Source organism: Amphiura filiformis, chromosome 1, assembly GCF_039555335.1.
Source record: "Amphiura filiformis chromosome 1, Afil_fr2py, whole genome shotgun sequence".
Lineage (NCBI taxonomy): Eukaryota > Metazoa > Echinodermata > Ophiuroidea > Amphilepidida > Amphiuridae > Amphiura > Amphiura filiformis.
Window position 1 is genome coordinate 45348150 of NC_092628.1, and position 144179 is coordinate 45492328.

Here is a 144179-nt window from a genome sequence, read left to right on the forward strand (position 1 = left end):
TCAGCATTTTGAGTAAAGAATAATAAAATTTAAATATGATAGAAATCATACATTATGGCTTTAATATTTTCCACTTTTACAGTAAGAGCAAAATGTGACACGGTCTGGTCCATGGAGGTTGGAGGTATTTTTGAAAATTGAGTTATTATTATTATTACCTTATGCAAACATTAGGCTATCAAAATGAAAACACCAAAGGCCTACCATACTTGGTTCTAAAATGTCTATTTTCTTATGTATTTTATTGTTTTTTACTCCATATTTTTGCCATAATCTCAATTTCAAATTTACCACCTTTGGCCTCCATGGCCCAGATCATGTCACAAATACTAAAACCAGGTTATGTAGACAGGAGCAATGAAAAACTTCATTATAAGTATGTTGACTTTTCTTTTAAAATTTAATATTAATAATAATAATAATAATAATAATAATAAATGAGTATTTACATCTTGTACAATAGACATAATATAAATATAATTTTTACTATTTACATAATACATCTTGATATGGACGGACATTTCACATTTTGTTATGATAAGTAGCGTTTCCAATTTGTTTGGTATTTCACATAAAACTACACGTAGTTAACAACTTTAAATCACTATAAATACATAAATGTACTTTTTATAGTAAAACCTAAAGAATGGAGTGTTCAATTGTCTTGATTAACTACATCCTTTCATGAGAATTTATATGAGGAATAAGATTGTTCTCTATTCTAATAAGATCAAGTGTACATGCATATTCATAAATAATAAAATATCCATGAAGAAGACATGAACTATGTTGATAATTTGTTACTTTTTCACATTTCTTACCATTTTCGTGTTTTTTGCACACTTACATAATTGAATACCTGAGTGGAAGAAGGGCCCAACTCCAATCTTTTACAAAAATGAGTTAGACCCAGCATTTTATTGCCAGCAGACTGTTCTTCCTTGTGTGTGAAAGATGAGCCAAAATTCACTCTCTAAATAGTCTTCCACGTAAACCTAATCATGGTTTTCATGGAAGAAAGGCCCAACTCCATGGAGTTGGGCCCTTCTTCCACAAATATTGGATTAAAGAGGAATTTTGTTCATTCATGACATCTGCTTTTCACTATGATAAACGTTCTTGTTAACATATTACATACTTCTACTTGTCTTGTACAATTAATGGATAATTACCTAATTTCTGTAGCTATTTATAACACATCTGCTTACGGAACTGGCACTTGCAAGTATATTAGTGGAAGAAGGGCCCAACTCCAACCGTTGCCATGGAAACATTATATATAATTTCGAATGTATGTAATATTGTATGTTCATGTATTAAAGGTCCCCTGAAGATGAAAACATTCTGTCTATAAAACTTTTCCAAATATTAAGTTTTTTTCTTAATATCTCAAAAACAGTTTTGATGGAGTTGGGCCCTTCTTCCACTCAGGTATTCAATTTCATTAGCTGGTATCGCCCCCGGTATCGCCTTGAAAAGGTCAGATTATGGCACAAGACTTGCTCTCTCTTCTATAGATATTGCAGACCATTTATGTTGAAACAATTGAATATTCAGTAAAGAAGCCTCCACCCCATATCAAAGTGCTTCTCATTAATACCACCAATCCCAGGTGTTATTTCTATTTTCCATTATTATGTGAGCATGTACTCCCAATTCCAGAACAATTAATACAGCACTATTTTGGATTAAACAAATATTATCCTGTTTTGCCAAATGAAACATAGCTAAGGTAATGAAAAGCACATTGGAATACTGGGTCAATTTTTGGAAATAAGGGCCAAAAACATGCATTTTTATGGTGTTTTATGTATGCTATAACAACCAGCCCGAAGACTAATTTTTAGTTTATGCATTCCCATAATTGAAAAACACATTTTCGAATCTCTTTTATAATCAATTATCAAAATTAAAATAGGATATTATATTATATTAAAATTATGAGCAAACTCTAAGGCTATACTCAAGATTTTGAGTACTTAGATTTGGAACAAGTCTTTGATTTTTGGTGACTGCAATTGTAAGAAAACACGTTTTTGGCCCATTTCCCCTCAAATTGCAAAATAAATCAACATTCAACATTGGCTAAAAAAGAACAAAATATCCTGAAGGAAATATTTTATTTTTGAAAACCAATGCAAGGAGTAATCCTAACATGTGTGTATGCTTTAAAGCTTAATAATATAAAGATTCAAAACCTGCACAATTTCAAACTTATTTTGTCAACTTGATGCACATTTTGTAAGAGCAGGTCACAACAGGAGGATGTGAGTTCATAAGGGCAATGTCAGGGACTAAAGGTCACAGTCGATGCGAAAACATGATAATAATGAATGGTTGCTATGTCAGTTCTTACATAAATATGGTATACCACTATCATTTATCTTAGTACAATATTTACTTTCATTTTTTGTCCACAATTTACTTAATTGTGTTTCAGTTGAGAGTCATTTGTTTAACACAAGAAGATACTTGACTTGAATCAGAAATCATTGCATTGTTATTTCTCATATCAATCTCTACCATTATCAACTACCGTAAAACCTCGTCTACAAGTATATAGTTTTTTTGATGAAAGCTCAATTAATACGAGACATCGGAAAATATTGCAATACAATAGAATGGTCTTACAATAGTATTTGTTTGTATTGGTAATTAAGTTGCTCAAACTCCATAATAGTATAATTTTGTTGATGAATGACATCTTGATTAATTTAGCTTTCATCAAAAGCACTCTATATGCTTGTAGACGAGTATCTACGGTATTCAAAACAATTCAAATATAAGCTATGATTAATTCCACACAGTTTTAACTGTGTGGAAAGTCGTCTGTTCCACTATTCCTTATCAGCTTGCCTGAGCTTGTGCTGCTGGTGTGTCATCCACTGGGTCTGCCCCTGAAATAATAATAATAAAAATTAAACACAAAAATAAACATTATACACTTACAGAATGTTAGCTTGGAATATCATTGAGATATTTCCAGACACCAGGGCCCAAATTCACAGATGCGTATTATGTATGTCAGAAGTCTTTAGATTCATTGAAAGATCCCTTTACAACGTGGGTTTGTTGCTTTTTGCTAAATACACTAAGTTGCAGGTTTGCATTAGCCTAAACATTCAACAAGACAGCTTCCCCATGTGTAATCACCGGCAACCATGGGCAATGACACACACTTTGCATAATACTATCCTATTACGGGCATACAGGTTTAAGATTGATTTGTCTTATCACAATAAAATTATTGGAACCATCATCCTCAACTGCAGATTATTGATTATGAAATATAATGTGCTTTTATACTATTTGTAATCTATCGATACATCTAGTAAGCCCAGACGACCTTGGTTCATGTGTCTCCAATACAACACATTGTTTTCCTATGTGCATGTCTCCAATTGATGGTGTTTACACCCCCCCCCACCTACACACACCCTCCCGCCCACACACCCCTACATAAATGTTTCTGTCACCAATCGGGACTCTGTCACAAACAAGGACTTTTTTCTCCAAATTTTGTCCACCTGACTAGGAACAATTTTCAATTTACTCAAACATATATCAAACCAGGAACTTCTTTTTTTGGGGGGGGGGGGCAGAAAACCAAGTAGTATCACATCTTCAAAGCATGTATAGTACAAATTAAGTTTGTATTTTAAAGCTTGATTACTATTCTTTACAGCCACATTAATTTATCAAATAAATAAATAAATTTATTTATTTATTCTTTCTTTATTGAGGGTTATACTGCTTCAGTGACAGGCACTGCTTTTCAAGCAGGCCCTCATTGTATGTACATGTTAAAGCAACAAAATATATTACGATACACAATATTTACAAAATATCATACAGTATTTACAATGTATTTACGATATATTACAAATAAGTATAATGGTATCATCAACTACATGTCCAAGATAATTATGTAGTAAGAGGAGAAATAGGGCCTTGTTGAATGGAACAGTCCATTTTTCCCTTCATGAAAATATTCTTACCATTGTAATCGATATACAAATAATGCATACAGCCAGAATGCTCTGAAGTACAAAGTGCCGACTTTGAAGGCACGCGTACCTGCAGCAGAGACGCAGCACTGCGCACTGTTTTCCCGCTGTATACGTGCGAGTTGTCACTTTGTACTTCAGAGTTGACAAACTGTAGTAAGAGGAGAAATATTCTTACCATTGTACTCATAAACATTCAATATTTGTATACTATCACATGGTGAAATAGATGATGTCATTTGTGATTGACCAATGAAGTGGCATGAATTTGCTCATGAATATTTATAAGTCGTAATAACAGTAATACTCACATCTTAGCTCACTCTCTGCTGTATCAGCAAATGATTCTTTCTCTGCCTCCTCATCCCCCTCCTCTACCAGTTCTTCATCTTCTTTCTTCTCAAACATCTTGCTCCTCACTCTCGATATAGCCTCTGCACGTGACTCCTGAGTGTTCAGCATTGTTCTTGATTCTAAGTAATCTTGAAGGATGGTAGGGGGACGGAGACTGCTGGCGGTGGTACTTGGTCTGCTGGAAGTGCCTGGTTCTGTGTAGGAGAATGAATACATCAAATTGATTTGAGCAGGACAAAACACAATGAATTTACTAACATTGATTCTCATAATATGTGATGTGGCTTACCAAACGAGACACTTTTGGGCAGGCTATCAATTTTGAGTATTTTTTTTTTTTTTTGTATTTCATGCCTGAAATCGGGCTTTTATTTAAATCATTTCATGCGTTGCAAATAAAAACAGTACAATAATAATCATAATACAAGCACAAAAAAAATATACAATAAGAATATACAATATATACAGACAAGTTTCTGAGGAGAAATATAGTACAATACAATATAATACAATACAGTATTCACCACCGGGCCGAGACGAGCAAATAAATGGGGTCATGAAATTAATATGAATTCCAGTACACCTTTATTGATTTAAGGTGGCACCACACCCCCTGACAAACCTGTGACCATCCTTGCATTCCTCTCAACAAATTTGGAGAAAAACGCAAAAATAAGCACAAAATCGGCCAGGGGTGCAGCACCACCTTAACAGTATACATAAAATACAATAAAATACAATAAAGGCTACTATTAAGATATTTTGAGTATTTTACATATCTTAAATATAGAGATATTTTACTCCACAACGCTGTTTTCCCCAATGAAATCGGACATTCCCAAGCGAAGATATTGAGTTCGTACGTTATGGTATTATAAAATTGGAAATTGAGATATCAGCCTTTAAAAATATTATTGACAATGTTGAGAGTACGAATTGTTTTAAGAAATGTTTCCAAAAATACAAGATGCCAGTTATATTCCGGTCTGAAACTATCAGACAATATTTTAAACATCATTAACATCACAAATTTGCAACAAACCTAAATTATGAAAATATCCCCCCTGGGCAGTTTTTTTTTGCTATTACTCCATTTACGATCCTGCCCAAAAGTGTCTCATTTCAATATATACCATCTCACATATATATATATATATTTTCTATAGGTTCTTGTCTTCAATTTGTTATGCACACACAAAGACATTTATTTGTAATAATAACTTTTTTGATGAGGATTATTGAAAAAATCTCCTGATGATAGATGGAGCAAAATGAGACATGAGATAGAGCAAAGGAAGGAGAGATTGAGAGAGAAATGAAAGAGAGATGAGACATAACAGAACAGCTAAGTAGAATGGGAAGCCCACTTAAACTAGAGAAAGCAACTTCAGAAATTTCTTCATCCTGCTTTAATTTCATCTGTGCTGTGATCAAACAAAATGAATATATTTCTGTGTAGAGAGAGAGAGAACAATTATAATTACAATTGGGCTGTTCCATTTAAAATCCATACACATCTATGAAAGATGTGACCTTAATCTCTCACACAGGGGGTATAGATTTTAAATAGAGCCAGCCAGCCAGCCATGTAACTATATTTGAAATTCACACTCCCTGTGTGGAAGATTAAGATCATGCCTTCCATAGGGGTGTATGGACTTCAACTGGAATAGCCCATTATGATCTACCATCTGAGCTATCCAGCCCTATGATGGGCACCAATCCCACATGTGTACATCATATCAAAATGATGCACTTGTCAGCTGCTACATGTGTCACTTTTTACATAATAGCTAGGAATAAATACCAGACTCATCTCAAGTGGAGGTCACTTAAAACAGGGAAGTCCCGCTGGCACTATGGTTAAGGAATGTTCTCTGTTTTCTTAAACCATGTGACTTGGGGATGATTTGAAGTGACCTCTACTTAAGATTGGTCTGATATTTATTACTAGCTATTATGTACACATGTAGCAGCCAACAAGTGCATTATTGTACACATATGCCAATATCTTTGTTCAGGTGCAGGTCAGAGCCTTGATATCGTATAGCTGGGGATCACACCCACATTACAATACAAGCCGGAAAACAACAGTAGGAAAACTGAACATTTCTTTTGCCTAACATCTAATTCAATCTGCTTGATAACATGCTACATTCTTCCAATTCTCTCACCATGTTTTCTATGTGCCACATTTTCTAAGAATGCTGTCAGTAACACCAACTCCTCGCTCAATTTCTCTGTGATATCAGACACCTTGGCTTCCCTTTCCTCTGTTCTTGTCATGATTTCAGTGATGTCTTCAAGGACCAGACGATCTCTGTCTGCATTGGTGTCTTGCATTTTACGGTCTTCTACCCAGCCAGATTTCAGTTGACCTGTCATGATATAACATCAAATCCATAACAACAATTATCAGTTTCATTTTATACACTTAAGTTAGCTAATTCAATAAGGAACTTACTTTGGTACTTGAATAAGGAGCAATATGTGCAAATTGAAACTTGTGGAGTTTTTCTTTAACATAAAATCATGTGGAGAATTTTCTTTATGATACATTTTGCCCCAGACCTGGAAAATATTCAAATAGGTAAATCAGCAAATAGATTTTAAATCAAGAAGTTATCATATTTACCTCTCTGAGCCAGTAATTCATTCTTCAGTGCTTCCTGTAGCCTGGCGTTCAATATCTTCTGTGCTTTCAATGCTTCAGTTTCTTCATTCATTCTATCTATGCTCTGAAATACATTCACAAATTTATAAAATGTTAGAACTCTGTTTCTTTTCTGTGTTATGGGTAATTTTCAACATTCTTTCCAATACAAACATTTAGTATTACTAATCAGCAGTCACATATTAGATAATTTTTTAAATAAAACTAACTTCCAATATCTGTTTCCTTTCAGTCTCTACTCCTCTTTTTGTCTGCATCTCCTCTCTAAAAATTCCAGTCTGTTTAGAATTATGTTCTTTGTCATCCTGCTATTTTGTCAACTTCATGAAGCCGGGCCTACACAATACCTTACAATGTCAAAGCATAGAAATAAATAGAGTAGTATGAGAGATAGGTCACTTACCAATTTGAATTTCTCATTTTCTTCAATGACAGACCTGAGTTTTCTACCAGCATGATATATTTTCTCTTCAATCTCAGTCAGTTCTTTGGTTTGTTCTCTCATCTTACCCAAAGCTTTCTTTCTCTTACTTCTCAACTCTTGTTGCATTAACACCTGTTTGTGGCAAATAAATGGATTTCCAGTTAATATACAGTATAATATTATTGCTGGTATATTTAATTCTCAGAAACAGGTGTACGACACTGTACGTGCATAGCATTGTGTCAATGTGTGTACATACTACGCTGAAGAGCCAACTTAGCAACTGGCTGCTTAGTAGCAAGATTGTGTAGCGTGATTTGTTTTTTGTTTTTTTTACTTGTGCGTAGTTAACAATGTCGTAAGCTTGTGGGGTGCATTTGTTGTTTTCAAATGTACATGTTGCGTCTGAGAATCAAATATAGGTACAGTTCAAGGGTTAGGTTATGCAGGGTGAACTCTCTTGATAGTTTTTCAAAATGTTATTGATGACCAAGCTGGGAGGTACATTTTGCAGACATGTAAGTGGACTGAAGTGACTTTGCTGGAAAAAGTGGGTCATCATTAGAAACATCTCAAAGGCATTATTATCATTCAAACTTACCACTGTATCTTTTGCACTGGGAGTCTCTGCATATAAACATTACTTGCTGTTCAAGTGAGTGAGTTTGCTGCTTTCATTTTGGGATGTGTATCACTATTACACATTACTAACAAGTATTTTCAGATAAAGAAATGTGTTACAGTTCAAATTGCGCAACATTAATTTTTGCCCTCTTCTCAGTTTAGGCAAAATTATAAACGCGCAAAAATGTTTCTTTTGAGGAAAAAATCTATATGAAGAACAAGAAAATAGCAAAAAAATTGTTGCAATGAAAAACTCACTGTATTATTAAAAAAATCCTTGTACACCAGCTTGGTCACTCAACAAATTTGAGATTTACAGAATGAAAATGAATATGTTACACATCTTCACAGCACTACAACTTGTACAATATAAAACAAGACATATTAGGTCAGAAAAATCAACATCATACAGGAGTTAGCATTAGTAGTTAGTTTATACACACAAAAACTAATGTTACAGCTATTAATGTTACATTAACTGTGATGGGAGAGAGAACTAGCTAATTTGAAAGAGTCATACGACCAGTGCTGGTTACATGGAAGTGCAGATGGTGATAGATAAGAAATAAAACAATTTGAAGACTGCATTAAAAACGTTAGTTTGCGTCTTATTTCACCTGTTTATCAAACTCAGAAACGATTTGTTTATGATTTGTCATGACGATAGAAATTTTGAAACGCAGCGGTAAAACAGCGTTCCCTTTAGTTAACCCTCAAACATACAGACTATATCCAAAGTGAGGTCTTAGTAATGGAAAACTTTTTTCCCTGCTGGCACAATGTCAATGCCTAGAAAAGTTGCTTCTTGCTTTGTAAAAGTACATAATTTGTCCTCATTTTCTGCAATTAATTTTCTCTGATGAATGCATGAGATGAATTAATATTCCTTTTAGATGTTACTAACCAATCACATGCTGTGGGAAGTTAATTGTTAGATGAAAACTAGTATTTTTAATTCAGTCTCAAATGTACACATTTGTTCTAAAACTATTGCTTTGGACCACTGGACCATTTGATCACCAGCAATTTGGCATAGAGTAACACAGCAAATGCAGTTTAAAGTATGAGCGAGCGTAACAAGACTAATTACTGTAAGCACAATATGTCCACAGCAAGAACTTTTTGTGATTTGGAGAGAACCTTTGTCTTTGCAGCATGAAATTTTCATGAAATTGACTCATTTATTTAATTGGAAAAAAACATCTATGAGCATAAACAGTTTATGAATCCCTGTCATTTGCAATATTTTTTTTGTGACATAATACAAGTCACTGAGAAAAGCTGTACATTATCGTAACACTTGTGCTTTATTATGTAAGTTATGAAGTCAAAAGTAAAGGTGTGGTAAAAGACTAGAACTTCCCCCAGCTGTAACATATGTCAAAATAGGCATGTCAGAACAAGACAAGACACTGCATGAGGGAGGGGTATTGGTATATGGGTGTTTTACTATAAAGCATATGATAGCAGGATGGGATTATGAGTAGTACATATCTGGCTTTGATTTTCAACACTGCATTCCGACAATTACGTAATCTGTGTAATCTGACAATATTAATCATAGAACGTCTAAACTTGACACACACAAATAAGCTCACTGCAAGCTTGTATATACACATTCACAAATAAGCTGGCACAAGCTTGTAAGCATCCAGTTATTTATAACAAGTATATTGGGAAGTTGCAATAAGCTCACGAAGAGCTTGCAACAAGCTAACAAATTAAATATATGCTTCTTGTTGTCATATAGGGATGTGATTGTGCAAAAAGAAAACTGTATAAACCTGATGCGATACTGGACTAGGGCTAGGTGTAGGAGAGGGTGCCAAAGCTGTTCCTTGGGCAACTATTCCTTTGTTGGTTTTTGGCTTCTTGTTGACTTTCTGTTCTCCATATTAAGTCATGATGAAGTTAAAGAAAGCATGCATAAAGAGTGAGATAAGAACATGGAATTCAATTGATAAAAGTCTTAAAGTGTACAAAGAATGGAAATGCATTTTAGCTTGTACAGTACACTTTTAGTTTATTTCTGGTATGAAACTATGATCCCACATTTAAAAGAGCATTTCAAGATTGTTTTGTCATATGCAGAAGCTACAATTCTAGTGACTGCTTTATAATTATACAACCATGTTAGTTGACAGCGTTTCCTGTATGCATTGCAAGTTTGCTGGTAGCATGCAGAACACTACGTGCATCAACTTAAATTAAGAAGAAAAAAATGCCCAAAAATCTTGAAATGCTCCTTTGAGATATCAATGAAGATGAAATGAAATCTATTGGTATTGTGGCTACATGAATATAATATGTATGTTTAATACTCCCCATATGTATACTACATCTTAAGTCCTAAATCCCATCATAAGTTTCCATCAAATCCATCATAACTCTTCCAGTAAAGTAAAAAAAGTAAAGGGGACAAACCTGTGTTAACAGGTCAGAGTGCCCATTATTTTTTCGAAGTGACTTGGGCCAGACTCCTCCATATAATGTTGCAGCAGGTGATCACTAAGCCTCCTCCACCTTCCTGACATTAAATAATGCCAGTATCCATTTGTACACCAGGGTGGGGAGAGTCAATAGGGGTGAAGAGCCTTGCCTAAGTACACAACATGTCGACAACATGGGGATTTGAACCCACACCCTTGTGCTACCACGCAAGTTGAAGTCTTAGACCGCTGTGCCAAAATGCCACCAATAGGATCATTATGTTAGAGTTACAATGGATTTGGACGACTTATGATAATTTGATGGACTTACGATGCGTTGTAACCTTTAGTGAAGTCCACCCCATGAATGTAATAGATTCTACTGACTAAAGATATATATATGGCTCTATGCATGCATGTTTGATATTGATCATACTCCCCATATAAGTAGACAATGTAGACGATGACTCTGATATAGTAGCTAGTCTACTGGGAGGTAATTCTGTGCTCTTAACTGCAAATACTCTGCTTCTATGCTGCTTGATTCAATGAGTCATTCATATTGCAATATGGTTAATGTAAGCATGCAGAAAAAGATATTATTATATAATATGAAGCTTTTAGCCAAATTTTTAATACTACACAGTAATATCATGCAAGATATTCTGATACTGAACGGGTGAGCACATTTGCACTGGCACGCGCAACTCAAAGCATTTCTCGGTATACATGTGCTTTGGAGAAACCAAAGCAGGCGTAATTGATTGAGTTATGCAGTTTGTTTTTTTGTACCGCTGGCAAACATGATGAAAATGATTGCACCAAACGACTGGTTATTTCCAACATGTTTATTTTGATATGCCGGCACTCAAAAAGCATAGAAAAGGTTTCATATTATATAATAATAATAATAATATTGGATGGCTTATTTTTATGTTTCTCATATCACACTCAAAGCCATCCAATATCATATAAATAACAACTAATAAAGCAAAGCAACAGTTTTATGCATTGTCATAGCAAATAAACTGGTTTGAAATTAATTAGTCATTAGTTTTTCAAAATAATCAAAATAAAAACTGTAGTCAATGTGATGAACAGGTATTTAAAATAGCAGCTTGCAATGTAGTAGCATTTACAAAGCATCTATTGAATCCATCAACTGTAACTGGAAAACCCCTATTTTTAATATCTTTAAGTTCTATGATACCAAGAGTAGTTAACAAAGCTTAGCCATGCATTATGTACATTGCCAACTAAATTTAGTGAATCACTGATGCTCAATATGGCCAAGAAGATGTTGGTCGATCTGATATTTTTTTTCTTTTTACATTTTTTGTTGTTGAAAACATCATAGCTAAAACATGTATTTTTGGCTTAGCTTACAAAGTTTTGAAACAGATTAGAAATGACACAAATTTGTTTAGAAAAATTTTAGGATGTCAAAAATTCTGAAAGAATAAGAAAGAAAAAAACAATTTCTGGAATTTCCAAAATTAAGTATTCTTCAGTACAGTAAAAAACTTAAGCATTAGCATAGGGTTTGGTCCGACGAGGACAAGCAAACAGTATGTGACACATGTCTTGTAAGCTAAACAAGTTGTTTGTTGCATAACACATTGTTTCTGTTTAAGTTGAAATTGGACTAACAGTTCCTTAGATACAAATATCTTAATGTTGCATACAATAAGGCTAAAAAAATTGTTATGTCACATTGTTTGTTTCAGCTGAAACGGTAAATTCATTTTTTTTTTAGATAGTTTTTTGCCGAAAAGTTACTTGATTCGAAACTTGAATTGTTTAGGTATAAAACAATTGATATTTGTACTTCAATTGTGTAAATCAACCACAATTTTATTCTGTGTACTTTTGAACACTTGAAAATGACATCTTAATTCAAAATTTAGTTTAAAAAAACCTCATTCCGCATTCGTTTTTGAAACGGCCATGGGCTTTGAGACATAACAATTTTTTTTAGCCTAATGAAAAATAAAAGAAGTTTAACACTTCTTTCAACTGAGTAGGGTTTAAGTTTTCCCTAGTGAATTCCTTGCAACGGTATCTCAAAGTCGTTTTAAGGGATAAATGACTCATCTTGCCTGACTGTGTCACATAATATGTTTAGTGGAGTTAGGAAATACATTGTAACTGCTTCTTTGTAACCTTTCTAAAATTAGGTGTAACATCATTCTCAACACACCCTCTATGCATCAAATAATCGGGTTTTTTTTTGCAAATTGCAACACTATTATATGGATACTATAGATGGTTAACATGATACTAAAATCAGGTATAACAACATGCTCAGCATACCTTCCTGTACATACCTTTTTGCTACTTGCATTACTATAGATACCACTCACATAAAGCACGATAAAGTAGTTTACCTCTATCTAATAACATTTTGAATCCTACAGGCACTTGTTCTTTGACTTGTTGTTATTGCATGCAAAGTGAATACTTCTTCATACTAAACCAATAATCATTCATATACATGTCTAAGATGTACTGTTTATGCAAAATTTGATACTTTTGTTAAGTTGAACATCAACTTTATTTTATATAGCTATAAAAACATGCTACAGGCAAAAATAGTTAATCAAAATTACAATGTTAATTTGTGTCTTTGTAGATTTGTGAAGCAAAAATGTTTGAATAACTTCTAAAATTTAACTCATAAACTATGCAACTGGACTCATGTTTTTGAGAGGCTACGGTATTGAATAAATTAATCTACAAGCCTACAAATGCATCTATATAAAAGTTCTTTTCTCTGCATACTTACAGTTGGATTAGTGAGTTTGACAATTTCCTTCTTTGTTATCTGACTCTGATCTATGAGACTTGACTTCTGATTTTTCAACTCTGAAGAAAGAACAAAATGACACAAGATGTGTAAAATATGTGTACATCCAAATCAAAACGATGCACTTGTTGGCTGCCACATGTTTCTCTTTTTACATAGAAATAAATACTAGTACCAGACTCATCTCAAGTGGAGGTCACTTAAGATCATCCCTAAGTCACAAGGTTTAGGAATACAGAGAACATTCTTAAACCATGTGAATTGGGAATGATTTGAAGTGACCTCCACTTGCGATGAGTCTGGTATTTATTACTAGCTATTTTGTAAAAAGAGACGCATGTAGCAGCCGACAAGTGCATCACATATGTGTACATTTTCATCCAGGCTTGCAATGCACCATAATATATATGTAAAAATGCAGTGTGAATTTCAAATGGAATGAACACATTAGGCACCTCCATTTGAAAATGTACCCTCCCTCTGTGGAAGATTCAGGTTGGGTCTTTCCCAGTAGGTGTATGAAATTCAAATGTAGCTGCCTAGTGTGTTCATTCCATTTGAAATTCATACTCCCCTTGTGGAAGATATTTTCCAACTCCACACGGGTAGTGTGTGTTTTAAATGGAACAGCCCAGAACTAGCAGATACTGTCTTTTACTCGAAACAGCAGACTGATTCCAAAACATTCAAGATATTTGCCTCTTAATAAAAAAAATTTAAAAAATCTGCTATTTTGTTCATTTGTAGATACTAAATTTCATCGCTGTTCTGTCAAAACCTCCTAACTCTAATAGCTGCTCGATGTTAAATATATATTGTACACATTTAACACCTAGCAGCTATTAGAGTTAGGAGGTTAATTATTATACACATTTAACACCTAGCAGCTATTGGAGTTTGATTCAAAGTGACCTGTTTTCTACCCACTAAACAAGATACACATAAACCAGATAAATAGATAATAAATTCCATTTTTATGAGAATTCAAAGCGCTGTAATTTCGCTGCCACTGGTAAATCATCAGAATCAGATTGCATCAACTAGGCCAGTTGAAAATTGAACATCCCCTCAAAAATGATACATGACCGGGGGAGTTAATTAGAGAAAATACGGTCTATATAATTGTAAAGAACGGAAAAGATATATTCCTATATAATAAAACTTACTGACAATCTCTTTCTTAGTTCTCTCATATTCTTCCATTCTTTGTATGTAGAGTTTCTCCAGAGCTTCAAAATCTGGAGTCTTCCCCTCGATCTCTTTCATCTTCACTTCAACAGTCTTCTCTAGCGTTACAATATTATCCTGAAAGTAAATTAAAATCATCAAGATAATATTATGTTCGGTTTATAATATCAATACACAAAATAGGTAAAAACATGTTCAGTCTCGACTATTTGAGCTCACAAACTTCAGAATTCTGTGAGTATAATGTAGTACGGACTATATGCACTCAAAAAGTTTTAATTAACTTAGTGTGACGAACGTTCTCGTTCACGCCACTCGAGCATGACAACATGCCCCACAGAGAGTTTATGAGGATGCAGCTGGTGTGTGGGATTACGCACATCTATATAAATAAAAGGAAGTCGCTAAATCTTGTTCGCGAATAGACTCAGAGATGATTTCACTTTCAGCTCTGATTTATTCGTACATTGATCGGGTACATATTGCCATTAAACCATCTGACGCTCATTTTTGCAAAACTATTCAATCACTATGGAAATAACAAAAAAATTGGTCGGTTGCTAGGCCGTTGAGGTCAATAACCTTACGCTTCAGGTCATGACCAAAAAGCGCGTCAAATGCATCGCCACATTAGTGGCGTAGTCACGCACCCTGACACGTATAGACTACCCCGTAGTCCACTTGCCCATTGTGCATACTCTGGATATTGTATTTAAGCTTAAAACTCTGATTTAATTAATGTGTGCACAATTGATAGATTTTCACATCTGATCAGTCACCCTACTCCCTCTGTTTGTTAGCTTCCCAAGTGGACTACTGACATTGCCTTTATGTTAAGATTTTTAACACGGGACTCTATGGAGAGTTAGGCCAATTTCTGGCCTAACTAAAATTATGGCGATGATGTAATGCATCTTTAAATGGATCTGCCTTGCCATTGGTCACCCCTACCTCGCTATGGTTTAAATCGCCTGGGCCCGCGCCAATACCATTAACTACACCGTAAACAACTGTCTGTGGTATTAGCGGCGCTTTTGTGTTGACGCGAAAGTTAATCTCTCATCAAACATCAGCGCCAGCATTTGTGGTTAATGGACTGATAAACAAGTATGCTTGACAGTGTGTTTTAGAGAGCAAAGTCCAGGGGTAAAGTTCTGCTTACAATTCAAAGTTCATAGTCGAAATTTCGGGTTCGCTATCAATAAACTGGTAGATTCCAAAATCAGAATTGTTCAGTATTAAAGTGAGCCGTTATAATTATGCAAGATAATGTTGCATTCAATTACTTTTATTGTCACTAATCGCCTGATATTTTTAACTCTTTATGACCATTTTACTATTGAATACTTTAATTTTAATAAACATCAGTATAATTTTGAGTTCAACGAAATGGGTTCATCATGACTAATAATAACATATTTTTAATAAAATTCGACTATGGCATAGTCTATGACACATACTGCGTCTGGGTTTATAGGTCTCGCGCCGCAGATAGGTCGCGCGCCGCAGAGGGTTGTCTGATGGTCTGAGGAGGGGGGTGGTGTCCACTCAGAATTGAACACATGATCAAAATAAAGGCCTAGGCCTAATTGAAGCCATTTCGGGACCATTTTTGTTTTGTCATTGCTTTAAAGTGTACAGGTGTCCAAAACAGAAGCCAAAACGGACACTTCTTTATACGCAGGGGGTATCAAGGGGGGGCTGAGTATTTTGAAAAAAATCAAAATAAAGGCTCAATTAAAGCACCATTTTGACACTAATGTTGTTATCATCGTTTAAAACGTAAGTGTACAGCTGCTGTCCGAAGCAGAAGCAAAAACGGACACTTCTTAATACCCAGGGGATGTGGCCCCTGAGTAGGCCCTATTTGAAAAAAAATTCAAAATAAAGACCGAATTGAAGCTATTTCACACCACTTTGACACTATAATAGTTGTTATCGGATGTCCAAAACAAGCTTCTTATCAATACGCGGAGGGAGGGTGTCTGATGGATGGTGCGCCGGGGAGGGGGTGCACTCGAATATGAAAGTAACGTACCTGTCCCTACCCGAGTATGACACTAGGGTCTATCGAAGGCGATTATGCTAAAAAAGGGGATCATTTAGTGGGGGCCTCCAAGAAAATGTGTGAGAACGCTAAAATTCAGTGCCATTAACCGTAAAATATAACTTTCTGGGCAACGTTTTGTGAAAAATTGCCTTTTTGAAACTTAAATTTGTTCACAATGCGCTCGAAGCCCAAAATATTTGCAGATTTGGTGTAAATTACTAATAAAAAAGGGGGTCATTGGGTGTAAAAAAAAAAAAAAAGGGGTCATTGGGTGACAGATTTGCAAAATAAATCTGAGGGATTGAGTGAGTATATACAACATTATCACAGATCTGGATATTCACTTTTAAAAGTTTAGCTTCTTACATGACAGGAGTGATGATTATCAACATCTGATTATTACTGGATGAATAATCTACACCAAGACAGCATGATTATCATCACCGTTTACTCCCGTTTACTAAACACTCCCGTTTACTACCGCCCCCGTTTACTCAACTAGCCTAAGTCATTTTTTGTAAATTTGAGAACAAAGAACAAAATGTGGTTAAAGCATGCATCAGTTGCATAATCACCCTAATTATTTTGGATTATTCCCTTTCATTTGTATCATTATCATCTGTTCTTGTGCAAAGATTGGTGAATAAATATGTTTAAATGCATGTTTGAACCATATTTTGTACTTTGTTCTCAAAATTACAAAAAAGACTAGGCAATTAGCATAGCAGGCTGACGATATTCTTTTCCTTTAATTCAATTACAAACTACAGTATTTGGTATGATATTCTTAAATTTGACTTATCATTCATGTATAATTTAAGTCATATATATTTCAGGAAACAAAAGGTGTAATCTGACATTGACCCCGTTTACACAGAGCCTGAAGTCGACTTTGAACTCGACTTCATTTGTGTGTAAACAGGGTTTTCGTAATTTGAACTCGACTTCAGAAGTCGACTTCAAATGATGACCCGGAGCAAACTTCAAACTTGACTTTTGCAGTGCAAACGAACACATAAGTATAGAAGTCGACTTCATAATGGTTATTTGAAGCATGAGCAAGTGATGGCATAAAAGTCTAATTCACAATTTGTTTTGAAGTCGACTACTGTGCATTAACACCCAGTTACAAAATAATTTATGTTAATCCTTAGTCGCAATCTGAATTTGATGTCGCAATTGAAGTCAACTTCTCTCTGTGTAAATGGGGTCATTGTTTCTAATCGGTCACTTATCACAATAATAGAGCAACATATTCGCTATAGAAGTGACGTAATTAATCGGATTAACTACCATAGCAATAGATGAATACAATTTTGATTATATCGCCCTGTACTGCAACATTCACTCTGTACCTATGCTTTGAACCATAAATGTCAAAGAACAGGGATAAAGACATGTATCGTAATTCTATAGAATATGCATATTATGCTGATCACTCGCACCTGTTAGAGCACAATCTGCTTGTAGTGCAGGGTGATCTATTATAACATTGTATTCATCTATTGCTATGGTAGTTAATCCGATTATTACGTCACTTCTATGGCGAATAGTACACAAGCTTACCTGTAATGTATTTATCCTTGTTTCCAGACCAGTTTTCATTTCATCAAATTTGAATTGAGCTTCTTTCTGCTCTTGTCGTAAAGCTTTGATTTTGGCATCATCTGAACGGATGTCAATCTTAAGCTTGCCTCCCTGCAATATGAGATGCATTGTTATATCATGAATAGTTTGCTGGAGAGTTGCTTTGTAATTTGGTTTTGCATGCCATTGTTTCAAGATATGTTAAAACACAGAGTAGCTAAAATTGTTACGTTTTTGGGGGGCTTATAAACGCTGTTTGATATGAGTCCATCAGCTTGTTTTAACAGAAAATTTATAACTGTTTTATCCATCATCATTTGTAAGGTAGGAAGATTCTCAAGGCACAGCAATGTACATTTAAACAAATTAAAGTGAATATAACATGTTTTGACATTCACTTTTAAAAAATACAGTTATACTTCAAGAACAAGCACTGAGGCCATGATTTGTCAACCTAATGCATATGAAGCCTAAGCTTGAGCATGGCATGCTGTATTGATCTTAAGCTACTCAATGTTGCTTTCCTTGGGCATGTGCTATGTGCCGGTATTATGCAGAGGAATCATGGCTCAGTCCTGCCTGTCCTGTGTCCAGACTTTCAATAAAAACCTCTTAGCAAATTGGTTGTTTAAAAGATTACAAGTCCCTCACCTCTTTTGTCAAATCAATCTGATCTTGTTTAGCTTGATCAATTCTCCTGTTCAGTTCATTCATATATCTACTGAAAGACATCTTGAAACTATCAATTTCTCTTGTCAGTGCATCACGCTTTTCTTGCAGCTCTGTCCGCTCTTTCCTTTCTTTTGTGAGAGCGTCTCGGAAGTCGGTTATTGATTTTTCTAGAAGTTGAACTGTGATCCTGCAGGTAATTAAGAGAATAAAGGTAAAAATGTTGTTTATTTATTGCTCATATGATGATATGATGCATTAACATGGTTATTACTATCTAATCTGTCTTGGCTGATTCCATGTCTCTCAGTTCCTTGTTCCTACTGTTCCGCTTTTCTCTCCTCTCACCCTTTCTCGTCTTTCCCTTTTTCTAACAATGTCCTCTAACATACTTTTTGGCATCAGTATTGTCCCTAGAACTCTAGCGTTAACATTAACACATTTTCAATAGATTGGTTTGGTTAGAAGTGGCCAGTGCTTCGCCTGCTAATTCTGCCCAGGTCCAGGAAAGGCACCCACCCTTTCTGAAGTTTGAGATGATATACACTTACCATGAAGTGTCCATAGTCACAAAATAATGATACCCCAAATCAGTTATCTATACTCAGTTTTGCTAGTACAGTTTTTAAATATTTTCTTTATTCCTCACCAAGCCTATACTTTATGAAAAACATCTTACCTAGATTCATTATTCTATCTTCATGTTGAATATCAGATTTTGTTATTTATTAAGTGGCTTTTATATTTGCAATTTGCACTATTTACTAGCACATTTGTACCTTTTTCAAAAAATTCCAAAATCTAAATATTTTATGAATCGTAAGGTAATTCTTGTTCAGCAAACCACTAATTGTCCTTGCAAATTATCAATCATCAATATTAACAACATCCATCATCACTTACAGGTGATTTTCCTCCAGTTGCTTCATCCTATACTCCATCTCATCATTCTCCTGCTTCATGCGAGCTGTGTCTCCAGCTTTTTTGGAGAGTTCACGCTTTTTGTCTTGAAGGCTGTTCACAAAGACAGAAAACAAAAACAAAAAGACAGATCAATTTTGTTTCAGCATATACATGTACAAAACTCCAGGACAAAACTAGTTGTATTCTCATGACAATATAGACAACTTACTGCTCTACAGTTACAGTACCATTAAAATTGCAGTCATTCCTAATGTTCACCTTGCATTTTATAAAAAAAAACATTGTCCAATATTTTTACGTTCTATTTTCTATCTTACGTTAAGGAGTACCATTAAAACAATACGTATCCAAATGTTGAGTTGTAGTGCTCCAGTGCTTTTGATATGAGAAGCAAAAACGTGTATACCCATGCCCCATAGGATAATACACTTCCGGTATGGTTACTACAATTCACCAAAATCTCTGCCTTGATAAATTAAAATGGGGAATGATGCTATCAATCAGGTTACACCTATTTAATAATCAGTTCTGTTCTGTTATTGAAGTTGTTGCTGCTAATTCTAAAAAGTTTATTGTGTTTGAATAAATATGTGCCCATAAAATGCATTATTAGAAGCATATGAAAAATTTGTACTGAAAATGTCACCTCTATAGTTTTAAATGGTATTTGTTTACATCAATTATACTTTGTCAACGACTACTGTCTTTGTCATGTTTTTTTTTTTTTTTTTTTGGTTTTCAAATTGTACTTGTTCACATCACTTACACTTTGTCCACTTCGCTGACCTTTTGGGCATCTTCTTCTCTTATGGTCATAGCTTCATCACACTCTGAAAATATAAATCAAATTACTAGGTTGTTCAACTGACAATTCAAATGCAACACATCTTGGAATGGTCAATGGATTTTTTTCCATTTTTTAAAATATTTATTGTTATGTGGGTATATGGATAACACATGTTTCAGTATTTTTTTTTCTATATTCTCTCACCTCGCTTGCTTCTGGTCCATGTATCAATAAGCTTATCATATTCTGTAGTTGCATTAATGATTTGAGTTTCAAGCTACAAAGAACAAAACAAGAAAGATAAAAATTACAAAATGATTATCTAATTGACTAGTGAGTTTTACTTAAAAAGTTTTATTTAAAAAGTGAAGATGACGTAATAAAAGTTTAAAATAACTGCCTAAGTTACTCAATACTGCTGGAGTACAATTACTGCTTCACTCAATACTGTGAGAAAATGCTGAAGCTGTATGTAATATGCAAAACAGTTAATAGAGAGTATAGACTCCAAATAGCCATATGCATAATGGTAAATCAGTCCCACTATATGCCACAGTTTGTCTGTCAGAGGCATGGCCAAAGATTTTTGTGGTACACTATTATGCCATCCATGTGAGCGATACACAAACATCTGTATTTTCTAATCTAACCTCTCAGGTAATCACTCTGTAACACATAATATTGAACATCCAATTATGTGCTCCATTAAATTACCACACAGTCTATCATTACAAAAATAGTCATTCAATACTAGTGTCTGACCGATGAGGTCATTATCTGAATGAGGTCATTATCTCAATTCCCTTTTTGATCGGCCGATCTGATCACCGATCACCGATACCCCAACAGTAAACAATGGCTGAATGGACCGTGAGTAAATGTCACCCGTAGGCCTACGTTGAAGGGTATTTGTACCGTTGTACGCAATGATTTGTGTATGCACTGAGCATAAAAAACACTCCCGTATTAAAGTATTTAATTCGGCCATGATTCAGCTGATGATTATGTTAAGTTCAATTTACATTCCCCCCCCCCCTAATGTTCGAGTTCGTCAATTTAATATTGTGTGTATAATTTGCCCGGATAAATTGTGTTTACGTTCAAGCAAAATCGGCACGCTGCACGTAGCTCTCTCCGATTTGTGACAAGCACAAAAATGTTGACTCGCTATGTAAATTTAATATCGACCCCAGCATGCTCAGGACATACGTAATCATTATTATTATCATGTTGACGTCGCGTCAGTGAGAAAAGTTTTAAATAAAGAGAAATTTTAATAAAAACATTTGCTTACCTTGCTTCTCTTGTCTTGTCCGTTATTTTTTTAGTACATTGTAAAATACTTGTTAAGTTGTCAGCTTTTAATTAACATTTCAAACATTAATTCATTATTATTTTGAACTCACGTAAAGGCCGAAGTTTACTGAAAACAGACAAAAAATATTTTTACAGGTCCCCTCGAACACGAGTAGTGGTACGAGTGCCATACGACAGCTGATTTTAACCACTTCAGCTCCATCAACATTATAATAATTTATGCATATGACGTACTAGGGAATACCTAGGAATTCCCTTCGTGATTGGTTGGTTGTGCAAAGCTGTTTACAGAATTCACGTGTTGGGAGATTAAGAGATGAAATCGTCCTTAACAGGATAAGCGCGAAAGTGCGTGATTCCAATATGACGGTCGGCTCATTTGTTTGACCGTTTGTTCCCATTGGGGTTGATCGATCAAAAATCATCGGGGATCAGCGACAAGTTTTGCTTAGTTGTATCATGATCTTAGCCTGCCTAATTTTACACATGGTTGCACAATTTCGCGGCATTGTAAATTTGTAATAATTTGTTATCCTCAAATATTAAAAACCTCTGCATGAGTAAACATTCATTCATACAAATAGCCCGGAGCACATGCAGAGATTCCCACGTGCGTAAATAGCCTTGTGTCAAGTTTATAAAGTAAAATTGACAACAATGCAAACATTAATGTATGACATAGATAGCCAAAATGGACTTGTACACAGTCTAGTAAAAACACACGCTCATAAAACGTGCTCTTGGATTGGTCGAAGAACATCCAGTTAAGCTTAACAAACCAATCACAAGTATCGTTTTATGTTGACTTTGGATGGACCTGCATGACATCGTACATGCTCAGTCAAACAAAACCAACAAACACGCTGCGCGCGCTGGCTGATACACATGATACATGCAGGGAATAATTTACTGATTATCTCAGCTGAGCTGCATGCCTGAATCACGGTATGATTATAGGTTTCATAGCCTACAAAGCTTGTTCTTTCGCTAAATATCGCTTGATTTAACTAATTATCAAAATTTGAAGAAATTTACCAATAAATGTATACTTGTTTGTCTTGTTAGGCTTCAACAATGATACTGGGTGATCGGTGCATTAACATTGGCGGATGAAGGAAAGATCGGCCGATGCCGATCACCACCGATAAGCTAAAAATCGGGCCGATTCGGAAGCTGCTGATCTGATCGGTCAGTCTCTATTCAATACAAGGGTTTGGACAGTGGCGGCACCAGGAATTTTTTTCAGGGGGGCATTAGCGGGGCAAAGTGAATCGTAATTTTGGGTTTTTTCTGGGGGTGAAACAGGGGGGCAAGAGTTCTGACTCTGCCCCCCCCCATGGCGCCGCCACTGGATTGGAAAGTAATTACGTACATCCTTAAGGTTGGTCTCCATAGCCACCTGCTTCTCGTTATTTCTTTTTTCCATATTGAGAAGATTTTGACCTAAATCAAAGCTGCAAATCAAGTGAAAGGAAAACAAAAAGAAAACATCAATGCAAATGATTTGTGATTAAAAACATAAATACTGTGTATCCTCAAATAGCCCCCCCCCCCCCGGCGTTGCATTTTCCAAAAGGGGGCCATTTGAGAGGTCATTTTTAGAATGATAATTCCTGTTAAAATCAGAAGGTAAGCTTAAAACTCATGCTGAAATGACGAACTATGAACTTAGGAACGATGACTTCCAATTCACTTTCAGGTTTACGATCAGACTTTCGCCAACTACCGATGCCATTAGCCATCGTGTGTGCAGTTTGGTAAGCTTACTATTATTATTATTCAAGGTTTATTACAACAATGCATATGGCAGCCAAAAGGCTGAATTACATACATGCTACAAAGAAATTGGCAACAACAAAACACAAAATATATCTTATGTTTCTTACTACACAAGATAGCATGGAAATATCAGCATTTTTGAAACATAATTTGAAACTGAATAGTCGGTGAATGGTGAATTTTTCACTGGCTGTCATTTATGTATGTGAAGACTTAAAAGTGTTAAAACCATTTCTCCGAAATAATTACCCACATAGTTTAACTTTCTTTCTCTATCTAAAATGTGATTTCTGAATGATTCTGACACCTTTTTCTATGCTTCTTGGTCTTGGAAGAGAAGATGATAGATGGCAGGTGTTGAAAGGAAGGCATATGATAGATAATAACATTACTGCTCAGTGCTCATTAGCTCAGATGGTAGAGCATTGGTCCAGTGATCTGAAGGTCCCATGCTCAAATCATGAATGGTCCGTCATTTTTTTTACTGGCTGTCATTTATGTGGAGGTTAAAAACCTAATCTCTATATCATAACACGGTAACTGTTAAAAAGAAACCTGAATCTAAATTCTCATCGTAGCCCTTCCTTCCTACAAACCTCATCCCTAAAACATGTTCATGTGAAACTTTTAAATTGAATCATCTGTTACGCCCATACATGAGTGGACATCCTTGTAACTCAAACAAATTACATGATCAGACACATTGCCTATCTTATACTCACCCCTTGTCTTTCAGAATCTTATTTTCTTTCAGTTCATTATCAAGTTGAGCTTGGAATGTTTCTTCTTGTGAATCATATCTGGCTTTGCTGGTCTCATATCTTCTTATACTCTATGAAAGAAACAAGTACACAAACAATCACCAAGAAATAAAACTACATAGCAGCAGCACAACATTTTGACAAGGCACACTAACTCGGACACTGATAGGGCTTTTTGGTGCTGGGAAAGGAAAAAAGGAAGTTCTGAAGGAAGGAATGAACAAAGAAGTTGTTTGTTTACTTCAGGATTCAAACCCCAGACCTCTTGAGCGCCAAGCGCACTATAGGCGACCAGCAGCCACAGGTGTTTCGCTGGCCTGGCCAACAAAACTGTGCGTATATACATGTATGACTTAAGGTGATTGCATCATCACATCATGTGCAATGCTTAATAATTAGCTTTGTAAGATTTTGTAAGATTTATTTACATTAGGGTTAACATTAAGCCGAGTACTTAAAGTTGTTTTACAATATCACCCATAGCTACCACGGAACAAATAGCATGGTTATCAACCAAACTGCTAACAATATTGCATTTCATTCGAAATTTGGATTCATGAGTCAGTGATAGTTTATCACTATATTGGTGCATTGGTGATGTCATTGCCTTGAGAAAGACAAATGGATTAGTATGATATCACCATTTTGTTCTAAAAATCAAGAGTTTTATATATTTTTCCTTGATATCAGAGTAACAAAATCCACTTGCTACTAACTTGGGAGCCCAAAAAAGTGGAAGTGATGAATAGTGATGAAGGGCATTTTCACTAAGCGTGCCACTAAAGTGATCATCATCATCTGTATCTCATTTTAGATTAGTTGGGCTCATTCAGCTATAAATCAGCAGAACTAAACATTAAGTTGTCTTTCTCAGTTTTTTGACAATGACAAACTTCTTACACAAATAAAGTGTACCAACCTTTCTGATTTCTGACAGTTCATGTTCACTATGCACAAGCTGCTCATGTAGCTTATCCAGTTCTTTCTTCTTTGAGATATTGGCTTCTTTTTGTTTCTTGGTCCTCTTGGTAGTATCATGCTGTAAGGGATGATGGGATAAAATAAGTTATTCAAATAACATGAAGTTTTGCATTAGAATTTACCCGGGGCACTATAGTGTCAAGAGGGGGGGTATCAGGCGTCCGAGGACTCTCAAAAGCACCCTAAACAAGTATTTCCGAGACTGAAATTTTCCCCCCCTAAACAAGTATAAGTTGCACAATTTGCTACCCTAAACAAGTAGTTGTCTTTTCCCCCAACCCTAAACAAGTAATTGATGCAATTATTACCCCTAAACAAGTAAACACACAGAACCCAGGCAGCGAGTGGCATGATAGGGCTAGCAATTTGTGGCAAGCCGTCTGAATTTTGAACCATACAAGTTTACATGGTGCTAAAGCTTACCTCAAAGTTCATGCAGTATGTCCAATATTTTCAAGATTTTTGGGCCAATAATTTCCCCTTTTTGGATCACAGGTCCAACCTTTTTTATTGAAATATTGTAGAATTTATTCTTTGGGATTGGGATGTACCCATTTCTCCACATATCCAAGAGAATTTTGAACTGCAAGTCCAACGCAAATTACGACCATGGCGATTGCAAACCACACATTGAAGTTGGAAGAAGATGGCAAACACGTGGGCAAACACGGCCAGTTTAGCTTGGTTTATTTCCTAATTTTGTCTCGATTTAAAACATCCTAGAGCATTAATTATCATACTGGATTTAGTGGTAAACCCAACCAAAATCCTGAAACTCATTGATTTATATTTTAAGAAAGCCAAAATAGTTCCAAATTATTCAATCATTGTGTTTGTAAATACACCGGTAAAATTTCACACATGTCAAAAAGTTCATTGACACAGCTTGTTTACAAACTTAGAAGTTCGTGGTTGCTTTGTTGCTCCTTTAGACCATGTTCCGATCAACCAAATTTTCTGGGCTGGAAGCCACCAAGACTATGAATATTAATGAGTTTAAAGAGGTTCGGCCAATCGGAAATCCTCTTATATTTTTCCTCATAATTTATAAATTTAAATTAAATTATTTAAAAGAAAAAGCATGCTGATTGGTTGTATATTCTGAACAAGTTGTGACCTCGTCCGGGGACCTCGTGTTTAGTATGCTAGCTGGGCCAGTATAGGGATCTGCATTTCTGACAGCTAAAAGATGGCTTTTAACTGCTTTTGGGGTGTAGGAAGAAGACACTTTCCTTTCACTTTTCATGAATGAAGGAGAAAGCACAAAATCCCAAACTTGGCAAAACTACCCTAAGTACGTAAGAGCTCCAAAAACATACCCTTTTACACCAATTTTACATGAATTTGATACCCTATTCACGTTACGCATGCGTAACGTACCCTAGTCTGAAAAAATACCCTTTTTACGTGAATTTACGGACGCGCCTGATAGCCCCTTCACCATTACAGTGCCCCGAATTTACATGCTTTAAGGTGTATTTTTGTTTCAAAATGCTTTCACTTTTAATGATCAGTTATTCCAAACTGTCAAGTTGATATATTTTCAGTGCAATTTGCAATTGAATCATGCCTATAAAACAAAATGCTGGTACATAAGTCCTTAATGAGCAAGTCTGAAACACTTATTAATTAACAATTGATGGGTTAGGAGAGCCGGATATACTGTAATGAAAGGTATTTTGCAGACAATGTTTCAAGTAGTTTCTACTACTCACCACTGCTTGTTTAAGTCGCTTCTTCTCTTGTCTAGCATCAGCTCTCTCTTGTATCATGTCTTCTTTCAAAATCAAAACTTGCGTTTCCAGATCTACTATCTAAATGGACAAAAAGAAACATATCATACCTATTATTGTACATGTAACTTATCAGTCAATGTAATGGGTGTCAAGAGATTCCCACATTCTGTCTAGACCAGTGTAACAATTACTGACTCAAACTGCCCAGGCCTAGTACCTAGTCAAGGAGTTTTTCCTTGTACAAGCCATTATATAATTAATATTTTTTAAGCTGAATCAGGCAAATTACTAGTCTGATCCCATAAAGACTCATCTGTGTTTCTGCATGGAGACGTAATCAGTTTATAAACAAATCCATCAAGTTTTCACCAATATTGCTCCATAACAGACGAGAAATTTACCACATTTTTCACACTGTTTAAGACATAGACCTGGCTCATGTCCCTCCAACCCTAATGCCCCACAAATTGCATGTTTGAGTGAAAACCTCAGCTATATTGATATTTGACTGCCTTGGATTACCTTTTGATTTGTATCTCTCAGTGTGTCTCTTGTTTCATTCAAGGTGATCTGTTTGCTGTAAAATGAAAGAAAACATCAATCTGATGTTAAGATTATTGAATTTATACCTGCAGTTAGATAATTCAGGGATGTAAGTGGCTTTTTGGCAACATGTCTGAAATTGGTCAACACATAATATCAAATTAAAAACCAAATTACAGGAAACTGCTTGAAATATTTTCTTTTAAACAGATTCATCAAGATCAGTCACAGTTCCTTCAATTTAGAGCTGTTGAGAGAAAGGTTCTTTTTCAGATCCAAAAACCTGATATTCACCCAGAAATATTTCAATTCTCATCAGGAATCTTGATCACTCTGGTCTGGTCTGGTGTTTCTAGACCAGACCAGAGTGAACAAGATTCCTGACAGGAATTGAACTATTTCTGAGTGAGTATCAGGTTTTTGGATCTGAAAAAGAACCTTTCTCAATTGAATGCTTAAAACATTGTCATGCCTGAAATCTTGCAATCACAGTGAAACTTATATCCCTGGAACATGAAGTAAAATACCAAGTACAATATAATAAGGCCACTATGTTCAAAAATCTAACAGCTCTCAACTTGGAAATAGTGAACATCAGGTTACAAAAAGCATTTAAACACCCTAAAAACATTGCAATAATCAATATGTAAATAAGCCGATACTGTTGGGAGCATTTCTTATAATCAGGGAACAATTCAATTATCTATTACATACAGAAAAAATAAAATAACAGCTATTAAATCACAAGAAACATTGGCTACCACATCTAACATCATATTTTGCAGCATTTGGATTGGAAACTATTACATGTAATCTGCTAGAGGATTACTTGGGGGGATATGTAAGCAGGGAAGCATTGTCACAAGCTAGGGAATAAACAATATGTAGTAGACCTTACAGCCTTGTCTCCTTCTTGAAATTAATCCTTAGAATAGGATTGCTATAATAGGCATCAGTATCACTATGATGTCAATGGAAGAAAAACATTACATACATTCAGTAGTCAAAGTGAAAACAATGATCAAAACTGATTTACTTGCTAATGGTAGACATTGGGATCTGATCATCTCAAACACACCTTCCCCACTCAAAAAAAAATGAAACATTTGACATGCCTACAACTTTGAACAGATCCAGAGTATTAAGGATATCTATCTATTACTAGGGTGGCCACAATGTTAGCTATTGTGTGTACCCTGCCTACATACACAAATGTATGGTGGAAATTGTAACAGATTCTGCAGCAGTTGGGAAAACTTTTGGGCATTTTGAATTCCATATAATTTGTCTCCTAGTAACTTCTGTGCAAACCCGACTACCTTATTAGATAGAAAATTTTCTGCTCGTAATGAAGGTGAATATAGCATTTTTGTACGGTCACGCATAAAAAAGTTACGCACAAAATAAATTTTTGTCATCAAATAAACCTATTTTCCCAAAGATGTACAATTATGCTATATTCAGTTTTACAATCTAGACCCTCAGAGCAAAATCCTGTGCAAAAATCAGACAATTTGGTTGTGTAGTTTAGGAAATACAGGCCTTTGAAGGTCATAATTGGCACATAATAGCGCCCTCAATGGTGAAAATCACACAAATTTACCTTAAAAGTCCTGGCAAAAGAGTTATTTTGTGATTTCAGCCATTTTAAAAATGTTGTAAAGAAGCAAATATAGCAATTATGACCCTGGATTTTTTATATTTGCATAAATGAACATTAAATAAACAAAAACAATACATCTCATGCCTTCTTTGGCTTTATTCCCACAATTATCGCTTCATGAATATGCAAATTTATGACAAAATCAGGATTTTCTTAAAAATGGGGTAAAAATTGCCAATTTTGTGAATCTTTAAAAGGCTGTATCTTCGCAACGGATTGGCCGATTGAGTTGATTCAAAAGGTTTTTTAAATCATTTTGCAGAAGGAACAATGCTGACAGAAAGTTTCTGCAATCTTATTGGTTCTTAGCCTTGTTATATGTGAAGATATAACACAGTGTGTGCGTTGATGTGTATGCGCTATATGAACCAATCAGAGGAGCATAGCAACAACAGAACTGATCAATTCTAAGCACTTGTAAAATGTAGGATTTAATTTGACTAAAAATTTTATATACTTATGATTAATATTTTTATTTGAATTGAAGTGTTTAAGAATGAGAATAAAGGCATTGTAAAGTCCAATTCTAAGCACTTGTAAAATGTAGGATTTAATTTGACTAAAATTTTATATACTTATGATTAATATTTTTATTTGAATTGAAGTGTTTAAGAATGAGAATAAAGGCATTGTAAAGTCCCTGTTTTATTCTTGAGTACAAAACTTATAATTGTAATGCATGGCAAGTCTTTGTGAAACTGATGGCCTCTGGCCTAAATGTCACTTTTCTATGATAACAATGAAGTTAGAATATATTAGAAATATCTTTTACTGTCAGAGTGATAGAAACAATGCATTCACTCATCTTACCTTGCTTTATCTGCCATTCTCTGGTTGAGTTGTGATATCACCTCTTCATGTTGTGCTCTTACCATGTCCCTCTCTGGGCTGTAATTTAAATGGGTAAAATGTAGGTGAAATGTAATATTATAGAATATATCATTTCTGATGTTTCAGCAAAAACATAATCTATATGTGACACGATCTGGTCCATGGGGCCAAAGGAGGCATTTTTGAAAATTGAGTTACTGTATTTATTACATTATACATAAAATAGACTTTCATTTACTGAAAACACCAAAACACTTGGCTGTAAAGTAATGACGTTTTTTGATATTTATTTTCTTATGTATTTTATTGTTTTGTATGCCATATTTTTACCTTTATCTCACTTTTCAAATTTGCACTTTTGGTCCCCATGGACCAGATCGTGTCACATATAATCTTCACTCATCAGTTTCCTGATCATTGTATTTCATTGATCTAGTATTTCAGCAACTCCCTTGGCAATAATATTCCATTGAAATTGTGGATGCAAACTTCAGGGTGACCTCAAAGTAATTTGAAATGCTAATACCGGTAAATACCTAACCTGTCTTAAAGGAAATCTGTACCATAAACTAATCAATGGCTATATAGTTGCAGTAATAATAAAAACGACAAATAGTAAAAGTCCCAAGCTTATATACGTACAAATAAAGGAGAAATTCTTAATTCCTTACGACGATCAACGGTCATTTTGCAATTCATGGCGGCGGCCATATTGATACCCGATGTATTTTTTTATTACGCTGTAACGGTACCCGATATTGAAACCAGCGAAATCCGTGCCACCAGCACTTTCAAGCTCGTGAACTTTGGTGACACGGGTTTAATACTACCAAAGTTCAGATTCAACATTCGCTCAAAAAAAAAACGCGACAATTTTTACCCATAAAACTACAGAAGAACATAAAAAAATGTATTTTAAGTAATATTTATGATCAACAATGTCTTTTGAGAACGAAAAGTAAAAATAGCACTAAAAACCAAATTTCGCTGTGGGGTCGCGAATGCCATAGCAACATACGCTTTCGCCGTGGGTCTGTGTGAAAGGTTACGCTACTGCTTGTGGCAGAAGCAGCTATCATGGCGGCTTCCATGAATCGCAGTAACGAAGGATTAAAAGTGCTTTTTCTTTGTTAGGAATATTCCAAAATTCATATAGACCGTCTGGTATGTTTAATTTAGGGTATATAACTATATTAGCCATTGATTAGTTTATGGTACAGATTTCCTTTAAGAGCACACCTCCAAATTACTCTGTGCCCGATGTAATGTGAATGAATTCCGTTAAAAACAAAATCTTTTTAAGGTATCTTGGGCCTTTCTGTGGATTTGTAATCAAAAAGAGAAGCATGTTATAGCTTAAGACCTATACATGAACTTCAATTGAAAAAAAGTTGCATAAAAAGAAAAAAAAAAAAAGTTGCAGATCTCACACCACCAAATCAGAGTCCCATAGAGATATGTGCTAAATTTGCCTTAAGAAAATTCATATTTTCTTCACAGGATCGACTCAGTTTTAAGCGACAGCTATGATGGTTGAAATCAGCCCTTGCCTGATCCCTCTGGCTGGAAAAAAAATATAGGTTGACCGTCATTATTTTTTACGACTGGCCCTCGAAGTCTACGATGTCCGGGAATTGCCTATTTTACAGGCAAAACTATGCCAGTGTTTCTGTAAAGAAAAGGCTGCTTTTAAAAAATCATTAAAAGTTATTTGATCTCTCCCATCTGTGGTACACTTGCAGGAATTAATATTACTAATCATGACCAATCCAAATTTGGCTAAAATTATGCAAATTTCTGCTCATTTTAATGCTTAAATTGAGAATGCATGGGTTTTTCTGAGAAGTGAAATTAAGGGCGCACAACCATATAATTCTATTTGGTGGTGTGAAATCTGAATAGCACAAACATAGCACCCAAATTGAAGCAGAGAGTTCGCTATCCTATTTTGAGCTGCTACTAATGGAATGTCTCTCATGCCTCAATATTTGTGTTTCAAAGATTATTCAATTGAGCTACAGGGTGTCCCAAAAAAAAGAGGCCCCACATTGCGCCCTCTTTTTCTCCTATTTCTGAAACGTTGATCAAATATATTTTGGTATGTAAAGAAACCCTAAATCGTTAGCTTTAATAAACCAAAACAATTCTTTCAATTGGCTTACAATTTTTGAAGATATGCCCTCTTTAAGAAATGTACCCGTTTTTCACTCTGTCCACGGATGAGGTTTGGCTACATCAAAGATTTAAACGAAACACACGCTTAAATGACATGGATAGATAATAGCATTAGTCTTGGGAAAGCATTCACTATAAGCGAGGATCACCAGCTATAGCTTCAAACATCTTCGCAACCCAGACATTGCTGCATTCGCAAGTATCCGGTAGCACAAGGCCATAAGGATGGTATGCATAGCGCAATTAATGCAATGAGAACTAGGGCTGAAACCTGGATGCAACCAGGTAGAGGGCAGAGCAGCACAGTAAACTCACTTCAAAAGAACCAAAGACAAACTAAACAGCCCTTTTCAGGGCTACCTTTTATTCCAAAAAGAGAAATGACTTCTGTTGTCAATAAAAAGAAAGCAAGAAACGAGAAAAACAAGTAATTGCAAGTATAGCAAAAGAAGTCCCATCCCACATCAATTTAAGCCCAAATTAATGACACTTAACAAAATCCATAACCCATAAGCCCACCGGTAAAGCCCATTCCCTTAAATAAAGTTGTTATTTTATAAAGTTATCATCAAGGAATGTTTTATATTCATGCATGGTATATGCACTTTTCAATATTTGAAGTAGCCAAACCTCCTCCATGGACAGAGTGAAAAACGGATACATTTCTTTAAAAGGACATATCTTCAAAAGTTATGAGCCGATTGAAATAATTGTTTTGGTTTATTAAAGCTAACAATTGAAGGTTTCTTTACATACCAAAATAAATTTGATCAACTTTTCAGAAATAGGAGAAAAAGAGGGCGCAATGTGGGGCCTCTTTTTTTTGGGACACCCTGTATTTCCAATTTAAATCCAAAGTACCCTTGTGGAAGATTTTGGGAGAATCTTCCACAGGGGAAAATATGAATTTCAAAAGGAACGAACACATTAGGTTGCTCCATTTGAATTTCATTCACCCTCTGAGACATATTCAATCTGAATCTTTATTAGAGGGAGAGTGGGTGTCAAATATAGAGTTTGCTAGTGTGCTAATTCGATATGAGTTTTAAACTCCTCCCGATATGAAAGATATTTCCAAAATTTTCCACATAGTATTGTAGATTTGAAATGGAACAGCCCATTTTTTTACAAGTTGCAGTGACATGACACATGCCCATCCAGACTTACTGTAATACAGCATTTTCTTTGATAAGGCTTTCCTTTCTAGCTTCAACTGATTCTATTTCTTCATTCAGTTCCTTCAAGTTTCCCTGCAAAATTAAGAAATACAACCACCATTGATTAGATTCATATGTAAATTATTTTTGTTGGTTTTACCGAATTGACAAAAAAAAATCTAAAATTTGCTATGGGTTGAAGAAACAAATGGCACTAACACTGCACAATTTTGTCCTTCAATTTGAACCAGGTCTATCTAGCACAGGCTCTGTGCTGGGACTCTAATACATGTATTATGATCAAAGAACAGCCTCGAATTAAGGATCTGAAGGGGCACGGCAACATTTTTAGGGCAAGTTGAAAATTGCCTTGGATTTTCACTGAAAAGGCAAGGCAGCACGGCAGTTTGTAATATTTCAAGAGGGCATCATGGCAACTGTTGAAAATTTTTAAATTTATGTTTTCTTCACTTTTGAGAAATTGCCTTGGTGCCCTTCTTAAAGGGCAGCATGGCAATTTTGGTGCCCTTCTTAAAGGGCACCAAGGCAATTTCTCAAAAGTGAAGAAAACACACACAAACATAGATAGATGATTTTATAATGAAGGGGCAGGGCTGGGGCACAGACGGCAACTTCATTAGAGGGCACAGCAAGTGACTGCCTTGGGTAAAGGACATATTTTGAGGGCATTACGGCAGTGGGGATGGGCACCCACGGCAAAATGCCAAGAATCTGCTTGCTTCACTCGCTATTCGAGAGGCGTCCAAAGTCATATCATGTCATTTATGTATTCTATAAGATTTCAGTTTTACAAAGCATACAATTGTAAAAAAATTGTTTTCATGTATTTGAAGTTGCTTACATTATTGTGTCTTATTTTGGCAATTAAATCCACATGTGTCATCATTATCATTACTGTTGTCATCATTTTCTTCATGAACATCATTGTTATTTTATCATTTATCTTCATGATTCTATAAATTTCAAAGTAATCCAGAAGTGTATTTTAATGCTAATTAATTCAAGGAAGTAATCTAATCCTCTCCCACTTTATGGACTGATGGTTGATATTATCAAGGCTCTCACCTAATGGGTAATTATGTACTTGGGTACCCGATTGAATTTTGGGGCAGATATCTGGGTACCCGAAAAATATTTGCAAAAATTGAAAAAAGTTATAGACTCTAAAATTACTTGTTATTCAACGTATTTAAGGTTGGAAACCAGAGAAATGCTGCTACTAAAAAAATGCATTGAATTAGTATGCTAGCTGTTCAATAGAAGCAAAAGTAATTAAAATGTACAACTTTATCCAGCTTTGAAAAAAACTTTTTTTGTAGTAGCAGCATTTCTCTGGTTTCCAACCTTGAAAAACAAGTACTTAAGGGCTGGGGTATGAACGTTTGGACAGTATTTATTGTGGGACATTAGAGCACATCAGACATATCGAATTGCATTCTGAATACGAAGAATGTCATTCTGATATCAAATAATTTTGATTTTTGAAATTAGCAATTTAATACACATTTTATGGCAAATCATTAAAAATTGATATTTTTGATATTTAACAGTACTTGAAGTAAACTTTATAAATCTGATGATTTATACTTAAAGTGTATGTAGGTGGGATGAAAAGCCGACGATCAATTGAAAATTTTGACCTTTAAAGATTGAAGATATGGATTTTTTCCCAAAACACCAAAAAAATTTGGTCTTTTTGGGAAAAAAATCCATATCTTCAATATGAAAGGTCAAAATTTTCAATTGACCGTCGGCTTTTCCTCCCTGCTACATACACTTTAAGAATATGTCATTAGATTTATATAATTTACTTCGAGGACTGTTATATATCAAAATTTGAAAAATATCAAATTTTTATAATTTGTCATAAAATTTGTATTATATTGTGATTTTCAAAAATGAAAATTATTTGATATCAGAAAGACATGCTTCAGATTCAAAATGCAATTCGATAGGTCTGAGGTGCTCTCATGTCCCACAAAAAATACTGTCGAAACGCAATAAACGCTCATTTTAGATCCCTTAAAGGTCTATAACTTTTGGAATTGGTGAGAGCCTTAGATGTTTACATACATTAAGATTCTTCAGCTCTTCCGTATTGGAATGCCTAGCCGACTCCACAGCTGCAGCAATCTCTTTCTGAATCCTGGCTGGAAGGAAATGTAGCCTGTGTCTCAGAACGCTGGCATTGATGGTCTCTGTCTCCAATAGGGTATGGACTCGCACTCTCTCATCATCCTGAAATGGGAGGAGGGAAGCAAGCAAAATTGAAATGGGAGGAAAAAAGAAACAAGCAAAATCACTATGTATGAATTTTAAGGTTGGATGGAGTGTATTTTTAAATGCAAACAAAAGTTAGTAGCACATAACCACTTACATGCAATTATTTATCATTCTTATTCAATGGGTGCGTCTTGTAAAGAATTCACGTAATTTGATTGGTTTTCTGGTGTATAATATCTCACAATAGTTGATAGTGATATTAGTCAGGCGCGCCGCCATGCAACGGCGGCACGCTTGTTGCTCCTCAATGATCGCGCGATAATGCGTTCGCGTAATACACGTGTGAGAACCAAGAACGCGATTCGGCAGCTTAGATGTTCGTGATGGTTTTGTTCATTTAAAACAACAGGGATGTCCTCACAAAAGTAACTTTATTTTTTTCTGAAAAAAGGCAGTTTTTCTCGCAAAAATTACATTAAAACTGAATAAGAATGAGAATAAAAGATAGGATTTTGTCTTTTGCCTATCCAATATTGTGTCGTAGTCGCCGGCATCCACTATTCAAAATATTGGCCAGCCCATCCATTATGACACGATATTGGATAAACAAAAGACAAAATCCTATCATTTATTCTCTAATTCATTAGTTAAAAAAAATAACATGATTCAGTTTCATTTGATTTATCAATTTTGGATGATGTTGTGATACAGGCTTTAATACAATATTATGTTGTCCCACAATACCACCTAGGATCTGTATTGCTGTTCAAGCTGGGAATTTGGGAATTAATTGGAAATGTGAAGTATCATATAGCCTACTAGTCTAGGGATCATTTTTCCTCTCCTGGTTACATCATCAACAACAATAATAATTGTCCATTGCAAATTTGACTGGACAAATTTAGCTTTATAGCTATGTGTACACTGCACTGTACAGCCCCAAACTGTTGGCAGATATGTTGACTTCTGAGGTAAAAATCATATCATTATTCACATGAAACAGTGCAATTTAACAGCACAAAAGCCGCAATGTATAAGATTTCTGTCTAACTAATACTGTACTACGTGTAACTTCACCTACCAGTTCTTTTATGGCATCTGCCACATCATCCACCATCTCTAAATCAGGTTCCTTGAATGTAAACTCGGATGTCATCATTCTATCCTCTATAATTTAAATAGAAGAACATGGTCACTTAAAATAAACATTTTTGAATTTGCTAATAAAAAGTGCATTCATTATTGTTCAATGGGTACTTTATTAAAATTCTGATTGGCGAATATGCATCAAAGAGAAGAGAAGTGATCGGTGCAGAGCGGCGTTGATCCAACATGTCCAAGCCGGCGTATCATGTCATCACCCATTTATTATTAACCAATGTTAACAGGGCACACACAATTCTGAGCAAGCAGGGCATGCCTTTCTTCCCTGGAATTAATTGTAGAGTATTTATACGCTAATGTCATGCTCCTGATCATTTATACATCTTGATATTGAAGAGGGAGTTTTCGACTTCTACAATTAAATGCATGGTCGGTTCTAGTACAAGGAACTTATACGATGTCCTCATTCACAAACTGATACTATCTGTCCATCGTATTGCCGTACGGCAGTGTGGTGAAGGAATATTACACAGTCAAGAATAGGCTCCATCATTTTTTTGTTCTGATCCCTCCTTGACCTAGTCTCCCAAAACATCAACACATCAAAAGCGTTGCACATTTACTTACTTAAGACTGTCCTTTTTCATATAAATCAGACAAAGTAGGGCCAGGCTACCTAGAAATGGTCAAATTTTGGCAAGAAATATCTCTGTGTAATCCTATGTAAATCCCATATCACATCGTTATCGGCGATCGTGATTTTTTTTTCCTGAAGTTTGGCTGGTACCCATGCACATTACGTGACACAGCTAAAATAATCGACCGGAAATCGGGGATCAAAAAACGTCAACAAATTTCAAAACACAGAAAGCAGTAAACTTAATGGCGAGCGGTCCGAATTTTGAGCCATACAACTCAAGTTTACGTAGTGAACTAGGTCGGTTCCGAGACAAAACACCAAACGCTGTCGTCAACGACTTATGCGTCGTCCAAATTCTACAACACACAAACAAAGAGTCTGACAACTGTCATGGTGATGACGACAACATTTAGTGTTTTACCGTTGCAGAACCATTCCGTGTGTGTGCTTCGCGGAGAGCAGACGTGTCATCTAGTTGCTGCTCAAAATTGGCTTGAATCCACCATCTTATTCAGCCATCCGCTTTCCATTTGTCATCCATGTGGTAAAATAACATCCTTACCACACAGTAGTGTGCTTTTGTGATATAAAATTTCATCTGGGTCAGGTATTTTCCATCATTTTGTAACTTGTTATTGTTTTGATACCAATCCAAGATGGCGTCTCCATTTATCATCATGCAGTGCTAACGCAATAGCGTAACGCCGGGTGTGGTGGCAAGTAGGGCTGGGATGTGTGATGGTGACCTTATTTTTATCATCCTTGATGCATCATGAAGGTCTTCATTTTTCATATATCTCTGTTGGTGATCTTTATATTCATGTGTAAAAGAGAATCAAGCTACATAAGCTTAAAACCCAGTATAAATTCTGTAAACATACATGTTGATGTTGTGTCAAATACTCATACTAGTACAGTGCATTATGTTTCTGATGAGTATTCACTGAGTCATAGTAATATATCAATATGCTCTTACATGTATTACTGTTGTTATGATTGTTATAGATGTCTTTCACCATTCAATATATGCATGAACATGTCAATATTTCTGATACATTTGCAAACATGACATTTGTTTTCAAGTTCTACTTATATCCTGCTGACATCAAATTGTTACTTGGTAAGATAAGGTCGAAGTCAGACCATATTAGTCTCCGCATAAGTTGGTTCTCACCTATTGCATGATCCTTGTCATGCAAGCTGGCGATATAGAGACTAATCCCGGTCCCGATTTCCCGTGCCAAATTTGCAATGAAGAATGTGACTGGTCATGCTATGCTGTTGGATGTGACATGTGTGATGCATGGTTTCACGCCAAGTGCCTAAATATGAGTACTCGGACATATGCAGCTCTGGAGGACAGTGATGTCTCCTGGATATGTACGTGCAGCTTGCCTAACTTTGCAAGTTCATTGTTTACCTCTTGGTCGACTGTAACAGAAAATAGTTACAGAGTGCTATCTTCGCTAAGTAGTGAGGATGACATTAAATCCCCCTTAGCTGCATCGTCACCTATTCATATTCCAACTAGGCATACGCAAGACACAGGTTTTCATAAACGTACAAGATGGTCTGACAAGCCTACTACCACTGGTAGTGGCTGTCCCTCCCCTAAGAACAAACCAGTCAAAGTCATGGTCATAAACTTCCAGAGCGTTTGTAACGAAGTTGCCGAGCTGGCATTCTGTCTGGACGTAAATAGCCCTGATATTTTAATCGAACAGAGTCTTGGCTGTCGGATGACATAAGTAGTAGTGAAATTTTTCCATCAAATTATTCCGTCATTCGAAAAGATAGGCCCCTTGATGACCATGGTAAGCGTTACGGTGGAGTCTTTATCTGTATGAAAAATGACATCATCATGTCACATCGTGCAGACTTGGACAGTGAGTGCGAAATATTATGGGCACAATTAGAGCTTGTCGGCTCTAAAAAAATCCTTTTAGGTGCCTTCTATAGACCCCCCCAATCGGGAAGTGATATACTAGAACAGCTACAGGTGTCACTTTCCAAATTAGAGAATAACAAAGACCACAATATATGGTTGGCTGGCGATTTCAACCTCTCTCACATTGATTGGGAGGAACAGTCAACCACCCAGGGTTGTCCAAAACCTGGCTTATGTAGGCAATTATTGGAACTAACCAATGATTTTGGCCTAGACCAGGTAGTCCGTGAACCAACTCGTGGTCAAAATATTTTGGATCTATTTTTTGTGTCAAATACTAGCCTGGTCGAAAATGTGAGGGTTATTCCTGGGATGAGTGACCACAATGGAATTCCATTGGTTACAATAAATACCCGCCCAAAAGTTAACAAATCTAAACCCAGGAAGGTATTTTCATACCACAAAGCAGATTGGTCAGCCGTAAGGTCAGATCTCGCTGAGATTAGTAGTGATTTTCTAGATCTCTGTTCAGAGATGGTCACAATTGATGAGATGTGGGATGATTTCTGTACCAGGGTCAAGGGTACTATGGAACGGAACATCCCTTCAAAGATAGTAAGCCCTCACAAGAAACCTCCGTGGTTCAGTCGAAATGTCACACGGTTGTATAGGAAAAAAAAGAAAGCCTTTAGCAAGGCAAAGCACTCAAACAGTACTGATGACTGGGAGATCTTTCGATCACTTCGTAAACAGCTTAATAGAGAGTCTCGCCGAAATTACCGTCAATATGTTAGAGACACATGTATGGTATCAATGAAGAAGTTTTACCCCTTCATTAAGAGTCTTAAGCGTGACTCTTTCGGCATTCCATCACTTAAAATCGATGGGAGACTAGTTTCTGAAAATATTAAGAAGGCTGACATCCTGAACCATCAATTTGAGTCGGTGTTCTGTAAGGAGAGACTTGATAATCTTCCACACATACCAGGTTCAAAATTTCCATGCATGCCAAACATACATATATTATTATCCATCAATGGTATTGAAGAGCTAACTGACAGACCTTGACCCGAACAAAGCAACTGGACCTGACGGCGTGCCCGCACGCATCCTAAAGATGGGGGCAAAGGAGATTGCGCCAGCCCTGGCGACCATCTTTAGGAAATCACTCGAGACTGGCAAATTGCCTGAAGATTGGAAGAATGCGAATGTAACTCCAATCTTCAAAAAAAGGAGATCGCACACAGCCTTGCAACTATAGACCGGTTTCCCTTACTTCTATATGTTGCAAGGTGATGGAACATGTCATTCATTCGAATGTCATGAAACATCTCGACAAGTATGGCATATTGACCGACCACCAACATGGCTTTCGCCGAAATCGATCGTGTGAATCTCAATTAATACTGACAACAAACGACTTCGCCAAATCCCTCGACAAGGGGCGACAGACAGACGTCATCATAATGGATTTCAGCAAAGCCTTTGATGTAGTACCACATCAGAGACTCTTGCTGAAACTTGCCCATTATGGTGTGGATGGACCGACGCTAACACCAGGGGTAGCGCTAGGTTGCTTTTTGGGGTCCCGGACCCACCAAAATAGAGTTCGGACCCCTGTTTTAAATTTCCTGCAGAAGTTCGGGGTCCTTGCAGACCCCAGTTTTTCAATCTAGCGCTATTGCCGACATACTATTTATGCTGCATTTGTGCAACTCGGACTCACCAAACTCTACTCCGGACCCCCTACTTTTTAATTTTCTGCAAGTTCGGGGGTCCCTGCGTACACTGGAGTGGTTAGTTCTAGCGCTACCCCTGGCTAACACAGGGGTGGAATTTCGTAAAGTGCCACAGGAGTCCAAGTGGATTCTCGCAAGAGAGTTTTGCGAGAGTCCATGGATTCCCGTAAATGGATTCTCGTTGTACAATCTTGCGGGAGTCCAAAAGGTATTATATGTAGGCCTACGTAAAATGCATTCAAACAAACAAAAAAACAAACTAACAAAGTTAAGTTTTTAATATGTGTCATCATACTGACATACTCTCACTTCCATATATATGTCATTGCATCTTTGGCGACTTTTCCTTTATATTTTGCAGGCTTGAGTTTTAAGGCGTGTTGAACTTAAACATACAATGTAAGTTCGCTGAGCCGACCATTTCCAGGGAGAGTCCACATGGACTCTCGCAATAGGACTTTACGGGAGTCTCTACGAGAGTCGACTCTCGGACTCCGGCCGAAATTCCACCCCTGTAACATGGATTTCTAACTTCCTAATGCAAAGAAAGCAAAAGGTTGTTATAGGAGGTGATGCATCGGACTGGGTACATGTCAAATCAGGCAGGGCACTGTACTCGGTCCTTTGCTTTTCTTATTATATATCAATGACCTCCCCGACCAAATCACCTCCACTGTCCGACTTTTTGCTGATGATTGTGTTCTTTACAGAACAATCAGCAATGACGCCGACGCCGACAAACTCCAAAAGGACCTTGACAGACTCTGTAGCTGGGAACATACATGGTGCATGAATTTCAACATAGCCAAATGTTTTGTCCTAAAGGTTACAAACGCCAAAGAACCAAAACAACATACATATTCACTAAATGGTTCCGTTCTCAGTCAAACAAATTCACACACATATCTTGGTGTAGACATCTCAAACAACATGAAATGGAAAAATCATATCAATCAAGTAGCTGCAAAAGCTAACAGATCACTGGGTTTTATAAAACGAAATCTACGGGGATGCACTGAAGATATCAAGAACATGGCTTATAAATCATTGGTACGACCTTCCAAATATACCAACTTGAAGCTGTTCAGCGCAGGGCTGCCCGCTTTGTTAAAAACATCTATGACAGGCGTAGCAGTGTCACTGACATGATGACGGATCTGGAGTGGCCACTTCTATCTACCAGACGGAAAATCTCGCGTCTCAGCGCGCCAGTTCCAGAAAGCCTACGAAGGTCACCTAGTAGCCATCCCGGTCCAAACCCTACTGCACCCGGTAACACGCTCCACCAGGAATAATCACAGCAAAGCCTTCATACCACCACAACCATCAAAGGACACCTACAAATTCTCATTTCTACCAAGGGCTGTCACCGAATGGAACTCACTGCCAGAATCATCAATAACAATAACTGACCCCATAGCCTTCAAAGCACACCTTCAAGAAATCTACAAATAGTGGGAAAAAAAAAGCACACACACCGAAATCCGGTTTATTTTCCCCACCTGGGGTGTTTAACCGTACTGAACTTGAACTTGAACTTGAACTTGAACCATCCGTCGTGGATATCAAAATTTCCCAGTGTTTGAGAGAGTACAAAACAAACAAAATCATGAAATTTATAAAATCAAGAATTATAAATAAAATGGTAAGCTTACTCAGTTCCAGCAAATGTTGAATGGCGGCGTTCACGCCTGGCATTTCTGTTGCAGCTGGCATGATGCCCTGATAGTCTGAAGACAACACAGACACTTGAATAACACGTGAAATATTCTGGAAACAAGTCAATTTCGTGAATATTACGAATGGTGAACGCATGAACGTGAAGATATCCAATCACCAAGAACGCCAAATGGTTGGTAACTAAAAAGAGGGCGCTATTTTATCAGCGTTTTAAAAAATATTTCTAAATAATATCAAAATTTGGTTCATCTTTTTATGAAGTATTTTACTTTTAAAGTATTTTAAGGTGTCCAAATATTTATAAAATAACAAAAGCAAATATTCTTATCGCAATTTTCCTTATTTTAAAGAAAATAAGTGGTACAGGGAAATTCCCGTATCTGACAGAGTTTCTAGGCTGAAGTCACCTTTTTAATAAATGTCAAAGGTCAAGTTACGGGAAGTTTTGATGTTGCATTTTACAGATTTGTATCAATAGTAAATTAATGTTTTTAATTGCACGAGATGTCGAAATGACTTTAAAAATAGTTTGATGTATACTTGTAATGAAAGTCTACTTGTAAAACAAGTGAGAAACAATATAAATGGCGGGAAGGTGATATTTAAGGACCGGTATTGTGCCGGTCCGGATAACGAAACTCTCGTCACTGAATTGTCAATACAGCCAACAAATGATTCGGTTTTGGGATCCATAACATTGATCATGTTGATCATTGTGATGGCCTTGATTGCTTTGCCATGCTTTTACTCCATATGGATTATTCAGGTAATTATGCTATCAATAAAAACACCTGATTATCATTTCTCTTGGACTGGTCTTTGGCCATGCGTTTTGAGTTGGGCCGGTAATGCGTTACATGTTTTCGCGAGATGAAAATTGCATGTTTTTCGTTTAGATATGAATATCTTTCACATAGTATACCCAACATATATAAAAGTATACATTTTCTGGCTGCAAATGAACCAAGGAATCCATAAATGCACTTTAAAATGACATAGGGTGTAACACTAAGGAGTTATGAAACTGAAAATACCAAATATTTTAGGGAAATAATGTAAAATTTGACAAATTAAAAAAAAAAGGTTAGCTTCACCCCACATATTTAAAAGTTCCATATTTGAATTCCTCTCAGTCAGAGCTTTAAATACATATATAACATCATAGGGTTCAATAAAATTAAAATGACTTTACGCCAGCCTCTTTCAAGGCATATTTTCCCATTGACTTCAATGTGTAACCCGAACGGAAAATAAAATATGCAAAATTGCTTCTCAAAGCAAATTAAATTACCTGGAATATGATTGTATGGTGTTATAGTATGCAGTTTAAAGTGAATTGTAAAAATGTGAAAAAAGAAATGGACCTCTTGCATCATATGACCCCTGGGGTCACTTTTATTAAATTTGCTCCTCCTGATCCTCCTCCTCCTGATCCTCCTCCACCCCAAACATTACACTAATCAGATACAAATTATTCAAATGTCAATAACTTCTTACAACTTTTTTAAGGTTTACTGTATTGGTCTCATCACAAGCTTTAATTTGACACCAAATTTAACTACATAGGCTGCATATTAACTGAGAAAATTAAAAGATGAACCCTAAAATGTCGCGCGCATGTAACATCTCCACCTATTTACTGGCCCAACTCAAAACGCATGGCCCTTTACTTGTGTCCATTTTTTTCAAGGACTCTTTCAAAAAAGATTCTGACTGACTCTGTTGTCTAAACTCAGTTGAAGACTTGCTGAAGTCGGACTCAGACAGTTGGCAGTGGTAATTGGATGTAACACTTTTTGGCTTCTACCTTTAAAAGCATGTAAGCTACATTGATACCGATGCCACCAATAGAACGGGAAGATTTGCCCCTTCATTTTGCATACCACTTTGTCCAATTTTTTTCTCATTTCTTCACAAAATGCAAAAAAAATAATGCAATGGGTGTTAGACATATATACCTTAGATGCCACACCTTCACCTTCTTCTGAGATGATAATAGTGTGGCAGGGTTTGGGGGGCTTTTTTGCCCATTAAAAACCCAATTTGCTTAGTTCCTGCTTAAAGCAGAGGAGTGTGGGCGATTGAATAGCACTTTCAGGCAATTTGTTCCAATTTTCCACCACTCTTTGACTGTAAAAATACTTCCTTGTATCTAGTCTTGATCTTGATTTGGCCAGTTTTTGGGAGTGTCCTCTGGTGCCCTGGTAGTCCGCTTTCTGGAAAAGGTTATCTGGATTGATCCTGTCGATTTGATTCATGATTCTGTATGTTTGGATGATGTCCCCTCTTTCCCTTCTCTTCTCCATTGTGGTGAGGTTGAGTCTCTTTAGTCGTTCTTCGTATGTAAGATGCTGGATACTCGGGATGAGTTTGGTTGCTCTTGCCTGCACCTTTTCGATGACCTTCTTGTCCTTTTCCATGTGCGGGCTCCATGCTTGCATAGCATAGTCCAGGTGTGGTCTAACCAGAGACTTGAAGAGCTTCAATATGATGTCACGGCTTCTGAAGGCGAAGTTTCTCTTAATGAGGCCTAATGCTCTGTTCCCTTTCTTGGCTGCAGTAGCACATTGCGAGGATACCTTCAGTGTGTTGCTAATCAGCACTCCCAAATCCTTTTCTTCTTTTGTTTCTTTCAATTCTGTTTCTCCCATGTGATATGTGTGGTGCTGGTTCTGATGCCCAAAGTGCATAACGGCACATTTGTCTGCGTTGTACCTCATTTGCCATCTTTCTGCCCAGGCTTGCAGGTGGTTTATGTTGTCTTGCATATTCTCTATGTCGTCATCTGTTGCCACTGGATTTGCTAACTTTGTATCATCTGCAAACTTGCTCACTGTAGCTGATGTACTAATATTGCTCTCCATGTCATTCATATATCAGGAAGCAGAGGGGTCCTAATACTGATCCTTGAACCACCGAACTTGTCACCTCTTTCCATTCCGACTCTGCTCCTTGCGTAACTACTTTCTGCTTCCGATCTGTCAACCATGCCTCAATCCAATACAACAGCTTGCCTTCAATGCCATGAGCTTTAATCTTTTCTACTAGTCTTCTATGTGGTACTGTGTCAAAAGCCTTGGCCAGGTCTAGATACCCACTACCCCTTAAACTAACCTACATGTATTTAAGAAATAAAGGGTAATGCATTATCCTTTACGCAAATAATGTGTCGAGGCAGTAAAAGCGTAAATGGGTGAGGCGCAGCCGAACCCATTATTTTAACGCTTTTTACTGCCGAGGACACATTATTTATGCGTAAAGGATAATGCTGCACCTTTATTTCTATTCTATTACCACAAAATAGTGCGATTTAAGGAGTAAATATAACATTTTTTGCCCAAATATTTCAAGTTGTTTACCTCAATGTGGAGCGCCTACGCGTAGCCAAAGCGTAAGTGATAAAGTTCGTTGCCTGGGCACTTTATTGCTAATTAATGGTCTTTCACGTGACACGTTTCAACTAATCACAGTGCGCGATTTTGAATAATGGGTCGTGGGGGTAATAGAATTCAATATATAATGTGCTTAGTTAGGGTATGTGTAAATTAGTTAGGGTATGTGTAGCAGTGGTGTAGAGGATTTTAAGTTGGGAGAGTGGGGTGGGGGGGGGAGGAGATTCTGTTTTTGTTTATTTTGAATAATGGGTCGGGGAGTAATAGAATTCAATGTGCTTAGTTAGGGTATGTGTAAATTAGTTAGGGTATGTGTAGCAGTGGTGTACTGTAGAGGATTTTAAGTTGGGAGAGGGGGGGGGAGGAGATTCTGTTTTTGTTTATTTCTTCACTGACACAAACCTCTTACTAGTATTTTCAGTCTGGTTATTGTTTTCTCATCTCTTCCATTTGTTTTCCTTTCAGAATCAAATGTTTACCTACATTGGTTTCATTTTGGTAATGCTGAGCTGCCTCATATATCTGCACTTCTTCAACATCAAGAAAGGTACAGTATGTGATTGTTAACTAAAAATAGTTAACTGAATAGACTACGATCTTTAAAGAATACCTTACTTTATACCACCAGTGTCTAGAAATTGAGGTTTACCTGTTTAGAGCTGCAGTTCTGAAAAGGCAGTCTTCAAATTATTTTTTTTTACCTTGGGTGCACTTTTGGGCCCCATTTTGTAAGTTGCGTTGCAATTTCTTCAGACGTAGAGCAATTTGAAGTGCAGTCTCAGACAATCAACACAAAGTCAGTACAATGTGTACAGTCACAATTTTGCACCACACTTAATAAGGTTGTATCGCAGCAGGTGAATTTTGGGGTGCAAATTGCACTGCGATAGGGCTTATTTCGAACGCTGAGTTCAGGAGATTACTAGGAGTTAATCAGGGAGTCAAAAAATAAATTCTGTTATGTGTGGCTATGACGACCTTTTTGGAAGTTGAGCACTACGGTACTTTTGAGTTGAATTAACTGTAACATCAGCTACTGTACACATCTATACATCATTAATTTTGCCTCGGGATCTCATGAGCAAAGTCCATGTCCATAATACATGTATGCATAATATTATTATATTGTTTCATGTAAATACATATGTATTTCATTTCAGAAATTTTGACCATAATCAGATGTACGGGAGTCCAACTAACAACCATCTATGCAACAGGTCGTAAACAAATTCAATTTGTTGATGTTCATAATATTGAGAATATAGTCATCAATGAAGCTGTTAGCATGGTAAGGCATGAGCTGTGGTACACATGTATGCATGAGGTCTTTGATTCAACTGATTTAATTGGTCTTCCACATGAAGTTTATAATGATTGATGTGATATAAAAGAAAAATATTGTAAACTTGTTTTGTGTGGTTTATTTACACATTTGTAAAGACTAGTAAAACAGGTGATAAATTCTCCTGATTAATTTCTGGACTCAAAAAACACCTTAATTTACTGTTGAAAAGGTGAAGGAAGGTAGCTGGAATTCATTAAAAAACATGGTTTGTCTTTTCCTCGATATACTTTTCATATTGGTGTCAGCTCGCTATGTGAAGGTTTCACTATGTTAAAGGTTAAAGGTTTTGCTCTGTGGGAAATAAGGTCCGATATATGTTGAATATATATATATGAAATAAGATTCGCTATGTCAAGTATGAAATAACATTAGCTAGGGTTACATGTAGTTGTAGGACTAGTGTTAGGGTTGGTGTAATTGTTAGGGTTTGTTTTTATATAGTGAATCTTATTTCATATTCAACATACCGTAGCCAATTTAACCTTCTTACCTTTGATATAGTGAACCTTTTTAAGTATGTTAAGTGGGCTATAATAACAATATTAGGATCTGTAAATGCCACTGGATTAATATTATAACTCAGTGTAATCTGGTTTACTTTTTTCTCTCCGCAGCACAAGATAATTTACTATCTTGCCATTATTTTGCGTAGACACCCCAAAACTGAACAAGACCACATAATTATTCCCGTCTTTCTGGTAAGTAAGATCTGAAGAATTAAATGGCCTTAACTTGCTTAGATTGGGACTAGAGCAGGTCTCACCTCAAGTTGAGAGTAACGCCATGTTAGATTTGACAGGGGCAGGTCTGAATTGTGTGGACTAATCCCGCATGGCATATACACACATGTAGAAGGGTGATTTGTCAGAAGATGCAACCGCATAAACGCACTGATTAGAATCTGCCACTGCAAAATCCAACATAGTGCAACTTTAGATGAGACACACTATAGTAGGCCTAGATATAAAAAAATATTAAAAGAAAATAAGTAAATTTGACCAAATATTTCCTGTGCACAAAACAGTTTTTATATTTTGTGTGTGGGGGGGGGCTCAGATCCTGTCACTCAATACCGTGCATGTATGCTAAAGGAGTGTATGCACATCAAGTAAGGCTAACATTTTGTCTCATAGAACAAGAATCGATGGTAATTTTGTATTCAGTTATAAATGCTGCTATTGCTCAAAGTGTGCACAGCAAGGGTGATAAAATTAGAATATATTACATGCAATATATTGCTTTATACCGTGAGCAATCCCTTTCCATCACCTTTCGATAGAGATTTAGCCAAAAATTATTATTAGAGTTATTATTACGAAATAGTACTTACGAGTATGAAATGTAATTCATGAATTTTATCATCAGTTGGTAAAAATGTTGCACAAATATCTTTGCAGCCATTAACTTTACAGCTTGGTCAGGCCGGATTTACCATTGGGCCAGATGGGCCTGGACCCAGGGCCCCCCAATTTGCCCTGTGCTTCTTCCTTTTTAGCCTGAAAAACACCATGTTTTGGACCAAATTAGGGTAAAATTGCAAAATTTTGCACACTTCACACACATTGGTTTGTTATTAGCAAAATTCACCTTCATTTTGGGCTAAAATAGTTTCAAATTGTCCTTGTAAAATCTATGATTGTGCCCCTCAAATTGTAATGCTCCCGCCGCAACTGTCAATCTTATACCTAAACCAAACAACTTGGCCACTTTAGTACACATGTATGCCTTCCTCACGGCTGGCCCAGGGCCCCTTAAAAGGTCATTTTAAAAATGCAATACTAGAGTAGAGATACAAAGTTTAGTGGGAAGCAGGTGCATTTGACTGCATTGATGAGGCATATCCCGGTCCCCGCACTCCGTGCATCCATGGGTATTCATGCTCGTCGAAAATTTCGCGAAATAGGGGGTGTTTTCAGATGAAGAAATGCGATTCATGAAACACACAAAAAGGGTGTTTTTTCAAACCATGTGTTCGCGAAATTGAAAAAAAAGGTATTTTCATGGAGCAGCCTCGTGTTTCTGTCAGAAAAGGGTATGTTAGAAATATCGTTCGCGTTTTAGCGAAAATAGGGTATTGTCGAAGGGCAAATAATTGCGAAATCGCTAAAAAGGGGTGTTTTTCCCTAAAAACTTCGCGAAATGAGATGCAAAAGGGGGTGTTTTTAAAGTTCACCGACAAGCATGAATACCCGTGGATGCACGGAGTGCGGGGACCGGGAGGCATATATCCTGTTGTATCATTGATCATATATACTTGTGTGTAATTCACTGCTTGTTTTAATATGGATGTAACATTAACTTACCTGTCCATTGTTACTTCCCAGCATTCCATGCCAAGATTGGACACACTGACTGACATTTACCAAACCATCCATGAATGCCTATGGAAGGAACCTGCTACCATCAATGATACAAGAACTTGATTCCAATGTTACCAGGGGCATAAAAATTTGTTTTGTTTCCCTCACACTAAAATCCTGGCTAGGCCACTGAATGTTACCTTCTCCTACTTCACAGCATTCCATGCCAAGATTGGACACACTGACTGACATTTACCAAACCATCCATGAATGCCTATGGAAGGAACCTGCTACCATCAATGATACAAGAACTTGATTCCAATGTTACCAGGGGCATAAAAATTTGTTTTGTTTCCCTCACACTAAAATCCTGGCTAGGCCACTGAATGTTACCTTCTCCTACTTCACAGCATTCCATGCCAAGATTGGACACACTGACTGACATTTACCAAACCATCCATAAATGCCTATGGAAGGAACCTGCTACCATCAATGATACAAGAACTTGATTCCAATGTTACCAGGGAATAGCCAGGGGGTAGCTAGGGGAACTTTCCCCCACAGAAATGTCTCGGGGATAAAATGGGGACGGCAAAGAGAAGAGTGTCCGTAAAATTACTACAAATGGGATAAAAAATTGACAAATGGGTGGGGGGATTCGGCTCTTCCCCCTCACACTAAAATCCTAGCTAGGCCACTGAATGTCGTCACCTACTTCACAGCATTCCATACCAGGATTAGACACACTGACTGACATCTACCAAACCATCCATGAATGGCTGTGGAAGGAACCTGCTACCATGATACAAGAACTTGATATCAAAGCCAGCCCATAGTTTGGACAAGGAATCGATGACAAGTGGTCCTTCTACAAACTGAACATTTGATTTTTGTGATAACTTTTGAAGTATAATTGAAGAATTTTGATTTTTTTTTCAAGAATTTTTCAATTTTGAATTCATGACAAATGCCATTTTAGTAGTATCCACTTCAAATGCACTATGAAATCAGCAATAATTATTTTTTTGATATCAAATACTGCAAATATTTAATATTCAAAGGTTTCATAGAGAAGAGCATTATTATCCTATTTTTTGAGGTGCTAAGGGTATCCATTACCATGATTAGCAAAATTGACAGGTTCCCAAAATTAAAAACTGGTTTGAAGCCGTGTAACAGTAAAAGTTACTGTCAGCACAGAGGTGACTTTAAGTTGCTAAAAATTTGTTAAAAATCACACCAAAGTATTCCTCACTCATCTTTGACCTTTTTGCTTGTAACTCAAGAACAGCATGTTGCAGGTAGGTCAAACTATACTTTTTCTGAATCCTTGAGATGAGAGGAATACTGTGGTGTGGATTTTAACCAGATTTGAGCAAGTTTGTAATTCGACCCCTGTGTTAACCTTTACTTGACCCTTACTTTGCTTCAAACCATTAATTTTGGGAAACTGTCAAATCTGTTAATAGACACCCTTAGTAACAGAGGTGTCTTTAAAAGAGGGGTGCAAACTAGGCCTAAAGATGTGTTTGAAAAATTCATGTATGCTTGATAGAAAGCTTTTGTGCGATTTTGGCCCGATAATATGTGTACATCCATATCAAAACGATGCACTTGTCGGCTGCTACTTGTGTCTCATTTTACATAATAGCTAGGAGTACATACTCATCTCAAGTGGAGGTCACCTCAAATCGTACCGAAGTCACTTGATTTAGGAATACAGAGAACATATTCTTAAACCATGTGATCTGGGGATGATTTGAAGTGACGTCCACTTGAGATGAGTCTGGTATTTATTCCTAGTTATTATGTGAAATGAGACACATGTAGCAGCCGACAAGTGCATCGTTTTGTTATGGATGTACACATATGGTCCTGCACCATATGGTACAGGAGCATGTTTGATGACTTATAATATTTTCAATTTAAGTACCGGTACATGCTCCAGCTCCAGAAGCATTTTTAACTACTTACAAATACTAGTACTTTCAATTTAAGTACATGCTCCAGGAGCATGTTTAAATTAGGAACATGCTTCAGGAGCATGTTTGTCATACATTCTCCTGGAGCATTCTAAGTCAAACATGCTCCTGGAGCATATAATTAAATTGAAAAAATTTATAAGTCAAACATGCTCCTGTATATGGTCCAGGACCATATGGTCCTGGACCATATTATCGGGCCAAAATCACACAAAAGCTGATAGAAATGCCAGTTTCAAAAGTCAAAACTGACAACAGCTAAAATGATTTGAGGCTAAAGAGTTGTAAACAAATAACATTCACCAAAAATAACATATCACTATTTGACCGAAACTATCTTATGCATGTATGTACTTGCTTGTAATTATTGTCTGTAACCCTCATACTTCAAGTTGCAAAATATAGATATACAGATTATAATGCTGAAGCTTTTTTTTTTTTATATATATATAATAAACGTAACAAACAAAATATAATTTTTTAGTGAGTCATCTGATGTCTGAACTTTGCAATAAGGTTCATGGGATGTGAAAATTGGTTTAACCATATTACATGGTATGATATATTGCCATTGATCTGTCTGTTACCAGTGCTCTCCTCAATTTAAAGGTCTCCTCTATGATTCAAATGCTTTTATTTTACCCCAGTGCCTATTCGTTTTTGTGTAAATGTGCACTGATTTAACTTGCAAGAGTAAAACATTGTTGGCATGTACAGTAAATCATTCCTGGAACATTGTGGTCCTGGGTTAAAACATGGTTTAAATGCCTAATGGCAAACTCATGGGTGCGTCACTGTTCCTTCTCTTCCTCAAAACCAGTCATGCATGATAAGCCCTGGACCCAGGGGGTGGGAATGAGATTAATGTTCTGAAAGGCCAACAAAATTGGAAGTCTTGTTTCCTGTAACAGTCTTCAAAAGTTTATTATGTTCCTCATTATTTTCTAAATACTGTCTCTTACAAAGCCTGTTGATGCAAAAGCTCAAGATTATCAAGTATTTCTACTGACTTTTCTCATAAATTTATGATTTTCTTAGCTTTTTTAAAATTAAAATTTGTCCTAAATATATTACCAACAAACTGACAAAATGATTACATGTAAAATTAAAGTTGGTTTGAATAACGTGAAAATTGTGACATGCAAACAATTTGATCTCTACCTTTACCTGTATGTGATGCCAAGAGGGCCTGTAGGTTTGAACTTATGAGGTACTCCATGTGAATGACCTGGGAGTATTAAGCAGCCTCACCTTACTGCATGCAGTGAGAAATAGACAACATTTGGGCATATGCTGGGGGCCTTCCTCGCCATCCATAAATCAAAACTAACTGACCAATTTTAGTAATTCTTACTTGGTCATGAATATATGCATGGATGATAATTTGTTCAATTACCATCTCTACACATATGACTTCTTGACCCTGATTTCCATTGTAAATGATCAAAAGATACCAAAAAAACTGCTTTTTTTGTTGACAAAAAGGGTTTTATTTTTATGTGTGGATTTAACCCTCTGCTCTGTTGCCCCAAGAAATACAACTCCCACACTGCCCCTACATACATGCCACTTTTAGAAAGGACCCACACATTTTAATCCAACCCCAAACCATCAGCAACTTCATACTATGTTTTGACCAAAGAGTCCAAAATGTGCCCGCGAAATCGAAAATGTCCTTTTTGAAAAGGTGGAAAGCAGGGATTTACTCATGTTAAAAATAATTACCCTGGATACATGCTCTTAAAAAGGTTAAAGATCAACTAGTAACCATGGCAACTAAGTTTAACTTAAAATGCTTGAGGGTAAAACATGGGGTTGAGATTCTAACTTCAAGGTCATTTAAAGGGTAAGGTGGGAAATCTTTTTAAGATGCTTTTGTTGATTCTGTGTTGGGTTACAATGCACTGCCACACAGTTCCACTGTGGACTGGAAGTGACTTTAATAAAAGGTAGGACTCCTTTCCTCAATAGCTCTCAATAGACCAAGCATAGAACTGTTAACCTTATCAAAACAATTTTCAAAACTGTATTCATTACCAATTTGAGAGCAAATAAAGTCTGCTTGATCCCCCCCCCCCAGGATTTTTATACAGGCTGTATCAAAATTATTGTTCTCTGACTGTTTTAAATTTTTGTGATACCGATATATTTTTTGGCAATTTTGTTAAATAATCAAATTGTTAAGAATGTCACCATGATTTATCAGGAAAATGTGTCAAAAAAGAGTTTCTTTTTCCATCAATGATCAAGAATCATATTTTGTTTTAAACATTTTCAGCTATAGGCCTTTCACAATTGATTCTTATTTCCTGTTTCATGGTTGAAAACAAGGGATGAGGTGACTTTTAATTATTAATTATCTATTATTTTCTTTGTTTTAAAACAAGTGGTCGCAACCTACATCAACCAGTTTTGACAAGGAACATGCATTTAATTATTTTACAACTATGTTTGTATAAATGGTACAGTTAAGTTATGTTCTTTGTTTATACATCATTATAGTTGATATGATCTAAGTCAGGAAGTAGCAAATGGGTGTCATTAAAAGTTATTTTAAAAGAGAAAATCCAAAATATAAATAAAATAATTAAATATTTTGCAATTCTCTACTTAAAGGAGGATTTCGTGATCCTAGCATCCTCTTTTTATGACATGTTTCAGTACATATCCACGAAAAAAGCTTATTCCCAAAATTTTAGTTGATTCCGATTTTATGCGTTATGCGAGTTATGCATGATTATGTGTATTACACTGCTCCATAGACAATGCGTTGTAATTTCGTTCTGGTGCACCAGAACGAAATTCAAATTTCACGATATCTTAGCTAAACGAATTAATCTGCAAGAGATATTTTGTACATAAGCATTATGTAGCCAGAGGTTTCCAGCGATATAAAAATCTCAACTTTTTTTGAGAAAAGTGGGGGGATGAGGCTGTGGATCACGAAATGCCCCTTTAAGACGCGGGCGGGAAACAGGAAACTAAGAATCAATTGTAAAAGGCCATATCTATCTCAACAAATTAAGAGAAAAGTATGTCTGCAAAGTACAGAAATGATCAGTTTGCTTGGCAAAGTGGAAGCACTCATTTAATCAATCTAACAAAATCAACAGATCAAGTAGTATACAACAATTTACATCATTTTCCAAATGAAATTAATATATATTTTTAACATTTTCTTGAGAATTATCTCTATGTTGAGAACAATCATTTTGATACACCCTGTATTTTTCTAATATTTAAAATTTAACAGCTGAACTTTTATAAATAAAACTGGAAGTTACACACAATCATTAACATTGAAACTATTAATATTTTTTCACTTTCATATCATTGTGCGCCTGTCATTAGACACATAAAACTATCAAATACATCCTGATGGTACTATTGACTTTGTGGAAATACCATAGCTTTATTTGCAGAAAACACTGGAACCCCTGACATTTAAACAACTCCACTAATGAGAGACTAGAGTGGTGTTCAGATTGTACATACTATGGTATGGCGAAGATAAACCGGGTTGTCTCAAGAAAATGGAAAAAGCACTATAGCAGGAAAATTTTCTCAACTTTCCTGCACTAAGCAACATGCTTTTCTTTTAAAAGCCCCAATGTACGATGACTACGATCTAATAAATATGTAAATCGTTACTTTTTAGTATATTTTTCAAACCTGATTTTTTTTAGGGTAATTATTTGTATGTTTATACATTGTACATGTTATGTTAGTAACATGTCCCAACTTGCACCTAAATGGAATCAGCCAAATTTGTTACATATGTTAGCCCAATAGAGCAATTTTGACGTAATATCATATTAATAGAATGCCAAAATAGCCAGTGTGTGTGGGGGAGGGGGTATTTTCACTTTACCTTATTATTGGGCTTAAAATCGACAGAAACCTTTCCTGACAGTTATTTCTAATTTCATTTCAGCATTTTGAGAAGAACAGAATTAAAATTTGATGGAAATTGTACATGATGGCTGTATGTTCAAAAAGGAAATGCAAAATTTAATTAATTGCATTTTGGGACCAAAAACATGAAAAAGGTTAATTTGGAGTTTAAAACTGCCATCTGAACACAATTTAATTGTGAGATAAATCACAAAATCACCTATGCTTTGATGACATCATATATCACTTTTTCATTGCAGTTTTATTTGTATCATAATTAGGAATCCCATTAAAATGTCTTGTGTAGTTCTATGCATGGAGTGTCTCAAGAAAGTGAGCAGACACACTCCCGAATCGAGAAAAATGCTGATTTTTAAAAATAAAATTGCGCTTTTTCAGTTCCCGTAAGCCCTATGGCATTTTGTATAACCACAGATATTGAAACACAGTAGAGAGACCAACCCTATGATGGGTTTTTCTCATTCTTTCAAAAAAATGTCACATTTTAACTTGACATTTCTGTGAAACTATTTGCATAGAAACTTATATGTGACACGATCTGCTCCATGGGGGCCAAATGAGACATTTTTGACAATTGAGTTACAATTACCGGGATTAATTATTACATTGTAGTAACATCAGGCTATCATATACTGAAAACACCAAAGGTCTGACATACTTGTTCTGAAGTTATGGGGTTTTATGATGTGTATTTTTTTTTTTACTCCATATTTTTGCCGTTATCTCAATTTCAAATTTGCCCTCTTTGGCCCCCATGGACCAGATCGTGTCGCATATTATCTAGAGTGGAGAATACACGCCACAGTATATTTAAATAGAAACTCATTACCTCATACAATACATGTACAATATATTAAAGACATCAATTGCCAACATAGCAAAAAAAGTTCCCCAGATTCTTCTGAACATTTTGATATTTGTATATTTGAAAACTTGGCCAACGAAATTGTGAACTAGAGCACTTTTGGCTGCATGATGGCCTATCTCCTGTTATAGTCAGTGGCGTATTGTCGGGCGTATTGTCATAGGGGCACATGATCCCCCCCCCCCAATCGATTGCAAAATTCAGAAAAAGGCTTGTACCCACCATCAGACCTGGTGCCCCCCCAATATGATGACCCACACTACGCACCTGGTTATGGTACACATGTATGACAGTCTCATTACCTTGACTATCTTGTTTCTTCCTACATGTCCTACTTGCATTTTATTTTCTATCACCTTTCGTTGAGTACACATGCTATATATCAAATCCCTCTTCGTCAAAATGGTCTGCCTTTCGTGACACCCTGAATGCTTGGCAAACACAGCTTTGTCAATACTTAATCAGGAAATGGAGCTGCTAAGTAACTGATGCATGGAGATTGGTCTGGTATCAGCGTACATTTCCATCTGGTTTGGAATTAAACTGTGTGGTATTATGCCTTTTTCTGCCATTTTTTGTCCATTGCTGCATTTTAGGATGGTAGCCTAGTTTGTGCACTATACATGCTATATGAAATGGAATTATTTACAAATTCAAAATGAATTGGTAGCCTAAAATACATATTTGGTTGAAACATGGAAGTACTACATGTAGTACAATGTGGTTGAAGTCAAGTGCATGCTGCGGTATCATTTTTTAAAACAATATTATTCAGTCCAAATCTTAACATTTGCTTTATTTGACATGCAGAGCATCAATGGGGCAAATTAGAATAGGCCTAGCCTGTGAGGTGAATGGTGTCCTGTGTAACTCCTTTTCCTGTTGCTTTGATAAGGGTGAAAGTGGAAAAAATATGTGGGTTTAATACTGTATTAATCAAGTGCTTACAAAAATTAATGTTGGGATCTTGTTTTACTGGAAGCAAATTTAATATACAATTTCAATTTAATTGCCTTATAAACACTCAAAACAAGTGAGGACTACTATTATGTGTGGGCCTATATGGTGTTTCTTTGAATATGCACTGGTAAATTGACTCATGAATGTCAGTCAAGTACTTTATACCAAAAAAAATGATATAACATCACTTTAAATCCCGCTTTATCGTCATTAAAACATGCTCTCTGATCTGATACTTATCTTGGATTCTCCTCTTACAGGAAAGTCAAGTCACCTTTTCTCAGTGGCCCATAACATCAGCCGTCTACGCTCCTGAGGAATTGCAAATCTTTCTCAGCACCTCTCTACTTATCATCAGGAAGAATGTTGATAAAGGTAGCTTGGGGTTGACTGGGTCACGTATATACAAATGCAAACTTGATATAAACATTGAACACCCAACAGTACTGCATGATTTACTTTCATATCACATGCACATTAAGAATATAGACAGGATGTACAATGCAATAAAATTATATTCCTGGAATAGATTTTACCTGGGAGATTTTAAGATGAACCCCAATATTATTGGCAACCACAACTAAACCGCAACACAGCCATTTGCACTCTATTTGACTTGAGTCCCCCCCCCCCCACACATAACTTTTCATTACTGTCACAAGTTTTTATCAGTTGAAATTAAACAGTCTATCTGGATAATTATATATGCCAATTTACCAATGGAATACTATCTGTCAGGGCAAAAAATCATTGATAATTTGTTTGGTGTTTTCCCGCAAAACACTATTTTTGAAAAACCATAATAATGAATTCAAACACGGGCATGAATTTCAATGAAGGATAGGCGATGGGCAACTCAGAAAGTGCAAAGGACCTTAGAATCTTTAATATTGTACAATTTTGTAATGTAAAAGAGCCTTTCGCCATCAGGGAGAGCAGCACAATTGCTGATAAGGCTACTTTGTATAATAAATAAATAAATAAATAAATAAATAAATAAATAAATAAATAAATAAATAAATAAATAAATAAATAAATAAATAAATAAATAAATAAATAAATAAATAAATAAATAAATAAATAAATAAATAAATAAATAAATAAATAAATAAATAAATAAATAAATAAATAAATAAATAAATAAATAAATAAAGTACACAATGATTACAATGACATTGACTTATTTTAACTTTTCTTTTTAAAGTCTTTATTATTTACTTCTTTTTCCAAAATACAATTACTGACTTTGTTAGTTCTCTATCAAAACACAGGACTTACCATAAGGCTAATGAAAGTCAATGTTATGTTTAGCGTAACTTTTTTTTCAAACCACAATGAGGCAACTTTTTCATTATTCATTATTTTGCTACCTTTCATTAATTACAAAATAGCAGCCACTTCATTAACACTTGTTGCACTATATACCCTCCAATATTCTATTAAAACAACTCTAATCAACAGTAGGCCTTTTTTTTTTTTTTTATGAACCAACAAATTTGTATTAAAAATATTTTTCACCATCCAGGTATTTATACCAGCTTTCTTACCAGTTAAAAGGCCATAAATTGTTAAATGACTGTCCACATTATTGGTCCCAAACCAGCCCTCCTTGGGGTAATGGCCAATTATAGTTCAATTTGATAACAGAATCTTGTTTTTAGTTCTTTTTTATGTTGGAATAGGTTGATTTATCATTGGCATTTGTGCTTGTGTCCCCACTGGAAACTAATTGTGTACAAAATACAAAATAATGAACTGTTTTGGGATTTTGGCATCACAAACGCGGCCAGAAAATCCAAACGCGGGCGGGTGACGCTAAACATAACATTGACTTTCATTAGCCTAATAGGTATCACATAAACCATAGATTATTGATAATCTATGCATAAACTCAACAGATTTTTGATGTACAGGGGCACAACTTATGCCAGTTAGGCTAAGTCTGTGGGGTCCGCTATATTTTATTGTGTTGAAAGACACATCCAGCATGAACCCTGCTTTCTATTTGAACCTGTTTTGAAGTAACTTAATAGAATTACATAACTCTTTGTACATCATATTTATGCATCTTTTAGGATCTCGATTCTCGTTTAGTACAACTGGCAGTTCACATTCAGACTTGAATTTAGTCGTAAGAATTTTGCTTTGAATTTTGTGCCAATTACATGTCATTTCATGACAATATACCATTTAAAATGCAAGAAAGGGTGCATCTACAATTAATGTCATATATGCCAAATTTCCAATTTGGATACTTCAATTTGAGATGGCCCCTCAAAAAAAATCTATGAATCATACGGTACTTTGAAAGATCAAGAACATTCACAAAAATGTTAACTTTGTACAATACAAAACACTAGTCCATTTGAGGGGCGTAATAAAGACAATTTCACAAACCCCCATTTAACTTTTAGAAAAAATCTACTTTAACATGAATGTTATAAGATAAATCTACACAAAGACCATAATATTAACTTATAATTACAATCTTACTTTACCTATTTACAAAATAGCTGCATATGAAGTTGAATTGTGAGTTGACCAATAGGGGCAATACAATAGCCAAAAATACATGGTCATACCACCTTTTTGACTAATTGTTTTGATTTTTATAGTAAAAATATAGAACATGGATGTAGCTGCAGGGTGCAATGTGAATAATTAGGAAAAGAATCACCCCTCCAGGATAGGAGAGCAAATTAGCTATCTTTGCTTATCTAGCTACGATTCAAGTAACTTTAAAAAAAGAAAAGAAAATTAATCACAAGTTGATCACTATAGCTTGCTCTCTATTCTGTTGTTTAAGTGAATAAAGAGCAGGGCACATGCAATGCATACAGTATGAATTTATATAATGCAACCTGGACTGTAAACACTAATTCTACATGAATTACAGTGTTTACTGTCCAGGTTGCAAATATAATTCATCATAGCAGTGTGTGTTAACAAAGCCACATCATCAGCGATCAGCCACATCTCTGTTGACATCACTGTTAACGGTTATGAACGGCAGCATGCAACACTTTTTCTTAAATCCAGTTTCTTAGGGACGCACCAGTTGATTTTTAGGGGGGCATGGTAGTTTGGGTCAGTCTCCCTGAATTTTGTTTGTTTTTTGTCGCCGATTTCCCCCCCAATTTTAATGTAGGCCTGCTTACCTTTTGTACAGAGTTGGCGGGGGATTATTTAATTTTTTGTCTCACTAGTGGGCAAAAAAAAATCCCATGCTCCCCTAGAAATAACATGATGGTGCACCCCTTAAGAATTCTGAAATTTCCAAGAAGAACCCTGTGCATATTCTTGCAGCCAGCATCCTATTTCTCACCAAAGTATTATCACACACCAAGCCTTTATACCTGGCACAGATTTCCACTGTGGCCAGGGTATTGAACATGTTTCCGATCACAACATTCTGGCAGGCCTGGGGCAGAATTCAATAGTACGAATGTTTCATGTTATAAAATCTGAACAATACTTTTAAAGATTTTTTAAAAATCTATCCAAAAACATGGCACACAGGGTTATGCTTTCATAACAAAATACATTTCTACATTCAGACACTTGGCTTGTTTTTTTATCAACGTTTTGAAATAACTTGCCACCTTATTTAATAAGTTTCTGCTCATACAGATGCAGGCTCTGTCATAAAAGTCATACAAAAGTCTACACAGTAGACATAAAAGGTTTGACAATTTGTTTTGATATTAGAAAGCACACCCAGTCCTTGTGGAAAAGAACATCAATCCCCTCTTCCAATTTATTTAAATTACAATAGTAACTTCAGCTGCCTCAAAGTTTAAGTTCAAGGTGTAAATTATATGTCCTTTCTAGGCACATGTGTGGTTTAGGTAAATGTCCTTAGTGGGTTGTGAGCTGTCACTTGGTTTTTAGCAGTTCTCAGGATATAGCAGTGTCTCGGAGTATATAGACCTAGTCTAGTGTGTAAAAAAAATGCCCTGTGGATGTGGTAGGGCTATTGAATATGTACCTAGGACCTTTAAGAGTAATGTTATTCAGAGTAAACTTTAAAAGACCTACTTTTAGTCTAAACGTATTCCATAGGCTTACACTTTCCTTGCACTTATACCTTTGTACTTGTACCTTTTATAGGCCTACATTAATGACCCTATGTACAATCCCTTTGGTACCATTCCAAAACGTGTCTCAATTTGCCTACATGTATATAGTACACAATCATGAATTTGAAAATATAATAAATAATACTCTTGTCTCATAGTCTTCCTGTTCCTTATAACATGTATAACATGGTGTCATGTCAACCATTAAAGCTGAAACTTCACATTTAATATCAAAGCTTTTTGTTCTGTTGATGGGGTATTGAGAAGATCACATTTTGTAGTAGGGCAAGCATGCAGGAAGAAAGCACTGGCTCTGCCTGAAACTGCTTTACAAAAATTCCTTAAAATATGTGCTTTTCCTGCTTGTTTAGGCCTACAGGAAAGATCCATAGGCGGTGTGATCAAGCAAAATCAGTCTGAAGTCGGGCATATTCAATTTTTAGTTTTTTTACATGATAAATAAAGCATTGCAAAGCTACATTTTGCAGAAAACCCCACTGAAATTGAACATTTAGTTCCAAAGATATAAACAGTTGAAGTGTTTCCAAAACAATATGCAACAATAGAAATTATTGTCTTTGCTTGGCTATATCTGAAAATCAATATATCCGACTTCTGACTATTTTGCTTGATCACATCAGGGAAGTGATCACATCACATGTATGCAAAATGCCCTAAGGCAAATGCCTGAAAACTTACATCCCTGGGCAAGGCTTTTGTACAAGGGCTAACTTTGAACAGATTCTTCCAAAAGTAAACCCTTGTGTGTTCTTTTTGACAAATATGTTTGATGGGAGACATTTTACGTATAAATTTGGGGGCGATTTGCCCCTTAGACTATATTCTCAGCCCATACAATAGATTTTGACAGTATTTTGATACAGAAAGGAAGCTGATCGTATGTATTTTGACTACTGTTGTTATTTAATTCTTGCTCTGCTGTACAAATGTGAGTGCGTAGTGACTGCATACTTTGCAGGGTTTTTCCAGTATTATAGCATAGTTTACAACATTTAACATAATGGTACACTTGTGGAACATACTCTGTGCTTGTACATAGGCCTACATGTATGTCGTGACCAAGAATTAAATGAAGCAACAATACTAGTTCAAAAATGGAAAAATATGCTTACTTAAAAGCGATGTTCAGCATTAAGCCCAATCCTGACTCCACTTCGCAGCGGGATGCGATGCTTTTAAAACATTGCAGGATCGTGCGATGGAATTTAAATGTACATTTTATTTTTATCGCGTGATGTTGCGATGTTTTAAAAGCATGTGGGGTCTGCATCTCCTTTTAAGGTCATTCTACCGACCTTGATTTTCCAGCAGCCAATCAGAAGCGCGCATGGCTGCGATATCGCAGCGCAATGCGAAAAAGTTGAACATTGTTCAACTTTTTCGCGGACCCAAATTTCCACCACGCGATGAGAATTTTCACCGCTGAGCTCGTAAAAACCTGGCTCATATTAGTTTTTATAGCATCGCATCGCTCTGCGATGTGGAGTCAGGATCGGGCTTTATTGAGTGAAAGCTGGCAAAATAATTAGAGGATGCTGGAAATTCAATTTTTTTCAATCTGCCACTTGAGCTATATAGGACCCTAAAATTGCCACCATAAATATGAATGATCATACAGGGTTTAGAAATCAAACATCTAGTACAAAAATGCAACAATTGCATTTGTGTGTACAAATTTATTTATGAAAATTGGTGTAACTTTAATTTTTTTTTAAATCCAGGGCTCTAGGCCTACAGCTAGCAAATTAATTTAACCTTCAACCTTTTGTTAACAGATTCGGGATTCAGCCTTCCCAAATTAATTACAATGTAGTGGCCCCTTGCCAACTTTTCAGCAAAAATGCTGAACACACTGAATTTCTGAAAATAGTTACTGGTAGTCTATTTAATATAAAAAGTCAACAAATTCAAATGTTCAATAATAATATCACATTATTTGCTACAAAATTCAGATACCAGGTACCATACATTCAAATGAAAAATAGAATTCTACATTTTGTTGTTTTCTTACTCAAATAAAGAAGGCATACTTCAGTCCATATATAATAAAAGCACCACTTTTTTCACAGGCTGCTCATCTGTTTTCTCTCCAATCTTTGGCAGGATTATTATTTACAATTTTACATGCTGACGACACCATTCCTCTCCTCAAAGCATCTATGGTGACTGGAAAGATATAAAAACCAAACAAAAAATAATGAGGCTCAAGATTGAGGATTACCTTCAAGGATTTGGCTTCTGGTGTAAAAGAGCAACAGAACCTTCAGAGTAATTGTGGCACAAATCATATTTAATATTAGTACCGGTATAACATCAGCCTGCCTACCCTAATTGCCCACTTGAGTCATTTTTTGTAATTTTGAGAACAAAGAACAAAATGTGGTTCAAGCATGCATCAGTTACCTTAGGTATTAAAAATCACCCCAATTATTTTGGATTATTCCCTTTCATTTGTATGTATGTTATCATTTGTTCTTGGGCAAGATTGGTGAATCAATATGTTTAAATGCATGCTTGAACCTAAGGCCAAAAAAAAAAAAAAAAATTGTTGTGTTGCCCTCCCAAGCCTAAAATCTGGTAGTACACCCGGCCGGATTTTTTAAATTTTTTTTAGCAACTCAACCATTTGATACAAGTACCTACTATTTCACAGTCACATGAGTGAAGAGAGGCATATGCTTAATATTGGCTGTATTTGCTATCCAATGTTTAATATTTTATTGAAGTAAATATTAATATTAAGACCCTTCACAATTAACTCTTAGTTTACTATTTAAAGATTTTAAAATAGGCATGAGATAACTTAATTATTAATATTAGTTATTTATTACTTATTATTTTCTTCATTTTGAAACAAGTGGTCACCCTACATGATACATTTTGGCACTGCAGATCATATTGCAATTATGGTTGATTTTTATATATTGATAATTAATAATATGTGTTATTTGTTTGTTCAGGATTCATGATCAAAGTAAGAAAGTAGCAAATTAATGTAACAAAAATGTCATTTAACAGAGAAAATGACAGAAAATCAAATAATTAAATATTTTGCAATTTTCAATTTTTGATGCGGGCGGGAAATAGGAAACTCAAAATCAATTGTGAAAGGCCTAAACATCCATGTTGTTGGGATTCAATGAGTCAGTCCTACTATATCCACTTAAAGTGCTGGCTTGGGGCACAATCTTTTTAGTGAACGTTATGGATCTGGGAATAGGCTTGGGGTACATGTATGATAAAAAAAAAATCATTTGTTAAAAACAATTATTAAAAAAAAAAAAAAAAATTGAAAAAAAAAAAACCCGGGCCCAGATTTTCGCGATTTTGACCCGGCCGCGGAGGGCAACACAACATATTTTTTTTTTGGCCTAATTACAAAAAATTACTTGGGCAAAAAGCGTAGCAGGCTGACGATAATCCATAAACGGAGGGAAGGGGGGGAGGTTAAGTAGCTTCATTGCTACACTAGCCTTTTGGGACAACTTCTCAAATTTTAAAAAATAACTCATTTTCACCAACTCTGACCCTGTTTTCGGAAGATTCAATGTTTTGCTTTGTTTTATTTAATCAATATTGTTTTAGTTTCATTTTATTGATTAAAATCAAATTTATGGGTGGTTAGTTTAACTTCTTTTCGTGCATCCTTTTGGAAGAAATTAATCTACATTGATCCACTTCAGATTACAACTTGCACAAACCTACTGATGATATAATTCTGTTAAAAGTAATAATATGGTATATATGCAGTTTATGGTTACCCATCCATTTTTCTCTGGATTTGGGTATGATTTAAAGATATTTCTTAGTTATATTACGTACCTCAACTTCATCAGGTACTAACAGCATAACTCCACTTGGCACTGTCGGAAGATGGTTAGTAGGGCGTCCTTTATGGGTCTGTGAATACTGAGATGATATCGACAATCTGCGTAATGTTGCTTTGCTGTCCAGGACGTATTTCAGAAATATGCCCAATCCAATGACTAGTATTCCAATGCTTATAAGTCCAATAATGACAAGCCCTACCGTGCTATATTCCAAATATTCCTCATGACTGTGTTGTGGGTTGTAGTAGGTTACAGGTTTCTCTTCGGGTGCTGGGAACAGCATAGGCTTTGCCGTTGATTCTTCTGTAGCCATTGCAAATTTATATCTTACAAACTGCACATGTGACCTGAAAATGAAGGGAAGTAAACAATTATTTGTTCATTACTTTTACACATGGCAACAATTAAGCATATTCCTAGAGTTTGTGATTTTCATCAATAGGCCTATAATAGCCTAAACTTCAACAGCAACGAAAACTTACACAAATAGATTCCCTCAACTTCAGTCTGCATTACTACCATGTAGCCCAGGCCATGCACATATTGTAAGTGCCACAAAATAATTTAATTTTAAATGAAAACAACTTTCCCAATCAATTTTGGATTGTAAAGAATACACTTTATATTTACACAAATGTCCAGGGTGCCTGTCCAACTTGAAAGGCCTATTTCTGAATTGCATGGTGCCTGGATAACACATATCAAGGTCCTTTGATTCCATACTACTACCATGTCTTTTGTTCAGAAAGACCTGAATAGCCTCAGGGATAATGTTGATTTTAACATTTTCCAATATCTTTGTATAGCCAGGGGTTTCATGTTCTCAGAACTGTTTCATTTCAGCACCCCTGGAATCATTTTCTGTTCCTCTTAAATATAAATCTGTGGACTCAGGCTGTTGGCAGCAGGTGTTGAACCACCAGGCTTCAATGTCTGGGGTAAACATTTAAACCCTGCAATAATATTACATAATATTACACAATACAGGTCTATTTGTCCAAGGTCCCTCAATGGTTGTTGGTCACACCATATAGCCATAATATTATCATCTCCAATTGCATAGTTCAGTAACTCCCATTCAGCAATGTAGTTTCAAATTTGACCTCAAGTTGTCAGGTGCACATTTTAAAAACCAAAACATAATCCGGAGGTCAAAAAACAGAGGGGCATGTTTTATATGATGTGGCACATGTTGTTGAAAGTCTATGCATGGGTACATACATTTACAAAACAAAACAATTAAAGCAAGGCTCTGTGACTTACTGGTCAATTTTACATGTACCGTATTCGTCCGAGTATAGTCCCATGCTCGAGTATAATCCCACCTCCCATTTTTCGAAAAATTTCAGAAATTGTAAAAAAAAAAAAAAAAAAATTTTTTTTTTTTTTTTTTTTTTTTTTAGTTTTTTTTTTTTTTGGAGTGCCTGGACCTGAACCTAGATGCTAGGATCATTCATGGTTGACCTAAAAAAAAAAAAAAAAAAAAAAAAAAAATTTCAAGATATTTTGTATTTTTAATATGAAAATTGATAATTTGTATTCATGTCATACTCTATTAATGATTTCAAAATGCATTGAATTTGAATGCATTTTGAAATCATTAATAGAGCATGACATGAAAACAAAGTATCAATTTCATATTAAAATACAAAATATCTTGAAATTTTTTTTTTTTTTTTTTTTAGGTCAACCATGAATGATCCTAGCATCTAGGTCTAGGTCCAGGGACACTCAAAACCTAAAAATAAACTTAAAAAAAAATTTTTTTTTTTTTTTTTTTTTTTGAAATTCAGTATAATCCCACCCCCAATTGTGAAAAATTTTCACATAAAAAACGGGTGGGACTATACTCGGACCAATACGGTATATAAAAACACTACCTGGAGATCCTATATCAATTTAGGCGAATTGCAAAAGCTGAAATGAAAGTTGATTAGTTTCCCATCATCACCTGGGCCCATCACTTTTTCATTTTGGCCAAAACTTCAAGTTCATTATTTACGTACCGTACGGTATCTAAAATTTAGATGGAAATGTCACAAATTCAAACTCTCAAAATATCAGACATGTTGGCCCTGCTGATGATTTCAGCATTTGCATTAAATGTTGGGGTACTAGAGGATGTGTAGGCCTACAATTTTGTAGAGCCAATTCCCTCAACATGTTCTTACTCTAGACCTAGTGATAACAGAAATTACAAATTTCTTTTCATTGTCATGAATAAAACCCTAAAATCTTTTCTCAATTGCAAAATGTCTGCACAGATTATCAACATTTTATATATATATGCCTACATCCATACAACAAGCATAATCCTGTTCAATTTACTTCGCTGAATGGAATAATGAAGAAAAAAAATAGTTATGAAAGATTCACCTCACTCATCACTTGATGATAAATAAGAAAACTTAAACATCAACTTTCCTCCTACTGTCTAGATGATTTCAGCTTACAACAATAGCAAAATGCAGTTTTTAAATATCATATTTTTCTTTTTAGAGTCAGAAATGAAACACACAAGCCTCCAATTTCATTACAGACTGTCAATCATGACTAATTACTTTCATTGATCTCATACTTCTTGTAAACAAAAATATGTCACAGAAAAAGATTGATTTTGCTTTAAAATATTAATTATTTCTGGATTTCATGAAAATGGCTGCCCCCAGCCCCATGCATTATTGCATCTGAAGTTGGAAAACAATACAGCCTAGCTAGACGAAAAGACGCCTTCTAATACTGACCAGCATGACCAGTGTGCAGTGACCACAAAGTGACCAGTTAAACGGTGATAGTCATGATAGTAAGCCTCAAACAACATTGAATTGCTAGTTCTAAATGGCTTCAAAATCAAATGGCCATATTCCATTGTATTCCCCCATCTAACAATACATGATTTTCATTATTTTTAGCAGGCAGTTCATACAATTACAATCAAAAATGATACGAGTTATTATAGCTCGAAATTCGTTTTCGGAAAACTGGACTAGCACTGTAGCAGTTCAAAATTAAAAATCATGAAATCAATGAATCCATCACTAGAAAATCCATTTAATTACACAGCACTGACAAACCAAACCATTCCATTCACACAGTGAGCAAATTAATCTGATAATTATTAATATTAAACAGTATATGCAATTCTGAAGTTGAGGAATGGGAGTTGAGCAGCTTTGAGCACAGCAAGGGTGGTGAATTTTGACCCCATTGCTTTTTGTACGATTTTGTTTCAATCATGCATTGTAGTAAAATAGCTTCAGATTGTCAGCGAAAATGCTTGAAAATTACGATAAGTTTTCAACAAAAGTGTCATTACACAAAATACTCACCAAAAAGATAAACTAGATTTAATTTCCGACTATTTCAAGACTCCAAAATCAAATAGTCCTCTGCTCAGTCTCATTTCCAGCGAAGCAGATGTTTACGAAGCGATGAAAGTACATGCACGAAATGATCATACGATTTTGCACAATGTCGCACAATGCCACGCACGCGTGTGGTTGTTTTATCTAGGGGCCAATATGCAAATTAGGGTTGGTGACAGTGACTTTTGACCAATGACAAACGTGGATTCCGCAGCTTGAGGGTGTGGCTTCAGGTTTCTGAGACGCATCTCTGGCCTGGGATATTGACTGTGAGTTGGTTGCAACTCCAGGATACAGGCAGGATCATACTAGTAATTTTATTGCAACCTCATTGCAATATTGCAAAGAGCTTTATATATTTTCATATTTTCCTCACTTTGTAATTTCTCTGAAGTTTTGATCACTCAGATTCAAGAATGATATAAAAGAAAATAAATAAATAACAAAACAAAACGAAACAAAACAAAACAAAACAAAACAAAACAAAACAAAACAAAACAAAACAAAACAAAACAAAACAAAACAAAACAAAACAAAACAAGAAAGAAAGCCTTGCCCAATGCTAAGAAATTGAGGAACAGCAAAGATGAAGCCCTGAGTAAAGTGTACATCACCCCTGACCTGACTTACCAGGAAAGAGTGCAGAATAGGAAACTACGTGCTCAACTGAATTCCCGGAAAGAACATGGTGAAAGCGAGTTGGCCATAAAGAGTGGGAGGATCACCAGTGGCAACCAGCCCTTTCGTGGAGGTGGTGGGAGGAGACAAGGAAGAGGAGGAGCAGAAGCTTATTGTCAAGTTACCAGAGTACACACAGCACCATTGCACTTAGCACAGCACCGAACACCCACGTCGCACCAAAGGAAGAGTCTAAAAGTGTTAGACCAATTTCAGCTGATGCCAGGAAGCATAACAGCAAGTATATAGTAACTTGAAATCTGGAAGCTACAGATATAAAGCTGATGCCAGGAAGTCTTTCAGCAACAATTTCAGTGATCATCATGATGAGTCTACAAGTGATAGCTCATATGATGATAATGACAGGTCCAAAAGTCTGGACTAAGTGTAAGTGTGTCTATTACAAATAGTCATAGACCAATGTTAGTTGATGATAGGTCCTTTCATGGACCATGTGAAGATGATTTGTCTATCCATAGACAAGATAGTGCTGGTGAGTCTGTAAGCTATAGGCTAGAAGTAAGGAAGTAGATGACAGGTCTTTAAACTGTAGACCTGAAGACGAGGAAGTAGATGGACGTACATGTGATAGATCATGTGATGATGATGTTAGGTCCAAAAGTCCAGGACTACATGTAAGTGGAAGTGAGTCTATTATAAGTCGTCTTAGACCAAGTTTTGTTGTTGATGATGATGATAATGATGGACCATATGAGGATGATCTGTCTATCCATAGACAAGATAGTGTTGATGAGGCTGTAAGTTGTAGATCAGAAGAAGTAGATGATGGGTCCTCAAGTTTTAGACTGAGTGACGATAGTGTGTCTACAGGAGATGAGGAAGTAGATAAATCTACAAATTATGGACCATGTGAAGTAGGTAAGAAATTTGACAAGAGTGACAGCAAAACTGGAGAGGATGAGGAAGGAGTAGACAGTAGACAAAAAGGCCACAAGAGATACAGCACAACTGGAGACAAAGAGGAAGATGCCAGCAATAGACAAGATGTTTACAAGAGTAAACAGGAACACCAAAGACATGACACGTTTGAAGAAGATAGAGAAGAAGCAGCAGTGAACAGCAGACGAAGAATTCATAAGAGACACAGCACAACTGGTGATGAAGAGGAAGCTGCTAACTTTAAGCAAGAAGATCACAAGAAACAATGCCCAAAGGGGAATGATGAGGAAGTTACCAAAAATAGACATGAAGCCAACAAGAGACAACACACATCTAGAGGCGTGAAGAAAGCTGCTAAAAATAGACCTGGAAATCACGATAAGAGACATGACATAACAGACAACCATGACATAGGGAGAGTTGGTAACAGTAGACAAAAAGATTACAAAAGATGTGACACACCAAGAGATGAAGAGAATACTGCTAACAGTAGAAAAGAAGACAAGAGATCTACAAAGAAAGATGATAATGAAGATGGAACACCACTTAGTGCTTCAAGAAGTATACCAGGAAGATTACTTGCTACTGTACCAATGCCCAGAGCTTGATGAGTAAGAGGACTGAACTTGAGGCAACAATTGATGATCTGAAACCAGATGTGATTGGTGTAACAGAGTCCTGGTGCAACAGCACAATAATGGACAGTGAAGCTGCCTTTGACAACTATGTCATGTTTAGACTTGACAAAGATTCACCAAGCGGTAGAGGAGGTGGTGTCATTCTGTACATCCATGAGTCACTGTCAGCGGTTGCTTGTCACGAGATCAACAATTCCAATGACTTCAACAGCTCAGTGTGGTGTTTGATTGAGTTGGAGAGGAATGAGAAGTTATTAGTTGGACTATGTTATAGAAGTCCTAACAGTACAGACCAGAATAACCGTAAGTTGTTGGAGCAACTGGAAGAATCGGCGAAAGTGGTGAATGCTACTCATCTTCTACTCATTGGTGACTACAATTTCTCGGAGATTAACTGGAAGCAAGGCAAGGTAGAGAGTGGTGGGGATACTGACGAGGCACAGAAGTTCTTTGACACAACGCAAGATCTCTATCTAGTGCAACATGTCATAAAGCCTACAAGAAATAGAGGTATACCCAGAAACCATCCATGCTTGATCTCGTCTTTTCCAGAGATGAACAGATGGTAAACCAGATTGAACATCTAGCACCTCTTGGAAGCAGCGACCATGACGGACTTTTCTGGGAGTACGAGACAAAGTCTATAACTTCAAAGAAGTCGACAATGAGACCAGGTCATATAACTACCCAAAAGGTGACTATGTTAAGATCAAGAGCCACTTCAAGAATGTGAATTGGGAAGAGGAGTTTAAAGATAAGACTTGCAACGAAGCATGGAACATCTTCAAAGAAGAGTATGAAACAACCATTCAAGAACATGTTCCACTCAAGAAGAAGAAAAGCAAGAAGCCACCATGGTTGAAGTCTGGTGTAAAGCGATCAATCAGGAAAAAATACAACATGTATCAGCGATACAGAAAGACGCAGCAGTACAAAGATTATGAGGCATATAGAAAGCAGAGTAACATAACTAAGAGGAAAGTAAGAAGAGCTCAGGTAGATTACGAGAAGAAAATCATGAGAGATTTCAAGAAGAAACCAAAAGCCTTCTACAGCTATGTTCGTGCGAAACAGAAAGTTAAGACAGGGGTCTCCCAATTGGAGAATGACCAGGGTGATCTTACAAAGACTGACAAAGAAACAGCTGATGTTTTGAATAGCTTCTTCCAGAGTGTCTTCACACAAGAACCTGATGGGGAACCACCAACTTTAGCAGACCGCAAGGCTGACATAGAAGAGCTCATTGGAGCAGATTTTACTCTGGAAAATGTAATGAAGAAGCTGGATAAGTTGAAGCAAGATAAGTCACCAGGTATAGACCAAGTACATGCTAATGTCCTCAAAGAATGCAAAGAAGAGATGGCTGTCCCATTGTTCATGATCTTTAAGAAATCTCTAGAGGAAGGCTGCATCCCAGATGACTGGAAACTGGCAAGAGTTTCACCGATTTTCAAGAAAGGGTAAAAAAATCAGGCCTGCAACTACAGACCAGTCAGCCTTACCAGTGTTCCTTGCAAAATCATGGAGTCGCTACTGAGAGATGCCATTCTTAATCATGTCAACCAACATCATCTGCTCTCAGAAGATCAACATGGGTTCAGAAGTGGAAGATCATGCATGACCAACGTACTCACCACTCTGGAAGACACTACAAAAAGTTTGGATGAAGGATTCGGAGTAGATGTTATATATCTTGACTACGCAAAGGCCTTCGACACAGTCCCTCATAAACGGCTTATCTCCAAACTGCGAGCATATGGGATTTCTGGCAAGATCTTGGATTGGATCAAGGACTTTCTTCAGAACAGAAAACAACAGGTTGGAGTGAGGAAAGAACTGTCAGACTGGGCTGATGTCATGAGCGGCGTACCGCAAGGGTCAGTGTTGGTTCGTATTGTACGTCAACGACTTGCCAGAGGTAGTTACGTCAACAACTAAAATGTTTGCTGACGACACCAAACTGTACAACAGGGTCAAGAAAGACAGCACTGAAGGTAGCGATGCTATACAGGATGATCTCAACCAACTCAAGGACTGGTCAGATACCTGGCTTCTTCGTTTCAATGCATCAAAATGCAAATGCATGCATCTAGGGAACGATAACCCAGAGAAATCTTACGTCCTAGGAGAAGATGAAATTATGGTATAGCCAAAGAAGAGAAGGATCTGGGTGTCTACATCACAGATGACTGCAAACCATCAACGCAGTGTACAAAGGCAGCCAACAAGGCCATGACCAGTCTGAGAATCATCAAGAGGACATTCAAGTACATCGATAAAGAGAGTTTCTCCATCCTGTATAAAGCATATGTCCGTCCAATGCACATGTGGAGTTTGTGTCCAGGCATGGAGTCCATACCAAGTTAATGACATCAAAGAAATTGAGAAGATACAAAGAAGAGCTACTAAGCTTGTTCCAAGTTTAAGAGAGAAACCCTACCAGGAAAGGCTTCAGGAACTACATCTCTACCCGCTAGAAGTTCGAAGATTAAGAGGCGACCTGATAGAGGTTTTCAAGATCTTGAATGGGCTCGAAGATATCAAACCAGAGGAGCTATACAGGCACCAGGGGACACAGCTACAAACTCTTCAAGAAACAGCTCCACAAAGGCCTAAACTTGAGGAAGTTTTTCTTCTCCCAGAGAGTGATTGACACATGGAATAATCTTCCTGCAGATGTAGTGAATGTCAAGACAACAAACCAATTTAAGGGCAAAATTGACAAGTTTGGAACAAGAATGGATATGGGGAACTAAAAGGCTTGAACCTATAATTTTAACCCATCAAATCTAAGTGTAAGTGTAAGTGTAAAACAAAACAAAACAAAACAAAACAAAACAAAAGTCAAAACAAAACAAAACAAAACAAAACAACCGAAACAAAACAAAAACCCCATCCACACAAACGCACCCCCCCCCACACACACACAACCCATGAAACAAACAAACATGTTGTCCTCCATTGTCTTCATGTCTGAAAAGAAATGTGTTTTTCTGTTTATATAATCAAAGAGTAAGAAAATAGTATTTGTGCAAATTGATAAATAGCTGTAATTTTTAAGATATGCCATTTCCTCCCCCAATTAAAACAACAAACAAACAACGATATATATAGCCTAACCATAATTGTGTAAATATGATGGCAAGTCATGTATTTTCGGCAACGTAATGAGGCATCTTTTTTTCATTAGGCCAATTTTCCAATTTTTATAAATGGTTGTCTATATTGTTGATGAAAGACCATAATGTCAAAACAGTTAGGCCTAATGCTTAGCTTAGATCATCTTTACAGACATTTTGCAACAGATTGAGAAAAAAAATGTTTTTATTAAGATGAAAAGAAATGTGTAATATTTGTAATCATCAGAAACATAATGAGGTAATAAATTTACATTATTTACTACACAGCTCCCTCACTATACAACTAAGAAAAACTGCTGATTATGATAGTTTGATTATTTCCCGTTTCAATTGGTAAATAAATGAGATAATTGACTTTTTAATGAAAATAATGAAAGTTTTGGCCAAAATGAAGGTGGTAGTAAGCAGATTACTGGAAACATGGAATCAACTTTCATTAGTCTAAGCCTATGTATGTGGTATAGGCTTACTACTATAATAAACCACCAGAGAAGATATCTGTAGGCCTATAAACTAAACCCTATAATAGTCTACTCTTTTTGTAGACTGATTTCACCATCTAATCAAGTGGAAAATTATGAGATCCTGATTATTGACCTGATATTCAGTATTTTCAATCGTATTTTAATTTAGGATTTGACCCTATAAACGTCGGCAAAAGATTGAAATCAATTCCTTTGACTAGTATGACTATCAGCCCTATAATTCAGAACAGATTTGACCAAAACAGCAACAACAAAAATAAAATAAAATAAAATAAAACTATAAATGATTGAGAACCACTTTTTGATTGGTTAAAAAGATTAAAAATTTAAATCTTTATTCAATCGAATACGATTTCTTTCTGTAATCAGCAATGATTGAAAAATCAATCTTTTTTTTAGTCAGACTCAGAGTGATTCATGTGATTCAGAGTATGGGCATAGTAGGCAAGAGGCATTGAACCACAGTCTAGTCTGCTGGGCCTGTGCTGGGCAATATCATGTGTTGTGGCGCCGCCTGTGATACCACCCATCACCATTGGTTGACAAATTGGTTGGTGCGATGGTGGCGTGAGTTCTCTTTCTCTCATGTTGTTTCGTTGTGTAAATGCTTTGCAAGCTTCCTCCGTATTTAAGCATACATTTAAAGGGAAGCACAATTTCACAACACGAGTAAATATGCCCAAAGTCAAGGTAAATATGAGTGATTTTAACGTAGAGAGTATGGCAAAGTAGTATGCTAAAATGGGGCTCAGTTTAATAAAGCTTAGCAGCTGAGGCTGTATTGATAGTAAGCTTATCTTGCTATAGTTGCAGAATTCGACAGTCATGGTATTGGATATGGTATGAAGCAATGATTTCTTCATACCGACGGCTATGATGTACGTGAATGCACATTAAACACATATAAACACATACACAGCACTTGTTGGAACTCCCGGTCGGAGCTGTGAGTTTCAATTATTGGAACTGAGATAACTTCGATTTATCATATTTTTTCAAATTTATCCTAAATCAAGACAGACTCATTGTTATTGACATAAGTGACAACACAATTGTGATGTGATCAAACAAAATGAGTCGGATGTCGGTAATATTGATTTTGAGAAATAGTCAATAATAGTATTCAACTTCCTTTTTTTGTATTTTGTTGTTCTGAACAAAACTAAAACATGTAAAATGGCATATATGTATCTCTGGAACCATAAGTCTAATTATGATAGGGTTTTAAGCAAAATAAAGCTCTGAGAGTGGCGCATTTATATTGATATTGAAAATTAAAGTATGATTTTAATCGACATCATCAGACTCATTTTGCTTGATCGCATCACAATTTAGGGGAAAACAATGTATTTTTCTTTTACAGATTGGAATCATTGGAGGCACTGGATTTGAGGAGCCTCATATCCTGCAGTCTAAAACTGAAAAATTTGTGGATACACCATGGGGAAAGGTAAGCTGACCTATATTTGTGGGTATAATATGGCATTGTGTGCATTACTTTCAAGCAAGGCCCCAGAAGCAAGGTCATACCTGTTATATTGTGTGTGTTTTTGGTAACAAAACAGGACTACCTGTGGAGGAACCGATAGTCCTCTCTTCAGCTGTTCAGGTGCAGTGGACTGAATTATTGTCAAAATTGCTGTTGAAATAAATCAGTGGTTAGTTTGGCATTTAAGCAAAACGTGGCATGAAGGAACATTTATGAAATTAATTGATTTATAAGGATGGATTTTTTTAAATATTCACTAATTTAATATCGTTAGTTCATACACTCCTATATCAAAGCAGCCAATCAGAAAAGCTGTTAGAAAAGTACGAAACATGCATTGATTGTGTATATTGTGCACTCCAGCACTACACGCGCAGTGTTTCTCGCGTTCAAGCGTCGCGTAGGATTGATTCATTTTTCGGGCGGGTTGATGCATTTATATTTAGTTCTGTTTTCCAACATTTTTAGTGATAATTTGTTATATAAAAAAAATTAAACTTGCGCTGATGTTGATGCGTCTAATGCACTCCCCTTCGGGCTCGTGCATTAGACGCATCAACATCAGCAACATCTATTATTTTGTCTAATTTCTCTCCCAATAAGTAATACGCGTTCATGAACCTATAAATATTGACTGCTCAGTGCCAGAAGTGGGTAAGTGCAATAGCTGCCATGTGTAGATGAGTTCAATATACAGTGTGTAAATTGCCAAATGACAGGACAGCTATTGCAGTACCAGTTACCCACTTCTAGCACTGAGCAGTCAATATATGTTTTTTGTTTCTATTGCAGCCATCAGACAGTTTGAGCATTGGACAAATACAAGGTGTTGATTGTGTCGTGATTCCAAGGTAGGTCAATGGTTTTGTTATGTGGCCAGTGGCATAGCATGAGTAATCCGATGTGGGGGGAGGGGAGGAGCACCGTGACTGATTGAGGGGGCACTTGGTCTGATAAAGTGGACAGCAGTCTTTTTTTTTAAACGGAATTTGTCAAATTGTCATCGTTTATGATGCTTTCAAGTAGGATTTGAAGTTGGTGCTGAATGTTTGTAATTTTGGGTTTTTTACTGGGGGAAACAGGGGGGGGGGCAAGAGTTCTGACTGTGGCGCCGCCACTGCATACCTGTGGCATGATAAGTAATTTTTCTTGCAAATAGATATCCATCATTCACCATATTGTTTCCAAATACAGCTATTTAACCCATGGGTTGGGTACCTAGCTATTGGGCTATTCCAGTTGAATTCCATACACCCCCTGTGGTAGACATGACTTTAATCTCCCACACAAGGGGTGTAGATTTCAAATGGAGTAACCTATTTGGGCAACCCCAATTGAAATTCACACTCCCTGTGTGGATGATTAAGGTCACATATTCCACAGTGGGTGTATGGATTTCAAGTGGAATAGCAAATCAAATGAAATCAAAATTCACTTTTCAATTGCATTACATGAGCCAAACTCTGAGAGCTTTATTTTGCTAAAAACCCCATCATAATCAGAATTACAGTTCCAGAGATATGGCAATTTTAATGTTGCCCAGAACCATGAAAATACAAAGGAAGTTGAATACTATTATTGGCTATATCTCAAAATCATTGTTACCGACATCCGACTCATTTTGCTTGATCACATCACATTTTGAATAGCCTGAAAGTGTTTCTGTAAACAGACACATTGAAATTGAAGTATAGACATACTATATTGATAATATACACGGGTTGGCAACCATCGCAAATCTGACATCTCTGTTGTCTAATGGTTAGGGATGGGGGCTTACAATACTGAGGTCTGCCTTTTTGAAAAGCTAATATTGTTTGCAAGTAGGAAAAAAATCTCTGTGTCCGATGTGTATCAGTTTCAAGGTTACAATGACCTTAACCAATCAAGTCGACATTGGTAAGTTGTATGCTGTACATCTACTTCACCCTCCACTTTTTTTTATATTTCTGGGTACGTAAAAAGTCCCATCCCAGTAATAAATACAAAAAAATTGAATGCTTCTTCCAATCAAATTTTTCCAAATCAATTTTAATAGTGACAATTTAACAACTACTTGGCTGGATCACACACATGGCCAAACCCACGGTCACACCCGTATGAAAAACACCGGAACCACTCAACCAATTACTCCGAAGCTTGCTGACAAGACACGTAACCCTTCTCTACTTCTTATTTCAGGCATGGACGTAGACACACCATTATGCCATCCTTGGTGAACTACCGAGCTAATGTATGGGCACTAAAACAAGAAGGTTGCACTCATATTGTAGCTACTACTGCTGTTGGTTCATTGCAAGAACACATAGGTAAATATTGCCATTAAAATGCAGACGTTCAGGTTGATGACTAGACTAAGAAACTGATTCTAGACAGTTGCAGTGGCAGCGCTACAGGGGGCAAGGGGACATACACCCCACAAATATTTTTGTTGTCCCCCCCAACTTTTGAGGCAAAACCCCCCCAAATAAGACACTATTCTGAGTGCCCCCCCCCACCCCCACATTTCAGGCAAAAAAAACAAAATTTGCCCCCCCCCCCAAAAAAAAAAAAAAAAAAAAGACAAAATTTGTCGATTATGCCCCCCCCCCCTCCCGAAATTCACTTCTCCCCAATGCCCCATAACCGGTATCACATCACATTTTGCTACACAATCTAGCCAAATTGCTATGCAATCACAAAAACATATGTTAATATTGCTATATACATCATTATTGCTATACAAATAACTTTTTGACACTAAATTATGCCCTGATCTGAAATTTGATAAGTATTTACAAGCGTATCACAATAACATGCAGTATGATTTCTTTTTATTATACAGGAGTTGGTGACATTGTAGTATTAGACCAGTTTATAGACAGGACCACTAAGCGTCACCAGACATACCATGATGGGACAGAGAATGGTCTGCCTGGTATCTGCCATATTGCAATGCATACACCATTTTGTGAAGAGACCAGAAAGGTATGTTTAATTGTTGATGTAGCCTTTTCCACATTTTGAGGGTTATTATTATTAAAGAGTCATGCAGATAGAGATCCATCACTGCTATCATTGAAGGAATGCAGAAAGTCAAGTCTGTAAATTTGTAATATAAAATCACAAAAAACGTAATGATTTCAAAGCACAACATTACAGGAGCCAAATATGATGAATTAAATAACACAAAATAATCAACTACAAATTTCCAAAAGACTTCCAGATATGCATTATTGTACAATGGAAAAAAGGTGAGTAAATTAAAGATATGATTTCATGAGATGTATGAAACTGTGGTATAATTTATTAGTTAAGACATGGGCTAATATGACAGATCAAACGTGGCTTTGTTTATTTCTCAATATTAATACATGGATCTTATGGGATATGAGTCAAGGAAACCAATAATCGCATTTATATTTCCAAAGGTCTTGCGGTTCTTGCAGAAAGCTGAATCTTGGTCAGCTATCCCGTTACCATGATAGGAATTGCTTTAAGTTTATTCCATTTGGTGGTAACTAGATTGCTGACCAAGATTCTGTTCGCTGTGCAACTCTTAATATAATATATCAAAAAAAATGTTTTGGGGGTTTACCCCTCCCTTGAAAAATCATGCACATGGGGTAGAAATAATACCCCTTTATCAAGCTGTGGGATCTCCTTTATAGAACCTTTTTTGAGTGCAAGCATGGTGAACACTGCTAGGTAATGCTCCCCTCCAGCCCGTCTGAAGTTTTGTTGATCTGGACGTAATTCAGGGTTTTACAGCTTATTTGAGAGATTTAATGAAGTTAAAAATGGAAAAGATTTATAAAAAGGCACAATAAAAAATGTTTTCTAGTTTGCTACTCTTTTTCTTTCATAACTTCAGCAGTCAATAACAACCTTTTATTTCTGTCCGCAGATTATCATCGAAGCAGCAGAAGAAACAGGTGTTAAATTCCACAAGAAGGGCACTATCGTCGCAATAGAGGGACCACGGTTCTCATCCAGAGCTGAAAGTCATCTGTGGCGTCAGTGGAAGTGTGACCTCATCAACATGACAACGGTACCAGAAGTTGTATTGGCTAAAGAAGCTGGGCTTTGTTACGCATCCATCGCCATGCCAACCGATTTTGATAGTTGGAATGAGAATGAACGCTTTGTAAGTGATAAAGTAATTTGTGATAGTGTGTTTGTATTGAAATACATATTTTTTATGAAAATGAATAACACAAACACAGGCAAAATAGTTCGGCTTTTCACATAGGACATTATGGTCTTCATTTTTTTTTTTACACCTGAAAAATGGTAAATGTACCCTCAGAATGTGATTTCATGACAAGTGTTTTTGTCCGCATGTCATGTCAGTGACAACCTACTTCCAGCAAGTGTTCTTTTCGACTACCTCTCCTCCCATTCAGTTGCTTTCAGTGGCGCTCTGGTCAAAATTTTATAATTACTTTACTGGGAGAAATGCATGCAAAAATGTGCAATATTAATGCTTTATTGGGCCAATTCTATGTTAATTTTGGACTGAAACAGGTCAATGGAAGAAATACATCGTATAGTTTGGCCAATTTTGACTGTCGGTACACTCCGCCTTGGGACTGTCATGTATAGATGACCTATGATGTACCAACATACCAAGATAACTGGGGAGGGCTATTGGCTACATCACTGCTACACACGGCAAAAAACTCTGAATCTGAACAACTGTAAAAATGCATGTAAGGAAGCAAATATTATTTCTGTCATAGAGCATGATCTATGTTATTAAGGGGGTACTACACCCCTGGCCAATTTTGTGCCTATTGTTGCATTTTTCTCAAAAATTATAGCGCATTGGTGACAAGTAAGATATGTATATTAATAATATTATAGGGGCAAGGACTACAACTACTGCACTGAAAATTCAGCAACTCAAGGCAAGTAGTTATTGATTTATTGATCAAATAATGGTTTTCCCTCATTTTTGACTGTAACTCCACAACTGTTGCCTGTGCTGAAATAAAAATTCCAGTGCAGTAGTTGTAGTCCTTGCCCCTATAATATACATATCTTGCTTGTCACCAATGCTCTATAAGAAAAATTGCAAAAATAGACACAAAATTGTAGTACCCCCCTTAACACAGCAGATATTGAATTTTTTACACACATTCAATGTTTGGTTTAACACCAATTCATTCTTATATGTTACAGGTTAGCCTGGAGCCTTTACTAGAAGCATTCAAGAAGAATATTGAGAATATGCGCAAGCTTGTTGTGGCTGCAATTCCACGTATTGCTCAAAAAGATTGGACAGAAATTATTAAACAAAATGAGGTAAGAATCGTAGTTCATACAGACGCATTATCTAACGACATGTGTGATTGGTCGGGAGTTTAGTATAAACAACTGCAATGCCTAGCTACTGTTGCAATCGCAGTATACCGGTATAGAAATATAGGAAAAAATGCAGTTTTTATAATGTCTTTTTTTTAATGTTATTATTTTAAAATCCAATACAATCACAGAATGTTGGGGAATGATGAATAGGGTTCATTCTAAAATTGAGGGAATATTCCTTGGGCATAAACAATCATTGCAATCCCGCCCTCAATTCTAGTAATAAAACCCTGATTCATACATACCTGTGATGCAAAAGCAAATGGTCAAGAGCCATTCCTAAACGGCAATAAATAGTTGTGTGATGATCATGCAGAAGAAAATGGCAAAATCATGTTTTTGCAGATGTTTCATGTACTTTTTGTTATTGTTTCACTGAATAACAATCACAAACTGAAGGAGATAATTGAGGGCATGATCATTGGTGATGCAATCAAGCAAAATGAGTCTGATGTCGATCAAAATCAAAATTCAGTTTTCAATTTCATTACATGAGCCATTCTCAGAGCTTTGTTTTGCTGAAAACCATATCTTTATTAGACATATGGTTCCAGAGATATGGCCATTTTAGTATTGCTCAGAACAATAAAATACAAAGAATTTTGACTACAAGTATTGGCTATATCACAAAATCAATATTCTCGACATCCGACTCATTTTGCTTGATCACATTGTGTATGCATGCAGCTGCATCTCCAGCATTCACAATAGATTGTGCACATAATTCTATAACTGAATCCATAATTAGTGAATAAGAATCAAATAATGTAGTTGTAATAGTAAAATAAAATTATTTTATTCATAAAATAAAATAAAAATAGAATAGCAGTTTATTTCTTTTTTTCTCAGTCAAACATTTTATTGCAGATTATAATGACATAGCATAATTTAACACAAGTAACTTATCAAATAAAAAAGTAGTAAAGCAGCAGTGAAGAAATATAGAAAAATGGGAAAGTGTATAAACCTGTAACCCTTTGACGTAAGGTACATATGAATGCTAAACGCAAGTACACTGGATTGCAAAAGAAAGTGTATAAATCAAAGGTACATTATTAAATGACAAACTACGGAACACTAGTAAAATTAATTGGTTAAGATGGAACTGTGTGTAATAATAGAATTTATCGGCTACGACTGAATGTTTAATTCAGATGTTAAACATGTAGGGATCTCCATACAATGGAGAATATGAGAACTGAAATGATATTTAGTAAAGTATTTACTTCACTCAGGGGCAGATCCAGGAATTTTTGATAGAGGGGGCGCCTTTTGGTCGATGACTAAAAAATGGTGTTAAGGGGGTTACCCCCTCGAAAACTCAACGGTTTTGGCCCATTGTTTGCTGTTCATGGCCGAATTTGTTCATTTTGTTGAATTTCTTTCATATTTTGTATTTTTAAGTTAGGCTGGCGCCTTTTGCTAGTCAAAAAATAGAGGGGGCGCGCGCTGGCTGCGCCCCCCCCCCCTAAATCCGCCCCTGTCACTTTAAGGTTTTACAGCTCACATGTGTAGGAAGGTATGTTATGTTCCTTGTAACAAGAATTTGATCACCACACTTAACTATGTGTCGTATTTCTCTTAATTGTTGTTACAGGCTGAAGTGAAAGGAGCCATCATGGGGCTCCCAGAGCCAGAACCAGCAAGATAGGTTTGCCATCATCTCAACTTTTTAATAGACAAGTCGATGTCTTATATGAATCAGTAAAGGGGATAAATAATTTGTAAACATAATTATTTTTATGTTTATGTCTGGTCTGAAATATTTGTCAAATCGTGCCATACAAAATAAATTGCATTAATACAATGACACATCTTCACCGAACAAAACTAAGTTAGGACAAAAATGTATCATAGTATTATCAGGGTGTTTGTGAAATCCTGTACACAGTACTATACACTCGTCAGAACTACTAGTATATGATAGTTATAGGTTAATGAATGCATATTACTTGTTGGGAGAGAAATTAGACAAAATAATGCACGCATGCTGATGTTGATGCGTCTAATGCACGAGCCACAAAGGGGGGGGGAGTGCATTAGACGCATCAACATCAGCGCAAGTGCGTTATTTTGTCTAATTTCTCGAGCAACAAATAATATGCATTCATTAATTCACAAATGTGCGATTTTTCTGTTTTTATAACAAATTAACACTAAATATGTTGGAAAATAGAAAGAAATATAAATGCATCAACCCGCCCGAAAAATGAATCAATCCTACGCGACGTGAACGCGCGCTAAACACTGCGCGTAGTACGCGGAGTGCACAATATACACAATCAATTCATGTTTCATATTTTTCTCACGCTTGCTCTGATTGGTTCTCGCTATCAAAGAGTGTATGAATTCTTACAATTAGGGACTATTTTTTGCATATTTTTTTCTATTGCCACAACACAGGTTTGCTATCAAGAAATCATTGCGACGTTATTGTTCAAAGCTGTTGCCCATATGGCATTATGTAGTTAACAGCAGATTGTACTGATAAATTGTATAATATATTTTAAGGGCTTGGATAGTGACATTTTCACATATTTTTTGTGGGACCTTTTTTTTGCAATTTGCGATATAATACAAATTTTATGGCAAATTATTAAAAATTGATATTTTTGACATTTAACAGTCCGGGAAGTAAATTGTATTAAAGATATATATTTTATCCCCAATACACCAACAAAATTGAGGTCTTTTGGGAAAAAAATGTATACCTTAAATATGAAAGGTCAAAATTTTCAATTGATGGTTGGCTTTTCATCCCAGCTACATACGCTTTAGGAAGTTTAGGTAAATATCATTAGATTTATGAAGTTTACTTTGAGGACTGTTAAATATTTAAAAAAATTTTTAAATAATTTGCCATACAATTTGTATTATATCGCAAATTATTTGATATCAGAAGGACATTCCTTGTATTCAGAATACAATTTGATGGCCGATGTGCTCTCAGGTCCCACAAAATATACTGTGCAAACGTTCATACTTTTAGTATCCGATTCCTTCAAGCATTTAAAACTTCTTGTGCGCCCCTAGTTATTATAGTAGGCCCTATAATTTACCCCCACTTTGTGAACTATCATTAAAGCCCAGTTTTATCAACTTATATTGTGCAAAACAAGGTTGACTTAAAGTTAAGGATATCATAAAGCTCATTATATACTGTGCTGCAGTATTGATCAGTTATATAAATTAGAAGTTTCGTATTGTGCCAACTAAGTTGATGTAATTATTTTAAATGTATATTTTTGTACTTGTTTAGCCAAAATCAACACGAAGCAGCTCATACAATAATGTAGCATGATAGTAACAGTCATTGAACTAAACACAGCCAAAAAAGAAAGTCTCCAGTAGTGCCATCCCCATTTAATCAGATTCGGATGAGTTTATGGCAAAATAATTTATACAATAATTTTCTATACACCTTCCTGCGAAGATTGATACCATATTTGATATCAAAAGTTTAATCATCATGAGCAAAGGAGCCGTTGTTTGGAAATTCGTGCAATTTTAAAATGACAAATTACGAATTGACCACGCAAAAATCAATGCATGGTATCAGCTTATTATGTGGCCTGAAGCATGCCCATTACAGGAATCATTGTACACTTGCCTCGCACAATTGAAAGAGCGGGGTATTTGATTTGCATTTTGACATGCATGGGCAAACCTTTAACCTGCCGGCCTATTCAGGCGACGTAATTCTTGGCACTCACGCTAGCTCTGCTACGTGATACAATTCCCTATGTCATTTTTAAAATTGCATGAATTTCCAAACAAATGTTTCTATGCTCACGATGATAAAACTTTTGATATTAAATTTGGTATCAATCTTCGAAGGAGAGTGTATAGAAAATTATTATATAAATTATTTTGCCATAAACTCATCAGAATCTGATTAAATGGGGATGGAACTACTGGAGACTTTCTTTTTTGGCTGTGTTTATATATAAATTAACGTGAAGCCAAAGGTGAATAAACTACAACAAAATGGCAAATTACAGTGTGTTACATCTATACTAATAAAATAATAAGCGGGCTGTATCTGTCTATCTATCTGTCTGTCCGGCTATGCGTTTCGCCGTGCTTCGACGCATCGCGCTGAAATTTCGCATATAGGTAGGTATCGGGAAAAGCATGTTGGGCATGTGGTTTTGAAGGTCATCGGAGGTCGAGGTCAAAGGTCAAAATTTCAAACTTTGTCCGATCGGGCCCAAACTTGGTGGGTGGAATCCTTGATAGGAGGGGACTATAATTAGGGATGCCCACTCTCAATACAGTTTCCACTAGAACGATTTTTCATTTACTGTGTGCGTGCACTCACACACGTATTGTCTATGGAGAAACTGATCAATACAAGAAATCCCAGGCCTGTTAAATGGCGTACATACTTGTTTTGATCCAAATGTGAGCTATGTGAGACCCCGGATATCAAGAAAGGACGCACCGTTTTGCGCATGCGCATAGTAGTGATTTCCCGACTTTGAGCATGCTCATTTCAGTGATATCTCGACTTTGCGCACGTAATTAATTAAGATGCGCATTTGAACGAATTCCCTAGTTTGCGCAGCCGAATTTCCGATTTTGAGCAGCGTGCGCAAACTGGGAATTTCTTTGATATGCGCATGCTCAAACAGCCGAATTTCCGAGTTTGAGCAGCCTGCGCAAACTAGGAATTTTATGAGCATGAACGTATGGTATGGAGCGGCGAAGTCAACACTGATCACGGACGGTACAACTGTCAAAACGGAGGAAATTATTGCTCTGAAGATTTAATTTTGCTTTCTATCATCAGAATTGTATATTATTATTATTATTATTAGTATTAGTATTATCATTATTATTATTATTATTATTATTATTATTATTATTATTATTATTATTATTATTATTATTATTATTATAAATATACTGTGGTTTCATTATTGATATTAGCCGGACTATTTGTATTAAAATAAAAGTCACATTGGAGAATTTAATTTGTTTATATTATTATTCTCTTTCTTCTGTTACATTTATAATGTATCTTTTATCTATTTATAGGCTGTTTATTTATTTATTATCATAACATATTTTATCATTTATTGATTTATTATTATTTACTTATTTGTTCATCTAACAAAATAAGTACCTTTTTGGGGAACTATATTGGTTATAAATAATAAAAAAATAATGACAAACGATACAGGAAAGGATATCATAACAATTGTCCACTTGACAAGGTGATTAGCGCAATGTCACGTTATATAATAGGAACAATAGCTGAATGGCTAGGATATTGAATTCTTTGGTATTAATCATTGACTGGTGTGCTATTATTAATCAATGGAATCTGTATAATATATGGATTCTATAATTTAACCAGATTCTTATCATTGATAAAAAAAAATTAAAATCAGCCATCTTTCTTTTGTATGAAAATGTTTAATAAATCATAGACACGGTAACACCACGGCTGTCGAAAGATTTAAAAAAAGTTTAAAATGAAATCACACTTCTAAGCCCCTATCACTAAACTTGAATGTTTAACATGTTTGAGTATATTGAGGGATAGTGCTTATAGCACTAAGAAAAAAAAGAAGGAAGGAAGGAAGAAAGAAACTTGCGGAATAAAAAAAAAAAAAGATGGGTTCCCTGTCCATTCAGTCTTTCCGATATCCCGATTTTAGATGAAAAGAAAGGAAACAAACGGATCCGCCCTTCAAAATATAATAATTAGTCCGATTTTAGATGAAAAGAAAGGAAGAAAAACAAATGAAAGAAAGAAAATCAGTTCAAAACTGTTTAGTATTATACAATAACTCATAACATCCATGCTAAAAAAAGACAAAACAATGTTTTGTTAAAACATATGGAATAAAATTAAAAGAAAGTCACTGAAAGAGAAAAAACAAATAAGAAAGAAATATAATTTTCTAATTTGCAAATTTGATAAGTATATTGAGGGATAGTGTTTAGAAAGAACGAAAAAACACGCGAAAAAAGACAAAGCAATGTTTTGTCAAAAATGTGGAATAAAAAGAAAGTCACTGAGAGAGAGAAACAAATAAGAAAGAAATATAATTTAATTTTCTAATTTGAAAAAGAAAGTCACCCTTTACAAAGATCTTAATTAATTATCTAATTAAAGGGTGCTATTATACAGTCTACAGCCTGACCATGCACACGGCATAAAACGACCAACTTCTGTGCTTCCAAATCTGGGTATTTGATATACCCAGATATGGAAGACCTATGTGGGCGCGTGAACAGGAAAAATAACGAGTTATGAAGTTTAAAATGAAATATATATATTATCACTAAACGCATTATATAATGCAATCACTTTGTAAACATGTTTGAATGTTGAACATGTTTGAGTATATTGAAGGATAGTTTTTAAAAAGAAAGAAAAAAAAACACAAAAAAGACAAAGCAATGTTTTGTTAAAAATGTGGACTAAAAGTAAAAGTAAGTCACTGAAAGAGAGAAAATAAATAAGAAAGAAATATATTTTATTTTTTAATTTGAAAAATAAAGTCATCCCCTTATGGATGCTATAATATAGGGCATGCAGTCTACAGCCTGGTCATGCACACGGCATAAAACGACCCACTTCTATGCTTCCAAATCTGGGTATTTGGTATACCCAGATATGGAAGACCTATGTGAGAGCGTGAACAGGAAAAATAACGAGTTATATGATGTTTAAAATTAAATATATCGCTAAACACATTATTGCATTTACTTTTTTAACATGTTTAAATGTTGAACATGTTGTAGTGTAGAAAGAAAGAAAGAAAGAAAGAAAGAAAGAAAGAAAGAAAGAAAGAAAGAAAGAAAGAAAGAAAAAGAAAGAAAGAAAGAAAGAAAGAAAGAAGAAAGAAATATATTTTATTTTCTTATTTGAAAAAGAAAGTCACCCCTTTACAAAGATCTTAATTAATTATCTAATTAAAGGATGCTATTATACAGTCTACAGCCTGACCATGCACACGGCATAAAACGACCAACTTCTGTGCTTCCAAATCGGTGTATTTGATATACCCAGATATGGAAGACCTATGTGGGCGCGTGAACAGGAAAAATAACGAGTTATGAAGTTTAAAATGAAATATATATTATCCCTATAACGCATTATATAATGCAATCACTTTGTAAACATGTTTGAATGCTGAACATGTTGGAGTATAGGGATAGTTTTTAAAAAGAATGACAAAAAAACACGCTAAAATTTTTCCACCTAGTAGAATTTGGAAGCCATTTGCATACCCTACTCGAATTAACAAACTTTCCTCTTTGAAAAATGTATACGGGTCTGTAGGAAGCGGACATATAATTGTTTCCAATTTGCATGCAATGCAAGAATAAGAATTAATATACGAAACTAACTATAAATTGCACGCAGGTGACAAATGGAGCCGAGAAACTGTGTCAAATTATGTCAATCACTAATTATATCTTGTCTCATATGAGAACTGTTATATCAGGCTCAAATATCTAGTGGCCCGTCGGGTCAGCATTGTTGGAAGTTATACTGGCCCAATGCAAAATCCACTGGCGCAAGGCCACCGGACCACCGCTTAAATCTGTCCCTATACGGGTGAAACTGATAATTGATAATTTAGTTATTATCAAATTTACATTCTAAAGTTATTATGTAGGTCTACAGGCGAATGCCATGTTGCATTCGTGACGTGAAAATAATATTATTCAACAAAGAATTAGGCCTGGTTTATAAGCGCTTCGACCATGTTGACCGTGTCCAAACAGGGATTTCCCTTTTAATAAAGGAGCACCGCGCAGTACAACGCAATGCCGCGTGTAAAATAGGTCTATATTCAAAATAGCTGTCAATCATCAGAATAGTTAGTACCCCTTTTCATGATTAATATTATAATAAATATAATATAGGTGTGGTGTTTGCTAGAAATCAGTAATTTGCAAAGACAAAAAAAGACAATCAGGGGGTTACCAGCCTTTAATTTATGCAAAATTGACCATTAATGGCCAAGTTGACCTTCCCATTTTCGGCTTGCGGCTAATCACGGCGTATTATACAATTGTATGACTTACCGAAATATGTTAATCCCTTTAATCAACAATGATTTGACAATGATTGACAGACGAAACATAGATTAATTATATCTGTCAATCATTTGCATATCGCAATTTTGATTTTACTTTTTTTTATAGGCCTCATGAAAGAAATAAAGAAAGAACATTATAAATATTTGAACTTGACAATCTTTTAAAAATTGTGATTTGACCATAAATGATCATGATAATTATGTACATTTTGAAAAGAAAAAAAAAGCAATCTTCCAAATCTGGATGTGTGAAATACTTCAAGTATAATTATATTCAATAGTGGGTATAAAGGGGAAAAACAAAAATTGCACGAAAGAAGAAAAAAAACGCAGAAAGAAAAAGAAAGAAGAAAAAGGTTGTGTAAGTTGTTATGGTGAGACGTTCATGTTTTGTGATATGACATTTACAATGAGCTCTAAATCTTTATCATATGGCATTATTATAAAGTCCCAAATTTATTTTCGACATTCTGCGCTTAAAAATCTTTCAAATTCCATTAATGATGTAGGCCTAGATTGCTTATGTGCGTGTTTAATGTTTGTTTGGGTGTGTTGTGAGTGTACAACAGGGGTGTGCTGGTTAGTTGATGTGATGAGATGCTTTTGTGATGCTTTTATATATGGTGAGCTCAAAACGCATTTTTCCGCATTCTGCGCTCAACATCTATAATACCGCGTGTATGTTTGTAGGATGGGTGTGGGGTGTGCGGGGGTTGTGTAAGGCGGATGGGTGTGTATTGTAGTTTTGATATGATAAGCCTTGGAATTTGGTGGTAGGGCCTATATGCATTTCCAGAAAGAACCATGACATGAAAAAGGTTTTGCAAAGGCCAGAAAGAACCATTTTGGGGTTCATGCAATTTCTCATAAAACACACACTATTCTCTTTAGCTGTCCTGTAATACCCTTTTCGAAGGAGCTTTTTTCTTCTTTGGAAAGGTCCAATGACCTCGGCAGAAATGACCATTATCAGCTGATACTGACTCTGCGGCTAATCACGGCGTATGATATATAATATTATGCAATGACTCGCCAAAATATGAAATATACCCTTTATATTTACGTGTATTTTGCAAAGAAAAAAATCTTCCAAATCTGGGTGTGTAAAATACTCAGATTTGGAAGACAATAACTGTGCATTAGCGCATGTGCCGTGATGAGAAAAACGAAACGAAAACAAACGTTGTTATAATGCACGAGACATTTGTATTTAAATCCAACTCTAAACTTAGCATTATTACCCAATTTTTTTTTGCACACCATTATCAAATTGAAGGAGAAAAAAAAGAGAAATATAATTGAAAGAAAGAAAAAAAAATTTAAGAAAGAAAAACAGAAATTTAGGAAAGAAAGAAAAGAAATTTAAAAAATAATCAAAGACAGAAATTAAAGAAAAGAAAGAACATGATATGAAGAAACGAGCATTTTAATATGGAAAGAAACTTAAGAAAGAAGGACACTCGAGGAAAGAATTGGAGGATTTGAGCTTTTCACCAAATGACCCTGCATGTACGTACTAGGCTATATAGGCCTAATAATATATCGAGCTGTAACCAATGACCGGGGAACTCATCACAGTATGAGGAGGAGATGGTCCAGAACGCCGATGTAACCTGTCAATCTTAATTAGGCCTATGTCATGGCCCTGAAAAACCCAAAATAGTATGTTCTCTCTACTGTCTATGGTTTTAGACTAAATATGCACAACTTTGCATTGGTTCCAATACGTATGCTCCTTTAAGAAAGGACTCACAGGAAAGGATATACAATATAGACTTTTAGCATTTCAAAACTTTAAAAGAAGGACTCAAATTCTCTGAACATGCTGAAAGAGTCAGAGGATTTGAGCTTTTCACCAAATGACCCTATACTATACTACACTCCTCAAAAGATTTAAAAGATCAGATGAAAAATTATCAGCATTTTTTAAAACAAAGGATATGATGATAATATTATTGATAATTGTGCTTGATCTTTCAAAAGGCAAAGTAGCATAGGGACTAAAAGTAGGCCCTATAAGACTCGTGATCATGACATGACACTCGGCTAAGCAAACTTGACTTTCAGTACGTGCGTTTTTCACACAATCCGAAATTATATGGTTATAATGATGCATCATATCACACTAGCCTATAAACAAATCGGATAATCCACTAAGTATTTTGAAATGAAATGCTCAAATAATATTATAAATACAGATATCGATAATAACTCAAAAAAGCCTGCATGACAAGGTATTAAAGTGAAATAACCCTTCTGGCTATTTTAGTCTGATTATGACATTATCTCTATATTTCACTATCCAACATTTAGGCCTGCCGGCTATTTCATCAAAAGACTCTACCATCAACCTGTAAACCTCGGCATGCATAGATGTAGGCATAGGGAGTGGGGGTATTTGTATGTAGGTCCACTATACTGGTCCCGGGACAGGGCCTATATATATATATATAAATATATGCGGAATTTTGACATTATTTATAATGTCTAAACAATGTCAAAGCTTCAATCAGTCTGATGATTGTTGCCATGGACGTGTGCAGCATGAAACTGCCAGTTACTACTAAAAACATGTAACATTTAACTGTTATTTTCTGTACAACTACTATATATATATACCGGTATATGATATATCAAAATGAATCGATGCACGCAAACGGTACTGTTTCTTGTTTTGTTTTTAAAAAATTTGTTCTTAACAATTTGCCATTCGTATAGTCTTTGAACGTCATCAGAGCTTTCAACATGGTTGAAATAATTATACTAATTTATTTATTTATAAAAACGACTGCAAAAAGAGACTAGGTCGTGCGCAAACTAGGAAATTCCCATGAATGCGCAGATGCTCAAAACATAGATTTCAAGAGTTTGAGCATGATGCGCAAAATATAGATTTCCCGAGTTTGAGCATGATGCGCAAACTCAGGAAATCCCAAAAGGACGCAGCTTTTAAGAGCTGCGCATATCAAGGAATTGCTGGGTTTGAGCAGCTTTGGGATGCGCAAACTCATGATATCACCATTTCCCGCATGCGCATTTTTCTGCGTAAACTCATGAAATACGGTATATTACATACATGGAGCTCAAATGTAGGCCTATATCAGGGTGTTTCAAGAAATTCCTGATTCCACCAAAAAACATTAACCAAACTTTTTCCTGTTTGGTCAGTAAATAGAGAAGACCTTCCTGCATGAAGAGATCAACTTTTTTAATGAAAAATTTAATGAGATGAGAACTACAACAGGTTGAAGTGACACCATTCCGTGCATCAGGTGTTCAAACGCACTTATCTACGAATTTGGAGTGAATCAGACAATCAAACTTTCATACTCATAAAATTTAACTATTTATGACGACAAAATGTGTAGGATGTTAAGAAATTTAAGAATGTTTAAGCCTACCGCGGCCCATCTCAAATCATGCACTTCCCCGTGCACTTCTCACTACCATGTCCATTTCATAGGGAGTATAAAACCGGGGACCATCATGGCTTCCATGCACACACAGTGTATTGCTCAATGTAGTAAAGATAACCTTTGAGTTGGAGCAAATTTCTCAAAATTGGTAGTGATTAATGTTACCAAACTTATGCCATGATGAAATATAATAATTTTGAAGATAAAATGTGCTGACCTTAAAAGATTGAACAATGTTTAAGACTACCGCTTTTCATTTGAAATAATGCACTTATTGTTCATCTCCTCTATGGAGATATTTTCCATGGCGGCCATCTATGATCATGCTTGAGGTTTCACCAAACAAACCATGGGTTTTGAGGTCTTATATTTTTTTGTTGTATGTCAACAAAATCGATTAAATTTTCAGGATGATCTTATTTTCATGTTGTTATAAGCAAATATAATGTTCCAGATAAGATAGTTAATAAATACATTAAGAAAAAGTACCTTAAAGTTGCACTTTCTGTTAGTATTCCTTTTGGACTTTAACTTTTTAACATGTTCTAGCAGCCCTATATAAAACCGTGACACTCGAAAGGCCATATCTCTGGAATGAAACGTCCGATTAAGATTATTTAAACGCCAAAATGTTTCTTTCATCAATTCCCATCCAATAAGCTAGGTCTGAATCAATTTAAAAGTACTTCAATTTTTAGTGGACATGCCTACTATAATGTGCAAAACAAAATTGAGGTCAAAGGTCATGTAGGGGCTAAATTTAAACTTTGCCCTATTGGGCTTAAACTTGATAGGTCAAAGGTCATCTGGGGTCAAACAGTATCGCTATCATGCCTGTGCACTCACAGCATCTGGGCTCTCACAGCCGCAGGTGCACTAGTTTATATTGGATGTTCATTTAATTATGACAGATTCTGTGTTATTTAAGGTTATTTAAAAGTATTTTTTGTGAGAGCTGAGAGTACACCAGACCTATCAAATTGCATTCTGAATACGAGGAATGTCCTTCTGATATCAAATAATTATCAAATGATTTTTTGAAATTTGAGATATAATACAAATTTTATGACAAATTATAAAAATTTGACATTTTTAAAATTTTTGATATTTAACAGTCCTGGAAGTAAACTTTAAAAATCGAATGATATGTACTTAAAGTGTATGTAGCTGGGATGAAAAGCCAACGATCAATTGAAAATTTTGACCTTTCATATTGAAGACTTTCCCAAAAGACCTAAATTGTTTTGGGGGAAAAATCCATATATCTTCAATACAAAAGGTCAAAATTTTCAATTGATCGTCGGCTTTTAATCCCAGCTACATTAGATTTATAAAGTTTACTTTGAGGACTGTTAAATATCATTAGATTTATAAAGTTTACTTTGAGGACTGTTAAATATCATTAGATTTATAAAGTTTACTTTGAGGACTGTTAAATATCAAAAATATCGATTTTTAATCATTTGCCATAAAATGTGTATTATATCGCAAATTTCAAAAATCCAAATTATTTGATATCGGGATATTCTTCGTATTCAGAATGCAATTTGATATGGCTGATGTGCTCTCATGTTCCACAAAAAATACTGTGCATACCCCAGCCCTTAAAAGGGCATTTCGTGATCCACAGCATCATCCCCCCACTTTTCTCAAAAAAACTTGAGATTTTTGTATCACTGGAAACCTCTGGCTACATAATGTTTATGTACAAAAAATTTCTTGCAGATTAATTTGTTATTATATCGTTTGTTATTTGTTATTATATCGTGAAATTTGAACTCCCAGACATCTAAACCAAGTAAATAAATACAGAAGGTCATTTAAAAGATTAATACTTGCTCAGAATGATTGTAAATGTGGAAAAAAGAGGTGGGGTTAAATCCTACCTACTTTGTGATTGTTTTTGCCCGCACTCACTCATTTTTTACCCGATTTCCATAAAAAAGGTGTCAAAATGCTCAGGAGAATGAACCACTTCAAATGAGACGTGTAGGTAAAATGTTTAAAACATTTCATTTTTTAACTATGTACCCCAGGTTGTGACACAGGAAAACAAGTTTATCTCTATTCGAAGAGAATAATTATTACATTACAAGTTGACACTCATTGTAATTTTTATGCGTATTTCTCCTGAAAAAAGAGAAATTGTGTGGGTAAACTTCGGGCTTGTACGTGTTCTTCCCCCGTTTGAAGCGAAATTAATTTTCAAGGCAGCGGGCTATGACGTACGTAAATGAAGCGGACACTATATCATGCTCTCATTTACTTGTGTAAATTAGCAAAAAAATTTGACATTAGCAACAATGAGTTGTACTATTATTTACCATAACAATATGCAGACTATTGTTCTCATTTCGGAAACAAAGCCCACAGTATTGTTACTTTGTGTTTGCTTTGTAATATTTCATCCAACTGAAACTATAATAACTATAGCACAGGGAAATCAGATACATGAGTTTGTGGACTTAACACGGTTTATATGCTAGTCACAATGAAATTCTAAGCTCAAATTATTTATTTACTTTTTAGTCCTAATATTTCTCATGATATTGATATACATAATTGTAATATCACAATTTACTAATAATAAAAAAAAACGGCTGATTGTAATACTTAATTTAGAGTTTTTTCTGTGAACAACAACAGTATACGTTCTGTGCATTGAAAATGTTTATAATCCCTTCTCGCAAAGCAGGCACAATCATTTCATGACGTCAATTTTTTTTCTAGGTCAAATCTGTCTCGTTCGAAGGAACTCATCGCTTAAGTTGGTTTTTGCGGAATATCAATTTTAAACGTCTTATTTTCTCAAAAAGGAATCATTTTCATTGTCCTCATAATATTAGCTTGCCAATGATATGATGTTGTTTTTGCAATAGACCTGCCCTTTAAGCTTTAGTCGTATGTAGTGATGTAGAACCTTTGACATTCAATGTGTTACTGATGAGAGACATTTTTTGGTTAAAACAACAGAATTTAATGTGCCGATTCTGTTGTCGTGCCGCAGAAAAATAAATTGACCAAATTAGCGAACCTTCAAATAAGCTGCAATAAACCGAGTACCGTACTATTTTAAGACCATAAACATGCTCAAGTTCTTGTTAAAAGAAAGTTACAGTGTTTGGATAATTTATTTGGCACTCAGATTCAGAGCAATCATTATTGTGCGTATAAACTACCATTGACATTTTTGTGTTTCAGAATCTGTTGCATTCGGACATTGAAAAATCACCTCGTTGCTCCCAAGAAAAGATTTGGATTGGAAATTCATGTTGCAGATTCCTGGTATTGGTGTAAAACCTGGACATGTATAAGTCGTATTGTATCCACGTATAGAGTAACATAGGTGTGTATCGAACTTCCGAATGCTTCGGGCATATAAATTCAGATTCGTCCACCATTGTTTAACGGTGGAATCCAAAATCTTGTTAAAATATAAAATATTTAAATTCAAAATGGATCAAAATAACGGATTTAATTGAAATCACCCAAAAATCTCCATCATACACGTGCAGTTCGAATAGAATAGCCGATATAAACTTGGCCATGCATTTAATACAATGATAGGTGACCTGAACTGATACAAGATTGAACAAATTAGTCTTGCAGAAATGGTCCAGATAGTGCACGGATTTCGTTAACATCGTATAGAGTTTTATAATAACACTTGCATTAATCCCACGCAATAATCAATTTCTAGCGCTTATTAAAATTGTTTTGTGACATATTTCAAATATATATATAGATATAAAGCATTCAGAATATTTATTTACCTCTTATTCAAAATCGAAATATAGGTTACTATAAGTTGCAAATGAATATGAAGTGATTAAATGAACAATAATCATCTTTTTATGTACTTGAAAAGATGAGTATAAAAATAAAAAATAATTTGCAACAATTGTCAAATAATTGAGAGTATAAACTATCTCTGTCACATTCATATAAACGAAAATAGTATCAGACGTGACAATTGTCATAAAAATTCTATGTAAATGGACCCACATATTAAATTCCTTTTGTTGAGGTAATTTTATAAAACCCCACTGTTATTTAATTATTCTGAGGACAAATTGATTTATGTATGTAGAAAGAATAAATATAAAAGGAAGTTCGTGTTTTGATCTAGCACTAGCAGGTCGATTTAATATTCACGCTTCTTCCAGAATAACATAGTTGTTATTCTACCTGTTTTGTCACGTTTAACTTTTGACCAATTAACGTGGCAGCTTCATAATGTTCAGATTGAAAACTATTTCACCGACTTCTTTGGAAAAAAATCAGTCAGTAGAAATAGTCTGATTTATCTTCATGGGTTCAGTAATGACGATTTTAATGACACATTTTGTATCTCAAAAACCTAAAATTGAAATCTGGAGGTGCACAATTCAAGAAAAAGTGATTTTTGAGTTCTGTTTTCGCCACTGTTTCTGTGCCGAATTGGCGGAGGTTTGTGTACGAAGATTATTCGCTTGCATCTCAGCCGTCGTATAGCCGATTGCGATGATTAAAAGTCGGGTTTCAAGTTTACGTTGTATAACGTATATTAATCGTACACATACTAAAATTCAGGCATTGTAAGTTTTTGCTTAAAGACAATTTTCCAAAACTTGGATATGAATTTTCCAAACTACAGTGATTGACATTTCAATATCGTAGTATGCATGGTTTATTACATCAAACTTCAAAGTGACACCATGAATCTATTATGAGGAAGTGACCGTAAATCAAATCTCGATTGAAATCTAGTCTACTTTTCTCATATATTAACAGATCATACAGTTTGTTACCATAACTCACCATACTCGTATATTTTTAAAAAAAATAGGGTTCTTCTGTCCCGGGTTCTGTCCGTCATCAATTGAATTTCTTCGGAGATGTACTTGAGCTTAGTTAAAAATTCCATTCTGGATATCCATGTATCCCGGCCATGTATCTGATGAACTGGACAAACTGATTCGTGTCAAAGACACTAGGATCCACAACATGCTCATCTATCAGGGCACATTTCTTTAACCCCGATACAGTTGCACATTCATTGAATGACCATTGAAAATTTGAGTACACAAACTCGTACTCCGCAACTTGAGGTCAAATTTTGCTCTATGATTGTTTAATTGACGTTATCAAACTATGGCATTGGGATGAGGCCATTGTGGTCCATAGTGAGATCTCGTCACCAATTATTAATTACCTAACGTGAAGTGAAGTGGTAAACTGATACTTTTCAATTTTTATATACAGCGAAATTCAAAACCATCGGTACAGAAAAATAATGTCAGTATCGTTCTTCATTACTTACTGAGTCTAGCGATGTTTGACAAACTGTTCTGTAAAGACATGAAAGACCTCAATAGTTTCTTTAAAATGCTTTGCTAGAATTTACCGCCCACGACTATTATTACTTGCCAAATTTGTCGCTTGATTTGATTTGCGTGATTTAAACAAATCCATTGCGCACAATATACCCATGCAAAAATCAAGGTGAATATTGCAATCCATTTTAAATCGTGTAATTAAAAACTTTAAAGCGACTGACATAATCACACATACGTGACACAACAGTATTTATTGGTAAGCTCGTTTTATACTAACACTGAGGCAAGTTAATATTAATAACAGCTTACCTTTCAAACGAGTTGCTTATGAAGATATAGGAAAGCGAATAGTGACGTACGTGTGGTAGCCTTTGGTGGAAAACCGTTCAATAAAATGTTCATCATATTTTTAAAGTAACAATGTGATATAGGGTACATATAGAAGGTGTTTCATATAATACTATACCCAAACAGATTGGGGGTTGTCTCCAAATACACAATTTGCATTTTTTGTCTTCAAATATCGATTAATAAGCTCTTGAAACAAAACACCCAGCCCGATTTTAACACAATAAAGATGACCATTTGGTACAATGTTAAATTCCAAAATTGCCCAAGAGCTGAAGATAAGGAGTGTAATTCGGTTAAGTGTAAATTTAGTATACAGTGCACAAAATAATTAAGGTACCAGTTATGTTCACCCCTGTATATCCTAAACAAAGTTAAGCGTTCAGTACCTGTACCCTTTAGCTCTGATTTAAAACCTAATTTGTTGAAATTTGTTGAGTATTAAAGGAAAGGTGATCTAAAACCCAAGGAAGTAACGAAATCAAAAGTTGCACTTTCATGTTCTAATCAATGGAAAACACGGAGCTAGTTTTAATGTGATAATCAATGTAAGCACGGCGCTAGTACAAATCAAAAGTGCGTGCAATGGAGCAAAACACAGATTCTCAATCTGTGAGCAAAACTACAACTTTTGGATTTGCATCTTCCTTTGGTGTTTGGATCATCGTATCTTTATTTCCTGCCCGATTTTAACGAATGAGGTCTTAAATCTGAGCTAAAAGATGCAGCTATTGGCTTGGCTGCTTGTTCTAATTATGACATATCCGCCTTTGTTTAGGATATACAGGGATACAAAATAACTGGTACCTTAATTGTTTGGCGGAGTGTATTTACACACAACATAATTACATTCCGGTCTTATATATATACAATTATTTAAAACCTTGCATCACTTCACAATTCTAACTTTACTCAAATATCACTTTATATGCTTTATTTACATTCATTACATGTGACATTAAATATATATCTACACAAAAAAACCTGGCAATTAGCATTGAAATCACTTTAACCATTTCACACTTACGAATTTTCACTTTGTATTTTTAACTATAGCTTATTTGAGACAAATGTGACGCGTCATGTCAACAGGAGACACTTTTGGGCGGATCAAATGGAGAAATAGCCAAAAATCTGCCCGGGGGTGACTTTTTCACAATTTGGGTTTGTTGCGAATTTGTGATGTTATTAATGTTTAAAATATTGTCTGATAGTTTCAGACCGGAATATAACTGGCATCTTGTATTTTTTGAGACATTTTTCTAGGTAATTCCTACTCTCGACATTGTCAATAATATTTTTAAAGGCCGATATCTCAATTTCCAATTTTATAATACCATAACTTACGAACTTAATATCTTCGCTTAGGAATGTCCGATTTCATTGGGGAAAACAGCATTGTGGAGCAAAATATTTCTATATTTAAGATATGTAAAAACCTCAAAATTGATAACCTGCCCAAAAGTGTCTCCTTTTGACATCACGTCACAAATGTAAGCAGTTGGTCCATAAAATGCTAAAACGAGAATGAATTGTAGGACAGTCATGCATGGTACGGGTTTAGTCATCAGTCTGTACTGTATGCACTTGTCTACTCGCTAACCCATCAGCCCTTTGTTGCAGGGAATCAGCGTGTGAGGTGCTAGCATCTCCAATCTTCTGTTTCCTACGAAAGCTAATTATAGCAGCAATGGTATATAGGTATGGATTGATGGCAGAGTTGATAGGTAACACAAAGGTAACACACCAAGCATACACTGAAGGAGGGAGGGTAAGTACCCTAGCTTGAACAAGAATACCGAGCACAATAACTGGAAACCAACATGCAAAGTCCGTGGCAACTATAGCTGCTACTTTAAAAGTCAACCTCATCTGTTCTTTCATTTCCTTATTAAGTCCAGCTCTTTTAGACGACTTGTAGACAACTCTTACGACTTCTATATAGCAAGCAAGTATCGCAAGATAACAGATACAGTTCAGACCAAGAAAGATCGCAGATGAGAAGTACAAACCAGACACAAGTGGTCCCGATTCAGTAATTAGAAGAGGAACTTCGTAGCATGATCCTGTATCAGGACAAATTTTCTTGGTTAACTCTGTTGAAGAGTACAAGTGGATTAAGGATAGTGGTAGACCAATACACACATGGGAGTTATCGTAAAATTTGAAATTAATTCCAGACAAAGCTGATGGGACGATTCCAATTACAGCTGCTATGAGCCACGTAAGTGTCACAGCTATGTAACATATCCTAGTTTTAAGAGTTTTACTTATGTGAGGGTATTTAATACAAACAAACCTGTCAGTACTGATAATGGTAACAAAGAACACAGAGGCTTCACTTGATAACAAAGACAAAGCTCCAGCAATCCTGCAGGTGATTCCCGTTCTCCAGGTTTCAGATTGCATTGGAAAGTAGTCTCCAAAGTAGACATCAGCAGATGCTATCAGCAACATATAAACACCCATGAGTAAGTCAGACATCGCAAGATTACTAAGCAGGAGATCTTGGACTTTGTTCTTTTGAGACGCCTTCTTCTTCCCCCGCTTCCTCCAAGACAATACAAAGATGTTTCCAGCGAGGGCATTTATACCAATGAACCACATCATGGTGGCTAATGCCTTGTCTGATAGCAATCTGCCACAACTTAAATATGGTGATCGATTATCTGCTGCGCTACAACTAATATTGGGCGGTACGAAACACTCACAAATCTCATGTTGGCTTGTATACACAACAGTAAATGTTGAAAGCTTAGCGAGATCATTATTGTTGATATCTGTAAGTGGATTATCTTGTATATCTAAGCGATTGAGATGAATCAAGTTACCAAAATATGGTGTCTTTGTTAAGTAATTTGATGATATATCTACTGTGGTTAACTGGGTATTCTGTTTGAAAATATCATTATCCAGTTTCATCAATTTATTTGAAGGTAGATACAGAGTATGTAAGCTGATCAACTTGTCAAATACTCCAGCTTCTAAAGTTGAAATTTGATTAAAGCTTAACACCAGAATTCCTAAGTTGGACAAATCTACGAATAATCCACTCTTTAAAGTTACCAGCTTGTTATTATACAGCAAAAGAACACCGAGCCTGTGCAAACCGTTAAAAATAACAGAAGGCAATATGCTGATTCTATTACCGTAGAGAAATAAATTGATCAAATTTGGCGAACCTTCAAATAATTGCCTCGGCAATACAGTCAGTTCATTATTATTCAAGAACAATAAACGGAGTATTTTAAGATTTTGAAATACGGAACCATCAAGTTCTTGCAAGTTGTTGTTAGAGAGATCTAGAAGAAAAATATTGGATAACCTCAAGAAGATGTCCTTCGGTAATCGTTTTAGTATATTAAAAGAAATATCCAGTCTTTGTATAGAATCTAACCCATCAAATGTCGTGCTTTCCATTGAATGTATATTATTGGCACTCAGATGCAGTGCAATAATATTGTGCGGGTAAAGTACCATTGCCATTTGAATTTCAGAATCATTTGCATTCGGACATTGAAAAGCCACCTCGTTGCTCCCAAGAAAAGCGGCGCATTTGGATTGGAAATTCATGTTGCAGATTCCTGGTATTGGTATAAAACCTGGACATGTATAAGTCGTATTATATCCACGTATAAAGGGACATAGGGTTGCGTCTGTATCAGAACTTCCGAATGCTTCTGGGCATATAAATTCAGATTCTTCCACCGTTGTTGTACTGATGTTGATAGCGACATCACCGAATAAATTCAACTGGAGATTTCCGTGTCTGAAAATTGCCTGACAAGATTCATTCACGAGTTTGCGTTTTATTACTACAAATTTCTTTCCACAGTTTATATTTCCACCTTTTCTTTCCACATAGAAGTACGATGCTTCTGATGCATTCCCTATAAGGTGAATTTCAATTTGCGTTACCAAATTTGATTCTGATGGCAGTGTTGCTTGAAGGCTGCACGTTTCATCTACGCTGCCATGAACGATTCTTGTCCTCTGGTGCGTCCCATTATTAATAACACAAGATGATTCATTTCTGTTCGTGTTCCACAATGGTGTTATTTGCATCCGGGATAATCCACTAGCTATTACATTTCTTGTTTGCATACAGCCAAGAAATAGTACATTGAAAACGAGTGTAAACGTAACTTTCCAATTTAAATTGTGTGCACTCCGAAGTACCATTGTTGTGATCCTTGAAATCGTTTACGATAGTTTCACCGTCAAAACCTGTATGTAAGTACAAGTACAGAAAATGGAATTACAATTTTGTGAGCGATGCTGCTACGCGTATTACCATATAAATTGTAAACGTAATTGTTGGCAATGAACTCTAGGCAAGCAATAACGAAAGAAGTTTTATTCTTTCCAATCGCGAGTTCTTCCCATCAGCCCGGAAGCAGTGACATACGCATATAAAGTTATTTATCGCACGTATTATTTTGGCGACAATACAACATTTGTAATATTTAATTTAAAAGCTGTAAAATTGAATTCTAACCTAACCGTGAAGTAGTAAATGTAAATCCATATATCGAAGTGGCATATTCAAACATATTAAACTGTATTTATAGCAATACGCCGTAGAAGTGACGTAGTTAATCGGATTAACTACCATAGCAATAGATGAATACAATTTTGACTATACCGCACTGCACTACAACGTTCACGCGGTACCGATGCATTGAACCATAGATGTCAAAGAAAAGCTGATCACTCGCACCTGTAAGATAAGTATCTTTGAAAAGAACGGTATTGTATTCAATCTATGTTTGCTGACATACACAGGTGATTCGTGCAATTTGCTTGTAGTGCAGGGCGGTCTATTCAAAAATTGTATTCATCTATTGCTATGGTAGTCAATCCGATTATGACGTCACTTCTACGGCGTATAGTCCTTGTGAAGGTTCCGAGGGAGCAGAAACGATTTGCATTTCTATACATTGCAATGAAATAAACACAATCGCAATTACAAAGTTGTTACATGCTCTGTCATACCCTGGAGAATCAAGATATATTTGATTAAAGCTACAGCATATCCTTGACGTTGACATTCAGCTTCCGTATTAGATTTATAAGATAGTAAATTTGCTTTTATTGAGATGCTATTGAACAAACTAGCATTTTGAAAAACCAGACTCTTTCCATCATCTCTTAAGATTTTGATCTGAACCTAAAATATTGATTTCGGGCGCAATAAAATCCTAATCTTTTACATATTTCCCTTCTGGTTTTGTATTAAAATGTTTCACGGTTGTTTGAGGGCATGTAAAACTGAGTCATTTTAAAGAAAAATTGAACAATGGTGGCGCTATTTGTCTATTTGTTTTCATCTTTACAAGAGGTAGACACTTGTAAAATGGTATTAGAACATCAGCAAAAATACTAACAAATGACATGGGAATTTTCAAAAAACTTTTTATCATGAAATAAAAGGTATAACTCATATTATTTGGCTAATTTAAATTTAAAAAATATCTAAATAGCGCCCTCAATTTGCACACAAATGTACAGTTTATAGAATTTAGATTAAAAAAGCAGAAAAAGATTAATAAAATACATGTTAAAAATATATGTGTATGTACAGTTTATTAGTGTGATAGCTGTTGGTATTATTCAGATCTAGAATTGAACATTATTATGTTTTGTTAAAAAATTAATAAATGATCACATCAAACAACCGTGGTTTGAATCTAGCAGGGAATCAAGATGAGCTCAAACTGTTAATCTTTGATCATAACAAAGGCGCTGCTCACTAGCGTTCTGAGTGGTATTCGCCGTAGAAGTGATGATGTAGTAGGGTCACCTACCATAGTAACAGGTTAAACCAATATTTGAATATATCGCACTGCACTAGTACGTTCACGCGCCGTACCTCTGCATTGAACCATAGATGTCAAAGAGCAGGGATGAAGACCTGGATAGTAATTCTATTGAATATTCATATTATGGCGATTACTCGCATCTGTAAGATAAATATCTTTGAAAAGAACGGTATTGTATTCAATCTATGATTGCAGACTTGCAACCTGCTTGTATAATTTGCAGGGCGATATTCAAATATGGTTTAACCTATTTCTATGGTCATGATGGTAGTTAATCATGTTACACCATCACCTCTACGGCGAATAGAGTTATTCGAATACTTCAAATTAATCCCACGCAAATATTTCCTCGGCAATTTCTAGCTCTAATTAATTTTATTTGTGACATATTTAAAAAGAAGACGTGGTTGATAAAAAAGGCTGATGATTAAAGACAGATTTCTAAAGTTATTATCGATATAATTCCAAATTTAACAATAAGAACTTCCAGTGTTCATTTCCTTCATGTACAAAATTCGAAATGTAGGCTACAAAAGCATATAAATGTAGGTCACTAAAGCATATAAATTGATTAAATGGACTAATTTCAAACATTATTCATCTTATTCTGTACTCAAACATGTCACAAAGATGGGGATTTGCCATTTGGTCTAATACCATTTGGGCTAATATCCAGTTCGTCTACATCCATTTCGTCTAAACCCATTAGGTCTATAACCACTACGTCCAATAATCATTTGGTCCTTTAACCATTTGGTCCGATAACCATTTGGTCCGATAACCATTTAGTCTAATAATCAATAAGTCTAAAACCAAAACTGGTTATCAGACCATACGAGTATTAGATTTAACGATTATTAGACCAAACGGTTATTAGACCAAATGGTTATTAAAGAAATATTAGACCAAATGGTTATTAGACTATATGGTTAGTAGACATACCGGTTATTAGACCAAACAATATTAGACTGAATGGCTATTAGACTATATGATTATTAGACCAAGTGGCAATTAGCCTTTCTGGTAATAGACCAATTGAATATAGACTAAACGGGAATTAGACCAAATGGTATTAGACCAAATGGCAATAGACCACAAAGATGAGTAGAAATAAGAATTATTTTCAAATGCGGGAGAGAATAAACTCTATCTGCCACCTGTCACATCTATGAAGACGAATTTGATCTGAACCTCGAAAAACGTGGAATGGATTACGGTGATGCATTCTGGGCTAATAAATTCAAAATCTTAAATCTTTTACATATTTCCGTCTGATTTTGTATTAAAATGATTAAATCTTGTAGGGAATTTAGAATAACTGAAATGGCCGAATCTATAATTTTACCAAATTTGTTTGACCGTTACAAAAATGTTTGAATTTGAAATGGCTTAAAATATCGGATTTGTTTGAAATCATTAAACAGTTTCCATCATAGACGTGCAGTTCAAATAGAATAGCTCATATATAAACTTGGCCATGCATTTAATACACGACCTGCATTAAATACGAGATTGAACAAAGTCTAGAATTCGTTTCTTTTCCATTCATTGTTTTCAGATAATGAAAAGACTCTCAACTTGTGACGAGATTAATGGATGGATGTCGTTATCGTCGTATAGCGTTTTAAGGAGGAAATTCAAAGGCCACACAGTAAGTAATTTCTAGCTCTGATTAATTTTGTTATTTAAAAAAAACCATGATTGATAAAAGGGATGATGACTAAAGGCAGATTTCTAAAAATAATTCTTGAAATAGCTTTTAAACAATGAGAACTTCTAGTATTCATTTCTTTCTTGTACAAAATTCGAAATCGCATGATCGACTAGAACTAAATATAATAAATATAACTGGTGTAAAATTATGTTTATTAAGAATATAAAGTGATTATGAATGTTCTACTCAAAAAGATGACTATGTAGAAAAAATTCATATAAGTAAGATAATAAACTATATCTGTCACCTCCACATAGAAAAATACCATCAAACGTGACCATGATAATAAAATATTGCACTGTAATGGACCCACATATTAAATTCCTTTTATTTTGTTGTTGTAATAATGTTATAAAAATCCGCTGTTATCGAGTAATTCCGGTAGTGTATTGATTAATGTATGTACGAAGAAATCAGAAGAAATATAAAGGGAAGTTCATGTTTCGATCTGGCGCAAGAAAAAAGGTGATTTATTTTTCACACTTCTTCTAAAATAACGTAGTTACCATGGTTACTATTCTCTCTGTTTTGTCATAAAATATCAACTCTTTTCAAACTAGTTGAGAGCAGGACTCACGCTCCACTAGTCATTATGTTATATGCAACGAATGTGCGCGCGGACATACGCAAGCGCTCTTTTAGCAAAGTCATAGTTCATTGAATTTACAACCGTATGACAAAACAGGCGAAAATAGTAAACTTTTTGTACAATATTTGCAATTTAAAGAGAATTGACCATTGCTCATTCTAGTGACGCTAGTGTATGGACAATATAAGTGTGTCTTTTCATTTAATACAATTTGACAAATATTGTAAGGAACACTTGAGGTTTTGACTTTTAAAACCTACATTTTGGTCAAAAACATGCGATTGGATAGGTAGTTTTTAACAGATTTACCACATTCACCTTGCTATAACATTGTATTGCGTTATCTGTTGACCGAATGACGAAAAGTGTTTTAGGGGGAAGTGTTATCTTTCGTTTGATATAAAAACAAATTCTGATTGGATGAAGGGAACACTTGAGGTTTCGACAAAAACCAATCAAAGAGGCCCATTTTTCAGCTAGAAGCTCCACAGCTCTCACATTGCTATGCACTCAACCGTGTAGTGTAATCAAAGACTGTGGTGGAGACATTCACTGCTTATTGTTCTCTGCTTGAAAGCTCTTGGACGAAAATGTGTGCTCAGGTGTATCGAGGTGGAAACTGTGCGCATGATGGTTTATAAGAGAATCGTTTTTGTATAGAAACCTTTCCATATGGATATAAGTTGTTGTTTTTTGGTATATAAAATTCTAACATTTGTATATGAATTTTCGAAACTGACATTTCAATATCATAAAACGTAGAAGTGACCGCTAATAAAATCTCACTTAAAATCTATACTACGTTGCTCCAAATCTCGTAGTTGACGTGTAAAGCTTGTTCATCCCACAAAGACATGATTTGAGTGAAAGATATCATAACTCACCATATATTGAAAAGAAAACTTTCTTCAATCCCGTTTTCCATCAGTCGAATTTATTCGGAGATGTGATTTGAGCTTGGTTTAAAATTCCACTCTGCACATCCATAAAGTTCTTATGAGCTGGGCAGAAATTGATCAGTGTCTGAGACATTGCCACCAAATATCGACAATTGCTGTTGGCTACTTGGTAGTAATGTGGCTATGGCCACATGATCTGCTACACAAGAAAGATAATCTCGACAACTCAGCAGTCATGTCATTGTACATTGTTGTATGTTAAATTCTTTGCATGGAGTTATCGTATTTCCGACAATACAAAGTAAGCATGGTAAGCGCGTGCGTCAAGTGGTGAACTAGCATTGCCTTTTATTTTTTTATAATGCGAAATTCAAAACCGTCGGTACAGAAATAATATCATTATCGTTCTTCATTACTCCCTGATATTTGACCGACTTTTGCTAATAAAAATCTCAATACTATACTGATTTTTTTTAATGATTTACTAGAATACGCCCACGACTATTATTACTTGCCCAAATTTGTCGCTTGATTTGATTTTTTTTTTAAGCCCATGCAAAAGTAAAGGCAAATCTCACAATCTATTAATAAATCGATTTAATTAAACACCGAAGGCGATTACAATATCCTAGACAATCACACATATATAACACAGTAGTGTTAGTTGGTAAGCTTGTTTTATACTTACACTAACAGCTGCTAACAATGAGGCAAGTTAATATCTCGGGGTGAGTGATGGGATTTTCAAAAGATGTATACGGGGATGTGCCACGCAAATGTTTGGATGTAGACTTTCTCTATACCTACTTTTTGTCGTTTTTGCAAACCGTCAATATACCAATTTGTCACAAAAGCACCAAACTTGTATTAATTTAAAGAGCACTTTTGCAATTGGGCGCATTAATCTCCACTGAAACCCACCCATCAATACCCAAGTCGCTGAAAAGGTACCCCTAAACCACAGATTATAGAAGGATTCCTTCTATAATCTGTGCCCAAACCATGGTACATACCTGTAAACCTGGCAGTCTTTAGTAGAAAACATTTTGATTTGATCTCCATCATACCTTAAAGCCATAATGTACGATCATATAAAATGAAATTGGTTAATTTTTTTCAAACCTGATTTTTTTTGTAAATTTGTAATCTTTACACATGTCCCAACTTGCACCTAAATGGAATCGGCCACATTTGTTGTCTTTGTAGGTCAACAGAGCAAAGTTTGACATATTATCATAATTTAAAAATTATGATAATATGTCCCCCCCATAGAACTACGTGTTAAATGGCCAAAATAACCAGTGGGGTTTCTTTCACTTTACCTTGTTATTTCAACCTAAAATGGACAGCAACCCTTCTCGTCAGTTATTACTAATATTATTTCAACATTTTGAATAAAGAATAACAAAATCAAAATTTGACGGAAATCGTATATTAAGGCTTTAACCTTTGCCGAAACAGAAGCGTAGCTTTTGTACAAAATCTAAAAGTAATCAGGTGTAAAATGTGAATATTATTAAAAGAGCATATTTTGAATGTCTAATTTTTTTTTTAAAAAGCAGATTGTGAACGAATTGTTGTATTTGCTTATACCAAACCCGAGTTATACTCATTTGAATAAAACCGCCGATTTTTGTAGCTGCACACGGTTTCACTTCCGAAGCATGTAGTCATGATCAGTGTGTTGACTAGTATGGCGCTATATTCAAATGCAAAATAAAGTTGTGATGCAGGAGTGGTTTCGATCAAATAATACCTAGCGGGCTACATAATGGCCCAAAGACGGACCCCCATGAATTATTTTTTCATTTTTCAATTTTATCAAATTGCACTGCACATAAAAATACAGACCAAGTACAACATGGCACCTCAATTATGGCGCCAAAGTTTCATGAAACTAAGAGTCCTCGTGAAGTTCATCGTCTCTTTTGTTTTCAGTTTCTCATATCTGATCGGATATCAAGTACATGTAAGGCCAAAAAACAACAAGTTTGTTTCCTGTAGCGCGCGCATTTCGTTTTTGCGTCTTATTTTGCGCATTAGATTTTTTTTAATTAAAAAGGAGAAAAAACACACCAGAAAATCGCAAAAAAAATAATATAAAACACTACTGGAGAAAACATTTACACATTACACAAACGCGTGTAGTGAAAAACTGCTGGAGAAAGCATCACAAATTTTTTAAATTTAAATACCTTTTTTCATTTGCAGGTTAAAAGGGGATCAGAAAATTATTCTTGAATATGAAGAAATATGATTTTTTTTGTGGGTGTCGGAGAAACCCACTGTAAATTCCCATTCCAATTCGCATTAAAAAGGTTTTTTTGTTCATTTCAAGGCATGGATTAAAAAAAAAAAATTAAAAAAAAAAACGCATTTCGCATTTGACTTTTTAGACCTGCTACAGGAAACAAACATGTTTTTTTTTTTTTTTAAGAATTGAAATATTAGAATGTGAACAAGCTTAGATTCAATGTTACTCTAATGAACCAACAGCTTCAGGGTCCGGATGACCGCGAACTATCAGAAGTGAACCGATACTAATAGAGTTAGGCATGCATTGCAAATAGACCCAAAGATCAACAGATCAAGACGCAACCCCTTTCACAACATTTCCCAAGCAAGTTTTAGTCGGACCATCAGGAAAACGACGAATTACACAAGTTATAAGAGTTTCCATGCAACCTGAAGCACCGTCGTGGATTTTGCGCCATGGAATATAGCGCCATACCAATCAATACACTACACACATTGTAAGTGAAACCGTGTGCAGCTACAAAAATGGTTGGTTTTATTCAAATGAGTAAAACTTGGTTTTGGTAAAAGCAAATATTATTTTTTTTAATTTAGACGAATCTGCTCTTTTCAATGATATTTTCATTTACAGCTGATTCCTTCTATAAGCGCCACAAACACGAGTTTACTTCTTTTTGAATCGGCTTGTATGTTATTTTGTACGAAAATCGCAAACAATAGAGAGCTTGCGGAATGAAGTTACTGGAACTTTAACGGCAACTTCAAAAATATCGATTCGATTTCTTGCTCAACTTCACTTCAACGCGAACGTCAGATTGGTTTCTGTACCAACAGCGTCTTGTTGTTTAAACTAGGGGAAGTGTATCAATGGGTGATCAAAATAAGGGTATGTAAAAGCGACTGCATCAAATTTCTCCCTTTTGTTTGCTGAAGTGGTTTGTTGGTAACACTTATTACAATAGGCGCTTAGTTTGAATAAACATGGATTACATCTCTTGGCGATGACCAATGCAATGGGAATTAGGCCTATGTTATGAGCTATACGCTAAAATTATACTTCTAAACATGTTTCAATTAACTATTCTTGTGATATGCCTATATTATTGTCCCGGATTATTATAATAAAAGCTCAATTATTATTCCAATAAACGTCAGCTTTGTCAATTTTATATTTCCATCAAGACACAGGCCCATTTTATTTGTTTGCTCTCCCTAGCCCCCCCCACCACCACCATCACCACCTCTCCATATCATCCCCTCCCTCCATCTATTCATCTATCCTCACTTTCCCACTCCCCAGTGGCGTTGCCAGGAGTTTTCTTTTAGGAGGGCAAGGACTCCTCTTTGCATTCTGATCGAATTAAATATATCTCCCCGAATGATCCTCATTTTGTTCTTTAAAAACTCCCAGAATTTTGAATTTCAACCAACATATTTCTGGATGCTCCTTTCCTGACATTCTTATTTTTTGTAACAAATAGGCCTCCTCTTATAATAATGAATAATTTGGTTGACATACAATACCCATAGGCCTATAATATGCGTATAATAGCGTGGCACATGTTAGACCAGCTTTCTGCTGAATTGGGGTACATAATGTAGGCCTAAATGAATGAAATAATAATTAAATAAAATACCTGAACAGTACAAACATGTTTGGTTATATAGATGTGTAATTATAAGACACGCAACGTTGTAAAAAAATGTTCACAGTAGCTGCAATTCGCAGAAGTTCACTACACTGCTGGGTCCCGTAAAATCCGTCCATTTTACTGGAACTTAATCCCCTTGGCGTTGAAGTCAAGCCAAAAACTTGGTTCCGCAAGCTGATTTGGTGTACGTCATGAGCACACACAAATGTATATATCAAGTGTGACGTTTGGAACAAAATTTATTTTGATCTAATTCAATCAGTAATTTTTAGCATCATGTGGCATGTTTTTTACCCAAACCAAATTAGATTTCCAATAATTGGTCTATTAACTAGACAATACATACGTGGTAATTATGTAGTCTATGAGGAAATATGCAAACCATGGTTTTAATTATGACGTATTTTCATCATTATTTACGGCACACTATAGATTCTGGCGTTAACTTTAACTTCAAGCGGCTTTAATGGCAGAGTGGTTTCGAATACATAATTCTCTATAATCCTCTAGACGTTAAAGTTAAAGTTAAAGTAACTCCATTTCGCAAGCTCTCTATTGTGTTATGCTTGAAGATGACATAAGGACAAAGATCTTGGTCAAATGAAAATGAAAGCTATGTCTACCGTGTCAGTATGTTAAAGATGTTGGGGAAACGTCAGTAGCGTAGCCAGCGGTGGGGCAGAGTGCCCCCCCCCTGACAAAAAATGAAAGAAAAAAGTGCCCCTCTGACAAAAAATAAAAGAGCAAATCAGAAGGGCAAAAGAAAAGAAAAGGGGCAAGGAGCCCTTTTCTACCGAAATTCAGCCCGATCATGGACAAAAATAGTGTAAAATACCAAATTTTTGCGCGCTACGCGCGTGCACATCGTCCATGTATTGTATGATGCAACTGTAATTTTTTCGTCTGTTCCCCCCCAAATTTTATTTTGCCCCCCCGACCAAAATAGCTGGCTACGCCCCTGGGAAACGTGATCGCTATAATATCTATATGTAATATTGTATGGTGTTTTTATGTAACTTGGTCCTTTAGAAATTATAACTGCGGGCGTTATGGCTTCGTCTGTCAAATATTACTAGAGAATGGACGTTAATAACCTAATACGGGAAGTCATACGAACGCTCCTTACAAAGTATTGATCGCAATGTTTGAACTGGACAATTTATTTGAAGCTATTTGAAATCCAATCTTATGTTCGATTTGATATAGTGGATGAATGATTTTATAATTGGCATTTGACAATATCTGATTGTTATCACCATGAGTGAGTAGCTGTAGCTCGGTTCATCGTGCTTCTTTATACGCTGGTGAAGTGACGTAATAAATCGGATTAACTACCATAGCAATAGGTGAAAACAATTTTGAATATATCGCACTGCACTACAAGCAGGTGGCACTCATCACATGTGTAGCCTATGTCTGCAATCATAGTATTGAATACAATACCGGTCTTTTCAAAGATACTTATCTTACAGGCGCGAGTGATCAGCATGATATGGTTCAATGCAGAGGTACCGCGTGAACATACCAATGCAGCGCGGTATATTCATGTATAAATGTGCGGCCTTCAATGTTCAGTAAAAGGTTAGCTAACGGCCCATTGAAATTGTTTATTTGCATAATAAATACAATATCGATTACGCTCAAATTATAAGCTCAAAATATTTTTTTTTATTTTTTAGTCCAAATATTTCTCATGATGTTGATATACATATGAATTGTAATATTACAATTTACTAATAAAAAGAAGCGGCTGATTTTATGGATATGTTTAAAAACCATTAAATTTGTAATACTTGATTCAGAGGTTTTTTTCTGAGAACAACAACAATACGTTCTGTGTATTGAGAGTGTTTACAGTCCATTCTTTCAAAGTGGGCACATCTCATTTCATGACGTCAAACTTTTTTCTAGGTCAAATCTGTCTCGTTCGAAGGAACTCACCGCTTACAGTTGGTTTTTGCGGAATATCAATTTCTTGTACTATATAAAATGTGGTGGGCGATTTAAAATGCACGTGCCCTGAGCAAACTACGATGCGTAAGCACACTGCAGGGCAAAGAACAATGGAAATTACCAAAATTCGCGCGCATACTGCCGGGCAATGAGGTCACATGTCAAGTGGTCAATACAATGCCGCTCTCTTGAAAAATATTAATCTTACAGGTCTTTGTCCTTGTACCGTGTGAACGTACCAGTGCAGTGCGATATATTAAAAAATTGTTTTAACCTATGTTATGTCGTATGTACTTTAACAGCATACAGGTCTTGTAGTTGCGTGTCTTGTGCCAACAATTGAGAATACTATTCCTCCACTTCCTGCGTACAAGGATGTAGTCGAGTTGTGTCTTAAAACCAGAAGGTAATGTACATGTCCATAATCTGGATTTTCTCTTACAGAAGCTCACATTTGCTATTTCCAGTTCATTCTCTATTGCCAATGTGTGCAGCAATTTTCCATTTCTGTTGGTGGAATCATGGTAGGGGAATTTGTAGTGTTCTTTGCCAACTCTTGCGTCGAAGTCACCCATTACCATAAGGAAGTTGTGAGCTGGAACTTGTTTGATGGACTTGTCCAGTAGCATATATAGTGTTCTTCTGACTCTTTCTCATCAGACACATTAGTTGGGCAATATGTGACAATGATGGTGGTTTTGGGACTTCCTCCAAAGGTAGCACATATTATCCTTGGTGTTATGCATATGCAGGAGAGAAGAGTCTTCTTTGCCTTGGCACTCATCAGAATTCCAACACCTCCAACCGCTATGCCTGCTCTATTCCTCCATGCTGATGATGATACTAGTTTCATGGTGTCAAATTGGTTCATCAGGGTGGACTATTTTATGCTCCTGTAATCCAATGATGTCTTGGTTTTGACGCTTAGCTAAGCCACATAGTTCCTCTTGAAGGTAAATACTTCTTAATGTTCCTGTATTTAAGATTGATACAAACATTGATTGCTTACATTTTAGTAGATTTTCTTTCCTTGTTCCTCCTCTCTCCGTGCACACCCGTCCGTGAGGATTTAAGGTGCTCACATCATTGTAGCTAATACAGATTCAGAACTTGGATTTAAGGTAGGGGCTTTAACCCTAGTGCGTTTAGTTGTAGCCTTCATTTAAAGTCTTTCAATTGCTGAATGCTGTTGATGGTCGCAGCTCCTATCAACAGTTGTCCAGTGGCCGTTGAAAATGTGCAGTGCACTGATTCTTCATCCGCCCTTTGCTCTTGTCACTAATGTCTCCAACCATAGCTCCAAGTATATAGTTCAGGTCTCAGGACTCCATGATTTTGATCACCTGCTGCTGGTTGAACTCTTCTCAAGGCACCCTTTTGCCGTTTTGAGCCTGAATCTCTACTCCGCCTAAGATAGTGATCTATCTTAACTATTTGCCCATAGCTGTGGCAAGCGTTGGTGAGCACCAGAGCGTGTCCACACGCCGGTGGGTCATGCGTCTGCACCTCTAGGGCCGCTTGCGCGATATCCAGTTACCGGTAGTGACCAACGGGGAGGTTATGTAGGAGTCTTGAATAAGGAGAGGCTATGTACTGGCCTTACGCACACTGTTTCTCTTTTCACCTTTCGGCTAGCCAGCGGTAAGTTGGGTTGCTCAGCAGCATAGGAGTGTTTCAAGCAAGCAGACTAGAAGTGAAGCTAGGAGAATGATAGGAGAATAGGAAGGATAGGTATGAAGGATAGGGAAACAGCAGCTACAACTACATCTACAACTACAACTACATGCACTAGACGCATTACTTAAACCATGTAAACGTGTGACAAGCTTGTCACTCACCACCAAATCTTATTCTATATACGAGGGGGTATCAAAAGTTTTAGAAATCGCCCAGAAGTGAAAGAGCTATATCAATGAAATTTTGTCAGTGCAATCACTGGTCCTTATGTACACTATGGTGCAAAAATGGTCTCATAAGTATGTTTACTTTTTTTTGCAGGAGCTAGATGTCACTACCTGCCTATGTAACCGCATAACCAGCAAAATGGAGAAAATTGAGGCATGCAGCATGATTAAGTTCCATTTAAGGGTTACAGTGCCCAGAAAATCTGTGATGAAATAAAAATTCCTTTTCCAAAAAGTTACAGTGACATATCACAATCACCACCGAAGATAACTTTCATTTCATCATCAATTTTCTAGGCACTGCATCCCTTCAAAAGCAGGATCTTAATAAAGCTGCTTGCCTCAATTTTCTCAATCTTGCAGTTTATGCGCAGTAACTGGGGCAGCAGGTTATTGGCATCTAGTGCCACCTGTAAAAAAACTAAACATACCTATGAGACCATTTTGACCATAATGTACATAAGGACCAGTGATTGCACTGACAAAATTTCATTGATATAGCTCTTTCACTTCTGGGATTTCTAAAACTTTTGATACCCCCTCGTAGATGTGGTGTTCCTATCAAGCAAGCATGTTTTTAATGTTATATATACTTGGAGAATGTTTATTAATTTATGAATAAATGTCATGAATGTTACTTGCTCAAATTTATGGTCAGAAAAAGTGATGGATTTCAACAGCATGAAAACAACCAAATAACCATTTGTCGCCTCTTTCTTGTGCAAAAATGTTGAATAATAATTTTTTTAAATTGATTTGCACAACAACGACTCATTTTGATCGCGTGCGTCACATATGAAATCATGATGACCATGACATTCAAAGTATGTTCAAAGAGCAACTGGGCAAGCTGGATAAATCGAATTTCGTATTCAAAGCAATTCTCTATTAGGGGGATCAGGAATCGGATTATAAAAACCTTTCTCAAATTCAAATCAAGTTTTACAACCTTGTCTTCATTTTTTATTTGATACGTTGGTATTATTCATAACGCCAAGTTATTTTCTACTGTTTACCATTGTTTGGTAAAATGCTAAGAATATATATCAAAGTGGTTTTAAATACTCCATTAGGCGTTTTAAAATGCAACGAACATTTCAAATGTGATCTGATTTTTAAAGTTAAAATGTTTTGGTTTCGGTAATGTTATTATTTTACAGCATGCATATGCAATAATGTAATTGTACCCATTAGTACTTCTTTTCCATTTAGCTTCCATTTGATTCAAGCAAAGAGAGGGGAAATCTCTCTTGCGTGATTGATGCGATATTTTAATTTCAGAATACCGATTTTGAACAACCATTTATTCGCAATTAGACATCGATTTGAGCAAAAAGTAATAAAATTACCATATATAAATGGCAAAGCCGATAGATTTTGTTACTCTCAGTAAACACCTAGAAATAATTTACTCTCGGTAAACACCTAGAAATATTTAATAAATAAAAGTGCCCCTAAAAGCGCCCAATTAGGGCAAAATTCACGCCCATCATGATATTAGACAGTAAGAAGCTAGTTTGGTTCAAGAAACCATATTAGCATAGAATTCTATAGTAAAATATATCCGGGCGCGTCAAGCTAAACTTGACTACCACAAGGCGTGTCTTGCGCGATTGATGCGACATCTTACTGATTTTGATCAATTGTATTTGAATATAATAGTAAACTTAATTGCGCCAGACATCTATTGGACCCCCGGGATTGAATAGAGATTCAACATAGATTACCCATCATGTTCAAAGCAGATATGAATGTCAAGGCAATAAAAGTTAAAGTAAGTTATCAATTTACATACAATTTAACATTTATTATTTACTGAAACTTGATTGACATAATTCTCTAAGTGCGGCATTATTGAACAAGTTATTTTATATTGTTTTATTTTAAAAGTCTGTAATCCACCACCACCACCACCACCACAATCACCACCACCACCACCACACCCCTACTACACACACCACCACCACCACCACCACCACCACTATCACCATCACCATCACACCACCAAGTTTAGTGGGAAATTCAAGTGCATTACTATCGTATAAAATCAGAATTTAAAAAATGAGGGCCTTCTCCTCTTACAAATGAAGAAACTGCAGGCGAGTTACAAAAATCGTTTGGTTAAGGGGTGGGGTATGAAAGTTTAGACAGTATTTATTGTGGGACATTAGAGCACATCAGACATATCGAATTGCATTCTGAATACGAAGAATGTCCTTCTGATATCAAATAATTGTGATTTTTTGAAATTCGCAATGTAATACACATTTTATGGCAAATGATTTAAAATTGATATTTTTGATATTTAACAGTACTCGAAGTAAACTTTATAAATCTGATGATTTATACTTAAAGTGTATGCAGGTGGGATGAAAAAAAATTAAGTCTTTTTAGAAAAAAAATCCATATCTTCAATATGAAAGGTCAAAATTTTCAATTGATCGTCGGCTTTTCTTCCCAGCTACATACACTTTAGATTAGATTTATAACATTTACTTCGAGGACTGTTATACAGTGTGGGCCAAAAACAACTTTACCCAATTTAAAAGGTTCATACCTCAAACTTGAAAAGTCCGATGCAAATTGTTTTCACATATTCGTAAAGAACATCTTCTTTAGAGTATTTGGTAAAAAAACTATCCAAAAATGTATTAAATTAAAAACGTGACGCTAGTTTTAAATCAAAGAGTCAAAATTAACTTTGTCCACGCGATGGCCTGCTAGCTGTCGCATCGCATCACTTGCAATGGCGAGTTCGATAAAGAATGAGAACCACTCAGCATACGACACATTTGTTCAGCAATTTTATATTACACAATCAAATAAATCAAACATGAACAATTTAAATGTCAAGCTATGATATTTCGTCATGATATGCAGTTTTCACGCTGCAGAGATAAACACAATTCTCTTCAAATATGCGCAAAGCAATTGTAACCTCAGACCTGATTTTTTTGTCATTACGAAATGTTATCTACAAGAAAGTTCAAAAAAACTTATTGTGTTTGTGGTATGTTCGACAAATTGTTGCGTTGACAACTGACTCTGGGGTTAGCGGCAAGTTCCCTTTGAACCGCTGCAATATTTGCAGCTGAACGACCAGTTCTTGGACGTCCGCTCCGTGCTTCATCTATTCATCACACTTCCGAGGTTGTGAAAGTTGTTCGTACGTAGAGTTATGGTAGGTTTCGGTGGGATCTTACGTTCGGGAAACAAATCCGAAATTGACGCTGCACTACCAAAAAGCTTTCTGTTCTTAATTAAGTATACCTCTGCCATAAAAGTCATCTCTTGTGTTGTGATTTGCCTTATCTTGACACCTTGCAAACCTATTTAGAAATAAGCCACATAATCACAAAATGCACGAAGGCCTATTTAAAATTCAAAAATTGTGCCAGATAAAATCTTTGTAATTGTTTAATTTTTATGCTAATTGTTGGTCAATAACAGGAGTGAAGTTCGAGTACATGACAAGTAAATGGGGTTAAAATCGATTGTATTTCTTTCATGCGTATAAAACAATCATCACTTTTCAAAGACAAGCCAAACGTGTTTACCAATTACATGTATGCCTAACGCATATGTATGCCGTACTCTTGGCAATCGGACACATACCATTGAATTACGTGTGGACAAAGTGATTTCTGACCCTCGGACGTAAAACTAGCACCATTTTGTTAATTTAGCTTCTTTTGCTTTCATTTCTTCGTCACATACTTTTAGAAATATATACATTTAGAATATGTAACAATATCATGAACAGCTCTTCTACAATTCGAGCAACCACCCTCTGAAATTGGGTAAAGTTGTTTTTGGCCCACACTGTATATCAAAATGTGAAAAATATCAAATTTTTATAATTTGTCATAAAATTTGTATTATATCGTGAATTTCAAAAATGAAAATTATTTGATATCAGAAAGACATTCTTCGTATTCAGAATGCAATTCGATATGTCTGACGTGCTCTCATGTCCCACAAAAAATACTGTCGAAACGTTCATTCCAGATCCCTTAAACGTGATTGCTTCAGAACAGCAAACCTAGCTGTTACCGTACAATCTACAGTTAGAACTCGTGATTCTGCAGAATGAGTAAAAATATTGTGATTTAATGTTTCTTATTATATCATTCTATATTAGTGAAATCAATAAATAGCAGAGTGTAATGCGTCAATATTCAATTTCTTTCATCCTTTTCCTTTTCCTCTCTTATTCAATTTTTCAAAAACCTTGAAATATATTTAATTTCCATTTTTTCATTCAATAAAAATGCTTAGAAGCAAAATCCATTAAATCCACTTTATCGTATGAAGAAACGAATTGTCTTTCATAACAGGACAAATGAAATTTATATATATTTCTTAATTGATTTTTGGTCTTTGTTGTGAACATGTTATATACAAAATTTTGTTGTGGGGGCACTTCGTATAGTTGAAGACCGAATTAAAAAGACTAGTTTGCGTATAGACGTTCTGTCAAGTAGACCAAAATACCGTACTGCGCAGGTCAGCAACCAATCACGCCGCGCCTTTGCCTTGACGTCAGACGCAAACTAGTCTTTTTAATTCAGTCTTCAATTATAATATAAAATACGAACCGCTGAAATGTTAATAGTAGAAATAATTTCGCTCTGTCATCGCGACGTTTTCAGATGCTGAGCACGTTTGCCACATTCATCATTTGCCGGGGCTGTTTCTGTATAAGTTAAAATGTCGATGGAAAACAAAATTGTATGTCATACATTTGGCTTTGTTTTGGATGGAAGCTAGGCTATAATGAGAGGTTTCAATACATCTCTTCACGTGTGGATAAGGTAAAGTATAATGAGGCTTTAAGGGTACACGACGTGTTGTTAGTCGAAGCAGCCAAAACAAAATCGATTTTCATTATCTAAATCAATATATTATTGAAAATAACACTTTAATGTTTTGCAAAAGTTCATTCTACCAATCATATACTTTGAAAACTTGCTTGATATATTGTTGTTATGTACCTTTTACAAAAGTGTTGTTGTTTCAGCCCTGTTTACAAGATAACTCTATTGACGTTATATCTGACCGTTTGGGCTTCAAAAAAAAAAAAATCGCGCGCTTGGCGCGTACTTCAGGATTTTTCACCAACCCCGTTCCCCATGCTGAAAAGAAATTTACGCCACTCTTATGCACTCTTTCGCTCTCATTTCATTTGTAAGCGTGTTCTGATATAAATGATATAAATTTAGATAGAACACAATAATATTGTATGTCTTGTGGACGGTTTTAAATTTTATTACTTTGTAATCAATTGAGCTCGTGCAGAGTTTTTATTAAAAAGTCGATTTTAAATATGAACAAAAGTGTAAAGCAAAAATTTAAAGACGTAACATGTCATTTTAATGGATTCTTTAATAATGGTTTCCATGGTTTTCATAAAACGTGTTGGGATTGGTATTTGCACACAATGGAATAGTGTTTTCTCTAAAAATCAGGTTTGGTCGGAGTTATAATACTTGCTAAATGTCCTAGATCCACGATATTTTACATTTATATTTTACAGTATCAGTATGGCATCATTCTGATCTTAATGGTAGGACAGAGGAAATTTACTTAATTGTTTTTTATTTGACACATCGTTTAACCAGATTTGTCAATGCGTGGTTAATTAAAATCAACTAATCTATTTGTGTGTCTTTTTCAGGATCGCATTTGTCGCAGCTTCTAAACGTATCGATAAGAGCTGACATGACATATCATTTAACCACAGTCTCTCCAAATCGGTGATTTCTCGGAATTTTGCGTTTTGAGCTATCCTGTGGTGACATATTGATGTCTTTCGTTGTGAAATTGACAATGGGGTACAAACGCTCACAAATAGTTCAATTGCTAGCAGCTTCAGCGATTGCTTTGATAATATTTGTGACATCTATCAAGATATCATGTGCACATCTGTCAGTAAGCCCGTTGTGGAGCACTAACACCGGACCTTGTGCCATCATTATGGAAGACCACAGCAATGAAACGCTTATCTTACGAGGCAATCCTCACCAAACTTGCAACATACATGTAACCGTACCATCAGACTCATACGCTGGAATAAAAGTTCACTTTACAGGTGACATGTCGAGCGGTGCGTTCTTTTTCTATGTCGAAGCGATAGAAGACAATAGTTTCTGTGGAAATAAATATGCAGCGATTAATGTACCACCACACGAATCATGTGATGTTGTTTTTATACACCCTAATCTCCAGATGAATCTCCATGGTAACGTTAGTCTTTACATAAAGGAATTCGCAGCGCCAACGTCTCTGGTATTGTGTGAGTGTCCAGATGCTTTTAGACCATGCTCAACAACTGCTGTAGCAAATGAAAGTTTTTCAACTCTGGCATCGTCTATCACTTCTACGACAGCCGCTCATGATAATCTAGCAACGACGTTTTCAAGCAATGTTCAAACAGGACCAGTAAATTCAACGTCTGTCACAAAGACTAGAGGTCAAAGTCTTACGACTGCCTTAAATGTGAGAAATGATATTTCAACTTGCCAAAACCTGAAGAGATATAATGAAACTATGACATGCTCAAATGCGGGCTCAAATGCTAGCCTTGGGAAATGTGTGCTGTCGTTCCTTGTACATTGTAATGTCACTCTTGGTAAAAGAGAAGCTATTTTGAACTGTAAAGATGACGATGCGCGAAGGAAAACACGGTTAATTATTTTTCCTTCTTTAATCGCAGAGCTAGATTTGAGAAACAACTACATAGAATATATAGAAGAGAACACTTTTCGTCACCTGAAAATGCTTCAAGTTTTGCACCTAATGAACAATTCGCTGGTTACCCTACAACCTGGTGTGTTTTTAGGTTTAGAAGATCTTAAGGTTCTCAATCTTTCCTATAACCAACTATCCACATTGCATACTAATTCTTTCCGTGGATTAGTGAAGCTTAGTGTTTTAGTTTTAAGCGACAATGGTTTAAATTTCGTATCTCCTGTGCTGTTTCAAAACATATCGCATATTAATCTGATTTTTCTCGAAAGAAACAACTTGGAAACTCTAGATTCTAATATATTCCGTGGATTATACAGACTTGCAGTTCTTTTTCTAAGTGAAAACAAGTTGAAAATCTTACCACAAGGACTGCTTCAGGATCTATTTAGCTTAACAAACATTTACCTTTATAGTAACCGCATCTCCAGATTGCATCATGATACATTCAAAGGCCTTGGCCGTTTAAGAGTAATTTTGCTTAATGATAATCAATTGACAAGGCTCAGTGGAAAACTCTTTTTAGGATTAGCTAAGCTAGAAGTACTTGTTTTAGCCGAAAACAATTTACAATCTTTGCCAAATGATCTATTTTACGGATTATTGAATTTTAACTTGTTATTTTTAGGTGCAAATCAAATCATAGATATGCCTTATGATATATTTAGAGATACAACTAAATTATCATTTATAGAAATGGCTTCAAACAGGTTGACAAAAATACCAAACATTCGACATTTGACAGCTATACAGTATTTCGACATTGCAGGTAATTCACTTACGAGACTGGAAAGAGATACCTTTTTAAATCTCCCTAAATTTACAAGCATCTTTGCAAGTCAGCATGAAATTTGTCAGTGTTTTGTTTCTGGAAATAGTAGTTGTAGTGCTGATGGTCAAAGATCACCGTATCTGACATGTAACAGATTACTTTCAGATAAGGCTCTTGTTGTAATGATGTGGTTTATTGGTATGAACGCACTTGGTGGAAACATTTTTGTTTTGACTTGGCGAAGAAAGGCATCTCAAAAGAACAAAGTGCAAGATCTGCTGCTTAGCAATCTTGCGATGTCTGATTTGCTCATGGGCCTTTATATGCTGCTGATAGCATCTGCCGATGTCTACTTTGGAGACTACTTTCCGATGCAATCTGAAACCTGGAGAACGGGAATCACCTGCAGGATTGCGGGAGCTTTGTCGATATTATCTAGTGAAGCTTCTGTGTTCTTTGTCACCATCATCAGTATTGACCGGTTCCTGTGTACGAAATTTCCACATGCGAAGATATTGGATAAGAAGTCCACAATAATAGTTTGCACGATGGTATGGTTCCTCTCATCGTCATTGGGCATCATTCCATCGGTGCTTTCCGGGCGGAATTTCAAATTCTACGACAACTCCCATGTCTGTATTGGTCTCCCTTTAGCTTTGACACAACGCTTCTCCACTGAGCGTTCAGTTGAAACTATTTGCCCACAATTCGCCAGATCATGCTATACTAAGCTTATTTTCCAATCGAGATTCGAAGGGTTCGAACCCGGAATGTTCTTTTCTACAGCTATATTTATTGGTCTAAATAATGTTTGTTATCTTGGTATCTTAGCCTGTTATGTTGAGATTATCAGGGTTGTCTATAAGTCGTCTCGACGAGCTGGATTGAATCAGGAAATGAAAGAACAGATGCGATTGACTTTTAAAGTAGCAGCTATAGTTGCCACGGATTTTGCATGTTGGTTTCCAGTTATTTTGCTCGGTATTCTTGTTCAAGCTAGGGTACTTACCCTTCCTCCTTCAGTGTATGCTTGGTGTGTTACCTTTGTATTACCTATCAATTCTGCCATCAATCCATACCTGTATACTATAGCTGCTGTAATTAGCAGTCACCGAAAAAGGAGAGTTGGGGATACAAGTACTTCACAGAGTAGCGGACAACGTCATCTTGGTTCCAGGAGTCATCAGGCTCAAGAAGGTCTTCGAAGTGGACACAGTACTCAACAAACTCAACAAAATGAATCCACGGCCTAAGACCTTGTATAAATTTACAACTTGTATTAAAGGACAGTGGTTTATTTAGATTACACAAGGAGAGCGGTTAAGAGCCTACCACCTCATAAGAATTGTATAACAACTTGCATTACACAAGGACAGTCGGTCGTTTCAAACATTGAATTTCAGTATCGGTTTTGGTTTTACCGTTTTGGTCACGTGATTGCTAAGCTCTTAACTGGTGTCATTGTCGATATCTGTGTTTGTACCCTTTGTTAGAAACTTAAAACTTGTAGCAAACAGTTTTGTTTTTCATTTCAATTTGTTACATAATCGTGTGAACACATAATTGCTTGGTTACCTGATCCAGGGACCGTGTATGAAGGGACTCGAAACGGCTTTCACCCATTGTACCATGCGAGTTGCTGGTTTACAAATTATCCTCAGTTGAGCAAGCATGAATAATACGTTGATCGATAGACACTGGTACGAATCCAAGTACAGTTACAATACAGCGCGTGGCTTGTCTTGTACATTGCGAAATGAGCCTACACGTTTGCCTATAATGATATACTCTAGAAATGCATAGAAATACTCTAGAAACATAATTCATCAGAGAACATTATTTTAAGAATTATTTCAGTATTCAAATCAGTAGGAACAGACAGCGTACGGGGTACACATTCAAGAAAAAATGTATATTTGTTTGTTCTAGCATTCTGTATCTCCACAAAATTATCACATTTTGTCTCCAAAATCCTATGTAAATGATTGTCAATGCTACACAGAAATTATTTTCGACAAAGGATGGAATATTTTCACGTGTTTTTGGTATTTTGTAGGGCAACATGAGTAAATAACAAGAAATCAAATATCGCGCCCTCGGCGCAATTCGCATGGTATCGAAGGTCGTAAAAGATAATTCGATAACAATAGCTTGACAATAGCTATCAATAATCCGTTTCGAGTCCCTTCATACACGGCCCCTGCCTGATCTAAGTATACAGAGAAATCTACATTTAAAAGCGTGGTTTAGAAAATGCAATAAGCCTAGTCTAATTTCTTTGTGAAAAACTACTAACCATCGAAATATTAGCTCTCGAGATTAAAAATAATTGACACTCAAGTGATGTAAGGGGGTGGGGGAAGAGAAATAGATGGCAGAGAGCATTTGAAGTGAAAAGGGAAGGGGGAGGAGAGCTCGAGAGTGGAGTGGAATCTTTGCATTGAACCTGCAAAGACTATTAGGAATCTGGGTGCTTTTATCGATACTCACATGACTATGTCTTCTCATATTACAAATGTTAGCAAATCTGTTATTTTTCATCTACGAAACATCGCTAGAATTAGGAAATATATAGACCAACCTACATGTCATCATGCCGCACGTTCATTGATACTCTCTCGTCTTGACTATTGTAAAAGCCTTCTCTCCTCATCACCATCTACTCATATTACTCGTCTAAAACGTCTTCAAAACTGGGCAACACGTCTTGTATTTGAAGTCGACCGAAAACACTCACCTGGACCACTTTTGAAATCACTTCATTGGCTTCCAATTCGCCAAAGGATCATTTTCAAATTACGTTTGCTTGTATACAAATGTCTCCATAACCAAAGACCAACATATTTGTCAAATTGCTTATCCAAAGAGACAACTCCGAACTTCGTCTTCACTATCCCATGACCATGATGACTAGAGTCTTAGCTGGTGATAAAATTTTCACAGTTTTGTTTCAAAAGAGTGGAATAAGCTACCTGTCTATATTAGACAATCTTCATCTACAAAATAATATATTTTTAAAAAGTGCTTAAAACTGATTTGTTCCCTTAACATTGTCTTAATTGGTATTGTACTTTGTAATTTAAGATGCACCTTCAATTGTAGTTTAAGTGGCAGTATTAAGGTATTTTGTAAGCGCTCTGAACCTTTTGGAAATGGCGCAAATGCTCTTTGTATTGTAATGTATTGTATTGTATAGTTTGTAGGGAAGAAGAGATATAGAATGTGGGGGCGAGTGGGAAGAGGAAGTTCTATAGGTGGTGGGGGAGATGGGAGCCTAGGTGAGAGGTATGGATTGTACTTGCCGGGGACAATAAACTAACTCATAATCATGTCATCTCATCATCATGAATCGTTTATGTTTCATACAAACAAACAAACAAACAAACATAAGTTTTTATGACACTTATACTTCCAGCACCCATGCCACGCCAGTCCTGTTATTGCCGACGTGTAATTGAGATCCAATAATAGTATTCGATATACTTAATGGCCCTCTCTACATTAAAGTTGAATTTATTACTCTATCACTGTGCGAAAAGCGGTTGGTATTTTGACCAATGAGGTAGTGGCGCTTTCCCCAATGCAACAAAGAGCACTTAGGGACGCACCATTTGATACTCAGGGGGGGTAGGAAGTTAGGGTCGGGGGAAGAAAAAAATTTTTGCCGCCGAAGGCGGCGAAGTTTTTTTTTTTTTGCCGCCGAAGGCGGCAAGTTTTTTTTTTTATAATTTCATGCATTATACACAGTTAGGTGGGGAAAGGTTTTTTTTTTTTTTTTTAGTGTTGGTGGGGAAAGTTTTTTTTTTGGTCATGTAGTGGGTGAAGTTTTTTTTTTTGAAAACTTCCTACCCCCACCCTGAGAATCTAATGGTGCGTCCCTTAACCTCATTGGGTAAAAGTCAATCGCTGCCGCTCAGCTATGAAGTATATATTTTGCTTTAGATGCTATGATTGCAGACAAGTTCTGCCCTTGTTTTTAATCCACTGATTTTTGGTTTCTGAACAAAAGAGAAACGAAAACTTATATTTTGAAACGAGGAGAGCCTACCACTTCGTAGGAATTTTATAGCTTTGCAATTTGCATGACACAGGAGAGTGGTTAAGAGCCTACCACTTGGTAGGAATTGTATAGCTTTGCAACTAGATTTTTAAGAGTCTACCCCTCTTAGAACTTGTTTAGATTTACAATTTACATTTAAGGACAGTGGTTAAGAGTCCACAGAACTAGAAATGAGATAGATTTACAACTTGCATAATTACATGTAGACGCAAGAATGTGCAGAAGACTGTGCCTCGACATCAGGAGGAGAACTTTATATCACAATTTTGATATGCACACGTATTACTACTACACGTATTTACTATATCCAAACTAGAATAAACATGATAAAATGGACCTGTTTGTCATTTATTTATTATAATAACAATTATTACCCAAATATTATATATTTGCAATTGATAAAAACCTAATAAAACGCCGTATATGACTACATTGTATTCTTGTATTTATATTACGTTGTCATGTTTTGTTAAGTGAAGCCAATAATCAATCAGTACACGACGTTTGTTTTATTATTGTTTCCCATTCTTGTCTTGATCTTTCCCAAAGATCCAAAAGAAACCCATATCGCAGCGTTAATGCTTTCATGTTCAGGGATGAAATCAAAACTCGACCGCCGGCTGAAACGCGTTCCATTGTTTAGAACAATAGAAACCGGCTCCAACCGGACGTAACCGCCCGGAACGGGTCGACCGCCGGTCGAGTTTTGATTGTATCCCTTACTAATAGTGTTATGTATTGTATGTGATTAACCCTTGTCTCAATATATTTGATTTGATTTTTAATAAACCTCGTCCTACTGACCCAATTTTCGTAATACAACTTGAACTGCGAAAAGGGTTGTTGTTGCAACCACCCCTCCCCATTTTCTATTATAAAGGTCATACACACCGTTATATTTGGTACTGGTCTCTTCTATCCAGCAATGCCAAAATAAGTATAAACATTCTCCGTATAATGTCGCTATAACCAGCTAAGAAACAGAAAAGTACAAATTCTGCAAATATACGATTTTCACCGGATTTTCTCCTAATTATGAAAGGAAATGGAAATGACTATTTCGACCTACCTACCCAGTAAAATGTCATAATATCTCTTGGAATCATTCTGCAAGAATGAACTTCGCCAACTATACCCACTATGGTCATGTTTGATGATCGGCAAGGTGCTGGGGGTAAAAATTGTATCACTAAAATGAGCGCAAACTGCAAAGAATGGATCTACGATTCGCGTAAGCCGTTTGGGCATAAACACGCGCGGATTTTTTACGCCGAAAGTGGAGATTGGTACAACCCCTTCGTAGTACTAGGGTTAACTCATAATAGCATTTTTTCACATACCAAGCATTTCATTTTCCAAGCTATACCATTTGCTAAAAATAATAATCATCATCAAGAACTATCAAGCAACAGCATTGCATTAAAATAGGTCAACTGTACCTATTTTGCTGTGTTACCTAGGTAATGAAACATCCTAGATTTTGCAATTCTATCTTTGCTTGAATCATTATAATAGATGAAAATTTTAACAACTCTTTTGTCAAAATAATAGCATATTTATATTTTAACCACATAGAGCCAAAAGTTGCTTAGCATTAATTGGACAACAAAAGACAACAATCATGTCAATACTGATAAAATGATCAAAATACTAATTTTGAGGATTTTCCTTTTAAAATGGAGGTTTTTGGTAACAAAAAGTGTGTCACCCCATGGCCAACGCTTTGACGAGTTAAAAAACAGATTCGTGAAATTTGTGGAAAATTCTAAATTAGATAGACCCTGTCAGAATTATGGAATTAGGCCAGCTGATTGTCTAATTATTGCCATTTGGTCTATAATTTCTATTTGGTTCAATTTCCACTTGGACATGCTCATTATCACGAGTAATATTGATAAATTTTGAACCAATAGACGAAGAAGGAGGTGAAAGAGAGGGAGAAGTAAAAGGAGGAGAAGAAATGACTAAATGGGTCTGTGCCAAGTGGTATTGCACCAAGCGGGAAATCCCCACAAATTCCATAGCTGATAAGAGTGTAAGGGGAAGTGGTGTTGCACAAAAGGGGAAATTCCCGTAAAATCTAATAGCTGATAAATATATACTTTATTGTTATAGCAGTGAACAAATACGATTGTAAGAGTACAAAGTACATTCGGAAGTTGATGTTTACTTTACCAGACACATTTATACATAATCAATAATTGTTTAATAATTAATTGTAATAATATTATTGTTCTGTAGTATTCTTATCAGAGTTTATAGCTTAAAGACACGGCTCGCATTTGTCATTAGCCATGCATGCAGTGTGTAGAATAATATGGAAATAAAGATTATTAATAAGAATACTGCGTCACTCGATGATTCTTCTCCAAGGTGAGTCAATATACTTTGCACAATACTGACAGTTGAATAAAAGATGTTACTATTTTTTCTCTAAATCATCATGGCCATCTTCCAAATATTATGCAGTCGAGAGCTGTTTTGTAATTAAACCATATGACATGACACAATAACATGCTCGAATATTCCCTTTATTATACAAATAAACAATATCCACGCTCGCAAAAATGGGACTTTCTAAAGAGTGTGAACTTTGTGCGTAATGGGAACACCCCGTTTTAAATTAGCCTTCCGAATTTTAGGTCATGAAGGCGCACTTATGGTATATGTGCTTGTAGGTGTGTGGGTTAGGGGCTAATGCCCCTTAGGGCATGTGTGTTAACTGTTAATGACGACTTTTTTTTGAGGATGCCCAGAGGAGTGAAAATCTACATTGTGTTTTAAAGTTTTGGGTTGCGTGTACTTTAATGCACAGATGCTATGCGCTTAATCACAAATTATTTTTTTGTGAAAAATGACTCAGGAGGCACAAACACCGTATCTCACACCAGACACACCGGTAAGTTGATGAAGAAGCACAAATCAGCTGGGACCGAGAATAATTATAGTGATGGATATTTACTCATGTTGTTTTTACCTTTGTTTGCGTATTTTTTCTTTCTTTTCAGACAAAATATGACAGTCTCAATGTATATTTGTGTCGTATTTATTGCCATGTGTTTAAATCTCGCTACTTGTCAAATGCCACGTAAGTGTACAAGAAGAATTGCGAAAGTGTATACAGATATTTTTCTTTAATATTATTATATTATAAATCCACATGTCGGGAATGGCGAGTAAAGATCCGTTCATACTACGCCGCAATTGCCTTGCGACGCGACACTTTGCCGATATATTGACTACTTTTTGCCACGACTCAACGCAACTCATCGTATTTCCAAGTTAAGGTCCGTTCATACTACGCCGCAATTGCTGTGCGATGCGGTGCGTTGCCGATATATCGATTACTTTTTGCCAACTCAATGCAACTCTTCGCATTTCCAAGTTAAAATGTATTTAACTTTGGGTAAAAAAAAGTGTTTGTTTGCCCAGACACGACCGACCCAAAAAATCAAAAAACATCAAACACTTTTTTTTTTCTTTAACAGTGATATAAAAATAAAGAAAAAGATGTTTTTTTCCTATAAAATTGCCAAATGACACTTTAATATTCCTGGCAATCACACTCACAGCTTTCATTGTTCCCATTTACCATCAAACAACATCAATATAGAGAACCAAGCATGGTCTGGGATTTTGTACTACAGGCTTCCAGCCCGTCACCCTGCAACAAGCATGAATTTATACTGAATCTTTATCAAGATTTTGTTGCCAATATGGTATTAGGTTGAAGTACATTAACGTTTGACACAAGTACAAAATGTTAGGCTCAATGTCGTATATTTTCTTCTTTTGCCCCACTTGCTGCAACACATGTACAGACCTAACACACACAAAATCGACCTACCGACCCACTCCTTCCTACCCCATGTTTGGGCAAACAAACACTTTTTTTGCCTTATTGCAGTACCGCAATGCAGTATTCTGCGGGATGCAGTACGGCAGCGCATCGCATGGCATCGCAATTGCGGCGTAGCATGAACGGACATGTATTATTGTGATACCGCAGTGGAGTATTCTGCGGTACGATGCAGTGCGGCAACGCATCGCAATTGCGGCATAGTATGAACGGACCTTTATGTGGTCCATACACGTTCAATTTGATTGATCAATATCAAAGACACTAGATACAAGACGAAATCAAAGTACAAGTGCTCGTTTAAGGGGTGGGGTATGAACGTTTGGACAGTATTTATTGTGGGACATTAGAGCACATCAGACATATCGAATTGCATTCTGAATACGAAGAATGTCCTTCTGATATCAAATAATTTTGATTTTTTGAAATTCGCAATGTAATACACATTTTATGGCAAATCATTAAAAATTGATATTTTTGATATTTAACAGTGCTCGAAGTAAACTTTATAAATCTGATGATTTATACTTAACGTGTATGTAGGTGGGATGAAAGCCGACGATCAATTGAAAATTTTGACCTTTCGTATTGAAGATATGGATTTTTCCCCCAAAACACCAAAAAAAATTAGGTATTTTTAGAAAAAAAATATGAAAGGTCAAAATTTTCAATTGATCGTCGGCTTTTCCTCCCAGCTACATACACTTTAAGAATATATCATAAAATTTATAAAATTTACTTCGAGGACTGTTATATATAAAATATTTGAAAAATATCAAATTTTAATAATTTGTCATAAAAATTGTATTATATCATTATTTTCAAAAAATGAAAATTATTTGATATCAGAAAGACATGCTTCGTATTTAGAATGCAATTCGATACGTCTGAGGTGCTCTTATGTCCCATAAAAATACTGTCGAAACGCCATAAACGCTCATTCCAGATCCCTTAATGAAATACCCTATTTTGGCACTACACACATGAATTCATTTAAAAAAAGTAAGATTAATTCAATTTTTCCTAAGGGTGTGATCGTTATATTATAACGGATTCAAGTCTGACATGGAGAGAGGCCCAAGAACAATGTCAATCTATGGGAGCCGATCTGGTGACTTTGGAAACACAAGAAGAATTTGACTACATAGCTGACCGTACAGGAGTTGGCAGTACTGGAGGCATTTTCTGGGTTGGTCTCAACGATATTGAAAAAGAAGGTATTATAAGACGAATAAATGCAAAATATAATGGAAATGGAAAAGAAAGAAATAAATTTAGAAAAGGGAAAGAAAAAGAAAGAACCATTTATCTTATTTTTAAAGAAGAATGTCACAATATTCAAGTAACCTTTTGACCATGAAAATATTAAGCCCAGTACTCTCCCCTATCATCATGATCATATTCTATACATACCAGGTCAATTTGAGTGGGTTGGAACAGGACAGCCGATAACAGAATTGCAGACGACCTTCTGGAATGACGGAGAACCTAATAATCTTGGATCTGAACAGTGTGCTGAGCTTAGGTATTATTATAGTGCACCGGCCGGCCGGCCCTTAACGACGCGCTCTGCAGCCTCAACCGTAAATTCGTCTGCGAAAAACGTCGTCATGATATTGAGAATCCGGTTTTTGTAAAGAAACCGATCAACCTTCAGACAAATACAGGTCCTATATTGGCAGGTGCTTCTGTGCGGTGGGAAGAACCAACGGCAGTCGACAACTGCGGGCCTGTTACAGTGACTTCGTCATATCATTCTGGAGACTTCTTTTCAATCGGCAACACGTCGGTAAAATACACTGTGATTGATGCAAGTGGTAATACAGGGAGTGTGGTGTTTTCTATCTCTGTTACAGGTAATACAAAGTATAAATAGTTCAAGGGTTGAGAGCCAGAAAGCCTCAACTCACACATTAGGAAACGAATTTGGACAAAACCTTCTGTTAATAAGATACTATGCTGAGCCACCAGCCTGGGTGGCTCACGCTCATGAAAACAAATAGATAATCAGCTTATCGGATTGAAAGCTTAGAGGGAAGGTCTTGCTGCTCAGCGAGTGTTTGTAATTATCAGAAGGTTTTCTCCAAATTCGTTCTCTAATGAATCACATGTTCCCACAAAATGAGCATAAAGTCGTCAGGGCACTATAGAAGACACAATCCATTGATCATGGCAAAATTCAATAGACAACAAAAGACATTGTGGAGGAAATATTGAGCCAACTCTATGCTCATTTTGTGAGAGCTGGTCAAAGTGACTTACGGCTTTCTGTTTTGCGTTATTTATTTGAGATTATTCGACAACATTATGTACCTCCTCCCGCTTGAATTACTGAGAGCAAGTAAGTTTGTGAGATCAAAATGAAGATTACAAACTCATCACCTAGCTGTATTTTAATAAAAATTAATTAATAATAATAAAAATTATGTTAATATTACCGTAATGACACATTGGACATTGCTTGTTAAATCGTTTAGATAAGGAGATACCAGACATCATTGACCTTCCTGAAAACTTGGTAGTCTATTCAGATCCTGGTTTACCAACTGCAAACGTTTCCTGGGAACAGCCATCAGTAACTGATAATTCTGATCAACCAGTTTCTCTGAGCTCAAGCCATAGTCCCGGTGAATCATTTTCAATTGGCAATACTACAGTAATCTATACTGCTATAGATCCGAGTGGCAATGAAGAATCGGCAATGTTCCTGATCACTGTAATAGGTATAAACAATTTCAATATTTTTGTTAATAGCTACAGACACAGACCCCGGGACACAGACATGACAAAAAAGGAGATTGCTCCTTTTTCATGAGAAATCAGTTCGTATTTCCAAACTATTGAATTTGTTCTTGGTGAAATACCTTGAGGTCTTATTTATTTTTCTTCATTATTTTGGTTTACTCACTTTGAGTCCTCTGAACTATACCAACCCGCTTATCTCGCTATGCTGCTCCATGCGGTACCAATTGATAGGTATGTTTATCCTCCAACCAGTAATACCAAACTAACTATAAACATTCTCCATTATGGCCAAACTATGACGCGTATACCGTTATAATGTTTTCAAGTGCACAACTCAAAATTGGAATATCCTATAGCTATGGTGCAGAATACAGGTCAAAAATGGATTTGTGGCTAAAACATCGTACAATGTAATTTTGTAAAAGCAAAAATAAATATCAGAGATTTTTGTCAACCACAATCCTACATTTGATCGTCCACTCTACCCTAGGTAAGGTAGAAGATCAAAATATTCTCGCTAAAATGAGCGCAACCTGAAATCCATATCCCATAATGAAACATTGAGCATTGAATTTATCATTATTGTATAGACATTGAGAAACCAGACATCATTGACCTTCCGCAAGACTTGGTAGTGAATACAGATCCTGGTTTACCAACCGCAAACGTGTCCTGGGAACAACCATCAGCAACTGATAATTCTGGTCAACCAGTTTCGATGAACTCAAGCCATAGTCCTGGGGAATCATTTTATATTGGCAATACGACAGTATCTATACTGCTGTAGATCCGAGTGGCAACGATGAATCGGTAATGTTCCTGGTCACTGTAATAGGTAAAGACAATTTTGCAGTAGTAATACATACCTATATATTTCAAGGAAATTGCCCATTTCGCTTCAATCCTATGTTTTTTCCATACTTTTAAATTCTCCAAAACACTTTTCAAGCCGTTGTAGTAAAACGAGGGGTTGCCTTTATCTCAAATTCAAGTTTGCCGACATGTTCTGGGTTTTGTTGCATCGGGTCAGATATGCAATATTACAAAGGTCATTGCAAATAAATTCAAATAAATCTAACAATACTTACAAGAAATTAAATTGTTTGATTTGGCTTGACAGACGCTCATTACATCTTTGTGCTTATTTTCTTTAGATAACGAAAGTCCCCAGATCACATCAGAATGTCCAGGCAACATTGAAGAATTAACAGACGAGCTGGCAGTGAATATTACTTGGTCGGCTCCAATATTCAGTGATAATTCTGGCATAGTACTGTGGCTTTCTTACCCTATACCACCATATCGTTTAAGTATTGGGATACATGAACTTCTCTACCATGCTCAAGATCCATTTGGAAATATGGCAAACTGCACCTTCACGATCACTGTCACTGGTTCGTATATTGTATCCTGCTCTCTTTAACTCAGTTTTGTTACAGGTTAATTGATTATGTCAATCTATTAGTTTGAAGAAATAAAACAACACAAATTTAATATAAAAAGTCAATCATTTTGTTCAAGGGCGCTATAAGCAGTCACAAGAAAACAAATCTGGTAAGTTGCTGGAACAGGTGACATTTTAGCAGCTCTTGAACAAAAATCAAGCTGTTTCAGACAACGTGTGTTACTGTCTTTCTGTACGAGTGCGAGTCATGGGTAATTACCAAGGACATGGAAAACAAGGTCAATGCATTTGCAACATCTTGCTACAGAGTCATGTTAAACAACAAGCGTGTGGATCGGATTCCAACACCACTCCACTGGTTGCCAGAGTCAAGATTCATCAACTCAAATTTCTCGGCCATATACTGCGTCTTGAAGATGGCGAGCCTGTGAAAGAATATGCGCTTTATATTCCACCACATGGGAAGAGGAAACCGGGACGGCCGCGCACACTATACTTACAGTATGTCCAGCACCTCCTGGGAGATACTGAAGGGATGCTGCAGCCAAACAAAATTGTTTCGCTTGCCCAAGATCGCATTAGTTGGAGAAAGCTTGTAGTCGCCTGCTCCGCAGCCGACTGATGATGATGATGATGAACATGTTGAAGTCAATAGTCTGATCATTCTTAATATGAACAGGTAGATTGTTCCTTTGGTCCAAAAGACACGCTATATATAGGTGTTCAATTAAAGAAACGGCTAATATTGATGAACGCAAGGGACTACGTATGGTGTGTAAATAAAGCAAAGTCAGTGTGTCCATTTTTATTTAAGTTGTTCATCATTCTAATTTTCTCGTTTTATATTTGCAATCACCCAGCTGCTTGTTTCGAAAGCCGAGTCAGTTTGTCAACTGGTAACTTTTCATGGCCGGTTACTCAAGCTGGATATCAAGAAGTGGATTCTTTGGAACAATGTGACAATAAAACTAAACGTGGTTAAGTATTACATGATACGTTTAACAGAAATTCGTAAATTTGGTACGTTTGGATGATGTGTGATTTTAAAATGTTCGACATAATTTTGAAGTAACGTGATCACATACATAATTGTTATCTCAAATTACTATTTGTCAATGTCCCAGGTGGAAGAGGCAAAGCAGTGCGTATTTGTGAATTTAACCAGACCAGTGGAGTAAAATGGCTGGATGCAATGTATGCTGGGTGCGGTGAGATACCCACCAGACTAAAAGATATATCAGATGTATGTAAAATGTATTCTTGTGGCATAACTTTCTAGTGCATTTGTTGTGAGATACAAGAGCAGATATATTAACATGGTTGACATGCACCAATGTATCAGAGTATTACACAATAAGATATTACCACATCTGTAAAGGGCTCTTTTCAGAGCCACCGAATCTTAAGTAGGAAAAGGGCACCTACTTCAAACGACTCTTTTCAGAGCCACCATTTCTTATAGTACTAATAAGAGCAACCTACTAAAGTGTACCATTAGGTAAGGATGTGATCCGCTGTAGACAAGTGGCAATCCTCATGAACAACTCCTGATAATTGTGTCCTGAAGAAATTAGAGCTTATCTTGAGGAAAGCTTGACAGATTCATACTAGCCCGATGGCGAACCCGTAAAAACCACCAAGCTGTAACAAATTTAGTGCCTGTTTATTAAGGGATCTAAAATGAGCGTTTATTGCGTTTCGACAGTATTTTTGTGGGACATGAGAGCACCTCAGACCTATCGAATTGCATTCTGAATACGAAGCATGTCTTTCTGATATCAAATAATTTTCATTTTTGAAAATCACAATATAATACAAATTTTATGACAAATTAAAAAATTTGATATTTTTCACATTTTTGATATATAACAGTCCTCGAAGTAAATTATATAAATCTAATGATATATTCTTAAAGTATATGTAGCAGGAAGGAAAAGCCGACGGTCAATTGAAAATTTTGACCTTTCATATTGAAGATATGGATTTTTTCCCAAAAGACCTTATTTATTTTGGTGTTTTGTGAAAAAAAATCCATATCTTCAATACGAAAGGTCACAATTTTCAATTGATCGTCGGCTTTTCATCCCACCTACATACACTTTAAGTATAAATCATCAGATTTATAAAGTTTACTTCAAGTACTGTTAAATATCAAAATTATCAATTTTAATGATTTGCCATAAAATGTGTATTAAATTGCGAATTTCAAAAATCAAAATTATTTGATATCAGAATGACATTCTTCGTATTCAGAATGCAATTCGATATGTCTGATAATGCTCTAATGTCCCAAAATAAATACTGTCCAAACGTTCATACCCCAGCCCTTAAGTGGCATAACTTCATTTCAAATAATGCACTCGCAGAACAAAGTACCTTGTTACGAACAGCCACACAAAACAATGGTTAGACCAATCAATGTCGGAAAAACTATAATTAGATTAATTACTATACGAAATGTAAAGCCTTTGTTTGATTATTCCATATTCTTGTAGATTCACGTGATAGATGACAATGTAGTTTTTGTCGCTGATGCCCTAAGTAACATAACAGCAGGCTTAGATAACTACACTGATGATGCTATTGGTGAAGTTGCTGATATCCTAAGTGACATTGTCGGAGTAGGATCGGATGATCCAGAGGTAAATTGATACATTGTGCTGGTTATATTATATTATCTATATATTCGATCACAAATGTGTTATATTGTTTTTTAAACAAAGAATAAGAATTTAAGGAATAAGCAACGTAGTCGACATATGTTCCGTTATAATGATCAATTTACGGACCAGCGATCGTATCTACTAAGAAATGACTGCAGAAACTTGAATTGCTATTTAACATATTTATCATGTATTATCTTCATTAAGGTCACAACTAAAGTAGTCAACATTATCAATAACCTAGTAATAGTGATGATGGCAACAGAATCCGTTGGCTCTAATGAAGACAGCATTGTGTCAGACGAATATGATGCGCATTTCCAGAATATTCTGATGGATTTTGAAAAGCAAATCGAACAAGCTACGAAGAGTGGCCATAGTATTGAACCAGTCATTGAACTAAACATCGTCTTCGCCACAGTCTGTGTTGCTCCACATACTGAGTCGAAGTTTTCTATCAGAAGAAGTCATCAACATAGTGGGGATGTAGATGGTGAATTCAGAGAAGATGATGTTGCGTTAAACCAAAACGTTTCGGAGAGTGATCTGAGGACGTCAATTTCACTACCAGCATCACTTTTCAATGATTCTCACAATAACGGTTTGTTAATTCAAAAATATATTTTTGGAGAATTCCTAATGATGACTACAATATTTTAAGATACGTCCATTACTGTGATATTTTGTGGATTAGATGCTAAATCTTTATAAACGCATTCGAAATATTGTGTTTGATGATAATACATTTTAAATGTACTTCTTCTCCGACTGAATCGGATATCTTACGTTTTCTCAAACAGCTTCGTTTGGAGCGAGTTTTGTTGTACATAGAACAGACACTTTATTCCCCTGCTGTTGTTTATGGGATACATGACGTTACCCATTTGCAAGATCCTGTAGTCCTGGATTTTACTGTAAGTGTTAGAACCGGCTGGTTCAAAAATAATATATATGCTGAGGCTTATATCTCATATACCCACCAGTCGACACCCACGTACTCCCACAATTATTGACCAAAAAATGACAAAATTTCACAGGAATTCCTCTAAATGGGCATTGGCTTACAGCACTTTGACTATAATAATTCCACATTGACTTTAATAGTCCGTTTGAATTCCTTATTTTTGATTGACTTGCTGATTTGAATATTCTTTCCTTTTGGCAGGCGAGAGGAGAAAACCCGATATGTGTATATTGGGACTTTGATATACAAGATTGGTCTCAAGATGGCTGTCGTCTGGTCAAGCCAGGCATGTCTGACAAAGAACTAAAATCACGAGCGATATGTCATTGCTACCATTTGACGAACTTCGCTATACTCATGGTAAGTTAAACTTTATTATCCAACCGTTCGTTCTAACCGTTTAATTCTTGGGATTCTTTAACTTTTGTAGTCATAGTAGTTACAAGAATATTGTGCTAGACAACTGCAAGAACTAAATTTTCTTCTGTATTTTTTAAATGCAAAATGTAGGATGTTGATCAGAGTGCCAAACATGTAATTTTGGACGTCATCAGTAAGGTCGGATGTGTCGTATCCATGCTGGGTTTGCTGGTTACCATCATAATCTACTTAACAGTCAGGTATATACATTCATGATCTACACATATCTCGAACTTTATTGTTGTTTATTAGGTCAAGAGATGGAACTCTGTATTTTATGGCAGCCGAATTTGGCAATCATGCCTGACATGCGTAGCAAACGACACATGGAGCAATGGACAAATTCAGAAGCATTCACTTGAACCGTTTTATGAAAAAGCATGTTGATAATGAAATAGTTCTTTTCCCGCTCATTTTTTGAGTAAAAGTTATGTAAGTCATTTTTACTGCATGTCTCGTGAAGGTAATTTTTCCTACCACCGATTTCCTATCTCTTTTCAGAAGCGACGTCTAGAAAGATCCTCATTCAGTTCAGCATAGCATTGTTTCTCCTGTATTTGGTATTCCTTTTCGGTGTAGACCAAACACAAAATCGAACCGGCTGTATTGTTAATGCAGCATTCTTACATTATCTGACCCTGGTTTGCCTCATGTGGATGGCAGTTGAAGCCCAGCATGTGTATTCTAATGTGGTCAGGATATTTGATAAACGTGCAGGACGTTTCTGGGTGAAAGCATCTCTTGTTGCATGGGGTAAGTACAGCAACACTACAGGGTGCAATAAGTTAATCTAAAAGCTTAATGAACAATTGCATGAACAGTGATGAGGTCGGATATACGTTGTATAGCATGTTTCTGCGCTTAACCCTGATTTCAAACCGTCGCACCCGGAAAAGTACTTTCTAATGTTATTAGATGCTCATGTCGATAGGCATACCTTGACCGGCCGCTGTAAAAGTGAGTAAAGATTCTGACAATATCTGAAAACCGATCATTTACGATTTTTGTCAGGTATTCCTTTGGTGATAACCGCAATATCATTGGGAGCTGGATTACCTTCATATGCACACTTGAACTAGTAAGTTACTTAACTTGCATATGCCTATACCTACACACATCACGCATTACTAACTTACGCCAATGCTTATTTCTACACGTACGCGTACCCCAGTTAAATCAAACGAACCATTCAGAGTTGGGTATTTAGTGTTGGGTAAAAGAACCGTGAGAGAATTCCCTCCTTCGGTCCCGTGTATAGAATAATAACACCTGTATATGTAGCTCACCGTCAGTTTCGAAAAGAATAGGATGTTAACCATTATATCACTCATACATAAATCCTAAACAGTTCATTGGTTGATAGCCATTTATCATTTTTATCATCAGCCTCTCCGTGTGATAGTTTTTACAATCATAGTGCGCAGTGCGCCTGCGCCAAGCCGTGCGCTGACTCTTAGACTCGCCGATTTAGTTATGAGGTGGACACCAAAATGTTAAGTATGTCACGGCAAAACATGGTGTTATGTTGATGAAAAAATGTATTCCCTATCTTAAATAGTATTTTTGAGCAACAGAATTTATGTATGAGTGATATAAAACAAATATTAACTGTCTTAAAATTACCGGCTCGTGGAATGGAACAATCCATCTTTCACCTCGTGATTATATTTCGACCATCACACTCATAGACGGTTCATATTTATTGACTGTCGATGTCGATGTCCCAATCCTAACCCGTCCCGGTGTTCAATGGAATAAGCCAGTGTTGTCAAACTCGGAAAAATCAAATCCAAATTTGCGTGTGGAACTATAAGCATTAGTGCAATAAATCACATCCTCTCATATTGAAAATCCTACTTTCCTTTATTCATTCATTCGTTCGTTCGTTCGTTCGTTCGTTCGTTCGTTCGTTCGTTCATTCATTCATTCAACAATTCATTCATTCATTCATTCATTCATTCATTCATGTATCAGTAATTCATTATTTGCCTTCCACACAAGGAAAACTATTGGTTAACCCACTTTTGGTAAGTAGCTGAGTTGACATTAAAATATTCACATCAATTGAGGCTTTGTTAGGGACCGTTCATTATTTATAGGGGAGGGGGGTCGGGGGGATTTCAAAATTGAGTTCATAAAGTTACACAACCCCCCTATTAGCAACATCTAAAATTACATAACCCCCCCTATTGCTGCCAAAAAAAACCACGTAACCCCCCCTCACATGCATCGAGAAATACATTTTGCTGGTATACCATGGCCGGATTCACCTTTTGATGGCCCCTGGGCATGGCAACATGATTGCCACCTCTGGCTCTTCGTATAGAAGACACCTCTCTCCCCACAATTGTAATCCAAGTTTTTTTTCCAAGCTGTCCCCAGAAAATATGCTATTTCAATGCTAAAATTCAAAGAGAGATGTATTGGAGTCACCGAGCCAGGGGCAAAATATCAAAATCGTCCCACTGATCTGCTACTAAAAGAACATTCCCTGGACAAATGCGCTCGAAGCGCACAGAAAAAAAAAGCTAAAATGAACAAAATTGAGGACAATTTGTGGCCTAAAATCATTCCAAAGGATGATGCATATGGCTTTCACAACTTTTGGTTAATTTAGTCCCAGTATTTTGATCCAGTATACAAGTTTTATGCTTTTTCCAAGCATCAGAGGAGCTGCCCTAGCACTCATATTTATAGAATGGGTGAAATTATAACTCTACGCAAATCTACTCACAGAATGGTTTTTCTGAGATAAATGCGCGCCTCGCTCGCGGCAATTTTGATACTAAAAAAATGGGGTTAATTTAGGGTCTAAAATAGACCAAAAGGAAGATGCAAATCATAAGTTTTGTAACAATTGATCTGTGTACTGAGCAGGGGAGGGACTCACTTGCCACCCTGCCATATGGCTAATGTGCTGATGAACAGTGGCGTAGATTTCTTTTTGACATGAGGTTGTTGGAAAAATTTCTTGAAATATTATGTGAATCCAGCCCCTTTTGGTGAGAGAATAAGTTTATGACACAAATGCATGCAAAGCGCACAAAACTGTTGCCATATTGAAGCTAAACTCCAAATATGCTGCAGAAATAAATTTGCGCGAAGCGCACAAAATTGATATTTTGTGGCTAAAATGGCCAAATATGAGGTAAATATTGTAGTGAATCATAATCATAGTTAATAATTTCATATTAAATTTCACCTGACCCCCTATCAGGAAAAATAAAATCACATAACCCCCCTGTTTGTTAAAGTGAAAATCACATAGCCCCCCCCCCCTACATTTTCCCCGCCCCCCCCCCTCCCCTGTAAATAATGAGCGGTCCCTTATTGCTCATCTTCCAGTACACTTCAGTTGGATTAATATAATTAAAGTAGAACGCTAGAATAGATTATCCTTGCAGAAGTGGAACAGTATAAAGCATGTTGACAACACCTATCTGCATTAAGACATTTCTTGCGTGCACTGAGTTCGCAGAGGTATATGCATTAATAATCTAAGGGCGAATTTCTCGACGGATGGCTTATCAATTGGCTTGTCTAGCCTCAGGGCTTAAGAGGTCGTAAGACCAGGCTTAACTGAAAACGTATTTCCCGAAGCACGGCTACCATAGCCTCGAGGCTTCGTTAGCCCGTGGGCCAGGCTTGTAGGATTAGCCCACAGGCTTCAGTAAAATTTGCATTTCTCGAAATCAGTCTTCTGTAGCCGTAGTCTACGCAAGCCTGTTAGACCAGGCTTACAGCGGCTTTTCTTGGCCCTGCCTCAGAGCAGGTCTTAGGTCGTAAGCCTTGTATTAATTTACAAATTATTTAAATTGTAACGCAAAGTTTATCTTTCATATTTTTGACGGTCTTTCAATTAACATGAGTAAGCAGTCGCGTAACTGGGGGGGGGTAAGCGGGGAGCTCTTCCCCCCCCCCATGAAAAAGGTAAATTAGGCCTACTTCTGAGCTACTATTTCCATGTTCTGAGAGTTATTAATTAACCTCATATTTGGTCATTTTAACCTTAAAAACTCAATTTTTAAGGTTAAATAAATTGCATTTATCCCACTTTTGTACCATTGGCCTATATGGCACCAGCTTTAATAGCTTAAATATTGCATTTGTTTTTTCAATCCCACCTCCCCCCCCCCCCATGTCAAAAAAAATCTCCGCCAATGTTCCGGGGACCCCAATGTTCCGGGGACACATTCCAAGCAGATCCCATAACTCCTCAGACTCACTCCACCCCATACAAACCCAAACAGCATGAACGATGCCTGCCCCTCATTTTATTATGTTTTCCCCCGCTTTCCCCCACCCCACCCCCAAATGAAAATGTCTAATTACGCCACTGTGGGTAAGTAATTGTTCGATTTAGTTGAACATTTCAGCATTTTATTTTAGTGTTTATTTGAGTTAGTTGAATTTTTTTAAGTAGGGGGCCTAGCTGTTGCTATCATAAGACCTACTCATTTTGAATGATAATTTTTGTTAACAACGAATATAATTTTAAAAAAATTCTTTCATCATCATCATGATCATCATCATCATGATCATCATCATCATCATCATCATCATCAGCATCATCATCATCATGAAGACCTATATGATACCACCTGTCCCTATCCAAGTCTTAATAGTTTGATACTCGTACTTTTCATAAGTAGGCCTATTACAATATTATTTTGGAGTGCCTATATTATACCAGGTTGGACATCAATTTAATACAATAGAAGAAGGACAAAATTGGTAAAGATATAGTAAATATTTGACACGACACAATAATGCATGCAGTATTAAAACTGAATTTACGGATAAGATGCATATATATTGCTATATCTTCTACTTAAATAATTATAAATATTGTACCAACAGATAACTTCATGTGAGATCTGAGAAGACTACTGATATCAGCAGTAGATAGCACGTTTGTTGCTTTCCTTTTTTAGGGGAATCACAGATTCCTTTCCATTAGGCTTACAGTTTTACCCTTTTTGGGATGCAAAGAAAAAATCACGAGTATAAAGCATAGACGTGTCATTCATACAAGTTGGACTCATAAAAAGTCAAGTGGAAATAAAATAATATATAAAAGACACAAAAACAGACACAATATTCTTGCATCAAG

General features: G+C 36.0%; 8 protein-coding genes across 9 annotated transcripts; 5 read left to right on the top strand and 3 right to left on the bottom strand.

The window, feature by feature from the left end:
* Positions 1-410: 410 nt before the first annotated feature.
* On the bottom strand, positions 411-42887 carry LOC140147697 (uncharacterized). 2 transcript variants are annotated; one of them, XM_072169467.1, is made up of 23 exons: positions 42737-42887; positions 36792-36877; positions 35561-35725; positions 33477-33559; positions 30114-30191; positions 27620-27674; positions 27077-27175; positions 25300-25419; positions 24342-24451; positions 23213-23294; positions 20728-20800; positions 20503-20566; positions 19716-19826; positions 18795-19002; positions 18123-18254; positions 14485-14623; positions 13298-13377; positions 9868-9966; positions 7439-7591; positions 6997-7099; positions 6536-6739; positions 4319-4555; positions 411-2897 (listed from the first exon to the last, which is right to left on the bottom strand). In XM_072169467.1, exons 1-23 carry the CDS (start codon positions 42795-42797, stop codon positions 2848-2850), a joined length of 2592 nt encoding a protein of 863 aa, XP_072025568.1. In that variant the 5' UTR covers positions 42798-42887; the 3' UTR covers positions 411-2847. The 2 variants fall into 2 exon arrangements, with proteins under 2 accessions (XP_072025568.1, XP_072025574.1); XM_072169473.1 differs by lacking the exon at positions 9868-9966.
* A 314-nt stretch (positions 42888-43201) lies between these two features.
* LOC140147603 (phosphatidylinositol N-acetylglucosaminyltransferase subunit H-like) lies at positions 43202-53093 on the top strand. Its single transcript, XM_072169381.1, has 5 exons — positions 43202-43527; positions 46619-46700; positions 47314-47441; positions 48113-48196; positions 49823-53093. The coding sequence occupies exons 1-5, from the start codon at positions 43294-43296 to the stop codon at positions 49919-49921; spliced, it is 627 nt and encodes a 208-aa protein (XP_072025482.1). The 5' UTR covers positions 43202-43293; the 3' UTR covers positions 49922-53093.
* Positions 53094-63202: 10109 nt separating this feature from the next.
* Positions 63203-68922, bottom strand: LOC140147614 (uncharacterized). The gene is made up of 3 exons (XM_072169392.1): positions 68780-68922; positions 65443-65797; positions 63203-63786 (listed from the first exon to the last, which is right to left on the bottom strand). The coding sequence occupies exons 2-3, from the start codon at positions 65761-65763 to the stop codon at positions 63778-63780; spliced, it is 330 nt and encodes a 109-aa protein (XP_072025493.1). The 5' UTR covers positions 65764-65797; positions 68780-68922; the 3' UTR covers positions 63203-63777.
* Positions 68923-71000: 2078 nt separating this feature from the next.
* On the top strand, positions 71001-72495 carry LOC140160917 (uncharacterized). The gene is made up of 2 exons (XM_072184263.1): positions 71001-71541; positions 71726-72495. The coding sequence occupies exons 1-2, from the start codon at positions 71001-71003 to the stop codon at positions 72493-72495; spliced, it is 1311 nt and encodes a 436-aa protein (XP_072040364.1).
* Positions 72496-72970: 475 nt separating this feature from the next.
* Positions 72971-73684, top strand: LOC140160929 (uncharacterized). The gene is made up of 2 exons (XM_072184282.1): positions 72971-73174; positions 73337-73684. Exons 1-2 carry the CDS (start codon positions 72971-72973, stop codon positions 73682-73684), a joined length of 552 nt encoding a protein of 183 aa, XP_072040383.1.
* Positions 73685-75187: 1503 nt separating this feature from the next.
* LOC140147623 (S-methyl-5'-thioadenosine phosphorylase-like) lies at positions 75188-83581 on the top strand. The gene is made up of 8 exons (XM_072169403.1): positions 75188-75346; positions 76020-76106; positions 76938-76996; positions 78327-78454; positions 78970-79112; positions 80032-80271; positions 81309-81431; positions 83092-83581. Exons 1-8 carry the CDS (start codon positions 75242-75244, stop codon positions 83143-83145), a joined length of 939 nt encoding a protein of 312 aa, XP_072025504.1. The 5' UTR covers positions 75188-75241; the 3' UTR covers positions 83146-83581.
* A 16621-nt stretch (positions 83582-100202) lies between these two features.
* LOC140160940 (G-protein coupled receptor GRL101-like) lies at positions 100203-101564 on the bottom strand. The gene has a single exon (XM_072184292.1). The coding sequence runs from the start codon at positions 101562-101564 to the stop codon at positions 100203-100205; it is 1362 nt and encodes a 453-aa protein (XP_072040393.1).
* A 21310-nt stretch (positions 101565-122874) lies between these two features.
* On the top strand, positions 122875-124203 carry LOC140160950 (G-protein coupled receptor GRL101-like). The gene has a single exon (XM_072184302.1). It carries the CDS (start codon positions 122875-122877, stop codon positions 124201-124203), a length of 1329 nt encoding a protein of 442 aa, XP_072040403.1.
* The last annotated feature ends 19976 nt before the right edge of the window (positions 124204-144179 follow it).

Coding starts and splice junctions, on each gene's coding strand:
- LOC140147697 (XM_072169467.1), bottom strand. CDS start 42,797: ATGCCAGCTGCAACAGAAATGCCAGGCGTGAACGCCGCCATTCAACAT. Junction 23,295..24,341: donor AAGATTCTGAAAGACAAGGG/GTGAGTATAAGA, acceptor CTTGATTTGCAG/CTTTGATTTAGGTCAAAATC. Junction 20,567..20,727: donor ATGGACCAGAAGCAAGCGAG/GTGAGAGAATAT, acceptor TTATATTTTCAG/AGTGTGATGAAGCTATGACC.
- LOC140147603 (XM_072169381.1), top strand. CDS start 43,294: ATGTATACTTGTAATGAAAGTCTACTTGTAAAACAAGTGAGAAACAAT. Junction 47,442..48,112: donor TCAATGAAGCTGTTAGCATG/GTAAGGCATGAG, acceptor TTCTCTCCGCAG/CACAAGATAATTTACTATCT. Junction 48,197..49,822: donor TAATTATTCCCGTCTTTCTG/GTAAGTAAGATC, acceptor GTTACTTCCCAG/CATTCCATGCCAAGATTGGA.
- LOC140147614 (XM_072169392.1), bottom strand. CDS start 65,763: ATGGCTACAGAAGAATCAACGGCAAAGCCTATGCTGTTCCCAGCACCC.
- LOC140160917 (XM_072184263.1), top strand. CDS start 71,001: ATGAGTAAGAGGACTGAACTTGAGGCAACAATTGATGATCTGAAACCA. Junction 71,542..71,725: donor AAAGCCTACAAGAAATAGAG/GTATACCCAGAA, acceptor ACTACCCAAAAG/GTGACTATGTTAAGATCAAG.
- LOC140160929 (XM_072184282.1), top strand. CDS start 72,971: ATGTTTGCTGACGACACCAAACTGTACAACAGGGTCAAGAAAGACAGC. Junction 73,175..73,336: donor TAGGAGAAGATGAAATTATG/GTATAGCCAAAG, acceptor TCCTGTATAAAG/CATATGTCCGTCCAATGCAC.
- LOC140147623 (XM_072169403.1), top strand. CDS start 75,242: ATGTTGTTTCGTTGTGTAAATGCTTTGCAAGCTTCCTCCGTATTTAAG. Junction 76,997..78,326: donor GATTGTGTCGTGATTCCAAG/GTAGGTCAATGG, acceptor TTCTTATTTCAG/GCATGGACGTAGACACACCA. Junction 81,432..83,091: donor AAATTATTAAACAAAATGAG/GTAAGAATCGTA, acceptor TTGTTGTTACAG/GCTGAAGTGAAAGGAGCCAT.
- LOC140160940 (XM_072184292.1), bottom strand. CDS start 101,564: ATGAAACTGGATAATGATATTTTCAAACAGAATACCCAGTTAACCACA.
- LOC140160950 (XM_072184302.1), top strand. CDS start 122,875: ATGGCTTCAAACAGGTTGACAAAAATACCAAACATTCGACATTTGACA.